The sequence below is a fragment of the Lipophrys pholis genome, assembly GCF_963383615.2.
Source record: "Lipophrys pholis genome assembly, chromosome: 19".
NCBI lineage: Eukaryota > Metazoa > Chordata > Actinopteri > Blenniiformes > Blenniidae > Lipophrys > Lipophrys pholis.
The window spans coordinates 13,744,714-13,858,780 of record NC_137647.1 but is presented as its reverse complement, the minus strand read 5'-3'; the positions used below and the strand labels follow the sequence as shown (position 1 = coordinate 13,858,780).

The window sequence follows — 114,067 nt, the reverse complement described above, 5'->3', positions numbered from 1 at the left end:
ATAAAGTCAGCGCAGTTATAGTTTTACGGCTCTTTGTTGACGTATTATTACCTTTTGTTGTCTTGTTAAGAGCGTTACGACGCTACACCATGCTCAGACGGCGACAAATGGTGCTGAGAATTAGCCAGGTGCTCCTTTACAAACTGCTCCGAGCTGCCAACTGCCAATATGAGAAACACAATCATCCATCAACTATTTAACCAACGCAAACATGTGGGAAGTAATCCCACCACACTCAGGTAAAACAACTTCAAAGATAGAGTGACATAATGCCCAGAAATGAAAAACAGACTTATCTGGTCTTTGTTTGAGAAGAATGCTATTAATTCCAATCTCTTGTAAGTGAACGTCTCATACAAGTTAAAGATTTCCTCTGCATTAGCTCATTAGTTTCTCACAGTAAAGATAAAGCAGAGGGAGTCTGCGGTTGGACCGGACCAGAAGACCTGGCATCAGTCCTTTACCTAAAGCCATCAAGAGGAAAGAGCCAGAGAGTGAAACGAGCCTGTAGAGAGCCTCCTCTCCTTCTCATCTTTCTCTCGGGCAGCTGCAGGTGATGCTCTGCCAGGTCTAAGCCGAGGTGTTGGGTTCACCAGTAAATCAGCTTGGTCTCCGGTGATCAAACACTTTTTGCATTTCCCACACTTTCATGTAATCTCATAAAAGGCCGACCGCTCCAATGGACAGAGTCTGCCTGCCAAGACAGCCCGGCCTCCCATGCTGGCACCTCAGTGGGTCTCGTTCATGCTGGTTCGGTCTTTGGTATCAAAGCTTTCAAATAGACACAATAGAATCCAACAGATTTTGGAACATTCCCTATTTTCCAGGTAAAATCAGCAAAAAGACTTTAACGGTAACATTGGCATAGAGTAAAACTTATGGGATGACACTGTCTGTTTGTCCACATAACAACAGAATGTGCGTGTGAAGAAAGGTGGCTGGAAGAAGACATGAGTTGTAAAATGTCTGAAACAACAACAAGCTCAAGCTCTGCAGACAGACAAAGTAAAAAGATATATTTTTTTTGATCTCCCAAAGTTTTTCCTCTCTTTTGAACATCAGTCTAGCCTGTTTACACTCTGGTCTTTATTATACTCCGCTGCCCTTGAAAGGAAAATGAACAATGCAGCTTTTTAGGAACGAGAAAAGAGAAGAGTCTTCATTGACCGATCCAAGACACAAAGTTCACCAACCATGTCATCTTTGAGCAAATTATACACTATATTAAAGATCTTGTGACGCTCTGAAGAAGAACAGCGTGATGGTTGCCCCGGATGATCTGTTTTCAACCTCAAGGGAGGTTTATGGCTCAGTTAATGACAAATGGTCAGGAGAGAGACAAAACACTTAGACGCAGACATCCACTCGATCCTCAAATGAATTAAATCAATAACTATAAAAAAGCAGCCATTGAAGAAGTGAATAGCAACACAATTAGGAATGAAACTACATTTTGGCTGATCTTTTCAGGATGTTTCAAATGTGCACTGTTCTGCTCGTACAAACTACGTATACTGTATAAGCAGGTTGAGAACCAGACCATTTTAAAATTCACCCAGCTTGTCTAGAAATAGGAAAGATGTCTTTCTCATGTCCTTAAGTGAAAGTTTTGCACTGCATGGGGTATTCCTCAAGAAAAATCATCAGTCTTGTGGCCGTCTGAATGTGCTGCATGTTTGAGGATCGGTATTGTTTTTGTGTTTTGTTTTGTTTTTTTCTTCCTCTTTTTAACACTGTATGTTGTTGCCAAATGTGCGTGTATACAAAGCCTCAAAGAAACAAGGCCACTTGTGCCCATGGCGTCTGGTAGAGCTCGTGACTGCGCCTGTTTAACTCCACTAACAGAGCACCGTTCCACAAAGCCCATCACGCAACCCACAGATGTCCCACAGAACAGACGGGACTGCTCCACAACCAACGAGAAGCAGTAACAACCCCCCGGAGCACGCACACACGCACACACGCACACACACACACACACACACACACACACACACACACACACACACACACACACACACACACACACACACACACACACGAGCACACAAGCAAACAAAACAAACACATGCACGGACACATTGTGTCCAATTCAGCTGCATTGAACTTCTTCCAGAACATTAAATGCAGCTCTAAAATTTGATAAATAGCAGATTTTCTCACAGTGATTAGAGACAGTGTGGGTGTTACATGTACAGATTTCCATTCAATCTTAATCCCTTTTAATAAAGCGGAGAAAAGGTATAATTGTTTGTGACGATCAGTACTCAACCCTTCGTAGAACACTCACTCAACAGTCTTAACGGGTTCTTGAGGGACATTTCTATACTTCAAGACTTCAAAGTTAAAAAAAGACACACATCACATAATCATCCGCAAAACTAATCAACATCTGTCATAAAATACAAAACGATATTCACAGAACCTACACTCTCAATATGACTTTCTAGACTTATTGATTGTGTGGTAAAATTAGATTGCAGTAGTTTTCTGTGTAAAGTGCTGATAAAAAAACCACTATTTTCCACATTTTACTGTTTTACATAAGTAGGAAATGCTAAAGGCCAAATATCATTGTTTGTGCCATTAAAATGAATACCATAAGAATAACACCATTCTCAATAATTCATACAATTAGCCTATTGTTGCCCATATTCTTGCATTTCTTTAATTGAGCAGTCGTAGTTTAGAAGAAAAGTGTTGCACAATTTGCCAAATATTATCACTTGCCCAATAAAGTGTTAAATGCTGCATTAGAATGATTTAATATAACATAACTATCACGGTCTGAGAGACACTGTAAGTGGCAGCTCAACTATTCTAATTTCCAACAAAAAAGCTCAAATTTGGTGAATACCAAAATTTAAAACAAGTCAAATTGGGATTAAAGAAAGTACTCCTTACATAAGGTCAATAATGGCTGATTGATTCTAATCTATTTTGATTGTGTATGATTAAAGAAAAAGACATCAGTGTGATGTTCTGTTTTTCCTGTTTGGCGCACCTCTCCTCTCTCTCTCCCCTTCTCTTAGTGCTGCACTCTCCAGGGACAATCACACACTCCTGAGGCTGATCATGATCAGCGTGTTACTTAAACCGGCAGCTGATCGAAGGGTGCTGCCGGATTATAGTTGATCGTCCTGAGTGGTCCTGGTGTCGCCTCCCGTCTCGTCAACGACGCTTGCGGCTTGCACTCCTGTTTTGTTTTTTCAGCCGTACTCCGGCTCGCTTTGTGTTTTGCGGAGAGAATAAACTGTTCCTTTTTACCTCCGATTACCCCTCTCTGCTTTTGGGTGCTTTGCCATCACAATCAGTTTGTGATGTTTAAAATCGCATAGGAAATGCAGACATTTTATGGCGCCATAATGGAGGCCTTTTGCAATAATGGTTATAAATAGTTGAGTGGATTGACTAATTTAAAGATTTAGTTGGCAGTTCTATTGAATTGAAGACATATGTACCTATTAGGCAAGGCAGGTATGTGGGTTGTAAAAAACAGAGTAAAATAATTCACATAATTTCCTCAGTACTTATGGGGCAAATTAAAGACATAAGACATCCCTCTATACTTCCAAAAGCACTGTTCCTTTTTTTTTTTTTTTTTAAACATGGAAACCTGTTTATCATATTCTTCCATCAGAACAGAAAAAGCACCTGCACTCCAGTACTATCAAGACCAGAACATCAGGCTGTGCAGGTTCAACTTTTGTGAGGAACTCCCTTAGCGTGAAAATAACAAGCTGGAGTGAAAACTACATGTGCTTGGAGACCGTGTTCTTTTTTTTTTTAAATCTGTCTTTATATTCACAGTTTGACTACTTTTCAGAGCCGCCTGGCGCTCTGACATCAAAGCCTCCAAAGAAAATATATAAATACAAAACCATTAGCCAGCCTGTTTTCTTTAGTTGACATTTCAAACACATAGCGGAGTGGATCATGTTTTGGGTCCCCATGTCTGTAACTTCAATATTGATGTTGTTTTCCTGACCAGTCCCAGGGCAAACTGAGGTGCCACAGCTTGAAAATCCTCAGCACCCGTCAAAAGTGGCTGCGCAAACACACACTCGAGTCCGGCAGAACACAACGATCTTTCACGGCTGTGGACATCCCTGCCAGTTGCCCTGTAGGATACAATTTGCATTTGGCCCTCAGCTCAGCAGAGCCACAAGTGCGGGGTTCAGAAACAGCGAGAGGTCAAATATCCATGCACACAGACCCGGAGGTGGTAGCACCACAGAGGAGAAAGACCCGCCAATGTAGATGAAATACATCATTATATCAGACATACCACCCCGGCACCTACACTCACTTTTATTAGGAAATAAGATTATAAACAGAGGCACTTGACACTGTGAACTTCAGATTTGAGGGTGAACCTCCATGTAGACAGATTACCACTTCATTAAACAAACGAGGACCTCAAAGAGTAACAAGCCCTAAGACACGCATACCAGAGGGAGAAGGAGAGGGAGAGGGAGAGGGAGAGGGAGAGAGAGAGCGCGAGCGAGAGAGAGAGAGACTCAGATCCTCCAGCCACATGAGACTGTCACTGGCTGTCTGTCCCAGAAGTTATTACAATTCCAAACATTTATTGGAAGGAAATCAAAAAATGCGTTTTCTTTTTTGTCTCCCCTTCTTATTTCTACCCACAAAATTACATTTGGGCAATAAAAATGTTTATAAGTTAGGTATATAAATGCTTGGGAATAGCACTTTGCGACTATTTCTAAACTTGCTCGGGGCTAAAATAACAACATGAAAAGACACATGAATCAGTAAAAATAATGCTCCGAAGGAAAATAAAACCTTGCTCTGTTTCAAGTAGCTATTATGAAGGCACAGACAGCTGTCAGGAGAACTATTCCACGTGTGTGACTGCAGCGAGAGGCTGGCTGAAAGAGGCCATAAAATCATGATGAAGCACTGGCTTTTAGCAGCGTGAAGTGATGCATGACAAAATCACGAGAGATACTACGATTATGGTCTGGTCAGCTAACGAGGAAGACCTGGCAGATTTAGACAGTGAAGGTATTAATCATCTTTAGTCCAGTCTTTTACAGAGTCCTTTTTTGGTGAAATGCCCTTATTTTACTCTTTGTTGAAAGATAAATAGAATGTTAATACTCCTCACATGTCTGAAAGCTAAAAAAAAACATAAAACAAAAAAAAACTCACTCACCAGGAGGCAGAATTGTGTGTGTTTGGCCTATGATGGACCGGTGACCTGTCCACAGTGAAATCCTCCTCTTCCTATTGTAAACTGGGATTGGCTCTAATTCCCCTCTACCCCGATTGTACGACAGAAGAACACATTTTACTATAACACATTTCTTGGGAGAACTAGTTATACAGCTCAACATTAGGCTGTGGAGACAAACACTTATTAACAGGGTCTCTTCTTGTCAAATATATTTGGGAGACACTTGTACCCACTCCTGTAGTCTGTTTTCTCTCTGTCTCGCACCTTGGCTGTGGAACTGAGAGTTTGTCATCTGTAGTTCCTACCACAATCAGTGTGCAGCATGTTGATGCTGTCTGTTGCTTTTTTGTTATTCTCTTTCCGGTTCTTTTCTCACTTACCAACTCCTAACCCCGACCAGATGAAGAGGATGGCCTCCACCTCTGGGTCTGGTTCTGCTGGGGTTTCTTCCTTCCCGGTGTTGTTTCTGCTTGAGATGAAGAGTAACATTGTGTTGGTCCTGAGAAAAGCATGTGAAGAGTCACTTGTAAACTGTTATTTCATTAGCGTGTTAAAAAATGTAAAATAAAATTTATTGTTGTGTTTCATGGTATGTTCTAGTATGGATATATACAGATATATAGATGTATACACTACTGGTCAAAAGTTTTAGAACACCCACATTTCTAAACAATAGTTATTTATTGCAATTCAAGTTATTGATGTCTGATTGGATAGCTTGAAATGGTACAAAGAGGATCTGCCTGAGGTAAAAAAAAAAAAAAGGTATGGTCACTCAAAACTGGAAAATAAAGTACATTTAAGAATTTTAAAAGAGGGCCTTTTCAAGAAACAAAAAATGGGTGAACAACTTCAAGCTGTTCTGCAGCAATGGATGGTTGATCAAACCTTGGAAGTTGGTGTGACTAATTCCTACAGATGTCCAAACTTTTCTGGATTACCCCCTCTTGTCGAGTCGAGTACCACAATGTACTGCAGACAGTAGTGTGTTGCTGTCAAAATGGCAAAAAACAAAACAAAACAGCAACTCAGAAAGTGAAACTCTGACCAGGAAGAGGCCTGGCAGACCCAGAGCCACAACAAAATTAGAATACAGGTTTCTGAGAGTTGACAGCTTGCATGAGAGACGACTCACAGGGGAACAGCTTCAAGCACAGATAAATAGTGGTCGTAGCAGTCTCAGTTTCAACTGTGAAAAGAAGACTTGGACAGGAACAGTTGCAGCAAGAAATGCATTTTTGAGACATTAGAATGAGAGAAAGAGGATTTTCTGGGCCATGAAACACTGCTGAAGACTGGAAGAAGGTATTATCGAATCTTGAGTTCATCACGCAGGATTGCTGTACACCATCAAGAAGGATAAAAAGGATGTTTCCACGGTGTGTGACAACAATTATCAAACATGGAGGAGGAATGTGATGGATACAAGGTTGTCGACTTGCACAGAGAGAGAGGAACAATGAACCAAAACCACAGGATTCCGCAGTGTCAGAACATACGTCCAAGATAGGGCAGAACTAGATTAAGAAAAATAATAATAAATAACAAGATTGTCAATTTGAAAACAGCAGTCCAGCAGTCTTCACATTTAAACCCCATTGAGCTGGTTTGAGATTAACTGAACAAGAGAGAGTTGAGGAACTGACAAGTGCCACAGATGTATGGGAACTTCTGCAACAGAGTTGGAGCAGCTTTCTGAAGAACATTCAATTTCCATTGTAGAAAGAACACCATGAGTATGCTCAGCTGTTATATATGCCAAAAGAGGCTACTTTGATGAGTCAAAACTTCAGAAAGCATTTTGGTTTATAAATTGTTCCCATGATTTCTTTTGTTGTACAAAATGTTTATTTGTTCTATGCTTTCATTTCAGATGGCAATGAAACATTAAACTGAATACATTTGTCATTGTTTTGTCGTCACGGGTTAATCTATTGAAACCTGCCTGCCATTGCAAAACAGTACATTTATGAGGGGCACTCATTTTAAACTACATCAACCCGCAGGAGTGCGTCGATATCACACGAGAAGGTGCAAATGTCCCTTTTATTGCTCAGCAACACATCAAGGAGAAGTTTCATGAGACAAACTGTCCTCATCAGGGACTGTATTCAACCGGGGAATGAATCCGATGTCTTCTTTGAAGGCAGATATTTAATCCCCATCAATAGTGAGATTCTAAGAGAGAAATATAAAGTCATCGAGGGTGGACAAGTAACAGTGGAGGAAACAGGTTAATTTATGCATCTGCTTTTCAGAAAGACCAATCCTTCTTCTTCTCCTTTGATAAATGTATTGTATCGTCATGCTAGACATACTTCACAGTGGTAGCAGGGGGTGGAATGAATAATCTCTTCTAATCTTCTTAATCTTGGATGGGAAAAGTCACCAGTTTTGTTCAGCACCTGTTAGAGAGAATTACGCGTTGAGCTATACTTCTTCGCTTTGTAGTCTCACCACTTTGGGCTCTGAGAAAGTGGTTTCATCTGATCCAATCACAGATGAGAAACAGACGAGCAGTGACATAGTGACACCATTGCAGAGGAAAAACAGACACGTTCTCACTTCAAAGAGCCCGGGGGGGGGTGCTTTTAAAAATCACACCGGCAATAAACTACGACAGAAGTTCATCGCTTTTCCACAACATGAAAGGGATTTTCAAAGTTATGTCTCCTCCAGCAGTTGCCTCTCCCTGACCCGATTCTACCCCTAAACAAAGTTCATATCGGTGGAGGGGCTGGTGGCGTTGAGGCTTGTTTACATGGGAGGCGTTGCCATGGGAGCGGTCAAATTATTTACATTTCAAAGACAGAGGACAGCACGCCACTGTACGGTGTAGGGAAGAGGGAAAGAGGAGGCCCTAAATTTTAAACTTGTACTGCCTACAAATCAGAGGAACAACCTAATGCTGCTTCTTTTCGGGTGTCTTTCATGCTCTAGTGGAGTGACAGAAACGTACAATAACAAATACTTCATGAAGACTTGAGCTGATCGTGGCACGGTAATGAATTATAATCCCAGAGACAGAACCCTCCTCCCTGGCATGACTAATTGAAGTAATCACAGATGTGAGATGAAAGAAGAGCCCTGCCCTGTCGGCTCTTCACTGACTCCAACAACATAAACATGAAAATAAAGACAATACGAGAAAAGTTATAGAGTTACACACAATGTGCACAAAATGAGAAGAAGAGGTGGAAATAACCACACCTTTTGACATCTCCACCTGAGGGACGTCACCCCATGTTATTTGACTCTCCTCTCATCAAAGGAAGCAGCAGACACGTCAGAAGAAGGGTACTTACAGGACAGGAGACACATAAGAAGACCCAAAGTACCAACAGTGCTGTCATTTTAGTTTCAGTGCGTGTGAGGCCAGAATCCATGGCTCATGTGGGCCATGTGTCTGTTTTGTTTGCACACCAAGCTGTCACAAATCAAGAACGAATAAGCCGCAGAAGATGGAGGCGAAGGTGACAGGTGACAGAGGCTGCATTCGGTGGCTGTGACTGAAATTAGAGCTGACTCATGAGCAGTGGCAGCGCCCTCCTGAGGTAGATGTCTGAAACTGCCTGACCCAAGTCAGACCCGTGAGTTTCACCAAACATGAACTGGAGCTGTTAGGGAAAGCAGCCAAAAGCTGCTGATAACTGGCTTGGAATAGGGTTTTTTGTTGTGTTCCCATGTGGAAGGCTTGAGGGAATCTTCTTTTTCAGTATGTGTGATTTGTCAGAGTTAAAGTTTGTAAATAAATAAATAGGACATTAAAATGGGAAATAAAAAAATGTATCAAAAATTTTATTAAATCAAAAAATGTCATATCCAACCCTGACTGTGTATTTCATTTCATTTCACTGTTGGAGTTCTTTGATGATGCATCATTAAAACTGAGATTAGGAGGTTGAGACTTCCTAAACACCTCATAATACCTGATGGCCGCGAGGTGAAGTAGTAAAAGCTTTCACTCTCTCACATCGACAATATCTTCATTTTGGATTGTGGCATAGAGGCCGGTCGGTGTGGAGTTTGCATGTTCTCCCCATGTAAAATGTGTAGTATGTTTGGTCAAGCAATGTTGAGGTACTCCCGAGTCAGTTCAGCACTGTCACCATCACGGTAACAGTTTGTGATATAGTTAAACACAACCAGATTGAGGATGAACGTTTTTGGTTGATACATTTACAGATGACTAACCTTCCAGCACTCACTATTGAAATGTTAAGATCACAGCGCCCTAAACTAATTTATTGACACATCCGGGAAAACGCAAAGCACCCAGAGCTGTGCTAGGCTTTATTGTTTGCTTTTGGAAAGTGATCACCAACTACACGGCATATTTCTTCCTTCATTAAATATAGTTTAACTTAAAGTTTGCATAGTAGTATTGTGTAGTTATTGGTCTTTTTTTTTATGTGCTGCATATCAGCTTCATTCTCAGACAAATTCATTATAGGATGATGTGAACTGAATCTCATTTGGGTGTGAAATGAAGTGCACTGAAGTAAGTCTGAAGAACCGCCAATCATTTCTGTGTTTTACCCCGGTGCATTCCACAGCTTCCTTTGATTCCTGCCTTGTATATGTGGCACTCGCAGTGTACCGAGTAAAAAAAAAAAAAAAAAAGAAGAAAAATTAGAGGTGAAGATGACAAAAGCATTCTGCAAATTACAAGGCTTTGTGCTTACTATTCTGAGCTCGAACATGACATTCAGTTCAACGGCATTCTTCTCCTTTGGCTTTTTCTTTTCTGCAGAAAAAAAAAAGGGCACAGATGAAAATACCACAGCCGACTGGAAGTCCAGAGAGAAAAAAAAAAAGAAGGGCCGTAATTATAGCCGAGGATGAAGAGAGAAAGTGAGTCCCAATCAGAACGCTCATCTGCTCATCTTCATGTGTCCCTCACATGAGTGTGTGGTAAGCTCTGGTATTGTTTTGCAGAGCATGTCAACAGTCATTTCAGTAATGACTATATATCAGAGTGTTGTGTCTTTAATGGCATCTTCTGAAGACATAAATTGAGTCACTCAGGTTGATCCAAATCAAACGGGACCATATTATCTTTACAAGGCTATTGTGCCAGGGTTAATCAGCTATGACAGTCTGACTCGCAAGCTGAAAGCATTCTGAATATTTACAAAGGTTTACATTTTCATGCATGTGACAATGGATACTATGCACGCATTTTTGTGAATGTGATGTTAAGTCTGCCATCTGGACACAGATGAAAATGGACTGTCACTTTGACTAAATACTTAGCTCAAAGATAAAAGAACATCCGCAATAACAAATCGGTCTTTGTGCTCTCCCATTACTGATGTATGAGTTGATTGATGGCTGTTAAAGTCAGTACTTTCATTCTTTGATTAATCCCATCTTTTTTCCAATAGACATTAGCACGCTGTTCCATTGAGAAAAGCTCAAAGGGTTTTGGTTCTCAATACATTACTGGGTGAACGTAAATGTTATAGCAAATACTATAATGTATGTTATGCATGTGTGGTTTGAGGAATGTGCTTATTGAATGAGATGATCAATGCCACTTTTAATAGTATCCTAAAATGTTCTGCAAAAACACGAAAAAGCAAATGTTTCCTCGATTCTTTTAAATCGTTTTATTTCAAAGTGCTGGGCGGGCCTCCCCTGGCGGGGGGGCACCAGAGAGCTTCAGGGAAGGAAAGAAAAATCTAAGCATCGGGGATTGCCTTTGCCCAGCATGAGTTATTCCTCCGATTTCAGAAAAAATAATGACAAAAGGAAAAGTTGGGAGGCTGAAACAGTTTTTTACTTTGTGAAAAAAATTTTTTTTAATTGTGCGAGCTTGGGAGGCACAATGCAGTTCAAGTGCTGTGAAGGGGCTTTAAAAACGCCTGCCTTGGTTCACATTTCTTCAAATATATATATTTGAGCTAGTGGTGGGAGCAAACACCTTGACTGCCCACTTTGAGTACCTTCAGAAATGAAATGATACTCTGTAAATTGTAAATCACTGTGTCCTTTGAGAAACTCTCAAGGCCACATTAATATGACTACAAATAATTTTTTCTGCTCAAATGCTGTTTAGGATTATTGATTCATAAATCTTCTGTAATTTGGATTCTAAGAGGTTCAAATATCATTGTGGTGCAGCTTTGATGGAGAAGTCATGTTTGGCCTTGGCTATGTGGTACCTTGCCTGCCTATCTGCGTGAGTTTGTGCAACATGCACGCACACACGCACGCATGCACGCACGCACATGCACAACGCATGCACACATGCACGCACTAAAATGCCTGAGCATCATTGTGTTTCCCTTCGGGCTCAACCTCCTGCTCTCAAGTAGATATCAAAGGCCTGCATTTACAGTTATCTCTGCTTGGCTGCGCCACGGAAGTAATCATTGCAGGTCAGGGGTCAGCACTCTGGCCCAAGACAGAAAAACAAGTGACTGACGTCGACTTCAAAGGGAAGTGATCTTCTGACAGACTGTTGTTTTAGCCGGGAACTCTGGATATCATAATCAGGAGGGTGGAAAGGGACAGTAAGAGCAGGGCAGTGTGTGGAGGGACGGATGAGGGTGGGTGGATCAGTGGTGTAGGGGGGACTTATGAAGCAAAGTAGATGAGGGAAAGACTACCTTTGAATAATTAGAGCCAACAAGATCAAAGAACGAGCTCAAGTTTGGTCTGCTTAACCTCCGTAACACAGAAACAAAGCACCCCCCAAAAAAGTGCCATTTTGTGCTGTCCTGTTGTTATTTCTCTGGTTTGCGAAACCCAAAACCATGTTAAACATAATGGAAAATATTTGAGGTCTTTTCTTATTAACCAAGAACGGCTTTGATGTTCTACGTCTTTATTTGTTTTAGAAGAAGAAAGGGAAGGGGCAATATGGCATGCGAGCGATCTTTTGGAGAGAACACGAAAAAGGGGGGAGGACTGAATGATACGAGAGCAAACCATGTTTGTTCATTCTACATAATCAATTAAACATCATTATCAGTCCTTTCAAGACCACTGACATCAAAGACCAGCAGGAAATGATCAAAGTCGCAGAATTTTGTTTGAGCGCTGCCCCCTTCCTCTGCTACTGTGTTCTGCTCTGCAACAACTTCACTGATGCTGCTTTGAGCTGATATGACAAAACGTCTTGCTTTCTGTAATTCTCATTTTATACTGGCACCGCAAAGACGATAGACCAATTGATCCAAACATTCTGCATTTAATCTGTTTTGTTTTTAGCTTTGCAAAAACCAAAAACCAAAGAATGATGGAAATTATAGCCTTTGGCAGAAAGGCAAACTGAGAACATAAAACAGCATTGTGAGAGTACAGTGGGTATTATCCACACCACTTTAATTTCATCCTGCGTGGGGTGAAAACTCTCCCTGTCCGTCAGCTTTGACAAATGTGGGACAGGGCCACTTTAATTACCTCAATTTGTACTGTTTTGCAACAGGTTAAGTGGAAACAAATTATTGTTTGCTTCACAGCATCAGGATGAGACGTTCAGCTGTACAGACCAACTCTTGTTCAACTTGTCAGTGAAAAACTGGAAAATAAATGTGCTCAGTGTCGTTGCTTTTTGACCCGTAGCTGTGCAAGGAAGTTCAAAACAGCATTTCATCTAAAGGCCCAAACCACAGGCCATCTCAAGTGTACAGATTCAGCAACTGGAGACTTTAAATGCACAGCAGCATAAGAAGAAGTCCATTTAGCTCACTGGAAGTAAAAACAAGAGGAAAAGTGCACGAGGGGAGTCACTCGTGAACATCCTGTCAAAAAAGAAGCATGCGGGTGGTGAGGCATCAGGACGGCCATCAGGAAAGTCAGTGTTTCAGGGTGGTCAACTGAAAAATGGGAGAGGTCAGGAAAAGAGTGTAGGAACTTTTCAAGGCCAGGACTCATCACCATATTACTGCATCCTTGTTGGTCTCGAGTTTCCAAACAGGTGGGAGGCCATCAAGCCACATGACTAATCTAAACCACTAACATTTAGTCTGTCATCGCCCTTAGGTCTGCTTCACCTCTGAATCAGAGCTGGCAGAGCTGCAAACTTTTCTAAATTGGCCTTTTTCTTCATGTCGTAGACTCATTTCACTTGTCTAAAACACAGCCTTGAGTCCGCCTGATGTTGTTGTGTCGGATCTCCATGGTGCAATATGGACCAGTTAGCTTGCTTCATTTTAACCGGGTCCAAGTCTGTTTTTGAAAATAAAGCCCACACTTGTCCATTAAGAGTTTTATACAGCAAAGAATATTAACAACTAAAGTGGTGTGTGTAGCATTGTAATGACCAAATAAACAAATACTCTTGGCAAATACACGCTTTTGGTCACAATCTCAAACAGGGAATCTTTGTCTGAACCAACAGGCACAAGCAGTAAGCCAGATAATCTGCTGTGTAAACTTGTCAATATCACTCCAGTTGTACAAGACCTCGGTGTGGCCTTGCTGTAAAGGTTCTTAGCTGGCGCGCAGAAGGGACATTTGATCTAAAGCCCGAGCGGTGGTCTGTTTTTTCTGTAGCAATTCACACACATACACATTCATTCACACGCATAGGCATACTGCTGAATCATGCCAAAAAAGCTATTTGATCAGCGTCAGACCCGGGAGAGGTGACGTCCCATCCGATGGGATTCACACGCTCCCCGCTCCTCCACACAAAAGGGCAGAACAACAATATTATGGCGTCCGCTGAGTGCCTACCCCCCAGTAAAAACATTTCTGTGAGAGTGGGCTTGACCTACCTCTTTTCTAGTATAAAAACACAAAGCTGAGTGTACTCTGACAGCTGCTGCCCGGGTGCCCTGTGGAGAACAGAAGGAGAGCTTTGAAGATCTTGACCTTCTGGAACAATAAAATGCCATCATCAAACACTCTCCTGAGGCCGGCTGCTGACCCACACATCCAAGTGTCCGCTTGAAATAATTCATATAAAACTGTAGGGCTCACTCTGTGTTTGATGCTTGCTGGATCACCGAAGATGTAGATCGAGAGTCATCTGAAGATCCTGACAGGCAACATGTGGAGGACAGTTCACCCGTGCTGTTAAACTATGAATCATACCGCTTTGTAATACTTTTGTATATTGTCATATACCCCATTATGACTGTGTCTCAGTTATATCCATTTGTGCAAAATGTGTGTTGGCCATAAGATTAGCATTAATCACCCGTTTAAATTCCTCCAGATGTTACATTTATCAGACAAGGCATCATAGCACCTATGTGCTGACAGGGTGTCATTTAACAGTTACAGCTAATTTGCACTCCATTACAACCAGTGTTGGAAATTATGTATTACTGCAGTTTCACTCTCTTTGGTAGTCATGTGCAATTTGAAAAAATTACAAAAGTACCTTCTACAAGTAATAACAAAATTACTCAAATTTAAGGCTACACAGTTGTTGAAGTGCTCTCTTGCTCTCTGTGCTGCATCAACTGCAGCTTTTCCTCTTTAATGAAGAGCAGCACTGTTACATGTTTACCAAAAATGCTCACAGGAGGACCGCCGTCATCATTAATCCTTAAATTTAGTCATTCCTCCCTGTAGCAGCATGTAAAAAGTCTTACTGTGAGCACTGTCAATGTGACATTCACAGCCCAGCGGTGATTTGTCACTGTGATGTTAGCAATGTTAGTTTGATATATAACGAATGTTGCAGTTTTTTTTTTTTTTTTTCCCTTGCCAATTTGGTGGTGAGTTCAGGTCATAAATCTGTTTCATTAAAGGCAGCTGTGTCTCAGTTGGTACAGCATCTTCCGATCCTATGGTTGGCAGTTTCGTTCCCCATCTCGCCCTGTCAATGTGCTGCAGTTACCTCAGGAAAAACACAGAGTCCCAATTTGTTCTCCCATTATAAATTGTACATGATCTTCAAACCTGCAACAACTGACTGAATCAGTTAACAATAAACTGGCTCAGGGAATTTGTCACAGCAACACTTAGATAACGCGTTAGGTTAATCAAAGCAGACATTTAAAAGTAAAACAAAACAAAACATCTGTCACTTTTTGTATGAGGCATGTATAAAAACTCATGTGGAAGATGTTATGGATTATGGTTTTCATCACTTTGAGTGAAAATTCCGTATGGATGTAAATTTATTGAAAATGTTTGAGATGGATCACATTTTTTGTTTTGTCAAAAAAAATATAAAAATATTATTAACATTCCCATCGTGATCTCAGACAACACTTATTAATCATTTTCACCCTTGCAGATCAAACAAACAAACAAACAAAAAACAAACAAACAAAAAAAAAAAAAAATATATATATATATATATATATACTGTGTTAATTTGGTGTATTTGGATTTAGTTACTCATGGACTGACAGAAACAGTCCTGGCTTCCAGACTTTATACTCGGTGGAGTTTGTGGTTGCGTAAGTTTTAATGTGGTTCGGGAACATCATTAATCTTTTAGCTCAACTCTTTAATGGAAAGCCAATGTTTACCCAAATAAAACTCACCCTTAAAACTTCACTTAATAAAAGAGAAGTAATCACAGATGAAGATTAAGGTTTAAGATATTCAAAGAAAAGACAAAACTATTTTTTTTAATTTTTTTTTTATTTGAGAATTGAGATTAAAGTTAAAACGTCAATATCAATTCTCAGGAACAAAGCCCAAGACCAATAAGCCAAGATGGTATGACGACACAAAGACCCAAACCCCTGTGCTATCTATTATGTCAAAGAAGTATGATGGCTTGAAGAGGAAAAGTGACTCTTCAGCTTCAAGTTCAAGGTAAAATCCCAATGGGATTAGAGGAAGCATCACTTTTTACCACCTTGAAAGAAAACTCAGAAGGCTCTCTTTCCCACATTGAGTGAGACAGAAGTTCAAACTGTTAAAGAACGGAAGGAATAAAGTTTTTCGTACTGATCTCAGCTCAAGTGCTCTCAGCATATCCACATATTAATAGTGTAATTTTATACAGAAGGCTTCAGTTAAAATAAAAAATAAACAAGTCTTTGATCCCATAACTCCACATTAGCATAACTGGCAAAAGGTGTTGCAGGGCAGAGATGCCAGCTGGGTCCGTCTGCTCATCGAGCAGAGGTCTGCAGGCCTTCTTCCTCCGTCCACATGTTGATCTTTACAGGGCACTCAAGAAACTGGTGTTGACAGCCGAGATTTGAGGTCAAGAGGGGGCCAGGGGTCAAGCACTTCCTGCTGACATGAAAGCACATCCAAGCACACCTTGCTCTCGGTATTTGTTGTCAGCCCCACTGACCATCTGCATCTGTACCTGCATAATCTGGGGCTCATCGGGCCCAAACAAAAGCCATGTGTTAATTACCTTTGAAGGTGTAATGACTTCAGGGCCGCAGCCGATCTTCATCTGGTTTCAAAGCGAGGGCCGGAGAACAGGTTACGCTTCAGACATGTTACAGTTGTCCTGTCTCTACCTGCCTTCCCTGCTTTCATTTCAGAGGCAAAACAGCGTCTTTTGGTCTTCCCAATACTCCCCCGTATCAAAGGTACATGACCACTTCACTCTCACTTGTGTGGACTCCTAAATGAGTAAATTAAGGAGAAATTTCAGACACATGAGAAACAGGACTACACCTGCCCTCCAGATGTGACCGCATTCACTTTGATGGAATTTCATCTTGTTCTCCCGATGTTTGGTCCTAATTGTTTTTGTGCGCTTCGCTTTAGGAGGAATACTTGACACTTGACAATAACTGCAATGTTTTGTTTTTTTAATATACATCCATCATTTTCTCAGTTTACAGAACTAAAAGTGATGCGAAAACAAGAACTGGAGTAAAATTACTGACAGAGTGACTGTATACAGATAATATTTATCACAACTTTTCATCCCCAAATATCAAGAATGTGAATAATTATGAAAAGATCAAAACTAGATCAACTTAGCAAAAGGTGCTGGTAGCAATTCGCTCATTAGTCATCACGAAAACAAGGCGATGTGTCCCAGGCAAAGGTTTTTTCTTTTGCACTCAGTGAGTAAAGCCTGAGTAACACTTTCTTCTTCCCACAAATGACCACCTTCTTCCTGCCACAGGAGAAAGGGAAGTGGGTGTTGTATATTTCCAAACAGATACATTACAGATACAACCGCAGGTGAACTCTAGACCAAAGATGAGAACTCTGTGGGATGACACACACAGATTTCAGTGACCTGGATGGCTTTTGCAGGAAGCGGCTCTCTGCCTCAGTTAAGTTGGTTTTATTGTATCTCCGTCCGTGTTTCTACTGAGATCACACAGCGATACTGCGAGCGTTTGTAAGGGGAGACACACTCTCGCATCTGAATACATCAAAGAGAAGCGCGCACTTGGCAGCCACATGAGTTATGTACTGTCTCTCCCGCCTCAGCCGCTTGAAGATATGCAGTCATTCTCTACATCCTCTCGGCTGAGAATAAACAAACACGGTTTCTAATCCTTTGAAATGTTTTCCCCTTTTGAAAATCCTAAACTCGAGTTTCCAGTCACAGGATGGTCAGGGGTGCGCCAACACCTCTCGATCCTCGAGGGCATCCACAGGAGAGACTGTATGATGTGGGGAGACGAGCCCGCCTGCCCCACACTCACATACAGGTGGAGTCACACAGTGGTCCCGTGAGGCTGACGCTGGGCAGAGACACAACATTGCTGGTAGAGAAGGCGTTTATAAATATCCACCTCATGCTACAGTTTCCTTGGTTTCCTCCAAAAGCAAACACTTCAGGTTCCACCTTGTAATTTATCATTGCTCTCTTCCCATGGAGGGAAAATCAAGGGAAATGAAATGTTGAGTTGAAAGATTAGAGTGTGAACACTTGTCTTTATTTTCCATTTTGTCTCAGCGTGTTGTTAATATTTATTGGGCTGGTTTCTTAAATATTGCTAAACACACACAATTAAAGAACAGTTAAAAAACAAACAAACTTGCCCTCAGTGTTTTTCTTCCAAGGTACAAATACTGAGTGTCCTGTTAGCTTCGAACGCTGTCAACATGCCACACAAGTTAATGTGTGTCTCAGATGTGTGTTCCTTTCATTTTGAAAGTGAGGGTGTAAAGGCGGGACTGATGATTTCAGATTCCTGGGAGAAAATTCCCAGGCCTGGAAGAGCCCGTGGAAAGTAATCAAGTAGCATAGTGATGTCATTCTGATGAAAGGCAGCCTGTCAGACTGTTGGCAACTATGGGTGCTCTTTGGCATAGGCCACAGCCCACTATACACCAAAATATGACATCAAAGCAGGTACCAAGCCAGGCCAAGAGGCTGGCACTGATCATTGTCTTCTTTGATTACAGTAGCCTCTTCTTCTCACCGAGAGGATAAAAGAAAACGGCTGCTTGGTGTTAAAAGAGTGTCAGAAATAATGAGGTACATACCAAGCACTGATGGTGCCCCAGTGGTTCAGTGGACTGAAATGCTAACTGTGTGCTCACAACATTGTGGGACGACTTTCTCAGGCAAGGAAATGCAGTTCATAGAGCTCTCATGGGATATTTCTGCATTCACATCTTGTGCTCGGCTTAATTTTTGTCTTATAAAAACCAACCAAGGGTTGAACCACATCAGATTTCCCTTCTTGTTTATTATTTATATTTTAAAACACATTACAAGAAAAACCCTGGTTGTTATCAAGACTTCCTACCACACATCTTTTAAAGCCTACAGACTTAAACAAACAGCTTCAAATACAGCTCTCATGTAATTGAATAATGAGCACGTTTTACAGCTGGGTGTGGACTTCAAAAGAACCTCCCCATAGAGACTGGCAGGTTAAAGGACAAAAAGTGAATAATGTGTTACTGCTCTACTGTCATGAACTGTAATAAGGGCCTTTCCATGTCCTTTGGCAAATCTGTGGCATAAATAAACATTTATGAGACTGAAGGCCCTGATTCTCCTTCTGTCTCAGCAAAGATGAGAATAGGCGTGCGGGCAGGAGACCTGTCGCCTCTCTGATGGTAATAATAGCAGGTCTTGACTGGTAATTGGTCTCTCTTCCCTCCTTCCTCACTACCTGGTAGAGGGCATTGCAGAGGGTGATTCAGGCCCCAGTCATGAATGGAAAACTCCTCCAGAAAGGCACACGCTCACGTACTGGTACCTCCAACACAGCCTGGTCCACCTCAGTCATCCTCCAGTACACAAACACATTCCTACACACATGCAGGCACACACGCGAGACACGCATGTGCCCCCACGCTGGCGGACACAAACATCCATCATGCTTAGTTTGAAAGACCTGACAGGACTGCTTACAGGCAACAACAGCTACTCTGTGGCCATCATTCTGAGGAAAGATCAACAACAAACAGCTGACCTGTCAACTGAACTATTTGATTACCACTTGGTGCCAGCGAGACCACTAACGCAAGCTGTCCTATCTTAAAAAGAGTTCATTTTTATCAAACAGGGCATCATCTGTAACCAATAGAAGGTCTTCTCTTACGAAATGAGAGCCTGCTCGACAGATGTCTCCTGCCTCTCTTACTCTCTCTCCTACTCCCCATTTACATCCACATCTTAGATGGCACCTCTTGACTTAAGTCAGGATCAAGGCTGTTTACTTATTCTCTGGGTAATATCAAGAACATGTGGTGGGGGCACATGAAAGGAGCTCTACTGTGCGTTAACACCAAAAACCTCTGTACATGTTTGTTTTGGGTTTTAAACAATAGCTTCAACATGAAATTAAGGGGGCCTGCTTCCGGAGGTTTGCCTCAAGGTGACACAGAACAGAAGCTCGAGGTTTTCACAGAGGCAGATCAGAGCTCTTTGACATTACTGCTACATCAACTTGTGAACTAAACTGTTATTATGGGAATATGTATGAAAAAAAAAAACACTTGACGGGCAATAAGCAAAATGTGGAAATATGGAGAAATCTCTTGTGAAAAACATTCAGAGGTGAAATTACAATTCATTATATACACATTTTCTGAAGGTTCAAACAACTTATTGACAGACACACAACACCTGAGTTGTATCTCCTACGTTTCCCATTCCTCTATTGTCCTGGCGTGGAACAGATTTCCACACTTAAGAACTTTGTGGCATAATACTACTAAACCCAAAGCTTTGCTGTTGTGACCTTCATGGGATTACTGTGCTGCAGTTGAGTGCCACAATAACTAACCTGCCATCATATGTTTCATGTCGGGACTATGTCGTTGTGTGTGCTTTGTGTCGGAGAGAGTGACAATTTAAAGGAATTTTTTAAGAAAAAGAGCACTTCTATGAAATATAAAGGTTTTATAGATGGTGATCTCTCCTTTGTTCTTCCAATGAGGACCTCCACCTGTTTCTGATGATGTGAGCCAGAGCCTGTCCCTTTCAAGAGGCTGATCCCTCCTGATCTCTTTGATGTAACCTGACCTAACAGTTCCAACTAGCAGGATTTGATGATCACGGATGGACCTTCAACAACAGCATGTGCAAATCAAAACTAACAGGCATGGGGAGATGGACGACGGGGATGTGTGAGCAGAGCTGGCAGGCTGTGCAGACAAGAGAGGGCTCACTGAGCTATGATGTGTCTAAACGCCATCCAGGCAACGGTCACATGATCAATTCTGCCAGCCCAGACTTAAGCAGTAAAACCTGTGGATCTGTGAGGGCACATGCAACTGATCGGAGATGAAAGACAAGCTTTGACTTTCACAGGAGGCCTGGAGTTAGGGCGGGGGGCTACGGGGGCACTTCTGAGGGACTGCCATCAGAACAGCTGGGTCATTTTCAAATGACCTAATTCTGGGATTAATCCATTCAGACTTGCATGGTTAAAATTGTGTCCATGCTACAGAAAGAGGAATGCCAGGCAAAGAAAAAAAAAAAAAGAGTAAGAGAATTACTGGTCAATGCCAGAAAGGCTTAGTGCGAAGGGTTTGAACAAGGTGCACTGTACAGAAAAAACCCCACTGTGCACAAACGGTAGCAGAGGAGCGTTTCCAGAGTTTTATCCAACCTCATGCTGTCAAGGTTAGGTCACTTTACAACAGAATCCTTTATTCTCTCTCTGAATATGAGATCCCTCAAAGTGCGAGCATCTGCAGCTCACACATCTTCGGTCAGAGGACGTTTTAACGCCGGGGCATCTCTTCATAGTGTGTCAGAGGCCAGTGTCCATCTGTGAGTGATTTAAGGGTTACATTTTTGAGGATGACGTGTGATAAAACGGCGAGGTATGGGTCAAAGTGACTTGACTCAATCTGTGACAGAGCCTCTCCTCCTGGGCCCTACCACATGTTTTAATCTATACAAGCATCTGTTTGAAGTTCCCAATGAATACCATCCGTCCTGCCAGTGACTTCATATCCATCTTACCTGGCTATCCTTTAGAGCGCTGATTAAACGTGGCATTCAAGTCAATAGGTTTGTGCACTTGTGTCGACATTTTCAATGGAATATGTTAACGTCTTTTTTTACGTATACAAAACAATGAAAACATCTTCATTACACAGTCAACTCATTTTAAACAAAAGAGATCCATCTGACTTCTAGAGTTGAATGAGTTAATCTTCAGTTTTTTTCTTCTCAACAATGTACCATTGAAAGATTAAGATTTGTTCCCCCGTCAGGGATTGCGCCCCTATGCATTGTAAGTTTACGGAGTGAATCAGATCTGCATCGCTTTCTAATCCTGCCAAACTAATTTATGATTAGTTTACATTTGCAAAAAATGTGAGCAAAATCGGATTTAAAAAAACAACAACAAATAAAACAATCCTCCCCAAAATAGGCAGACAAATGGTGTGGAATTGAATATTAGGATAGAAATCCTTGAAATGTCTACACTGGTAAAACTAATTGGAATTATGGCATCAGTTCACATGGTCAAAAGTCACCCATACACCATCCAGAAGTCTTACCCAGACAAATGATTGTTTTCGCCCCATGGGGTGCACTTTAACTTAAATGTGTCCTTAAAATGAAAGGTTGTTCGAGGGAAGTCGAACTGAAGCGTAACAAGGCATTCCTGTGTTAAAAAGCTGGCTTTCCATCAGGATGCTCTGCTCAACTGAAAATATACAGTAGAGCAGGAGGGTTTGGAAGAGACTGAAGTGCTGAAGAGGGAGGGAGGAGGCGAAAAGAGGGGGAGAAAGAATGATGGTTGCTTTGATCTTTGGAGGATTAAGAAAAAAAAAAGAAGAACAACAACAAAAAAGTGTTCACGTCCTGTCTTTAAAAGTGTAACTCAACATGTCAGCACTGAAACTATTTGTGATAGAGAAGAAGATTATCCGATTAACCCTATCTACAAAGTTGGCCACAGAGGTGATAAAAATAATAATTATATAAAGATAAAATTATGTAAAAATGCTAAATATTAAAGTACATTCACACTACTTTCGTTTTGTTTTTGTTTTTTTCTCACTTGCTTTTCAAACAAGTGCGCAACAAGATGCGTATTCTCACTTCATAAATTTGTAGTGGAATGGGAAATGGGCATTTCAAGGCCAATAAAAGCCACCACATCAAATAAAACATTGTGGATCAAAAGAACCAACGCATGGACATTTTTTTCCCTCTATAAATTAAAAAGGGGGTAGTCAGTCTGCCAGGCTTGATCATGCCCCGAGTCCTGCCCCACGCCAGCGATTGGCTGGACGGACACGCAAGGGGGGAAAGTTTGAATAAAATACAAGCGCATGGCACCAGTGTTGTCGTTCAAGCTTGTGCGCTTGGTCCAGACGCGCTTCCAGATAGGTGGGCAAAGAGTTAAGTGCGCACTCATTCAAACTCTGTCAGAAAAATCAACGTGACTTTGCCTGATCGTAGAGGACCTTTTTGATTTTTAGTTTACTTTAAATTTGTGGAGTTTGCGTCTTTATATACTCCTTTCAGCAGTGCCAGGAGAGATTTCTGCGTCATTGAGAGTACTTTTACATCCGAAAAAGGGACGTTTGATGTCTAAGATGCCAGCGATCAGACTCATTTCATCACTGCTGCTCCTGGCGCTCGTGCAGTCCGGGGCTCTTTGCGCACGGAGGTTCCGCGGTGGCCGCAACCCTCAACCGCGACGCGCACCACCTCCTCCCACTTACCGGGGTGACACCACGGAGAGCTTCCCCCTGGATTTCACCGCGGTGGAGGAGAACATGGATAACTTCATGACACAAGTGAAAAATCTGGCGCAGTCCCTGTACCCGTGCTCGGCGCAGAAGCTCGACTATGACATGAAGCTGAACTTTTTGGAGAACGCGTCAGTCACCTGCAACGACGGAAGCCCCGCGGGGTATGTACCGACGAGCTCTAAACAGGGTGTAAAGTATGACACACATGTGAATAGATCACAGCAGGTTGAGGCGGTGTTTAGGTAAAGCTGTTTTTGTGCGTAAAACAGGCACAGTCCGTCCCGTCCTGCATGGCATCATGCGTCATGGCCAGATGACAAACATGTTGATCCGCAATCTGAAAGCATTTGAAACCGAATCTGTAATTAAAAAACAAAAAACCAAAACACTTCTTACCAACCCTGAAAATTAATACTATATGGACATTTTTAAATCGAAACATGCGCTTGGGCTTCCTTGTAGGAGATAGACAGCTGCTTTGCGTCAGCCGAGCGTGAAATTTGCGGATAGCCACATGGCCTACGCTTCATTTCCTTTGCTTCAAATTAGAATGCAGAATTTGCTTTGCAGAAAGTCTTAGTTTCAACTTTTCGGATGCCCGCCCATCTCTTTCTGTGCATCTCCGTCTCTCTCTGATGATTGTTGGCAGCTCTTCTGTTGACTTGAGACTTTTACAGCAGTTTAACACATTGTTGTCTTCCACATAACTGTACTGAGAAAACAAAACAAAACAACACAACAATTTATGTCAGTAGTCTAATCTTTTTTTTTTTTTATTGGTCATACCGGCCCAGTTCGAATATTGCATTACATATGGGGTAAAAACTACATTTATTTACAATGATCTGTTGTCATCTCAAGTAAATGTATTATTTTAATGCAATAAATGCTGCACCATTCTCTACAAAAGAGGGGTAGACAATAGGACTTGGAAAAAAAATAATACGTGTAATCCTTTCTATTATATAATGGATAAACTATAAACAAGCTTGCAGCTTCTGCAAGAAATGTGGTTACAAGTTAGACTGAAAATATGGATACACTTTGGTTGGTAGTTTGTAAAAGTTGCATGAAAACATCAAATGTATTTTCTCTTGTGCTGTAAATCGTAAACATATTATAGTGCATGATGAGAATAAGCTTTACCACAATGAACCCGCATGCAGTTTTCTTGTAATACATGGGAGCACATGTTGGTATTATTTGCAGTTCTCAGTTACATATTTGTTGTGTTAATGTCCCATGAGCAGGTTTTGATAATTGTGTCATTGTGTGTATTATCTGAGAGCAGTTTGGTGATGGATCAACATGCCTGAAATGGGGTTTGATATACATGTCACTTTATGGATTTAGAATCCCGTCTAATTCCTGCTAAACCCCAAAGTGCTGGTTACATAGCGGAATCCGTTACTAAAGCTTTTAGCGCTTTAGAGCCGCAGCATGGAGACGAGCATAGGGAACAGTGGCAGATGGCCTTTTCATTCACTGTGGCTGTTATCAGTTAGGATGCTAATCCATGCATTTTTCAGAGTGGCATTGTAAACAGTTGCACATACATATATTAAAATGCAGTGTAAAAAAAAAAAAGGCATTCACAGGGGAAGGAACAGTTGAACTGTGATTCATCTCCTGGTGATGCACTTGCTAGAGTGAGTGCTTCACGTTGCATCTTCCCTGCTTGCTTTATTTCACTTGCCAAGCCTGCCTTCTTTGTTGTTTGGAAATAAAGTGCCTCGCCTTCAGCCCACAACATTCACTGTGATTCGCAATAGTATAATACATTAACCGCAGCCATAGTGTGAGTCAGCGCAAACAGTCCAGAGCTTCTGCCAAGTCTGTTTTCCTTAAAGCCACTGCAATGTGTATGGCCATCCTTTGAGTCACTGGTATTGTGGAAAGGCTAGTCACTGACTTGCAACAAAAAGCACTAAAAAAAACCAGCATCCTATATTATCGGTGCTCACTTGAAGGTTTGTTGTCTCAGATGACTAAAGCTTCATTAAACAGGGTTAACATTTGTTTGCAATTATGAAGTTTTTTCCATTTTTAAAATCAAACAAACATCCTGTTGAATAAAGACTGATGATGCCTAACAGTTTCATGATTGTATTGCCCTCTTCTGGATTTTCAATACACATTGTCTCTTTGCATTGTTAACGTTTCACACGCCCAGCCTTGAACAAAAGATCCTTTTAATTCACTTCACCTCAGTTCATCAAAAGGACACAATCTCGATGGCATGTGGGCCCTAATGCGAACATCTACACAGCCAAACTACAGTTGCCTTGTTTCTCATTCATTACATTGGATAGAAACCTTGTTGTTCAGACTGATGAGCTCATAGTGAAGATATGATGGTACATCACCTATGTTCAAAGAAAACCACGTACAGTAAACAGGATAGGGGACAGCATGATGTTTATCACTCTTTGGATTACTGTGTCAGTTTTGTAGATGCAGGATTGACAGAGAACCTCATTGTTCTCTTCCGTGTGCTCATTGGATTTGTGTTGGCAAAAATCTCTCTTGTGCTGTTTCTCCTCTCACCTTATAGAGATGGTAATCAACAAACCAACAGCACGTTCTTGTTTAAAAGTGATGGTGTCATGTGTGTTTATGTTTTCTGCACGGATACCATCACTGATATAGAGAAATGAGGGTATTACTTTTCAGTGTTTCATCTCATCTCTCTCGGAAAGAACATGCATCATGTCAAAGTTGTGGAATGAGACCGTATCTCATGCTTGAGCAGATTTGGTGTCACGTGAACAGAAAAAAAACTAGACCCATATTTACAATTTCTATGTAATATTTGCACGATGGCAAACAATTTCTAAGATGTGTTTCAATTTTCCAGGTACTACTTAAAAGAATCCCGAGGCAGCAGACGGTGGTTGATATTTCTTGAGGGTCAGTATTTTTAAAAGGATCGAATTAATTTCATTACATTTATAAAAGGAGGCTTAAGTAAAACGAATATTTTATCTATATCTGTGAGATCCAAGTTGTGATGCCTGTGTGTCTGTGTCCAGGTGGCTGGTACTGCTTCAACAAGGAGAACTGTGATAGCCGATACGAGACCATGAGGAGATTGATGAGCTCCTCCAAGTGGCCCCAAACTAAAACAGGTGAGCTTCAACTTGTTGGCATACTTCAGTGCACGTCACTCTAGCTGTGGCCCGTAGCAAACCGCGACCACAAACTGGAAAACATCCGCAGATACTACTTATATGTCTCAGCAATTAAAAGGCTCAGATGTATTTGTGTTCATTTATAGTGTTATTACGACACACACCCGGTCATAATGCTGCTGCGGTGCGGTGCTACCTGGCGCCCACTGCTATAGGAACAGAGACGCCTCCCTCTGTCATTGCACTGTAATAACTGTAATCCATGTGGTAATGATGATGAGTGAGTAGAGGATGTGTCTGGGAGAGCCAGGATGGCTAATGATACATGTCAATGTGTCTCTGCAGGCACTGGGATCCTGTCTCCACTGCCTGAAGAAAACCCTCACTGGTGGAATGCCAACATGGTGTAAGTTCACTTGTGTTTGCGTGCGCAGTGATGCTCAATTAGTAACCGGGGCGAACAACATTAACTCTGTGTCTGCTGTGCAGGTTTATTCCCTACTGCTCCAGTGATGTGTGGAGCGGTGCTACAGCAAAGACAGAGCAGAGTAAGACTTGAATTCTCACAATCACAACATTATCTCTCCTTAAGGTGAAGCTATTTTAAACTTCTCCTTCATTACCAGGTGGCTATGCCTTCATGGGCTCGCTGATAATTCAGGAGGTAGTGAAGGACTTGCTCAGCAAAGGTCTGGACACTGCCAAGGTCCTCCTATTAGCGGGAAGCAGGTATGTTCATGTGTGAAACAGTGGTTTGAGGATTCAAATTGCAAACTTTCAACCTCTAATTCTGTGGTTTTGTGTGTGTTGATTGGTATGTGTTGTATTTCTGTGCACAGTGCCGGTGGTACCGGGGTACTGCTGAATGTGGATCGCGTGGCGGAGCTGCTGGAGGGTCTGGGATATACTGGGATACAAGTGCGAGGTCTTTCTGACTCGGGCTGGTTCCTGGACAACAAGCAGTACCACTGCACGGACTGTGTGGACACTGTCGGCTGCGCCCCCACCGAGACCATCAAGAGAGGCATCAAGTAAGGAGGAATGACGCAGGAAAAAGTCACACTGGAGTAAATTACTTTGGTCATGTTGTTAATGTATGCCAATACATCCTGTTTGCACCTTTTTATCTTATCTATCAGGTATTGGGGAGGAGTGGTACCAGACAAGTGTAAACAAACCCATGAAGGAGAGGAATGGAACTGCTTCTTTGGTTATAGAGTTTTCCCATCAATAAAAAGTCAGTCGAAAATCTACTTCACTTCAGAAAAAACTTGTATTGTCTTTGTATCTGTTCCATACTATGGGAGCATACCAATGTATTTCATTCATCTCTTTGATTGTCACCGTGCAGGCCCGGTGTTTGTGGTCCAGTGGCTGTTTGACGAGGCCCAGCTGACAGTGGACAACATCCAGTTGACTGGACAGCCTGTGCAGGAAGGCCAGCTGCGTTACATCCAAAACTTGGGCATTGAGCTGAGGAACACGCTCAAAGATGTCCCGTAAGGAAATGTCTATGTGATTTATTGGAAGATTCATAACGATAAACTACAAGAAAGCAGAAAAATACAGTTTTGTGCTCATATACTGGCCGTCACCATTATTACTTTCTCAGTATGACCATCCAATCACGGAGACACAGACACGTTCGCTCATCGTATATTTTAAGGCAATTTTAGCCCCAATAAATATATTCTATTCACTCAATGCAGTCTTAACAACTCCTGCTCAGCTTTAAGCTCATATCTCTTTTTCAGGGCCATGTTTGCTCCAGCGTGTCTGTCGCACGAGGTTATCACCAGAAAGTGAGTACCATTTCATGTGTGGAGACTCTTGTCGTTGTCATAGAAAAGGCTCACAGATGAGACTTTTCCACCCTTGAGCTGACAGCGCCCTCTTGTGTTGTGCTGCAGCTATTGGATCGATGTGCAGGTCAAAGGTACCTCCTTGCCCCGAGCACTGCACTGCTGGGACCGCAGCCTCCACGACAACAGGAACAACAAGGCTCCACCCAAAGGCTGCCCCGTGCATCTGATCGACAGCTGCCCGTGGCCCCACTGCAACCCCACCTGCCCCACCATACGAGACCAGTTCACAGGGCAGGAGATGAACGTCATCCAGTTCCTCATGCACTTGGGCTTTGACGTGCAGAAGATGGCCCAGCAGCAGGGAATGGACCCCAGCAAGCTACTGGGCATGCTCAGCAGTGGCAGCTAAATTAAAAAAGAAACAACAACAACAAAAAAAAAAGAAAACAGGACAAAGTAAATCAAAGTCTCTCCAAGCTAAAACCGAGCAGAGCTGACTCTGCATGCCTGATACCTCTAACTACCAATCCCGCTAGATGACTCATTGTAACTATAGCCTATTCCTGTCTGACCTCCTCTTCACTTTAGTTCAAACCTCAGTCAAGACAGGGGCTCAGATTTGTGTCCCTTTTCTTCATATCTGGTGACAAGTACAGGGACAGCCTGCCATCATAGCAAAACACAACTCTCTGCTATTCTCCTTTAAATCACTCTTTTGCTTTGTAAAAGAAGAAAAAAAAATATCTCGAATGAATGTAATCCAGTTTTAAGGATGCTCATTGATGTTTCGTTTGGTCATTTTCATACCTCCGTATGAATAATATTTAGTCAATGTTAAGAAAGCAAACCCAAATCTACAATGAAGTAAAGTCGCTGTCTTTGTTTTTAAGTAATCAATATACATTATATTAAGGTGCAAGACTGTTTTGTGATTGATCCTGTAGACAGCTCAACACAAATGGGCAGAAACAGGCGAATAAAGTCAAGAGAAAAGCACTGGATCAGGAGGGAAACTTTGCTATTTTCTTCTAACTAAAGTAAGACCCATAGAGACAGCGGACACCAACACTCTGATCAACTGGCATATATGAGACAATGCCAGCTGGAATAAATAAAACACTGTTTACTTAGTTAAGCTACTGAAGACACTAACAGATATCCGTCCTTAGTCCTTGCTAATGAAAATAGTTGAAAACAAATTCTAAACAAACTAGTGATACAAGACAAATTACATTTTCTAACAATAGCAGTGTTGGAGTCTGACTGGCATTCTGTGATTTTCAATGTCTAGTTGTCAGTTGAATTTTAAAAATTGAGTTCGGTGCTAAAGAGAACTTTGAAATGCTTCATCAAAAGCCACACACACACACACACACACACACACACACACACACACACACACACACACACACACACACACACACACACACACACACACACACACACACACACACACACACACACACACACACACACACACACACACACACACACACACACACACACACACACACACACACACACACCACAGTGCCAATGCTCCCAGTCTATACCTCTTTAAAGGCTTCGTTGTCAGCAGACGACTGTTCAGACCCGACTGAAGGGTTCATAATCATATCAGATCTGTCTTCGGTCACCTCAGTAGTTCAGCAATCCTCAAACCAATGCAATGAACATTTAAAGGGAGACAAATATTGTGTTTTGTATATTTTTTGAGTATTTGTATAGGTTCTTTCGAGTGTTCACTATTGTAACTCCCTTCTTATATTTTATAATAGAGATCACTTTTTAATATAATGACAATGTTGTATGTAATGATGTCTTTATAAATGATGTTTTTAAAGGACCTCTATTTCACATCACATCAGAAAAGGAAAAGTATTACTAATTGTAATTTTATTCTGTAACATATTTTTTAACAGAAAAAAAAGTCAAGCTACATTGGTAATTTCCATATTTATTTTGTTATGTAAATCATATTTATAAGTGCTATTTTCACAGAGAAGTGATTCTTTGTAAATTGTAAATACATTGCTGTTTTTTTTTCCTTTGTGTTAATTGCATGTCTTTGTATCAGATCCAGAAGTAAAGACACATTACAAGTACTACAAAGTAAATACTTTGCAGTCTCCTTATTGCTTTTACTGTAATGATCAACATCAGTGACAGCACAAGTGGTGGTGAGATGATATGCATGAGCCCAGGTGTGCTACATTTCCCATACAAGGACCAGCAGAACATGTTTGTTTGACTCCATGTTTGCTGGGTGGAAAATACCAAACAAACAAACCAACAGACATTAATGAAATAGGCCGAAACTGTACTTTGGTTTAAAGTGAGAGCATTTGGAGAAAATATGTAAAGACCACATTGTCTGTTATAAATGCTGCTATGGTACAGTCATAACATGTTCTAATATTTTTGATTCTGCAAGTTTACGAATGAACCGCGAGCATTCTGTGCAGTTTGATAGACCATTGTCGTTTTAAGGTTTTCAGTTATCGTAAGTACTTTTTCTAATATTTTGGTCAATGACTATTTAAAATAAAATAGTTTGTTAAATCAGACATTGATTTAGTGACAAAATAGCTCAATTCAGGTCAGGAGATGCTCAGTATTTCTGTATCCATGACTAAGATTGTATATTATCTGTTGGACTCTAGTTTTACATCAGTTTGTTTGATGGTTGTTTCCTTGGTTTTATTCCATTTATCAATTTATATTTTACCTTAAACACTAAAAATAAGTAATTTTACCTTCCTCTTATTAATAATATGGCCAGACTTTAAATGGAAATGAAATGGATACATGTCATCTCCCATCCAGACCCAATGAAGGTTACTGTGTCCACTGACAAACTGGGATCAGAAACTTCAAAGTTTGGGAAAAACAGCAGTCATGATGTGGCGTCAAAGACAATCATGCAGGGTGAAGCATGATAAAATCAGAAAGGGCTATGAGTTAATGGTATGCATGTTGGCTATCTTGTGACACATGGTTCTCTTATTTAAAACAAGAAAACAAAAGGAAAAAGAAAGCAAGAAAACAGCATCTAATACCCAATAGGGTCTCGCCCAGCTCTGCTTGGGCTCGGACCGAAATGACTTGCTGTGGTGACCCATAAGCTGAATAAACACTTCTTCAATAGGGGGAGAGTGGTATTCAGTAATCTATGTTCTTCAAATGTTGTTCAAAGATGAATAAATCCCATTTTGGCTCCATTTCACAGAAATAGAAATGGTGAATAATGTGTGATTGTGATCGGTTTCTCTGCACTTTGCAAGAGGTTTGATTGTTCAATTGGCACAGAATAGTGCATGTTGACTTTAAGGTTTGAAATGATATAAATCTCCCTCAGCAAAACCTTTTCATTAAATTGCTCATGTTACACAGTCAACAAAATGTTTGATAGTAAGTTGTCCAATTTTGTACAATGAGTGAGCCATTAAAAAAGCATCCTAAACAGCAGTGTTTTTGCAATGTCAACTGTCACTTAGAATAAGTTTTATGACAATGAAAAACACAAAAATATCATCAAAATTAAATCAAGAACTGATGCATCTAGTCCTATCGTTCCTGTTTGTATTACTTTGTCAGTTTCACGGGTTTTCTTTCCTCTCTGTGATACAATGACAGGGTTGCAACTTTACGCAATTAACTTTACGCAGTGAAGCCTTCTGTTGAATGGAGAGCCCTCTACTCGAACTAGTGTCTGCAGGGTCTTTATTCATACCCTACCCGAACCAGGAACTGAATGACGGTGTTGTATTTGGTGCTATACAACTAAAGTTGAATTGAATGGAACTTTACGCAGTGAACTTTACGCATCAACGCCAAGACAGAGCTTCGCCCCGGATGAATTAAATTAGGATAGTTTTTTTGTTTGGGATTTTCCTCCCAGCTATTTTTATCGTGAATTAATAGAACATTAAATAAAAGCACGAAAAGGCTGGATATCAAAGTGATAAAAGAGGTCAAGTGAAGAGAGCAAAAGTGAAAATGTAGCGTCACCAGTAAAATGACCGCTGGGGGTCTCACTGACTCCACACCAAGACAACAGTAGACTTTCTCGGAACATATCAACTCAGGACTGTCCTCGCTGATATTGAGCCGCTTCCTCCTCCTCCCCCTCCTCCTCCTCCTCCTGCTTTGTGTAGACTCATCTCATTGTGTCTGACCGCAGTCTCACTCCAGTGCGTGAAGTTGATCCGAGGAGCCTCCGTCCTCATGATGGCTTCAGATAAGGACTGGAACAGACAGCGCGTCCAACAGCTCGTGGAGCAGCCCGGGAATGAAAAGTGCGCCGACTGCTCAGTTGCAGGTAGGTTGCAGGAAGGACACAGCTTCTACTTCCTTCATTACAAACACTAACGGATATTTTGACACTGCATATTCCCGAGGGCGAGAGTTTTCCTCCGAAACTGTCACAATGAAAACTGCACGGATGATAATCCAAGAGAAGCACGGGTTGAAGTAACGGATTAGAACTACTTAGAATACCTCAATTCAGCAGTATATTTAATTTACATATATTTAGCCACATTTCACAACATATAAATATTTATTTTAATCACGGCACTGTACATTCTAATTGGATATGCACAAGCCAAGATGTTTAGCGTTTTCCAGCTCAGATCATGACTTAATCTCTTTCAAATCAACTCTTAATTTCACATGACTGCAATGTTCTTTTAACGTACATCTTAGATTAAGTTAAGCAATACTGTGTCAAGTTAAGTTGATTGTATGTGTGTATGCATGCATGTATGGATGTTTTCCTGATGTGGTTTCCTTTAGCGTGCACACATGACCACACTGCCTGATAGCCACACCTAGTCGGTTTACACTTGTCAAACAGTTGTAGCCTGTGAAATCTCTTCTCTGTGAAAATTATTACTCTGAAATTTATTGAAAGCTTTAAGCTCCAGTTTAAAAAACAACAACCAAAAAACCCAACCAAACAACAACTATTCCGCCCATGAATGCAGAGGACATCTTGGATCAGTTGCTTTTGCTGCTTTCATACTTTCATGATAAAGGGAGGTTCACTGTGCAGTGACGAGATTATCAGATTATTATAGTGACTCATGTGGAGATGTTTTGTTCATTTTATACTGTTCATGTTCAGGAAATCCTTTGTGATAAGTGTCTTTAGTGTTATCTGCTGATTGGCTGTCAGATTTTATGTGCATCCTCTTTTCTATGGGAAATAACTTCTATGTTAGAGTACTAACTATACTTCAATCAAGCTCTTCTGTGCGTCCTCTTGTATGTGCACAACTTGAAAACCGTGTACAAGGAAGGGGAGTTTGTTATTTATGCCACTGCTACTTTCACATGGCTAAAGTGTGGTAACAGCCTTTGGCTTGGAGCTTTAGAGTGGTTAGAGGGCTGTAGCAAGCTCATCAAACTGACATCACACTGCCCCATTTATTTGTCCTACTTACGGAAAAAAAATCACCATGCAAGCTCTTTCACATTGATAACAGTAATGATTCAGAGAATTACATTTTGAAGTACGGGTAAAGAAAGCTTTGTGATCATGCGACACTAATACTGCAGAGTTTTTCTGATTAAGTAGAATTTATTCAACATGGCTTAAAAAAACACACAAACAGTTTGTTGTTAGATTATCTCCATAAAATCACATTTTCATGCTGCCTTCTTTCCGCACGTGTTTTTGTTTTTTCTTTCAAGAAATGTTTGAATTCGGATGTCCTGACCTTTCGTTGACCCTTGTGGGAAAAATGTCATGAGCAGTTAAACTTAACAGAAAGAGATGTTCTTCATTTCTCTGTCAGTCAGTTGAGTGTGAATGTAACACATCATCATAGACATCTATGTCCACACATGCACCCGCGTCCTGTACATCGGATACATATGGCTGAGTAATGTGAATACTTTTAAAAACTTGCTCAGGAAGTGTGCTCACTGCATTCTAGTGATCTGTTTCCTGTCTGTACTACAGTGGACACGTAAAAGTTAAGCTTTAGCTTATAATTAAGAGTGGCTTTGCGTTGGTATTACGTACCTGGTCAGTCACCTGGATAAAGGCTCCTTTTTTCCTAACCCCAAATATTTGGTTGGCTGGTTACCGGTATGTGCTTACTAAGACTCCTTCTCCACCTTAAAAAAATTGCGTGACAGTTGTTCATATATGTAATAATTTTTTGTGCTTTGTTTCAAGTAATGTCGTGAGTGTAGTCCTTTCTACAAGTTTGACGTTGTTCTGAGTGTCTCTGTATGTTTCTATGCTTGTGCTGCAGGCCCAGAGTGGGCATCCTACACGCTGGGGGTGTTTGTGTGTCAGAGCTGTTCAGGCCTCCATAGAAACATTGCACAGATCAGCAAAGTCAAATCTCTCCTGCTGGATCCTTGGAGCGTGTCCGAGTTAGAGGTGAGAAATTATATCTGTGGTGAACATGATCTGTGGAGTAACTGATTTCTACCAATCCTAACAAGGTAAAAAAGGTCTGAGAAGACGAGCTCTTGGCTTTAAACAGTTTTCAGTAATGGCCCCTCGTCCATCCCACCCTGCTTCACTGTGTGAGAGCTGCTCGCCGCTTTCTGCTCAGCCTCTGCAGCACTTCTGGGAAGAATAAGTCATGTCATCAGTAGCAATTCACCATGGTGAGAAAGGCATGAGCCAGCAACTGGCAGTCACAACCAATGTCTTTGTGTGTGTGGTTGTGTGTGTGTGTGTGTGTGTGTGTGTGTGTGTGTGTGTGTGTGTGTGTGTTTTAAGTAATGGGAGATTCAGAAGCCCCTTTCAAACGGTTGCTTTCACAGTTACATTTCAAGAACAATGCAAACACTGAGTTCAAAGGGATTTTCGTGCATGTCCTCTGTGGTTTCGCTACCTCCGTGAATACGTGTGAAAGAACGTTTGTGCTGCCTTGTGCAATTATTTCCTTCCCTCTTTGTCTGTTGTTTTCTCAACCCAATTTGTGAGTCTATGTATGTGTTTTTTTACCAGCTGTACTATATTTTCTCACACTTGCGTAGCAGTGCCCTCAGTACTAACGTCAGAAGCTTACATGGCGGCAGGAAGGCCTACTTCATGGCAAAGTCTTTGTATATACTGTATGTGCATACGTGTGTTCCTGCATATGTATATTTGTGTGTCGCAGCCTTCTCATCAGGCTGATCCGTATGAATCCACTCACAGCTTTAAGCTATCTAAGACCACACAGACATAATTTACAAACACTGTGTGTTTCTCCCTTCTTTCACAGTTCCTGGAGTCTGTGGGTAACAATGTGGCCAAAGCCAAATATGAGCAGATAGTTCCAGCCTTCTACTACTGTCCAACATACAAAGATTGCATGTAAGTGATGCATCCTGCATTTCCATCCTCCGTGTGCAATCTATTTCATGCATAAACTGTGATATACAGTGTTTAGATTTCTTTAGAACTTCAAATAATGATCCACATATGCAGTCACATACAGTAGGTGAGATTTTCTACTTTTGCCTTCAGTTCTCAATATGTAAACCTCCTAATCCTAATAACTGAAGTGCTCTATCAGAGGAAATCTGGGGAATGTGACAATCATTTGAGTACAATTAACACAACGTCATGTGTATTAAATACGTTTTAAATTATTTGAGCTTTGTAGCATTGCAGAGCACACTTCAATACTCCTCCAGGAGCCACACAACTGGGCTGCTCATAACTGATACACAAAAAAAGCAGGATAAAAAAGGACCGAGATGTGGATGAAGATGTGTCCCTTGCATCCACCCATGAGCTGAAGAGCTGAACATACACGTCCCCGGTCTTCCTATGCTGAAGACATTCATCTCATGAAGGGGGTAGGAATAAATACTGGGCTGATGTCAAATGGAGACCACCTCTCATGGAGAATTAAGCACAAAGTCAAACTGGACTGAAATTTTAGGGCCCTTTTCTTTTGATTGATCTGAGGTCATCACAGTTGAACTTTGGGCTGTCCACACAGAACATCTCAGAGGGACTGTGAAGGTTTTTTAGGATTTGGATAACTGGGAAGTTAGTTGCCGTCAATGTACCTCACTTCTACACATTCTGTGCAAAATGCACGCACTGTAAAACTGCAAAGTCAGCTGATTATACATCAAGCTGCTGTAGTTGGATTTGCACAAGGTTGGAGCAGAAAAGGCTGTGTTGAGTGTGATTTCCTAGTTTCATAACAGACAATCTACATGGCAGCATGAGACTGTCAAAAATGCCGGCATACTGCCAGCCATTAAAACTCAACGAGCCACAAAGAGTACCAACAGTGACCTGCAGAAAAAGATGTAAGGGTGAACTCATGGTGGCAGATGAACAGTTCACACTGCTGCGTGCTGCTGACGGTCATAACAGGACACCGCTATTTCTGTCTCTCAGCTCTGATGTACATTTACCTGTAATAGAAGAATTTGGGCCAAAAGCAAACAGCTAGCCCCTTGATGGAGTCAACTCATAGGAGGCTCGACCAGAGGCGGAGACGTGCATCTGCAGCATCTTCATAATGACATTGGTAGAATAGAAGCATGCATTGATAAGCAGTTGAGTAAGTTTACTTAATGTTGAGCTTTCTGGGTGTATGTGCCTTCTCATATTTCACAGCAATGTGCTTTCTTTAACAAGTGGTTTTTGGTTTTGCCAGGATGAGTTGCGGAAACTGTGCCGTGATAAAAAAGCCAAGTTCTGCAGACTGAACAGGAAGCGACTGTTCAATTTGACTGTTTGTTCTCAACCATATAGTGATATAAATAACAGTATGCGATGCAGAACACAGAGCTGTCAAGTCACAACCATAACTGAGCTGCATTGTATAAGTGAGCAATGACAAGTTCTCTTTATGTTACATTACAGAGTGTGTGCAGGCTTGCTAAAAGTTAAAAGTACGCTTCAGAAAGACGAACATAAGATTGAGAAGAAAGAGTTTCTGTTGAGTTGTTTAAAGATAAAAGTCAGAGAGGCCTGGTTGAGACGGATTGGACATATGCTGAAGACAAAGGTGCTCGATAAAAGCTGCCAGGCATTCGGACCAAAAGAAAACCTTACAGAAGATTCATGGACATAATGAAGGACGACACAGAGATGTCAGAGTGGGACAGGAAGAGTAGGCATCGGTTAAGGTGAGGTGAAGACAGACAGTCCATTGTAGGGACCAGCCGAAAGACAAAGGAGAAGGTCATAAATAGCAACTTAACAAGGTTCACAAAATGCTTTGGAGAAAAAAAGGTTGTAAAACAATAATAAAAGTGAATGTGTAAAATGAAGGAATGAAACCAAATGAAATGAAATCTCTACAAGTGTGCCTTGAGAACTGATTTTATAATTGTAAAAGTAGCATTATTTTTTCAAATGAAGCCCACAGAATTGGCATCAGTATCAGTTCATGATGTTGCCAATAAGATATCGGCTGAAGCTCTAACATACACTCCTGTGTAGGCTCTTGCGGGAACAGTGGATCCGAGCCAAGTATGAGAGGAAGGAGTTTATGTATGTGGAGAGACAGGAGCCCTACTCAGCAGGTAAGACTCAAACATGTTTCTGTGGCATTATGTGCATCACTACATGCTACGTGTTGGAAAAGAAGTGGATGTCTGACAGATTCCCCAACTCCTGTGCTGTCGGTAGGGAAAACAAAGTAATTCATTCGTCATTGCATTTTTGTCTGGAGCAGCTGCTTGTTGATGATTGTTTCTCACATAAAGCATGATGGAGGACTGAACAGAGACGCAGTGTATTGTACTGCTTCACTGGTTCAACGTTTTCCGAAAGTGGGACATTTTAGAAAAGGAAACGCTTGTTTATAATGCCACCTTGCACCTTCATACTGCCTCCTCTAAAACATGTTAGTTTATTATATTGCATTTAGAAACCGTGTTCTCTGTGACTTCGGCCAAGTGGCAGGATTTGGGTTTATTGAGTTTGAGTTTAATTATTTAAAACAGGGACAACACATATTGATGAACATATACATGTAAATATACAAGATTATAGCCAACGGCTAATTTCCATCTTTAGTCCCTTTGGCAGGTTGATGTCAACAACATAAGCTAATATAATCAATGATTACCAAACATAATGTTACTGCACATCCTGGTTATAGTGCACATGTTGCCATAACCCGCGGGAACAGGCCTGAGTGTGAAGGGTGGCCATGGCAGGCATCATGACAGGCTATTGAGACTGGGTGATGGTGGGACTGAGATTTGGTGGACATATAGTACATTACTGTTTGGCAAACCTTGACTGCAAGACTGTCCATGGTTTTCCTACAGTCCTGAAAACATAAGCAAACATTCTTTGAGGGACGTCTTCCTGCCGCTTGTACAAGGGCCCAGCGCAAACAATGCTGCAGCTTGGTTCTGAAGTTTTCCTATTGCACAGAATTTATACACATCTTGGAGAAAGCATACATTGGCTCATGTTCAGAGATGCTGGTAATCCGCTTTATGCGCAGCATCCGATTGCCAGCACTTGGGAGTACTACAATCTCAGAACAAGAGTCAAGCAGGAACAGTAAATAAAATTAGTTTGACACTGGCAGACACATTTTGAGATTTATTTCATGGGTGTGACCCCCACAGCTCTATCACTCATCCCACAAATGCATCTTCCTTACAAAGGAGAGAAGCAGGCTTTCCAAGAATGACATTCCAACAAATAAATTATCCATCAAACATAAATTTTGCTATTTTTCTGCACAGTGTATTATCAAATAAAAATTCAATTTATATGTAATTATTCAGGTTCTGAATACACGGTTTATTTGATTTGGAGGATCTCTCTTGTTTCCACTCTTGCTACTTACCAGAGTTTAAGCTGGAGGGGGAATTGAGAAACTGTCAAACATCTTTATGCTCTGCTGGTTAAAAAAAGAAGACAGTCAACACCCTTTATCTTTCTATCTGGTTCTATTAACTGTTTGTCATTGGCAACGTCTGTGGTAGAAACAGGAAGTTAGGGTATGTGTTAATTTCAGATTATTCTCAGCTTCACGCTGTTACTTAAACTTCTATCACTTCATGTTTATTATAAAATGATGTCATGGTGTCCCAGAGCTCTGTTGACATGTCATGTAGTAGAGTTCATGATGAGGAAACAGACTGGTGTGTCTAATCTACACAGTTCCCTTTTTTTTTTTAAACAAAGACATGTCAGGTTGTTTCTGGTTATCTTAAGCAACCAGTTGCATTATTATTGAAGGCATTAATGGCCACTTTAACAAGTGGTTTTACTGTACACTAATACACAGTCTTCACATTCTTGCTGGTGAATGTTTGAAGTCTCCTTATAGATATCTAGAACGCAGGGTGAATTCTCAGCTTTTTGGGGAAAAATATCCCTCATGTTATTGAGAAAGCGACTAAATATAACCCAAAAGGTGGATTAAAGTGGCGTATTGTCATGCAAACCTGACATGATATGTGCATTTAGAAACTAGAAATAAAATCTCCATTTCAGATGGAGAAGTTGAAGTGCAGGGCTGAAATCTCATGACTGTGTGTTTATCAATGGCCTCTTGTGTTGCACTGTGCAGAGGTTTGGGAGCATGTGGCTGTGTGTCTCCCAGGAAAGGAGAATGCCTCCTTTTGTATCCGTGCATTCAATTAAAATAAATAAATAAATAATAAATCACTCATTTATTTCAGGCCCAAAACACCAGAAATGATCTGTGCAGTATTTAGGAATAAGATACACGCTGGTCCCAAACTTGCTTTCCGATCCCAGATGTTTGCAAATATTTGACATCCAGTCGTCACCGTGAATAACTTTCCTTCTTCTTCTTGTGTCGTATCGCTGTGGCCAGTCTGGCCTCGTCTTCCCACGGTGGAAACATTCAGTCTCATAAATTATTGATGAAACATTGCTCCGCCACAAGTTTTCTGCTCTGTGTGCCTCTCAATTGGGATCGCTTTGTTTACTTCGCCATGTGGAAAGAAACCGAAGAAACAAGGTGCGAGGGAACAAATACAGTTTTATTGATTCAGTTTATTAGTCTGGGACTTTGTGTTGCAAGCATTGATGTACGTCTGTGAGAAAATAAATAGCGTATTGTACAGTATTTAGCTGATAATCTGCAGTTTCTACCTAAAACAAGTCCATGAAGCGAATAAAACCCACATATTTAACAATCCCATAAAATGTAAAGCACATAGAATTTTTTTTTTCTTGTGTATTGCTGCCACAGAGGATGCTGTAAACTACATTTTACCACTGTAACAATAAAGAATATTCTATTTTATTCTTTTCTAAAAACAAACGCATTTAACATTAAAGCTGTGTGTCCGTGAAATGATATTTACTGTCCACGTTTCTTTTTAAATTTACATTAAAATTTTTATATTGTGCCTTGCTTCACAACATACTAGCAACTGGCTGCGATACTTTCCTTTCTAGGGAAATGGCACATGTCCCATTTCTGGCAGAGGAAGTGGTTAGGTGTTTCTGAGGGAGACTGCACAATACAAGAGATATCGGGTTGAAAAAGTGGTATGCTACCACACACGCACTGCTAAAAATACTCAACTAGAAGAGGATTGTTGTTGATTCTGTCTACTACTGCTTTAATTCACAGTCAGCCGGGCTCAACTTCAGCACATTACAACCCTGAGGTGGATAAAGCAGTAAAGAAGAGTGACAAATGGATATTCTGTTCAAACTACAGTGACGATGCATTTTCTCTTGGAAAGCATTTTCAGTTGATTCATGCTAAATATGGGCAAAGTGGCCAGTGTCAGGAAGAGGCCCAGGAAAAGAGCGAAACAGAGCGGAGTGCGTCCGAGTGCATGTCAGAGAGACAGACAAAGAGGGAGAGGCTATACTTTAATGATCAAAGGTGATTCGCTGCCTTTTAATTCATCTGTGTCAGTTGCGTTCTTTCACTTGCGATTGAATTTGAGCTGAATTATGTATGGTGAGAAAACCTCACTATGCTTCCTCTCACTACTGCCGAGGTTCTTGAGCGCTCTCTGGTTTCCACCAATGAAGCGGCACATTGGAGGGTTTTTATGTTAAAAGCAAATGGTCCAATTTTTAAGTAGAATTATAATTGTTTCAGATTAATTAAACAATGACAACATGTTCAAAGTGAATTTGATGACTCTCCGTCTTCTTGCTATTTGATAATGGAAGGGACTCATTTCACTCTCCTCCTTCCAGGCTATAGAGAAGGGTCTCTTTGGAAACGGGGCAGAGACAACGGACAATACCTCAGCCGTAAATTTATTCTGACCGAGCGGGAGGGTGTCCTTAAGTATTTCAACAAGCATGATGTGAGTGGTTTTCATAAGTTATTTATAAGTCTTTTCAGTGAGAAGTGTTTTTGTTAATGTGTCCTAGCCTTTTTGGCACACTTCTTTCAAACCGTGTTAAAATGTCTGCATTTTAAGTGCTGCTTACAGAGCGAGGCCTGCTTTTTCAGCCAACATCAATGCCAATTTGTAAAATTTTCAACAAACAAAAATATTTGTGTTGTGAACTTTTTGGTTTGTATACGTGATTAAACTGTTTCCTAAATTCACTGAACATTTTGCACTTAAATGATCTTTTCTTGACTCCAGGCTAAAGAGCCCAAAGCCATAATGAAAATCAGTAGTGTGAATGCCACTTTCCAGCCAACTAAAATTGGCACTGCCCACGGCCTGCAGATAACCTACTTGAAGGAAAACAGCACGAGGAACATCTTTGTTTATCACGAGGACGGGAAGGTAAGGAGACAGACCGCTCTTCCTGGTACGTCGCATATCAAGATAGGAACATGAGTGTAGCTGTTTCCAGGTGTTTGAAAAGGGACGTGTGAAATAAGTTCAGCTTTTAAGATGATCACCTCATTGGAGCAACATCGGGGTTCAGTGACTTGACTTGAACACTTGAGCACATGGATATTGTAGATGTTAATGAGAAGTAAAAAATGGTTGAACTGTACAGGCCTTATTAAATTTATCAGTTCTAGAACCTATACCGTGTGTGTGAGGGTTCTGTATGAGTGAGCTTTTGTCTGTATGTCCTCTTCCAAAGGAAATTGTGGACTGGTTTAACGCCATCAGAGCAGCCAGGTTTCACTACCTACAGGTTGCTTTTCCTGGCTCTCCCAACTCAGAGGTGAGTAGAGGCCGCCCTTTACATAGTTACACAGTCACACAGGTAGATACACAAAATGACTCTCAAATTCTTGGTTGGGTTACTCAACAGCTTGTTTAGTCTGAATACCTGTCTCCCTTTGTCTAGTTATTACCAAAGCTAACCAGGAATTACATAAAGGAGGGGTACATGGAGAAGACAGGCCCAAAGGTGACTTGTTTTTGCTTTATATGTGCAGATTTTGTCTCATACGACACTATATTACCGGTATACAAACTGGTGGAGCTGATAATGATATCTTCAGGGTAAAGTCAACCTCTTTTGTTTCTGTCCCACAGCACACAGAAGGTTTCAAGAAGAGATGGTTTACGATGGATGAACGGAGGCTCATGTACTTTAAGGACCCATTGGTAGTAAAGCTGAAAAGGGGAATTTTGCAATTACACACTGTGACCACCTGATGCTGCTGTGCCACTTCTCTATAGTTAGATTTACCATGGCATGGATGCAAGAGGAAATATTTCAGATGAATGTCTAGACTGTTGGGGAATTGGCGATATGCAAAGATTCTTGTTACACTCCTGCCCAGTAAAGTGCAGGTTTTTGGTCCTCAGCATGCCAGATCAGCTGTATTACTCTCAGAGCATCACATAGTTTTATAGTTTCAATGCCACAATGTTTCCTTTCAGTTCAGGAGGAATACAGTGTCTCTCTCTCTGCTTGCAGGATGCCTATGCACGAGGTGAGGTGTTCATTGGTTGCAAAGAAAACGACTACACTGTGCTTTCCGGTTTTCCTTCCACCGTTCAGAGCAGCAACTGGCAGTTTGGAATTACCATCGTAACCCCAGACAGGAAGTTCTTGTTTGCATGTGAGACTGAAGAGGACCAGAAAGATTGGATCACTGCATTTCAGACGGTTATCAACATGCCGATGATGCCTCGGGAATACGCAGGTATATTGAATTCAAATCAAGCTTTGATTTTCCCATCACTCCAAGAGTCCAATATATTTACATTTTTTATTATTTCTCTCCAGTGAAAGCATATTTCAAGCACAAACCCTGATTGTTTTAGTGCTTGAAGAATCCTTGCAGGATGTGGAGGAGGAGGAAGAGGAGGAAGAAGAAGAGCTTAACCCCTCACTTTGGAAAGGTATTGGAGAAAAGGACCTAAAGGTTAAGACTGCATTGACCATTAACTACTTTTTCTTGGCCTGCCTCACTCGCATCATGTGCCAGGCTGTTTTCTCGGAGGACCAGGGCTCCTCCTTAGCTCATGACTGTTAATTCACTCATTTGACTTACATACTTGAAAGAGGTCGCTCATGCTTGACCTTGATGTCTTGAAATTATGCAAAGGAATCAAAACCACTGCTGCTCCCATGTGAAGACATTTCAATGTATTCGCTCATCAAAAATACTCTCAGTGCTATTTAATTTACCTGGCATTTCTACATAGTGCACTTCACTGTTATGACAAGTCATGAGTTATCATAAGTTATCCACAAATGTTCACGCTGATGCTTGTGTTATTTTAGAAAATATACTTTGTGTGTGAGTACAATAATATTTTATTCCGCAGGTATTTATTTTTTTAACAGTCTAATTTGCTGTTGGCAGCTTCATGTTGTACACCTGAAAGTACAATAAGCTATTCTTGTACATGTTATAACGTATATGTTTAGTGTAACTTCCAAGCATCCATTAACTCTTTTTCATCTTGTAAAACTGAAGCTCATGTTCTGATTCAGCATTCGCTATCGTGCCATAGATTGTTTATCCAGTAGAGGGAGACATAATAAAGGTTTTAAACTTTTTCTGAATTCGCCATATGATGATGTGATGGAATCTCTAAATCAAAGAGTGAAGAGCTCCAGTAGTATGCACCTCAATAGTCAGAAGTGAACTTGATACTGGATCATATAACTGTCTTTATTCAACCAGCAGCTCTTGACTTACAAGTGGAAAACCACTAATTCAGCTTTTGACTCCATTCTCTCACTTTCCTAAATTTGCCTTCCTGTGTTGGAATAAACGTATAAACTTGAATGTAGTTTGGCCTCGTTTTGTGTTATTTCTTTCATAACAAGCTGAGTGTCCAGAGCACGAAAATGCAATAGTAATAAAAGTGTATTCTAGAGTGGAAAGACTCTGAACAACTTGGGACAATTGGCAAAGTAGAAACTTATATTGCATCACTCAGCTTAATGTTAATTGTTTAATTTATGTGAGAATTAGAATTTCTTGATTTTCTAATGCACCACGCACATATACACGCAGAGAACAATTTGCTTTAAACAGTGGCAAATACGTGGACATTCGTATGGACAGAATCGTGGAATTGATGGGTAAATTGTATTTGAAGTCAGAATGAAAAACGTGACTCTCATAATAACTTTTAAATCATTTTTTTTTTAATGGTTATTAACTTTCAGATACAAGAGAGAAATTACAGATATAAATTTATCACATTTAAAAAAAAAAAGAAAGAAAAAAGATTACTCTGAACTTCATTAGCATTAGGTACTGTACAATAAACTCCATTTATATAGTTTCTGTGGTTAACATAGTGTACTCAAGCAACAGTCATGTAAAGAAGCATGTGCTTCTTCTATGAGTACATTAAAACTGTTGGAACAATATAAGAAACATACAGGTAAAATATTCAAGAAAGAATTAACATTGTACAGCCAATATAGAAACAATAGAAGTGAAAATAGAACATGAAGCAGCTGTCTACTACAGTTTGCATGGACGACAAATAAGGTTGTAAACATGAAAACATAAGTTTACATAAACAATACTTTAGATAAGCGTAGCATGTGATTCTCTTGAGGTTTGGTCTTTTTCTTTTTGATTGGTATGGCAGGGTTATGGTATAACCCACTGAAAAACAAAACATACTAGTGACGTGATCTATTTGGTCTAATGAATACAGCCTTCAAAGCTCAGTCAGAAATGTACCCCTCTGCCCCCACCAAATGCTTCTTTTTATGGTCTAAAGTGCAATTTTGCTCTATTTCAAATCATTTACATGCAAATAAAAAAACAAAACATTTTTTGTTGGCACAATACTCACTGATTACATACAGCCAGTAAGAATAGTAAGAAGAAAAGAAGTTGCAATTGGGCTCTGTGGTAATAAAACATTGATCAACGGACTGCAAGTGTTTTGTCTGACCAAGTAGATTTGTTACTGTATCCTCACTATGAAACAATTAATAAAATAATGCTTTTGTATTTGAAACGGCAACAACTGCTTGTTAATAGTGTCCCTTTAAGTGATACAAACTATCAAATATGAATTAATGCTGGTGAGCTGAAGCGGCTCCAGTGAGCTCCGATGAATCACAATGAGTCGGGATATGTACACTGAAACATGAGAAGAACGTTCATCACTGCACATTGAGTATACCGACAGTCATTAACAACAACTTATACTGACATTTTAGGTAGACAAATCACAAAATGCATTTTGTTTCTGCAAAACGTCCATCATTCGTGGCTCTAATGAATCCTTCCACAATGCGATCCTCGCAGGGTCAATAGGATAATTATGCATTGAATGTTATGAATGCAAATGTCCATTAACAGTGTAATGACTGAAGTCTGATGCCCTTTTTTTGCTAATTACCACCTGGGGCTACATCATTCACAGCTACAGAAGGAAGTGGGTGAAAAACAGGACACACATGGATAAGAGGAGCTGGGTGAAGGATTAATGTAGTTAGACGAAGCACTTTGAGGGAGGAGAAACTGAAACCTGACAGGGTTTATACCTCGCTGGAGCTGACTCCTCACATCTGACCACACTTGATGTGAACACATGCAAATGAGTGATGCACACGCGCGCACGCACATGACGGATCAAAAGGGAGACTGAGGCAGGTATTTAAGTCCTGCAGCAGCCAGCACCCTTCATCTCCTTGTTTACGTATTCCTGGAGCTTGAACTTCTCAATGGGATCCTTCATGGACCTGTGTTTCAGCTCCCTGAGACAAGGGATACATGAACAGAGAGCTCAGTGTGTTGGCCTTCAAACATGAAAACACATCAAATTCTGTGTTCTATAATTCTGAGTTACAACATTTTTCTTTTTCTGAGGAATATTAGAAATCGTCAAAAAAAGTCTTGAAACCAGAGTATGGCTATTACAATGACACATTCATATACTTGTCATTATGACAAGTATATGTCTAGGTTATCCTAGAAAAAAAGAGCAATGCACCCAATGTACATTTTTTTGATCCAGCAATAATATGAAGATAAATTCAGGTGACCTAATCATACGAGGGTCAATGACTCTATTACCAACACTTGAATGCATAATATTGAATAACACTTACTTGGCCACAGCTGTGAATGCCAGCTCCACATTGAGACCTGACCTTGCGCTGGTCTCCATGAAGGGGACTCCAAATTCCTGCAGAGGCAAAGAGAAGATTGTTATACACACCACAACCCACCAGACTAGAAGACATAGCCATTGGATGAGATTTATGTTGGGGTTTGCAGTGGAGTTCAACGGCACAACTTTTGCACTGTGCACCTGTTAACTGCGGCTAATTTTGTTCTGAGGTGACGAATTTGTCTCCAAGCTTTATTTCTGCAGGGGAATACAAACCGCAACAATAACAGTCTTTGTTGCTTTACTTTCTGGGGAGAATTTGTTATTTTGAAGCAGTATTATTCTTTGCAAACACTCTTCACCGGAGGTCTGAGTGCTGATTCTTCCCCTTCAAAATGTATCGCATGAGCCTCGAGTTAGAAATTTGAATTTAACCATTTAACCATGCTAATGAAGTTTGGGTATACATGCATTCAAAAACCTTGGAACATTTATGAAAATAAATAATTACAATTCAGAACTGCTGACATTGTATAAGTGGTTTGGCTGTTATAACAAAAGTAAACAGCAGCGGCATACCAAGAACAAAAAAAGACTTTTGAAATAAAAACCAAAAGAAAAACCTAATTATAAGCAGCTCTCCTAAAAATACATAAATAGTGCAGCCTCCAAGCATAAAAAGAGTCTTTTTTAACTTTGACATTTATTTTTTAGATTTATGCATTATTTGCTCAACCAAAGGCTGGGCTCAAAAACTATATGAGCAGCAGCCAAAGAAGCCCGAAATGTCTCCATTAGGCTGTGATGCATATTTTAGATAATATCAAAACTGTTTTTCAGTGCCACATGTGTCTCTTCAAATGCAGAATAAGAGTCCTCTTGAAAAATATCGTCTGCTGTGCAAGAAATAACTTTTGTAAAAACTACAGGGAGCCGGTAACGGCTCCGCTTTAAGCTGAAGTTTATCACAGAACAATGGAAGTTTTCATGACTGACGTGTCTGCATATCAATGCAGAAGCGAATCAAATTGAAATAGAGAAAGACTTGTATTGATCTACAAATTTAATACTGGTTAGCAAAAGTTTATTATCCAAAATCTTGTTCTTTGCAGGTATCGTGTTTCTCTTGAAACAGAAAGAAATCCAGGATAAACAGTGAAACTGAAAAAGTAATTGAATCCCTACATAATCCTATCAATGGCCACAAAATGAAAAAAATAAAATCAATCAGTCATACAAATCCCTTTCGAAAATGACAAGAAAGGACACAATACTGCTTTCAGTGTTCAGGTAATGACACGCCAACCTTAAAGAAAAGACGGGAACAAAGTTTTTGCTTCACATTTTATGAGAACTCAGGCCAAGATGATGCAATGCTGTTCTTTACCTTGGCAAGTCTCTCGCCGTCCTCTCTCTTCACCACTCTGTCATGGGTGGAGTCAGCCTGGTCAGACAGGGAAAAGCAAAGCAGACATATCAGCATCATGCTTCTCCACTACTGGTGAGACTACGACATTATAGCCGACTCAAAGGAGGCTCATTTTACAGAGGCAGATTTTAAAAAACCCCGAATATATTAGAATATTTACATATATTATCATGTTTTTTTGAGCGGCGACGTGGTGTTGATGTGCTTAACACTCTTGTAATTCAGAAAGAATAATCCTGGTTTGACTGCATGTTCTCCCTGTGCATGCCGGGGTTTTCTCCAGGTATTCCAGTGTCCACAGCCTAAACGCATGTGTAGGACATCAACTGAGCTCGTATAATTGATCAGCTATGACTGAAAGTGCATTATCTGTCTCTATTTTGGGCAAGGCAGTCTAGAAGACACAAAAAGAGAATGAAATGTGATGCCTTGCCTTGTTTCCCAGCAGCATGAGCACCACGTTCTGTTGGGCGTATTCATGGATCTCTGTCAGCCATGCCTGTTAAACACATGGAGAAAAAAAAGAAGAAAAACAACGACATGGAGGTGTTACCAAAGAAGACAAACCAGGTGTAGAAAAAGGAAAATGAGTGAAACCAACCGGAAAATATGTGTTGCACAAACATAAAGAAGGCCTGAAAAGGAAAACCTTGTCTGGGAGTTGACAAGGACAAACCTGCACTTGGAATCTAATAAGATGAAGTTTTGAATTGGAGGAAATAAAAAGGGACTTTGGTGGCTTTCAGAAGATGAATACAGAAGGAATGAAAAGTTGATGGACAGATGAGGCTGAAAGAAATAAAGCAAGGACATCAAGATCTGGATATGAAAGCAGAGGGCATGTGAGGAAAAAAGGAAGTAAGTACTGTAAGTCATCATTACAAACATCAGTTTAATCAACACTGTCGGCTGCTTCCTGTTTCGACTGCAGTACGATCACAGGGGAGAGATAAAGCCTGGCAGGGAAGCCAACAGCTCTTGTGACTGTACGAGCTCAGAAAGAAAGCAAAACGTCCGCTCACCGTTAATGAGAGATTAATTAGCTCGGAGGAACACCTGCAAACCTTCCTGCTGAAATAATACCCCTCATCTCAGCACACTGCCTAATTGTACCCGCAGTGAATAGCTCCACGCCGGGTTTCTGGTAGCTCAATCTGAGCTTTCCTTCAGTGTTCCTGCCCCGCAGCTGTCTTTCCTCTCACAGCTCCTGTTGCAATGAATTTTGATGATGACTTGGTGTTTGCAAAGAGGTTTCACGGAGGTGACCTCCAGGTAAAAAGGCCACGGCAAATAATCAGTGACGAGATGGACAGTGTGTTGACTGTGGTGCCCGTTTCTGTGTGTGTGTGTGTGTGTGTGTGTGTGTGTGTGTGTGTGGGTGGTGGACACTTTGCAAGTGTCAATTGGAGTTGCCGGCGAATTATGTACACATTCATTGGAAATGCGTTATGCTGATGAGAGCTGAAATTAAACAGCAACTCTCTTCTTACTAATTATAAAGGTATGAATATAAACACGCCACGGCATTGGCAACCAAATCAATATAGCACAAAAACGAAGCGATAATCCAAACAAATCCCCCGTCTTCAAATCCTGTTGGCAGTCTGTCGTTGTCTCCAGCTATCATTAAAATCCAACCTGCGATCCTTTTGTTCAGTCAGCTTCACATCTACCAGGATGATGTAAGGACCTTGACAGGATGATGTAATTGCACAACAAAAGGACAGACGTAGGTGCACACACAAATAAGAGATCACTGCCATCCCATCAAACACAAGACTTAAATTGAAATACTTTATTGCAGGATTGATTGCTAAAGAGGCGAAAAAGAAAGATGCATTTTTTTATTACGATATGGTTTTTTTAAATGATGCGACTCGAGTCAAAAGCCAAATTTATCACAGTTCTAATCAACCCTTTCCACACACATACATATTCAGTTAGTTTAGCTCAACAGTTTTTAAAGGATAAAGGAAATGCCATGAATCAATAGGCAGAAGAACCCGTGAATAAAGATGAGGAAGATTAGACCTGTAGCATTTCCATAAATCAAAACATAGTTGATCGTTCACCGTTTTCTACATTTCGCTATAACTGTTCTGGAGTTTTTAGAAAGGAACTGCTGTGTACACTGTTGTTTGTTCACCTGCACACATTTTATCCTTCAGCCAATCCTGGATTTTATTGTGCAGCTGTTAAAGCGGTGCTGAATCGTTATTGTGTTGTGAAGTGCTTTGCAGTTAATGAGGTCAGAGAGGTCAGGTGATTTGGAAAAACCTGAGAGTCTTTAATCACTGAGCTCCACATGTGCACACTGAGGGACAGTTGAGAGATGAGAGCCTTCTGCTATGTTGAAAATATGGAAAAAAAAAAGATTGAGTTTGGTTTGAATTTATATCACTGCAGCTCTTCCGCATAGTGCTGAGGGGGTGAAATGTCACCGAGGAGCACGTTGCATGCGGCTCATCATTTGCTTCACGTATAATTCAACTTTTTCCACCTGGCTCAGGCACTTGCCATTGTTTCTCATCTTTAAAAGTGTCTCCTTTTTCAATTCCTCGAAAATGGTTTGCCTTCGCACGAGGGAGGAAACCTTTTTTTAAAAAAAATTTCAAAATCAAGTTTTCTTGTTTGTTTGGCCTTTGGTTATTGTTATCCATCTCCCAACCTGCAACCTCTCATCCTCCCACAACAGGTCCAAAGCCCTGCTGGATCAAATCTGACAGCTTGCCTCTGAGCGACTCTCTCCTTATGCTGTGATTACTGCTGATGAGCCATAGCCTGTAATTAGATCATTCGGCTGTTTATAGCACATCCTCTCATGGGTCATTTCACAGAAACAATGCCCGATTCCAGATGATGACGCTTGTTGTTTAAATCTTTGAGAAATAAACTCTTGTGCACTCTTTCGAAACGCAGACGAGTGACAGTTCATGCATCAATTCAGCAGACACTAAAGGGGATCGATGTGGTGAATTTCATCAATATCATTTGAATAAATAACACAATAAGTTAAACTGACTGTATTCACATACAATACATTTATATCACTTAGGCTGAGAACAAGATTGAAAGGATTGTGAATCTTATGACAAACTGCTGGAACTGTAACGGCACACACATCCACAAAAGAATATAACCAAAAATACTTCTGGAAATATCACCTCATGACAACGCGATCAAAAGTTAATATAAAACAGGCCAGCATTTGGTTACCGTCAGCTAATTCTGATAAACTCAACATGAATAAACACTGCAACAGACCTAATGTTGAATAATTATATTTTGGGCGTTTTCATGACTCTCTATAATACGAATGTGCATTGATTAAAAATCAGTAATGTGAAATATGCTGGGTTGTTTCATACTGAACATGAAAGCTTACAAAGCTTTCATTCCGTGATTCTGATCAAAAAAGAAAACGCTGCAAATGTGCTGGACAAGGCAGAAAAGCACCACATAGGTGCAAAAGAGCTGAGGGCAGAGCTGACTGAGGAGTGATAGCACATCATCCTACTCTGCAATGCTGATGCACAAAAACAATGTAGATTGCACAGCCTCAGATGAAAATCTCAGCCGTACCCCAACCACCAATCTAAAAAAAAGTCAACATGCGCAGAATAGAAAGCCGCATTTGGGTCAATCAATCCTGTTGCGTGCACACAGGTTTAAACAAAGATTACATTACATTGGCAAGATTTAAAGAAGTTGCACGATGAAGGTGTAACTCTGCTTTGTAAGTGTTTGCACTAAAACAAATGGAAAACATTCATTAGTTATTTTGTGAACATTTCAATGGTCCGGCCCAGCTGCAGTCAGACTGGGCTGGATGTATTAGTTTTTTTTTTTTACAAGCATCAAAGTACAGACAGATAAGAGTAACTGATGTATTTATCTGAGTAAATAAAGCAGATAAGGCTCCAAATATGTGTTCATATCCTCAGTGGACAGGTCTGGAGGAAACTGTGCTAGGTTCATGTTTTATTCAGGTTTAACCCCAGGATCTCTGGCCATATGCTCACGGAGCCAAATGTCAACGACAGTGCGACACGGTGTCAGGGGAGGCCGGCCATTAAAACTCCTAAATATAGTAGCTCTTAACTTGCTCAAAACTCAATTTTAAAAAAGACACACTTGATTTCAGTTCTTCGCTGTGCCCAGGATTTAAAATGCCAGATCAAAAATGAAAAAAACTTACTAGTGAGAAAAAAAAAAAAAGATTAGCTGCTATTTGCTCTCAAGCATAAAATATCAAAAAGTTTTAACGCCACATGCTGAAGTTTATGAGACGATCAAAGAAACAACAGCAGGGACACAGGAGATGGGAGGAGAGACGTGTGGGAGGGCGTCAAAACACAGAAAGACGGAGATGGTGAAAGACAAGACAAGGACCACAGAAGGTGCATCAGAAAGGAAGATGCTTTCGGCTGCATCGTGACATTGGAAAGACAAGTCGTCACTGGCAAAAGCATGCGAGGGTGCTTCTGATCTTGAATTGGCTTTTCTGAACATTGCCACTGAGAGGAGACAGCACACGCGTGCATCACTCCAGGACGTAAACCCGAGCAGGTCAGCTGTTGGCAGGGGATTTGTTCTGTCCGCCCTTTGTTCCCTTTGTCGCCTTCCTTATTCAGAAATACTGTGATTTTCTGGCAGCAATTTCTAAAATGATACCATCTCCCCGTGCTTTGTGTCCTGGAAGAATCCGTCAGTGATAAGGTGACGTCGCCGAGCGTTTTGTTTACAGGGTATTTTTAGAACGAGCTTGTAAAGGGTGAAAACAAACACAATGTGCCCACATGAGCCAGTGCCACAGACACAGGGTGCTTGTTTATGTGTAAGTCTAATAGCAGCTCAAAACGTTTGTCATTCCTCCTTCTGCTGTATGATCTGAAGTGTATTCCATTGCAAGTTTAATTGCAGGGTACATAATTCATCGCAAGGCCAAAGGTGGATACTGGGAGAAAGAGTGAACGGAAGTAGCATGGTTACTCATCTGCATTAACAAAAAAACAAAAAAAAAAAGGCTTTGCATTTCTGACAAAGGAAGAAAACAGTTTTACTCATACGATATGAAGTTGCGAGAACTCCCAAACCAGCACCGAAGGAGACGAATGACATCTTTCTTTTTCTCACAGCCCACGGAGAAGCTTGAGGAATTTTCTCTCTTCTTGCAGAGTCACTATATTCATTAACATGGCGTTACCAATACTAACAAAAAGACACGCGCACAGGATGAACATGCAAAACCACTGTTTTGTTCTCCATGCATTCAAATTCAACACGTATGTTCTGTGCAGGCTTTTCAAAAGCGTAGTTGATCGCATCTGATCAATGTTAATGTTATAAAACAGAGAATTCAATCATTCGATCCACTTAACAAAGACAAACTAGCGTCAACGGCAATGAAAAGCTGTTTGTTTTGGGAGGGAAGATTTGGCAATATTTACACCTCACAAATGCATGTTAATAAAAAAACGATAAACCCAGAGCATTGAGTGCAGAACAAGAAACTAATCTGGATAAAGAACAGCTGCAAACTTTATTCAATTGTTTGTATTTATGATTATTCTTAAAAAGGCAACGTTAACATTACAGTTGAAGCATCATACTGTAAACTCTTTCATCCAGTTAATTTCCAGGCCGTGCTTTAAGCATGAACGTGACTGAATCTATTCGTGGAACTTGCGGTTTTCCCACATGACCCCACTTTTCCTCCGTTGTACTTTTCGTCTAAGCAGATTTGCTATGGGTGACAACGCTATTCTCACCCGGCTTTGATCAGAGCATTACAGAAACAGACAGAGGAGAGAAGTATTTTTCCAACAACAGGCAGAGGGAGACTGAGCCGACCCAGACGAGCGAGGGGAAAGTAGGACTTCTCCCTGGAGAGAAGGTTTAGGCAGCTGAGCCAGGGTGACACCGTGTCACCTTCTGACACCAGAGGCCAGCACACACACATCCTGTCACACACACGCCTGCAGAAACACACAAGTAGACATTAGGTTTGATCTTGAGCTTGATCTTTATTCCACATTTGATCTTCTGCAGCCACATGAAAGAAATGTCCAAGACAAGAGTTTGGTAAACAACCTCTGTGCTATAAAACTCCCCGTTAAAAAAAAAAAGAAAGAGTCACAAAGAAATACACTGAGGAGCAGCAGCAGCAGCAGCAGCTTTGTGTTTTCAGTCTGTGGCCTGACAGAAAAGAAAAAAAGCTTTTATTGTTTATGTATGTATAGATAGATAGATAGATAGATAGATAGATAGATAGATAGATAGATAGATAGATAGATAGATAGATATAGAATTCACAGTTTTCGGCTACACATGTTTTTGCACGTTTCCCTCACATTCTGTTCCAAGAATGTGTGTTTTGATAAACTAATTAATTGGGTTTATTTTTTATTCCGCATGCATCCATTATTTAGAAATTAATCTCAACATTTTATTTTATAGTTTTAAAAGCTTTTACCTGTTGGATTTCCTTCCACTACACTTTGAAGCTTGTTGCTCTAAATACTTTTTTTTTTTTTTATCACTGAACATTAATTATCAATTAGTTACAGTTGCTAACATAAGTTGCTTAATTTATAAAAATATCGGATATTTCTTAGATTTGTTTGGCCTTTAAATAGCTCTATATGGGCATATCTTAAACAGCACTGATCCATCCATCCATCAATCCAACCATGAGACGATCAAAATTTATCGAATGCCAAAGTATTAAAGAGGAAATCAATAACATCACATTGTCAATATATAAGGAGAATGGAATGGAATGTGCACACATTGTCAGTGAAGTGCAAATGACGGGTCCTCAGGTTGAGAGTTGAGTCACAAACCTAGAAATGTGACACTTTGGTGGAATTGTATTATAATGACTAGATTTACCAACCAAAATTTCATGACAGAAATTAGATGCTGTCATTTACCCGCTCGGCGAGTGGGAGGTTTTACGACTGTGTGCACATACAGTTCTCATTATCGTGGTATACTCGATGACACCCCTGCCAATTTTTTTCCGAGAAACATGTACAGTGTGTCAGAGGAGAATGTGAGGCTTCGAGCCTTTCTGCCAATCCGGCTGATGTCTTGTCAGGCCTGACGTCAGTCCTTGTAAACACAACCCTTCGCTTTAAAGCGGGGCTTCATTTCTGAGACAATGCAGCAACAAAAGCTATTTCTACACATCTCAAGCCCATCCATCCTTTTTCAGATTGAATTCAAGGTAAGCTAATTGGCCCTGATGAACAATGGGCTAAAATACAAGTAGAGAGAAACACAGAAACACCTCGAGCCATTTATAGACTGCCCTGAGTCCCGGGCCCTGACAACGAGTCCTCCTCTGTGGGAGCGGTCCGACCTCTGAAGTGATTCTGTGTTAATGTTGTGTCTGGCTGCAGGCTAATTAAAACAAGAAAGTCTAAGTGAATTCTACTACAACAAGCTGTGTAATTGTACACACAGACTGTGGGTGGTATGCATTCACAGCTCCTTTTATTCACTTTACAAACTATTGTAGAAGTCCAGCATTTTGCCATGAACTGGTTCTCAACCTGAGGCGCGAAAGGTGGCACGTCATCTTCACTTTGACTTTAAGAGACATCAATGTGTTGATGTTGTGTAGCTTTAGAGAGTAATTATACGCACCACATGGTCAAATTACTTTAGCAGAAGTGAGGACATCAATGGAATCTCACAGAGCTCACTGTGACACATTTGTTTGTTTTCCATTATTCTTCCTCTACCGTGTAATCCACAGATTTGTCTCTGTTAACACAGTTGGATTGTTTGTAACGCGTGAACTAATAATTTTGCTTTGTTCCAGATTTCATAATAATTTGGTAAACGACACCTCTTTTTTAGAACACTTAATATTCTGCTCATACATACAACTGAGATCAATTTTCACAGCCTTTCTGGAAGAAAAATGATATGGTCCTCCATGATAAAAGGACTGGTGATAGAAAAACAAATGCTGCAGGAATAAAACTCCTGCATTTGTTCAGGCCAACAAGAGATAAAACACTCAGGAGAGACGATAGAGATAACGTGTGACTGATTTAAAGTTTTTGTAAGTATGCAAAATTTTGTGAGGAAGATCGAGTGTATATTTTTGGATAAAACTTCTTCTAAAGTGCTCTATCTCTGTACAAAGCGGGGGAAACGCAACTTTTCTGAAAGGCTGCTACTTTTCATGCACTCCACAGTCGTAGTAAAAAGTTCTTCTGCACATCAATGAGTAGAAGGACAATCGCAACAATGGCGGCCTCCAGAGTGTCATGACTCCCTGTCCATATTCTCCTGGGACTTGGTGGTTTTATACTTGAGAGTCACCAAGAATACCAATCCAACTTGGTTGTTTACAGTGTTTGTGCCGTTTCCATGGAAAGACATCATTTTGAAATCTTTGCCATGTAAACGCAAACCTTTTCTGAAACGAAAACGCAGTACTGAATAATGAATAACAATGTTTCATTTGAAACATAGAATAAATGGTTCCTATACTCACGCTCACATGCCACATGTATAATTTCTCACAGCATTCTGCAGTTATTGTCTAAAAGCTGAATGTCCTTTGTCACGATGAAAATATATTGTTTTGGCTGCTACTTGAATATTGAGACAAAAGCAATGACTCACTATGTGAAACTTTCATTTTGAAAAATGCCGTCACTCATTTATCGACACACACGGATTGTCAATCTATCAAATCTATGAAAGGTTTTTGAATGAAATGTCTATTCACTCAATTGTGTTGGCGAACAAAATCCCTCTATATCCACACGCTATTATGGCAGCACTTACGGCAGACCTTCAATATGTTTCAAGATGTTTTTGGCAACTCTGATTTTGTCCAACCATCTCCAAAAGAAAAAAAAAACACAATCAATGTTGTTTTCCAACACGACTTCTTTTCTTTGCACAGGCATCAAATCCAGAGAAACCACTCGTCAAAAACAACATTTTCATTCATTCAAGGTGAGCCCATAAAATACAAAGCCTTGAATATTTTTTTCGCACAGAAGCAGGTCCTGATCACTGCAATGTCTGATGAGTATGAAACTGTGAAAAACACAGCTAATGCCACTTTAATCTTCTCTGACATAAATGCTGTAGATTGTCCAAATAAGTTAAACAAAACATCCGAGCTCCCACATGTGCAATTGAAATTTATTTAGCTGGGCATGTGACAGCTATTAAAAAAATTACTTAGATGTCAAAATCTACGACCTCTAGATGGCACTGTGTGCCAAGAGAATGCTGCTACAGAACCTAAAACCCTTCACTCATACTGTGTTTAACAGTACACGCAAAGCGTGGCTGAAAAGAACAAGCTACAAAGGATAAATTAAAATTAAAATGATCAAATGTGCAGCAGAAAATGGAAGCAGGCAAACTGTCACGGTGATGAAGAAAACAATGAAAGTTAATTTTGGGCTCAAAGGAGCAAAGTCACAGATGGGTTCTCGATTATCAGTTGTTGGCTTAGGGTCATCAGTGCAGTTGTCTGGGAACAGAAAATGAAAAGTGGCTTTCACCAGTGTGACTCATACATATTTTTTCCTCTTCGTTATGCATTTTTTGACAGTTGCGACTTGTACTCAAGTGTGACTCATAGTCTGGAAAATAAGGTACTTGACAATTTATAACGACTCAGCTTGTGACAAATTAGTTGGTTGGACTGATTAGTGTTTTATTCATATGCAAGATCACTCAGCTGTCATGCAGCAGCCCGTCACAAACGAAAATAGCATACGATAACGCCACAGGATTAAGTGCACAACCACATTCAAGTCAAGTATTTGGAAGTTGGTCTGCATGGTGTTGCCAGTTGTGCCAGTTTGATGACATTTATCCAGAGACATTGAGGTCTGAAAAGATAAAACAGCGTGTAAGATGTGCTTCCACTTTGTTAAGAATTCAGGAAGACACCGGAAAATGATAAGCCTGATCACATACAGCTTTAGACAAATCACCTCCTTCTCAACTGGAATTTTCCTGGAACAGACATGAACATTAGTTCCCAGGAACTTGCCTCATTTCAGATGCTCTGAAGGCATTAAAAATAGGAAGAGAAAACAATAGTAGGCAAATATTCTGCAAATGTCCGAAGGGTATTGACATTTGACCTACCAGCCGCCTCACAGGTCAGAAGCCTTGTTTCTGGAAAGTCACAGCCAAACTCAGTGGACCATAAAAGGCAGGTTTCCGGTAAGTAGACAGAAGTTATGTTATGTAACCAAAGAGCGGTGAGATGAAGGAGAGTACACAGTCATCCTAGTTTTTGCTTGACATATTTTTTTCTTTACACCCATTTTGAAACCATTGCAACAAAGTTAGTCTCACAGAAATTCCTCCCCGGAACATTTCAATTTCTTTATTCCCTCTAAAATGGATTTCACTGTAAGAAGAAGCAAGCAACATAAAGCATATTGCCATTAATCTTACGCTGTTTCCGTGTGTGTTTGTACACAACTTAAGTATGTGGAAATCTAAAATACAGTGATAGAGCCTGCAAACTGCAATACATTCAATACAGAAGACCAATTCACAGTCTGAGTGTCAGGATGATAAATCAGGGTTACTGCATATCATGTCCTTATCAACGTGTATAAAACCTGATGGTGCACAATAACACTGCATGTAACAGATCTCACAAACCTGGAACTGAATTGCTGGTCCCCTGTGATTATTAATGAATGGTATTTGACTTCCCATCACTGCATTATTTACCGACAGTTTCTCTCATCACCATCTGGTGCGGTGGTGCCTTGACATTTAACTAGCAGCTATGTGGTAGGCAGGCGGCCATTTCATTTGAAGCCGGTCCATGCCCCGGGGACAGGCCGAGAGTGATGAATGGAGATGCACCGATGTGGCTTTTATCTCACCCATTGCTTTCATTTGTGGTTCTGCAACAATGACCCACAAAAAAAAACGATCAAACATTTGGACATCGGCACATGCAACCAGTCACACGGAGAGAACAGCAACTGCAGCTACACCGCGATGCACCATTTGATGTTTTGTGTCATGGCCAGGCTGTTCAATAGGTTTCTTATGTGTTTTAAGAATACTTTTTGATCCAGGTTAGAGCTGCTGTGTGTTCGTCTCACAGGTTTGTAACATCACGAATGGATGCAGATAAGACCTTGAAATGAATGGAAAAATGTGTATCATTAGCCATCGGGGGCTTGGGGGTTCTCTAACGTTACAAAGATTGTGTCACAGGAACAAAACCTCCAAAATAAAACACCTGGTCAGGAGCCTTGAAACCTACCAGAAAAGTCAAAACCAGTTACTGACTTAGCCTCTGTTGCTTCGCCCACTCTTACTTTTCTGAATCAGCAATCACTGCACAGCAGAAAACAATTCAGACAAAGACTGATTGACAGAGGGCAGATTGATTGGCCGAACATTGCCCCTGACGTGTTTCTGCACTGCGGCTCCGTTTGTCTCAGACAGGTAACATTAGCATCATTCAATCTGATGCAGCACGCTACTAGTAATAATAGTTAGTGAAACATTGAATGTGGACAAATGGATTGTTCCTGTTGCTGGTGTAGTTGTGAGCAATTCACAGATCTAATCTTTTCAGAGTTTGCATGTTCTCCTCTGCCTCAAGTGTTATATAAAATATCTAATGATCAAAAATCTCTCTTGGGGATTTTTTTTTTTTTGTGAGTTGGAACAGAGCTTAGCTACTAAAAAGAATCCTTAAAACAGTCTTGAAGCTTTTATCTATTCTAACTGGTAAAAATAAAAATAAAAATTAAAAATAGGACTGACGAACACATTTAAATGCAAAACAACATGTGATTGTCATGTGCAGAGTCCTGTGCCTTTTGTACAATGTCAGCTTGAATTGGCTCCAACCTCCCACAAATGTAAATATTCCCTGCACTGTGGGTAGAGATAGTGAGGTTACCTTGAATCTATGGTATATGTTGGATGTGAGTCCGCAGCCTTGTAGTTGGTGACTTGTCAAATGGTGTCATTTTAAATGTTCCCACTTTGATTCACAATAAATCATTATGATGGGGAAAGTTACAGTTTAGATGTATTATTTGTAGACTCCCTGCTTGGTCAGAACATGAATTACACACTGAATTGTACTGTAGTCTACCAGCCTCAGACTGTGAATTTGTGTTAAATACTGTGAGGAAGGAGTACATGAGGCACAATATAGTGGATTCAAGTAAATATTTAGTCACTCTGGTCCTAAAGTGCTGTCTGATCACTTGACCTGAGGCCTGACTGGGAGAGTGTCTGTCCGGACTGGTGACCTATTAAGGAGGTGCCCAGGCTTCACCCATTAACACTTGGATTATTATTGCTCCCTGCAATCCTAAATTGGATACAGTAGAGCTGGACAGATGGAGGGATGGACAGGTAGACAGATAGATGTGAGATCAGCAGTACCTTGCTTATCTTAATGACCGATAGGTTCTCTTATTAACGTTGCAGTTTCTCTCTGAATTTTAATGCTGAAATCTGTCTCATCACCAGACGGGTCAGCTACAGGCTACTCTCTGCACTGAATTCTGATGTGGCAATGTCACGGACTCCTATCCACGGCGAGTTCTCTGACCTCTGAATTGTAGCGCTTGCAGGAATCAAGCCGCTTGTTTAAAGAGCAACAGGAACACATTGCCAGCAGTGGATGCCTAAATGGATGTTTAAATTCTCCCTGAAATACTACATTAGATATGGAGACATTCCTCACATCACTAAATGAGTTCTGTTTATTCCACGACAAAAATAACTTCGGCCTCACTTTCGTTGACGCAGAGTTGAGCTTGACATGCATGCACAAATATGCGTCGGATTAATTGTGAGCTTTTCTTTCATTAAACCTTAAGTTTTTTGAGGACACATTTCATGATGTGCTTTGTTTACCTAAGTATATATTTAATGGAGGGACGGACGTCTTGAGGAAAAACTTGGGATGAGGGCACAAGAGGGGAAAAAAATGATTTGCCTCTCTTGTTCCTCTCTTCCCTTGGAGCGGCATTCATCACCATTAACGTTCATTAACACAAGTTAGTGCTCGTTAGGCAGCGGAGTGCCAGCAGGCATCGGCAGCTCCGCGAGAGCACAGTTTCCCCTCACAGGGATAGACAGTGACTCCACGACTCTGTGAACAAGGCGAGGGCGCAAATCTACACTCAACAAAAATATAAACGATTTTATGTTTTACCCCCATTTTTCATGAGCAAAACTCAAGACTTTTTTCTATTTCCACAAAAGGCTTATTTTGCTAAAATAGTGTTCACAAATCTGTGTTAGTGAGCGCTTCTCCATCCACCTCACATGTGTGGCATATCAAGATGCTGATTTGACAGCAGGCTCATTGCACAGGTGCGCTTCAGGCTGGACTGGCAGGTTTCATAGCAGAAGATATAAATCCGAGACCTTAAGTCTCATTAGGTATGACATGTTGAGAAGTTAAAACAAGCACCTCAGCTTATTCAACATATAGTTGCAAAAACCTTCCCTTTTAATACAGTTTGATACAAACATTTATATCTAATATCAATAATAATAATAGTAATAATAATAATAATAATAATAATAATAATAATAATAATAATAATAATAATAATTTTTAATAATAATTGTTATTATTAAATTGTATTAATATTTTACAATTTTGAGAGCAGTTGGGTTAAAGGTCAAGGTCTAGATCATGAAAAGGTCAAAAACATATTTTTGTCTTAACGCGGTCAGTTTTACTCCGATTGTCAAACCGCCGCCACAATGTTCAGTCTTGAACTCCCTATCCTCTGGTATGCCACATGATCAAGTGACATCTTTACCCTGGTTAGCGGTTGGGGGTCAAATGTAAAGGGGGTCAGGTGGTAATTATAAAATGTGTGTACATCTGTGTCAAACAGTGATAACATAAAGCAATTCAAACAACCACGGCAAGGGATAGAAGGAGTGGTGTGGTGGATCAAATAACCTTGCAATCCAGTGGTTTCCATGGTGACAAATGTGGCGTTGGCGAAGGTATGTGCTCTACCAAGTGCCTGTTCTCGTTCATTGTGTTTCTAACAATCTTTACACAGTCTTTATTGTTGAAGTTGGTCTTGCATTGGCAAAAATAGTTATCTATTGAGCACAAGTAGCTAATCAGTAAAGATTGAAAAATAATGAATAATCCAAGGTTCAGCAGGGTACTGGTAAGTTGCATAAGTGTCCTCAAATTCAACTTAGGTGGAGGTTGTTGAACAAAAAAAAAAAAAACTTTTGTAAAGAACAAAGCCTGAAGCACTCTGCTTTGGATTGTCTTCAGCACAGCACAGAGAGAGTTAGAGGCTTTGTTTTAGATGGCTGACAGGTTGTTTCTGATCCTCCGCTGTGTTACAGCTTTTCCAATGTATCAACATCCTCACTTTCTGCTTTCTCTATACTCCCAACACACCCTTCTTCTTTCTCCTCCTTTGAGCCGTTCATCTCCAGACGCAGGAAGCATCTTTCCTGCTTCAATGATCTCTCAAGGCGAGCACGTCATATTTCTCTGGCACTCACTGCTGACAAACAACCTCTTCCTTCCTTAACAAACTGCCTGGTGCTCCGAAGGAGCCATTTCCAGCCACTGTCAATTAAAGACATTGAAAATTGCCTCTTTTTTTGTAGCAGGTAACACTCACTGCACAGAGGGAAAAATGATGGAAAATAGCGTGGTGGCACCAGCTGCCACAGCTAAAATCTGCCTGACAGCACTAACTACGATGTTTCTGAAAAAAGTACCATTTCAGAGCTTACTTCAGCAATTTGACATGTGAGAGTGCCATAATCTAAAATGGTATATATTTTTAAATGGAAGAGGGGTGCTTAGTTTTTCTATCATGCAATATATCTGTTTTTCGTATTTTTGTGCGATGCATAACAAATACATATCATTTCAATTCTAGATTAAGTTATTAGTGTTAGTTTATCAAGATAGAGCTCTCTTCTCCTATCCTAGACAATATTTGTCGTATGGTTAGCTTCAGATGCAGTAATAGCTTTATTTTTGTTTTTTGGAAGTCTCGTAAAAAAAAGAACAACTCACCACCTCACGGAGCAATTCTAGACACGTAATTATCACAGAAAACAATATTGATTCAAATAAACCACAACAGGAAATAGTCATTAGGGGCTACTTGTTATATTATTAATATATGGCAGAAAGTAAAACCTGTGAAATCCCTCAGGCCAGTTGGTATTAAAATGCCATTTCCTTTTAATTAGGTGCATCACTAAAGTCAATATTTGAGCCAACATTAGACTGTGATTTCATTTGTGTTCCATAAGATGTGGTGATTTTAAAAATGACACCGCACTGTTTTGAGGACAAAAGACCACCAGCTTCTATACAAAAAAAAACTATTAATCTATAGCTTTCTTGCTAAGAGTGCTCATGTTATTCTCATCAGCTTCACCTTCTGATCTGGTTCCTGCTGTGAGAGAACGTACAGCCTTGGACAGACAACAGGAGCCACTTCGGTTGAGTGGTCCTTGCTGGTTGAGCACAGCGGGGGGTCTCTGTGGGACTTTCTGTGTGGAGTTTGCATGTTCCCATCCTGTTTTCATCATATTGACTTAGATGCTACCTCGAGCTTGAATTATTTCTCAGATGTGGCTGTGCACTGATCCATAATATTTGGGACGAGCGAAATGTCAAACAAGTGCTTCCGCAAATAAAAAGAACTGACATAAAACACTTTCTAAACGTCGGTTTCCTGCAGCACAATACACTCGGATGTATATCATAATTGACCGAGCAGTTAAGGGAGAGATGAAATGCGGTGTCAACAGCATCTAAAAAGTACATGTGGCTGACTCTGACAGCCAACATTTCAATCGTGGAAGAAGAACACTCATGCAAAAGCAAATTTAAAACCATGAGTGAATGCTGAGGATATGGATCAGCAGACATAGAAATTACATGACTTAACTGAATCACAGTCTCAGTTTCTCAGTCTTACACAAACACACTTCGACTTTTCTCCCTGTCTGTGATCAGACTCATTTAAACAGATTCTATGAAAGGACATTGACAGGAAGGAATTTGTTATGCATGTTTATAAAAAAATAAGATGGTCTGTCGAAACTACACAGAGAAAAAGGAATGAGACAGCACAATCAAACAGAATCACTCAGAGGATTTCAAGTTGTCATGGCTGTTACACAATTCATTGTGTGTGTATTCCTGTGTATTCATTGTGTTTTCATATTGTGGGAGCCGCACTTACCTGTATGTTGTCAAACGAAGCCCTGTTGGTGACGTCATACAGCAAAAGAAGAGCTGGAGAAAGCAAAACAAAGTAGTTTGAGTTTTCTTATCGCTTAATTATAAAAGCAAATCCTTTGATTTTGTGGGTGAAATTCTGATGAATGTCAGTTTTCTCTTTTCACCCAGAGGAAACCTTTACATTAGAGTATCACAGCCTTTCAACATGCCAACAAACACAGATTCAGATTGAATGAATTTATTTTTGTTCCTGCGGTATGTTGATTGTCTGTCTGGTTTCAGGCCACGTTTACACGAACTCAGGTTTACACAAATATTGATTTCCCCGTCTACATTCACAAAAATATTTTCATTCACGTGACCCACACATACACCTGGTTCAGAACTACTATGAGCATGCCAAACCTGTAGGGGGCAGTGTAATGAGAAGCATGAAACCATACCAGCCAATCACAGTCCTGGAAAAACAGGACATCACGAATGGCGCAAGCTATTTCCTTTTCTTTCAGCGAAACAGTTCATTTGTTTGGACAGACAAACAAGCGGAGCTCCTCCTAACTGTGGCGTTAGAAAAATAAAACAAATAAAGTACAAGAATAAACATGGTAGCACACAAGCTTTCACATTATCCGTTTTGAATCACAGTGTTCAAACTGTAAACATGGGTCACGCACAGATGACCCCGATGATGCTTCCGTCGCATATTGTGACCTAAGTCTCCGTCTATCCCTCTTTAGATACAAACGGAGACACAGAGTTTTTAAAATCTCCAATGTCGACGGAATTTCCGGAAATCCTCGTTTTTGGTGGCTTGTAGCTGCATTTAAATACAAGGCCCAAATGCAGAAAAATATAACTGTTCTTGTAAAAACCATGGTATGTGTCAACATGGCCTCTGTGTCTGGTTTCAGGCTCCTTGACTTTTCCTCCTACTGTCTGATTGGCTGTTCCCCGCCCTGATGGGTTTCACCTGTGCCTGGGTGTGATTGTCTTCACCTTTGGTATTTATTTGGCTTCAGTTCTGTTTGTTCTGGTTGCGAGTTGCTCTGTGTTTCCAGCTCTCTGCTTTCTCAGTCTGTGTTCTGCATGTTTGTTTTGTTGTTTCAGAGAATGGGTGCCCCAATCAAACACTTCCCCTTAAAGAAGCCCTGAATCTGGATCAAATATTTCTCCGGGCATCATAATCATTCAAACATACATTTGCTGTATGAATAACAGTATAACTGTAACACCATCTTATATCTACAAATAAAAGGAGTTGCAGAACGGTTCAATCCTTTCTCTGAAAATGGATTGGCTCAGCCAGTCTGTGCAGGTACAGTAGCTGAGAGGCAGTTTGGGACTGCAGCTGAGACAGGGAGCGGCCCGGGAGAGATGAACTTGCTGCAGACTGACGGCTATGTAATAAAGCAGAGTTCTCCTAGACTTGTCCTTAAGGTGTTTTCCATTCTTATTTTATTTGTCATCTCTCAGTGGCTCAAGTCGGGACACAGAAAATTGTAAGCTGCTAGCAAAATGTGCGTGTCTGTGCATGCATTTCTGTTGCATGTATTGAGTCCAGTTGTTGTCCTTTAATAATGTTCAAAGGTTAAAGTCAGCCTCGGATGATATTTGTGCAAAAGAAGAAAAGTCATCTACTTGTGCATTGGGTGTCAAATAGAGAAAGCTTCAGTTTTATTTTAGGCCCAACCCCCCCAAAAAAAATCAAAAAACGAAAAAAAAGGACTCAATCAAAAGTCTCATTACATGTGAGTCCTGTTGGCAGATAGAACAGTGACGTTGGGGTTGTGAGCACAAGAAGAGACATATTTGGGGTCTTGATGTCAGAAGCGAGTCAACAATGAAAAATAATGTTACAGCAAAAAAAAACAAAAAAAAAAACGACGGCGCTGAACTAGAAAGGCGAGAAGATAAAACCTCCAAACCTCAGAAAACTAACACGATAGCACTCTCATGAATTTCCTTGTATAATTTTGTTATCGTATTTTTCCACTTACTAATAAAGTCCTTGGACTGGAGGAACTTATACTTGATTAATAGATTATTCTAGATGTTCGCTGCACCCTGATTTTTATCAGACGCTTCAGCATCAAGGTCAGAGGACAGATCCTGTTCATAATAACCGCTTCAAAGAGGGTGAAAACTGTGTACACAGTTCATATCTTCATATTATTTGAACAAATACAAAGAATGATCATCGATACAGCACAGTACAATTTATCTCTGGGCAGATGAGGACATGACAAACAATTCTGTGTCTGGACTCTTGCAGCAATACTCCAAGGAACAGAAACCATCTCCAATTCTACTTTTTCTTTTTATTCCAGGACACATCGGATGAATTTGGTGAAAGTTGAAATGTTTTTTTGGTATAGCAATTGTACCTAAGAAAAAGTACAACTTCAATGTATGCTCTGTCAAATTTTAATGTTTTTATCATTGTTTTTTTTTTCTACCTTTAAGTCACATTTAGTTTGATGACAACAAATGAAAACATGGGGATGATTAAATATGATCACAATTTTTAAAATGGATTAGCTCAAAAATACCTGTAGACTCATTTATACTGCCTTTCCACCAATATCTAAAAGAATCCTCTTAGCATGTCCTCTTCCAGTGTCCCTCCTAATTTAATGTCCTCCACCCTCCTACACTCGTCTCTTAGCGTTGGCACTGGAGTGCATGCAGCTCTGCACTGGCCTCAAAAGTCAGAATTATATAAATTTTTCATCTTTATGAAGGAGTAGTGCTGACTGACCTACAATACAATTACAATTACAATAATGCAACTAGCATTATAATCCCATTGTCATTGACAAACAGTAGAAATCAGTTTGATCAGGTATTTCAAGGCACAGTCACAATTTTGATGTGTGTTCAAATAACATATACAGCCCAAAGCCAGCATCCTTTTTTAAAATTGAAAGCTTACAGTCTATGTATAGTCTGTCGAAGCCTTTTAGTCTTTGAAATGCTACCGTGGCTGAACCAAAACCTTTCTGAAATAAAAAAAAACAATAATTATGTATTTTCACTTGAAATGGAGAAAGTGTCATCTCTCACGCCCTGGCTTTTTTAAAAGTGTGTTGCTCCAACTAGCAAACCAGAAACCAAACCTGATATAGTGTCATCAGGGGTTTAACCAATCCCAATCAAGGTAGGCCCTCCCTTTGACCCTCCCACAATTAGGCAGCTCTGCTCTGGCACATGGCACCACCAGAGGAACTACTTCCTCTTCTTCCCAAAATGGGCAAGTGTGGGTGGAGACAGTCCAGCTGTCACAGACACAGCAGATTCTGAATGAAGATCATATGATCCAATATTGAAACGGCTGGAAATCAAGGAAAAGCTGGATTTGGGGTAATAAACTTTAAATACAATGTTTTTGGACCAATGAGACCGATTTCTTGAAAAGTTGTATCATATGACCCCTTTAAATCCGTCTTTCATACATTCAGTTCAAAAACATGAACAACATGTTGAAAGTAAGATTTGTTTTTCATTATTCTGTGACTAATATTTGCTAACTGTGTTGCAACAATGGCAGGAAAAATGAAGGTGTATGGAAAGGCCACAAAATTAACAAAAGCTCTAAAAGCAAACATTTCATTTCCTTTTATTAACAACTTATGCAAATTGTCAGCTGCTCAGCCACATTGCCCTGAATGAACTGAGGCTTTTCATTTATTTTATCAAGATCTACAGATTCTCAGGTTTGTCTCTCGTAAGAACAGGCACAATTGTTCTGGAAAGCATCGCATGAGCTCAGAAACACCTTCAGAAATCACTGTCTGTGAAAAAAAAACCAACTGTTCAAGTTATAGTTGTATTCATCAGAAATGCTGTTCGTAAACACAAGCCAAACCAGCATTGTCATCTCTTGATCAAACTTCATTCATAGTTATTAAAATCCAAAACTGTTGCGGCATCAGATAAATCGAGATCTGAAACCGCAGCGTTTCACGGTCAATCAAGTGAGGGATTACAGGATTGCAAGTCTTTGCATCCTAGTTTTTGCTGGCTTTGTATTTTCTTGTCCCAGATAACAGTATCTTGCACCAGCCTTGCTGATTTTATTGAGCCACTGGGCATACTGTCGGGTGCTTTGTACCGATACAGAATAACAAAATCCCATGTCCCGCAAACCAGTTAAAGATTTCGAGTAAATTCAAAACATTGCTTTGCCCAAGGTTAGACAGAATCACACAGAAACCTGCTTTGGTTGCTTAAGTTCCACGATCAGCAACAAAAGGAAACCTGATTTAGGTCTCAGAGTTTTTGATGAAGCACAGAGTCAAGAGATCACAGATATTGAAGGCTGGAGGGAGATCAACATGTGTGTGCTTTCATTTCAGTAAAGCACTGAAACCCAGAACCCTTTGCACAAATTGGAAACCTCACGGACAGTCTTTCTCTGAGACAGGACAAAATAATGTGCCAGTGAAACACAGTCGGCAACATTTCTACCCTTTGTACCTACAAGAGTGTCAAAAATGATGAATGCAGGACTTTATAGTATATTACAAAAAAGAAGAACAAGTCTTTGTTAGTTTTCAACTTTAAAGTAACAACCTCAGAGAAATCGTCACAATGTTTCAGAGGAATCAACCAGAGAGTACAAGCTGATCAGCTGTGTAGCCCATCAGTCTTCGTGATACTACATGGTGACAAAGGGCTGAAGTTCCAGGCACCAACTAATAAAACCGCTGAAACACTGCTGAGGCCTCACTACAGGCATCCAGAGCACAAATGTCACATTCCATACATCTTACACATGTGCCTTTAAATGAGTTTGTCAATCTTTCAATAATCTAACAGTTGCCAACCAAAAGCTTAGCGATCAGACCCTATCCTGACTGTCTTTCATCAGATAGATGCTTTGTGCTGGTAGAAAGTAGAAAGTGGTCTGCATTTAAATGGTCTGATTAGGAACATATTGTGTGGTTCACACGTCCTTGCGGCAGTAAAATGAAAGTAAAAAGGGATTCAAAGATGTGTAATGTGGATACCAGACAAATAGATGTTCCCAGGCATCTTGCCTGAAAGTAATCCTGCAAAATGTCATCCTGAACCCCGTTCTCCTATGTGACAGACACAGTTCTGTGAAATATATCCTGCAGTAATTATTCCGACTGAATTCCAGACCACGATATCGATAATAAGGATACGACACAGGCATGGTCATTTATACTCAGTAAATCATGTATGCTGATGCACACGCAAGGCATCCGTGCCTAAATTGTTCAAACTCACACAGATTATACAGCCGCACAGATCCAGATGGTAAATCTTCTCTATGGTCAGGGAAGAATCCCTGACTACCCGCAGATACAAAGACCAAACAAAGTGATGTATTCTCAAAACATATGAGAAGACCAAACTATGAAAATATTCTGAGTGTCGAGAGCAACAAATTCTCTATCTCACAAATAGTGATAAGTATTCACAAAGGAGTTTACAAGATATCTTGAAAATCAGAACGTGTGAGAAGTGAGCATGTTGGCATGTCAATCAGGTCTTCATCCAGCTTCATTCTGGAGGTTTATCCCTTTTTTAATTGAACTACATTTTGCACAACATCTTTGCATACATTGCAAGACAGTCACAAAATATAGAATTTCTACAGAGAACAAATTCAATGTGATTCCAAGTGAAAATGGTCACATGCCACAAATGTTTCCTTTTATTGTAGCTCTTCAATTCATCACAAGTTGTCTCATCCTCGTGTGGACCACCATTTACCTACTGAGAGAAAATGTGGATCTATTAAGCTCTTCAATGTTTGAAATATTTAGCAATAAAGCAAAAAATAAATAAATAAATAAATACGCCAACACTTAGATGTGCTCCCTGATAGTAAAGAAAATACTTTCTTCCCTACATCCCGAGGTTTCAGAGTCATGGCACTTCCTATACATACATTGAAAAGAAGCTTTCTGAGATCAGTAATTACAACAAGATGAATAGAAGGCTCCATACACACTGTGACTCATGCACTGACAGAAACGACCACCTGTGATTACAGATAATCAAAGAGTCCTTGAATCCCGAAAGATGATTTTTTTTTTTTTCTCAAGAAGAGAGAAGAAATATATTTTCTACCTTGACATGTTTGTGAAACACACTTGCCATAAAAAGTGTTTTGGTAGAAAAAGCCTCGGCCTTGGAAAAAGTCATTTAAACACCTTGACACTTCATGCATGCCAAAAGACTGCAACATAAAAACATTTATGAGGCATCCAAACATAATGTCACTCACTGAATGGAGACCAAATGATACAAAACAGGTCAGAAACAAACAAAAACCATCATGTAAAGATACAAATGTGCATTTTAAGACACTGGATTTACTTCAATGCCTGGTATAGCATTTAATTATAGCTTTTTAATTATAACAAACAATTATTGTTCAAGTAACAGGGGGTGTTGATAAAAAAAGCATGTGTGTGTGTGTGTGAGTGTCTCACCATGGGCATCACGGTAGTAAGCATGAGTGACACTGCGAAAGCGCTCCTGTCCAGCTGTGTCCCAGATCTGCGGATAATAAGAGAGGAAAGTAATCATTGAATAAAGGTTTCTACCGCTGTCTTTTTAATGAGTCTTCCGTTTGCTCAGTCAGCCTGTGGGAGCTCATTGTGTGGCCATCCATTCAATTTATCCCAATAATTCTGAATAAAGCCTGAAATATGGAAATGAGATCTTTGAGAACTATTTAGCATTCATTGTCTTATAAAACTGTCGTACTCTGGAACACTGACATATCGGGAGGATTGTTGTACTTAGAACATTTTGCTTCTCATCGACACACAGAGACATGAGCATCAATTACAGGTCATGTTTCTGTGAGCATGAAAGATGTCCACCATTCCTGTAGCTCTTCCTGCATGTGTGACTTGCACCACTGTTTAAGCTCCATAAGGAGCAGACCATTTTAGTTCAGGGGACACAAACATCCAAACGTCCATCTAAACAGGAGTTCTATTTATGTTCTTTCTTTTTTTTCTTGGTGAAGGTGAGAATATTGTATAGAAATCACTGTTGGCGGTCCGGCCTCATAGGAATAACACCAATTAAGCCTTTTTTTTCCCCTCATCAGGCAGCACTGTCTTTCTTCACAACTTAGCTCTGATGGCAGTTACATTTTCTCCTCTCTCCAGAGTCATCCTGTGCAGGTTGACTGCACACTCATTTAGCTGGAGAGTAAAAGTCCTTTTTGAACTGCATTTCTTTTTCAGGATCTTTATTTATTTGTTGTTTTTTTTGGGGGGGGGGGGGGGGGGGGGGGGTACAGGTCGCATCAATCCCTCAGCAAACCCCGGTCTCTGTTTGTCAGAGTATATCAAACTTCTTACCTGCAGCTTCACTTTGACTCCGTCGATGTTCAGGACTTTATTCTGGGAATGAAAGCAAGAAGTGATGTGAGTGACAGTTGTTTAATTTAAACGAGCTTCCCAACTCGCAACAGCTTTTTTGGGTGCTTAGAAGAAACAACCTTAAGTGTATGTTTGTGGTCATTCACCTGCCTGAGCAGTCTATATTTTCATCTACCTGCCACACTCCTTTCCCCACTCTCCATCAATATTGCATGTCTCCGCCTCACTTGGGTCTCTTGATGAAGCCTCACTTCTCTCCTCTGGAGGATTGACCCCCGCTGCTCTCCTCACCTCCCTGTCCCTGCATCTCATGGAGACTTTCCTCTTATGCCTGCCTCCATCTGCTCTGCAACAACTCACAGCCCTGCTCGGCCGTATGGACTTGATTCTATCTGGTGAAGTGGCTGCCGAGTGAACTCAAGCTTTAAAGCTTTCCTAGTAACCTCATCACCACATCATTTTCAACATTGACATCAATCATATCACATAACAGATCAATGGCATAATGTCATTCGATTGAGTGGCTTAGGCCTCCATTTACACTGCAATGTTTTTAAGTGAAAATGAAAAACCAATGGTGCTTGGAGCCATTGAAAAGTTTTGAAAATGATTCGGTGTAGTTTAGTTTGTTAAGGTGGAACTTTTCAAAAGCGCCCCAACTTCATTTCTGTGTAAAAGAGGGGAGAACACAACTGTTCTGAAACCAAAAAACAAAAACAATGTGTTTTCACTTAAAGGTGGTCGTGTCAATGTTGCATGAATCTTAAACGAGAAATAGCGGCTTTTTTCTGGCCTATCTTTAAACGCACAAGCTGGCTTTATCAATACATCACTGTTCAGCCCAGTGATGAGATTCATCAATTTTACATGTAGGTGTTGGGCTATATTACCAACACTGAAACAGAGATGGTGTTAGGAGAAGTGGCAACAAGTAACTGCTGGGGCTTTTTGGCCTGGGCAAAATTGGAGCAACTTGTATCACAACCAACACTGCCAAACCAAAGAAAAACGTGTCTTACAACATACATAAGCCTGAAAGAATGTCTGACAAACCCTTTTATATTCCACATTTCCTGGGCATTCACAAAACCAATATATTTCACACCCAATTGTCAATTTCCTTGAATTAATATGAGTCGCTGAAAAGACGAGGTCAAGACGTTCAGGGTCCTAGAGAAACTGCCATTATGCGTTACACTGTATCATCATCCTTTCTGGTTGAGGTCAAGCTGTTGACCTTCTAATTTCTCGATCTCCAGGGAGAAGCAGTAGATATTCAGGCCCGAGACAATGCTGCTAATCCTCCTGCAGAGCACTTAGAAACAGATATGGTCTTTGTTGAAGGCATTCACTGATCCACCTCCCTGAGAGCCACAAAGGAGGAATACTATACATATTCATGAGCGAACTCAAGCTGCAAGCGAGTTTGTAAGTGTGCTCTGATAAGAATCACGGTCTCTGAAGACTGCCTCCTTGTTGTTGTTGCCGTCCCTAAAAACAACTAGTAATGTGCTCAGAGGCCTCATGAATATTTAGTGACCCAGAAAAAAAGTCTCATGGTCTCACAGTGGTGAGAGTTTTGTTGGTTAGCCAGGCTTGATTGCACTGATAATAATGCTGGGCTTGTTGAAAGGAAACACTTGAAATCAAGCTCAGCAGAACATAATGACACAGACTTAATGGTGGTGGGAAATATGGACGGGGCGCGATGAAACGGGCGGGATTTGAGCGGCTTATCCAAGTGAGTCCATCGTGGCAGGACAAGGAATTAAAGGTATTGTGGATTAAAGACTGTCAATCACACTTCTGACGATACTTTCATAACTTTCTCGAGCATCATCATCTTCCACGCTCATGCGGCTCTGTGAAGTTACAACTGGGTTACGAGAAACTCGTTCCTCTTTACGTCAATTTCCCCAAGCTGCAGCAAACACCCTTCAAATAGAAGAATCTCTTCCAATACAAACAGCTTCAGGTTTTAGCAGCCAGACATTTAGATGTTGGCTATTTAATCTTGTTCTCCAAAGGTACACGAGTGAGAATTCACACTCACTTCACAGGGATTAGAAAATTACAAATGTATGAGGCGCCTTTGGAGGGGCTCGTGAAGTATGAGCCAATAAAACATTAATGGACGCAGTATGAGGGAACTAACAGGAGCATCATGTCCGCAAAAAGGTTAAGTATGAGGCGAATATAAAAAAAAAAAGAAAGAAGCGATGTGGCGCCAATCCTCATTGTCGTCGTTCCCTTTGTTCTGACAGCTTGTTGATGCACACGGCTGCATTCACAACACACACATGAGAAAAAGACGTAATACACTGGAAAACAAAGGGCAGGGACAAATAAAGAGGCAGAGCTCTACTCTGCCGTCAAGACCGACTCCCAGCTGGCAAGTTCCCTAAAATCATGCTGATATAGACCTCAGTGAGGCACACCTTCCACCAGCTGAGGAAGAAAGACAACTGCTTTTAAATGTACATCAGTCCATCAAGGATCAAATCATAGAAGCAGAATAAAATGCTTGCCATTGACGTGAAGAAAGGTGAGATAATGGAATGACCTGCGACTGACGCACCCTCCACATCAAGTGGATGTTGAGATTTGATTGTCAGGAAATGGAATTGGCCTAAAGAACAGGCTTGAAAGCACTTGAGAGAAAAGAAGTGTAATTGTGCTGGAAGTTGTGGGTGAAACGTCAGACGCTTACAACCTGCATCTGTGACAGTTGTGACCTTCTGCAGCTTGCTATTATCTCAGTGGAACTGTAAAGTTAGTGTTTTTTATGGGCGAACGCTGTGTGATGTGCAGCCTTTATGAGGGGGCCGTCGTACAAGAAGACACTCAGGGTGATTACTTACTATTCTATCTTTCCACTCCTCTTTGGGTTAGCGTGAGCTTGGGCAGCAGTTTCAATCCATATGACACTATTTTACAAGAAGTTGTGATTAAGATGGACTGGATATCCTCCTTGAGACAACTATCACACAATAATTGACATTAAAAGCAGACTTGCAATGCAGCCAACATGATGTGATTTAATGGTTGTGTTTCCTGACTGCACAGTTAGAAATAAAGCTATAATTGTTGTGGTTCTAAGATTTTAGTAAAAGCTACGCATGGACAAGAATTCCTATTTTGTCTGTCTTTGAGAGAAAAGGCAAATTTTGTGCTTTCGCCAAACATCTCTGACTGAGCAGCAGGTGTAATGATTGGAACTTTCCTGTTATTGACTCCTCAGTCGGGCGAGCAGGTGACGTTAAAAACAGAGCCTAATTGAAAAAAGCAATGGGCCTTGGGGGCCCATCGAGACTGACAACTGCACAGCTTCAGAAATTAAGGATTCCTCCATCTACAGCAGAGGACCGGAGCCAAACAAATACAAACAAGCAGAAAAATCAGGGTCTGGCAAAGAGTAACCTGTTCCCAGTAATATGTACTCCATGCAAGCACACAGTCCAGGGTGAATGGCTTCATGATGTGCTTCACAGTATTCTGTTAATTTGATGCTTTCCTGCTTTCCCAGGGGAAATCAAAACTTTGCATTCAGGAACCGACTTATGAGAGAGAGAGAAAACAAAAGAAAGCAGGCTCACTGTTTTGCCTTTGCAACATTTACAATCACAGCCTCTTCTTTGTATGTCATGTTTTCCCTCAAATGTGTTGTGTTGTGAATCCTCCCTTTGGCAGCTTATACACATAAATCCACACACCGACTTCATGATGCTGTATGATCGATTCATGTTGTGACAGAGAGCCTGGACCCATTTAAAGATCTTCCTCGGGATATTTGAGTTAATAAAAAGCAAAAGTTGAACATTGCAGTTTATGCTTGTGATTTTGTTGTGAAATATGATAAATAATGCTGGAAACTGGGCCGTTCAGGCTGTGGGCTCATTGTTAACTTCATTTATATTTTTTTTCTGTGCAACTTTATCCAGTTCAGGGTCACAGCTGGGTTCCAGCTAGTAAATGGTGAAGGCAGGTGCACAATGTGTGAGGAAACCCGAGTAACCCAGGACTGAAAACCATGACATTAGTGCTATCAGGCATTTTATTTATGATACAATCTCTATCAAATAAAGTGCACCAAACTCACAAGCACAAAGAAAATACACATTTCTTTTCAAGCAAACACAGAACAGTGAAAATGTTCGGCTCCTTTCTGCTAAAGTTTTCTCGGAGAAGCACTTTCAAGCATTTCAATCCAACACCATGACAGACTTTTCTAAAGAAGAGTCCAAGGTCATTGCATAAGCTGCTTAGATTTATTAGTTTCAAAACTGCTGAAAGACATTTCTGAAAAACCGTGGAGACAAAAAGACAAACCACGCACACCTGTGCAAACTTCCAACTATTCAGACTGTTCAGACATCATAATGTTAACCATAGATAAAACTGCAGAGAATAGGGGTTCTATACAAGCACAGTGTGGAACATATCCAACCGTAATTCATTTTAAAAGCTTTATAAATGGTTCTAATGTCAGACTGAACCTCAGGCACTTTTATTAAGCACACTGCACAAATAAAAAAGGATTTAGATTTTTGCACACACACTCACACAAAGGCACAAATCTGCATTTTAGTTTGTGAAAGACATGGTTTAATGAGCATCTTATAGAGGAGTTTGTTCTTGCTCAAACAATCACCAACATGATGAATTCTTACTGTTCTAATTTAATTTACGGAAGTGAATGCTCTTGAGATAATACTTGAATAATTAAACTACACAATGAGGTTCACAAAATAGAAATGCACACAAGATGCATTCAAAAGCTCAGATGAGTTTTATTGATGAATAAACTGCACTTGCTGCTTGTTTTTGGACACGTCCATCAATTGGTCCTATATTCCAGCAATTCATGGCACGGTTAAACATTCATGGTGCTCCTCGGGTCCCGCCTTTTTGGATCCCTGTGACATTAGGGCAGCAGGTGGCAAAGCTGTTTGTCATTAATTACAAACATCTCCCCAGGTAGAGCTAAACTCCCACCCCAGCTTTAAAATTAGAAAGGACTCGAGCTTATATAGCAACACAGTAAATCTGCAGAGCTCCACTTGTAGCTGCAGGTACGACAGTATTAAAAGTGGAGTTGAATGTGGCTATTATATCCTATTTGTTCATACCTATTAATATGCAGATAACTCTACACACATGCGCAAGTCATTTTGCTACCATGTTTGCCAAACAAAGGCACACATACATATAAATGTCTATACATAGTCCTTCCTTTGTGCCCAAATTTTACTCTCCAAATTCTTATTGCCACTAATTGATAAAAATAAAAAAAGTCTTTTTTTTAATGTATTTTCAAGAAAAAATTGAAGAACATTTTTACCACTAACTGGCATGATTGCGCTTGGTATTTTGATTTCACCCACTCAGAAAAAGCAGCAAGCAAGCAAACGTGCAGGCGGACGAGTGGATAAAAGAGAAATCAGTCAGCTGTTCCTATGAAAGCACAAAACATGTATAGAAGCAGGGGAGCAGTGAAAGAAAAATGCAAAATAAAAGACGATTGAGAGTGAGGGGATGGACTTTCAGTGACATCCACAATGGACAAGTCAAAGAGGAGATGAAGCTTTCAGAGGAGAAGATAGTCCGAATCGTCAAGTCACAGCTTGAATTTTATGATTGGTCCGTTTCATTCTCTTGCCTGCCAGCTCTGCCTCTCTCCCTGCTGTCTTTTTTTTTCTTTCTAGCTGTCTCAGTTCTCCCTTTCTCTTTTCACTACTTTGTCTCTGAAATGCAACATCTCATCATGTGACCATCATGTGATCTTGCCAGCTAATATAATTTTGATGTCTTCAATACGGTCGAGTCAGTATGTATTTTTCACATCAGTACAAGGTTGTGTCAAAGGAAGTTGAAACAAATTCTAATCCGTATATGTTGGAAGTAACTATCTTCAGGAAGTTCCTTTGCATCAGAAACATTTTGGAATAGAAGTAAAGCACTCAGTCAGCGCATGAGTTTTTCATCAAATCAATAGTTTTTGTCGACAAATGTCAAGCAGGCATCAAAAAGCTGCACAATCAATTGTATTTTTTACACACGAGGGAAATGAAAGACCAGGTGTTCAATCTTGAAGCAAAACAAAATCCTCGGCGCACGCAGTTAAAACCTCCAGCTGAGTCGCAGTAATGACGTGATGACTAACATCTACTTGTGGCATGAGTCACCCTCTCAAAAACCAGGGCGGATGCGAGTCCACATGTACAGCACATGCATATGCAAGTGAATCATATCATGCTTGTCATTTAATCTCTTTCACAATCGGTGAGAATTCTTCCGTTCATGAGTAAATGGTGCAAAGGATTGGCATGGCCGGATATGTCTGTGTATGCAAGCAAGTGCTGCCCAGCTCTGAGTCCCACATTAGAACTGCAGTTAATCATTTCTTGTCTGGAAATGATTCTCTTGAGTAATCATCAGGAGCTTATTGTAGCACATAAGATATGACAAAAGCTTATTTATCCGTACATCCTCCATACCTCTTTATTCGATTCAGAGCCAGAATCGATCCCAGCGCAGTATGGGCGGCAGCAGGGTGCAATCGGTCCATCCACAATGCAAACACAGACACATAACGGTGATTTACTGTCCCCACTTAACCTCAAATCCATGTTGCTGCACAACAGAAGGAAACTGGAGTACCAACAGAAAACCCATGCACATGCATGCATTTTCCACCCACGTCAGTGCATTTAATGATAAAGGTTTTTTCAATGATTTGACACCATTTACCAGTTTATCAGTGCAAAAAAAACAGCTAAATAACACTCTTCCGAGAATAGGGTCACAGTATAAGAACTCTCCAGTGACGAAAATGCATTTAATCAATCAATATTGGTCAATATTGTTAAATTCAGCTCAAGAAAAATGACCTATAAAGATCTTTGTTTAAATCAAATACTCAATTACATAGGCCAACTGTTGCTTTTTTCCACACCCGAGTCAACAGTAAGCGCTCAGTCATCAGCTTGTTTTTCCTGTGAGACATATTTTTTCAAGTCATTTTTCTTCCTTTAATAATAGGATAATACTTCCTGAGCTGAGCAGCCACTCTGGCGGCACCATGTTTTGAGAGAATTCAGGCAGGATTCAGTCAGTCTTCACAATGCGTATGCTCCAGCAGTGATGTAGGGCTGACAGTAAACATTGTGTGGTTACAGTCAGAAGACCGAGGTATAGATGCCTGTCCAGATCTCCTGTGGTTCATTAACAGCTGCCGCATCTGCTGAGCATTGTTATCTGTGTGTGTGTGTGTGTGTGTGTGTGTGTGTGTGTGTGTGTGTGTGTGTGTGTGTGTGTGTGTGTGTGTGTGTGTGTGTGTGTGTGTGTGTGTGTGTGTGTGTGTGTGTGTGTGTGTGTGTGTGTGTGTGTGTGTGTGTGTGTGTGTGTGTGTGTGTGTGTGTGTGTGTGTGTGTGTCACTGACAGCTACTAAATGTGTTGCATAATGTGTGAGTGAAAGGAAATGAACGTAAACCTCACCAGCTTCTCACTTCATGAGTTAACACAAGTGACACAGGCAGCATTTCCAAATCGATGATCTAATAATGACCAGACTGATATCTCATGCCGAGAACGTTAATTACGAACCAAGTAAATGCTCCTTCGAACATACATAAGAGTATACTTTCTTTCCACACTATGGATAGAGACTTTACTCTTTAGCTGTCTTTTTTATAATAACATTATCTCTTTGGAAGGGTAATCACAGTGAAATATGTCTAATCTAAAATCAACCAGTTGGCTAGCCATCACTTTTCCAAACCCATTTGCCTACTAAGCTGTTATCAATTCTATTGACTACACAGTGACACCCCAGGGACACAGCTACACACTGTTTGCTGGATGTCGACCACAGAAAATACTTTGTGTCTTTGTGATGAATCATCCAGCTGGAGTCACTGCCTCAGCATTATGTGGGGCAAAGGTCAGGCAGGAAATCAATATACAAGTATCAGTGAGAATGAAAGAAAACAACAACCTATCATTTCCACAGTGGACCGTAGGAGGAAGATTGTAAAATGCCGAATGTTTCGAGCTGTGGCTCCCAACCTGGGGGGACAGGACCTTTTGAGGGGGACAGAAATCAAAGTGGTGGGTGGATGGAGCTCGACTGAAGGGGAAATATTCATAATGTTATGTATATCGTGCATGAAACACAATATTGTGGGAATGTTTGGCAAGTCAATCATTGTTGTTTTTAGTTGGAGGTGGGAAAAATGGGTCAGGTGAAAAGATCTGATTGATTTTGTGAAATATAATTACAGTCCATGAACAAGTGACACATTTTAGATCAGATGTGCTGTGGCACTTCACCGTGACTTTTAATTATTATTTTTTTTTCCCAAACAGAAAATGTGACGGTGCCACAGCAGATTCAGAGAAAACAGAATAATACATACAGACAACATTAACCCAGCTTGTATTGTTTTGTACTGGGTCAAAGTCTAATTAAAAGAGTCTAATAATAACTATGGGACCACATTCATTTATTCACGTAACACAATTGCAAAACAGCTTTCATGGTATTAGATGATGGAGATGAGATAGGCCTACACAGCGAGGTCACATCGGAGACAACTTCATCCATAAATCCAAAACGGTGAGCACCAGCATCACGTACAGCTTGTGTGTCTCTCCTGCTTTAACCCCTCTGTTACTCTGTAAAGCCTCCCTCCCAGCTTCTCTCACCCATGCACGCTGCTGCAGCTGCCCCCGAGCTCTCTGCAGAGATAACTGGACCTTATACCCTCAGTGCCATGTAAATATACCCACACTTATTAAAAAAAGATCTTCAGCACTCCTGACTCATTTTAATTATCCACCAAGGCTTTTGTTCCTAGAACTGAGCGAGGAGGAATGAAACCGGATATATATCTCATTTCTAAATTCTGAAGTCTGTAATAGAAAGTTCTCAGAATTCCCTCATTCTCTTCTCCAGACCGGTGGGAAGATAACATAGGATATAATTTACTGAAATGCCACAGTTAAAAAAAAAAACAAGATAAATGCTTTCTCACATTATTATCTCAAGATCAGGCAATTAAAATGTTCAGTGAAGGTTTTGCAGAGGTCTGATTCATAGCCCCCCCACCCCCACATACATACTGAGTACACCCAAAAATAACATCAGAGGAAAGTGAAATAGGAATCAGTGGGGCTTTCTGGTTTGTGTTAAAAGTCTCCTGCGGTGCTTCTAAAAGAAAAATTTGAATTTATGTACATGAATGAGACCCTGCGCTTGTGTCACACAGCGGTCAGCGTGTCGTTGGTGTCACTGGGAAAACAGATGGTAATAACCAAGCACGTATTGTGTATAAATGAGTGGAATAAAAAAGAAGGGGGGCTTCTGTGAGAACTGAAGGTTATTTCACAAAAGTGAGTTTATTAATTTAAGGCAGATTTTTGGCACATACCTAGCTTCAATATCTAGTATCAGTTTTAACATGTTTGTGTTGAGGGAGATTAAAAAGATCCATTTTTACTTCATCCAAATATAATAAGATACAGGAGGACACAGAAACTTAAACGGTTCAGATCAGAACTTTCATCACAGCAATGTTAAGAAGATACCAAATCATCTTCTGACTTTAGGAAACTTGTCGACACACTGAAGTGTGAATATGATAAAAAAAGAAATAAACAGGGTCCTCAACCTGCCAAATCATTTCTAAGGGAAACACATTAAATGTAATGGTTATTTACTCAATCGTTGTTCAGATACTTCACAAAAAGTGTTTGTCTGCACCACAACTGCTGTGCGAAACAGTGTATGTGGGAGTCATTCTCATGAAGTTTCACCAAGTGATGAACAAGCAAAACTCATCAGCACATTAGAGGTGGACACACAACACTCTGCAAGAACAGAGAAATCTCTCGAGGAGTCAATTCATCTATCAGTAATAGATATGACGGTCTCTGTTCCATTGGAGATTGCATTTTCTGCTGTACAATACTGTTTCAACAGATGCTCACAAGGGTTTGGTCTGCAAGTGTGTTTAACTCTGCTTTTATGCAGACGGAGGAGGTTGCAGATAATCCAGAAAAGTTGGAACACCTGTCGGAATTAGAAGCAGCAACTTTTAAGACTTGATCAACCTCCATTGCTGCAGAACAGCTTTAAGTTGTCCAACAAGTGAAAACACAATTCCAGATTTATTTATTTTTTCTCAACTCTAATGCATGTCAAACCATCATAGCTGCAGCTCACAAATATATCTTAACCAATGTGACTCTGCAAAGGTAAATCACTGCGTTTGTTGTCTTAGATGGACACAAGACAGGATGAATCAGTATTCCAGATGTGAGCCATGTTACAAGAGTCAGACAGTTTATGGACGACTCCCAGATGGAGCGCTCGACGTAAATCACTGGGCGATGTTGTGTTTTGTTTTGGGTTTTTGTTGTTGTTGTTGCTTTGCTGTAGATGGCTGTCTGTGTTGATTGACTTCATATTTACAACAGAAGATATTCAGACATCCGCGGGACCGGAATTATCTCCCAGCATTTTATTTGACATTTTCATTGTATTTTGGCGCATGTTGCATGAATGCAGAAGGGCTTTTGTGCATTTTCTTCACATACCCGGCAGCAGTGAAGCTATTGTCATTGGGCTCAGGAGTGGTCATGCATCTCAATCAGAGAGGGAGTCCATTTAACCACAGTGAAGCACAATGTAGAAAAATTCAACACGGGGGGAAAAGAAAAGCTGTTTTTTCCCCCTGTGGTTGGCAATAATGAACAGGTGGAGAGACAAGAGATGTTCTCTGAAGACCTTCAGCAGCTCGCAAGAAGAAAAAAAAAATTGTTGTGACAATGAAATAAAGTTAACATCCTGAATGAACTGAATATAGAGAGAAATCCATATTTCTTTGGCCTGCATGTAGGATGTGCTTTATGGTTCTCTTCCCCACAGTCTGTGAAGCAAATCTGCATTATGACAACACATGTAATACTAACCAAATTCATATGACTTTCTTCTGTCTCCTCTAAAGCTGCGAGGAAAGCTGAAAGTGCAAATACATGCACATATGCACACACAAGCAGAAAGCGAATCGATAAAATTGAGCTCTTTTTGATTAAAATCAGTAAAATGACGTGGTGTAAAGTGATCACGGCAGAGGAGAGCAACAAGCAATCCTTGATACTTGTTCAATGATGCACTTCAATGAATGTGTGTGGACTCATTAGAAAAAAACAACCAACAGCAGCCGCTAGTGGCTGTACATGAAAACACTTTTTCAGGGTTTTTGTCATTCCCATTTAAACAGACACTATTTTCAAAACATTGACGTGTAAATCCGAAACCTTTGTGAAACGAAAACGCAAAAACAATGCGTCTTCACTTAAAAAATCGTCATGTAGACAACACCTGAATCTACTATCACTCATTCATCCATTGAAATTGTTTCATTCTTAAAAAAAAAGAAGAAAAATGCCATTTTTACACTTCACAAACAGAACAGAAAAAAAAACTAAAAGAAGAATCTCTGTATAGTGAAGCTGTCAAGTGAAACTGACCTGACTGACTCTAAAGTCCCAAGTCACACATACTTTCTCTTGTGTTCATCGACATTCATGTCTTGATGCTGGACTTGTTGTAGTTTCAGAGTAACAGATCATTTAAGGGCTATAATCAATTGATTTTCAATTTTTAAAGTTAATTTCTCTCTGTTTCTAAAGCCTCACAGCTGCTGGAGTTGTTGATTTTGTACTTATTAAATAGGATAGTGTAGCTGTGGGATGCCGGTGGCGCTGTCGGGGGGGGGGGGGGGGTAGCACAAGGACTTATGGGATGCCTTTTTCTGAGACTTTTCTCCGGGCTAATAGTGGATATACAGGACCTGCAGCTTTTGTGTTTTTGTTATTATTTGGTCACCCTGCTATATGTGTTTACTACTTCGGTCAGAGCAGGTTATAATTGTTACAACACCATGAGTGAGAAGCTGATGACGGCCCTCTGTGTTTTATGACATGTGTTCAATGAATTATTAATAAAGACTTCTTTCATTTAATCCATTGTTTTGGTAGTTTACATGATAGTCTGCTTTTTAATGAGTAAAAGATACAACTTGCTCGTGACAACAGAGCAAGGGTCAGTCTAACATTCATCCAGAGTTTGAAGAAAGTCTTGCGCTCCATCCTCACCGACTTCATTATCAATGCCCGTCTTCCTGAGTCAAGTGAACAAGTTTTATATTGCGCAGCGAGGTGAAAACTAATGGTTGCATAATACGTCTGTCACTTGGGGTGCTGTGGATACAACCGACAGCTGAGAACTGCACACTTGTCTCTCACTAGAGGTGAGAAGTGAAGCTCTTCCACTCACTACTTCCTCAAATGAGGGACTGAAACACTGCTTCTGTCCAAAGTCATGAAGTACATTGTGGAGACGAATCAGAATGAATGGCAGGTTTTCAAGTACACTGAACAGCAGGAGGTTTTGTTGGAGTACTTCTTGCTATTTGGTATTTCTGTGAGCATCCTTGCATTCTTGCTCTTTTATATGAAATCTCCACCTCCAAATATGCTTTTTTTTATTGGCTGCATAGGAAAGTTTGGCACCCATTCCAAGCTAAACATGTTGTTTTGTGCTGAATAAAATCATAGAAATCAAATTTACAGCCAGCAGCTTCATATCTAATTATTAGGACGTGAAGAATTGCGGCTGAGTTTGGTCCCTCTGTGAATGAAAGTCTGGTTGCAGTAGATCAGGATTGACTGGTTGACATTTCAAAGATTTCAGGAGTTTCTTGATCGATTGCTGCACTTGTTCACCTTGTGCACTTCAGAGGAGTTTAGCACGACAGCTCTTGTCTTAGAGCTCTTTGTTCACATATTGCAGGCATAAATTCAAAAGGCTCAAAGAGGCCATCATGGAAATTAACAAACTTATTGATACTTTCAGTGAGGATTCTCAATTTAATTAAGTCCTGTACACTATTCCTTTGCAGGAAAGTGCTATATTGACTCCCTGCAACTGTTTAGATCACATTAATGGGCCACATTGTTGTGTCTCATCATAATCAAACATTAGTGTTGTAGTTGATTCAGTATCAAACGAACAGTAATGACACTCAGCTGAATACCAAGTGTGCTCCGTAACTCAAATTTAATTAATTTTAGAGTAGCTTTCACTTAAATTCTAATGTGCAGATATTTTATGAACTGACTAAGATAATAACCAAAACATATTTGTGACAGAAACTTCAACATCATCAGCAAAAGGAATCCAAACATTAGGTTCATAATCTATGGATCGATGTGACACTTCTTAATGATGAATTCTTTAAGATTTTCATATTTCTGCAGATGTAATTCTCTTTCTCAGCTTCATATCACTGGACTGAAACTAAATATTTTTTGTCATACATGCACATAGTGACTTGTTTTGTTGCTAGAATAAACTTTTTATACACACACGCATGTATATATATATGTATATATATATATATATGTATATGTTAGGTCTGCATGAGAGGAAGGAAGGTTTTTCCAAAAGAGGCATTTCAGTTTGTCCTCAAGAATGAGCTTGCAATTTAGGTATTCTGTATAACTTTGTTTTCCACATTTAATGAGGGCAATGTTTAACTCAGTGTTAAATCAAATTTAGTCATTAAGTGTAAAAACAACCCATCCAATTACTGCTTTATATTCCCTGCCAGAGATGCAGCTGTGTGCCCAATGAGCTGGAGTTTGAATTAAAAAAAAACGTATTTTTTTGACTAGACCGAAGCTGGTTTATATTTAACGCATCCTGCAGAGATACTTGTAGTTTGTTTTATTGAAGCTGCCTTCCACACAGTGGAAATCTAACCTCGGAGCTTTGTAACTAGAGACAGATAAGGTGAGTGATGTGCTACAAAACAAGATAAATTTTGAGAGAGCAGTGGAAAAAAATGTAGATTTTTTTTTTTACGCTTCTGTATCTGCATGGAGTCAACTTTTTACCTCAGAATTGAACTCAGCATGAAAAAAAAAAAGGCAAAAAAAAAAACACATGAAAGGCTATTTAGTAGAAGATAAAGTGAAATCTGGGTGTAGCGGCGGCAGCGGAGGTCATTTACATGATGTCTTGTGGCCAAGTGAGCGATTGAAGCTCAGAGAAAGGAAAGAAAAAAAAAGAAAGAAAAAAAAAGAGTGAGCCCTCAATCTCGCTGCATGAGAAGTCTGAGAGCTGCACACTGGAGCATGACAACAACCTCGGCGCTCCGGTCTAACCCAGTCACCTGCTCTCTGATTAGCATGGGCTTTTCCATGGCAAGAGATGAACAGCATTTTTACTTTGCAGGCGCACTCTACTCTGGCTCTCTTCACTCACTTAAATAAAAAACGGATTTCATCCTACTCTTTAAATACCAGAAAGGCCATATTTATATGTAAAAACACAGCGGTAAAAAAACCAATACAGTATTTGTGATGAAAAATAAAACTTGTGCAAAAGGCAGGATGTTAATTTTCAGTAAGTCATACAGCCAATAGGATGAGAATCATTGGATAACTTTATACATAAATCCAGTATATGTGTGCTATGTACAGAGATTTTAGGCTATGAATTAACAGCACCAGGTAAACTGCCCATTTCCATGTCTTTCACTTATATGTAGAAGTAGATGAATAAATCGGATGAGAGAAGAAAACAAAGCCTGTGTGTTATTTACTAGATAATATTAGATGTTTGCTATTTATTCCCTTTCTTGTTTGTGATTGTACACCCTTTCTATTTGTCTACATAAATTATAGGGAGTATTTATAATCAAATTCAAGCAGAGGGTTCTACTTTCTATTCAGGCTGCCTGTATTTTAAGCCTAACAAAGCACTAGTGCCGCTCTGTAATCCGGCGAACATGTTGAGCCTTAAATGAGATGAGACTACAACAAACAAGGGGAGGGAAGAAAACCTCGTGTCTCGCTGGAGCTTTGAAGTGGGAACCGGCTCAAATCCCCACGCGAAGCAGCAAATAGCTTTCCCACCGACTAAAAGGGATCAAAACCGTCTTTCCTAAAAATAACAATCACTCCCTGGCTCTCTCTCCGTCTGTGTGTCTTTCATGGGAAGACAAACACCAGGACCTTTACGCTCTTCTGTTCAACAAAGCCATGCTCGCTCGACTTTTCAAAATAAACTTTTATTCAGTTTTTGGATTATTTATTCATGTAACACATGTTACCTCCGCGTGTATTTTCATCAATTATGTAAATATAAATATTGTCAATTTTGTGTGAAGCGTGAAACATAAGCTACAAAATGCAATCAAGTCAAGTGCATGCAGTCTGATCCAGGATGATTCTCATAAGTTCAAAGAAGTTCTGTTCAACTTGTTGCTGTAAACAACCATTTAACAAGAAACCACACAGAAGTCAGTTGGTTGGCTTGTGGACCATAATGAAATAACTCATTTCATACAGCTCTGTGCTACACTGCAATTAAATCATACGTCCATACACAAGAAAGAGCTGAGCGAAGCTCTGAACTTGAGTATGAGTTTTACACCTTTTCCTCTATTCGTAGTAAATGTAGCCGGTAGAAATAGCTGATGAAGGCGTCCTTTTTGCTTAGATAGGCCTCAGCATCAGCACTACAGAGAGTGTTATAAGAGGCGTTACATAAGTAAATAAATTAATAGCTCAACCTCCCACGAACTCGCCATCCCACACATAGGGCTATATCATGGTTGGACACACACACACACACACACACACACACACACACACACACACACACACACACACACACACACACACACACACACACACACACACACACACACACACACACACACACACACACACACACACACACACACACACACACACACACACACACACACACGACACATATGAAACACAACCTTCAAAAAAACGTGACACTCAAAAACCGACTGGATTAGATTAGATACTCCTTTCCTAGTCTCATAGTGGGGAAACTTCAGACACATCAGAGCTCCATTTATTTTACCTCCCAAAGTCTACATGCAAACCTTGGAGTACACCACTGCATGTGTGGAAAGTACCTTTTGATGCTTCTGAGGATGGGCCAAACAAAATAGTTCTGTAAGTTCTGTCACTTGAATCAATATTGGCAACCTTGAACGAGAAAGAAGTGACTCTGTTGGATATTTGTGTTGGTTGCAGTTTGTGTTAACAAGTGTTGAGTTTAAAAAAAACAAAGACGATCTCCGGTGGTGCAGTATCAATTGTAACCTATTATTCTTTCAATCTCTCCAGTCTGAATTAAATATAGTTACAGCAGTGTGATACTCAATCTGTAAAGTACTGTTTCATCAGCTGTCACACACAAAACCATATTAGGATCATAAAGTGATTTACTACTTGGAAGGGCCTGCATGGTGGCGTGGTAGTGAGTACCCTTTCCTCACAACAAGATTGTCTCTGGTTTGAGTCCCGGTTTTAGGACTTTTCTGTGTTTTTGCTATACATTACGTGTTGGTTTTTCTTACGGTACTCTAGTTTCCTCTCAAATCCACAAGCAACAGGATTAATTGGTAACTTCAGAATTACCCAAAAATGTAAATATGTATGTATGTGTGTACCATTTCCCTGTGATCAACTGGTGGCTTTCCCCAGAGTGTAACCTTATATTCACCCAGAGTCTGCTGGAACTGACTCCAAGGTTACAGATAAAGAAGTGGATGGTATTAGTGTTAGGGTGATAGAGACAAAATTTAATTTGGAAATATAAATTGCAGTGCAAAATACTACAAGTAACAGGTGTGATAGTTGTAAACTACATAGAAAAAAATAGTCGTGATATATTTAGATCAAAGCCAATTAAGTAACATGAGAAAATGTAAAAAAAAAAATAGAAGGAAGTATTCAAACAAAAATCAGTGCGTGTGTGTGCGCCTGCGCATGTGTGAGTCACTCAGTGTCTCATTGACAACATATCACCTGAGTATGATCATCAGAAAAGACAGACAAGTTCCTCCCTGATGGCTCGCCAGGGAGCCAGAAACTGGTACATGATAGACATTGTTATCGCCCGGGGAGACTGAAAAATGGAAGTATGTCAAACTAATTTAAGAAATCAATATCTTGTCTTGTGAGACTCGTGATATAGGGAATACTCACAGCTCTGAGGCATGTTGAGACACTGATAAGCTGCGAAAGAATCTTATTAGTACACGTTTAAAAAGCTAGTAAAATCTAAGCTATACGAGCCATTATAAGTGTGAAAGGAATTTGTGAATGTTTTTATTGTTTTTTACTCACCCTAAAGTCAATGCCCACAGTGGAGATGAAGCTGCCAGCCAGGAAAGCTCCATCTTTGAATCGGACCAGCAGGCAGGTTTTCCCCACACCAGAGTCTCCAACCAGCATTACCTTCAAGAAAACCAAAAGAGTAAGGCAGGAGTGACTTAAAGGGACACCGTAGGAAAATTCAACCATACCTCTGATCTACACAAGGTGGCGGTGTTCTGTCACTTTGTACAGAATTTGGAGAGTATGTACGTTTTACTTGTTTTTAGTAGTTGTTGTAGTCCAGGTTTGGGGGGCAGATGTGCAAGTATTCGACCACAAACATTCTTGAACCTGCACTGGGTTTGGTCATTGAAAATGAAAAGTGTTTTAGCATTTACAGCCCGCCCATATTTTTGATGATTAATCCTGGGCATTTTGGGTGGGTCAATGGGGTTTTCTTGCATATAGTGGAGTTTGCATGTATGTTTTATAGCCAAGAGCCTCAGTCTCTGTTGTTTCATCTATTCTTCTCCTGCTGTTTCTGTGAGTGGCTCAAAACACTATCTTGTTGTGCAAAACTGTATTGCAGGACTAAATGAGCTGGATATAAAAACACGTAAAAATCCATTAGATGACATCCTGACTAACATTTTGTCACCAATTTACACATTACATCATGTATCATCCCAGCCTTAGAGTTAAAAACAGCAATCAAACTTCATATGAGTAAGAGGATGCTGTTGCTCATGTTTAAATATATATCAGTGAATGATTGTTTGTCCTCAGAACATTTGAATCATTCCTCTAAATTAGTCCTGGTGCTTGGCCAGTGAAGAGGGTGTACATGAATGAGTGTGTTACTGCTCACTACGACCACCAATAGATGTCTGTGGATTTCTCTGTATGTATGTATTTTATTACTGAAGAGCTACAATTTTAGGTTTACATAATCCTGAGCAGTGATAAGGTTGAAAGATGTTATGTGACTACTGTCAACAGGTTAGCAGAGGGACTGACGGAGCCAGTCTATGGAAATCTAAAGTGCCTCCTGGGTCCACTGGGGAAGCAAACAGGAGATGAACGATGAGTGGTAGATTGAATGGAGGCACACTAACAGGGTCACTGAACAGACATGCAACATTGCACAGAGGTGTGAGGTCTTCCCCTCGACTCTCACATCGCTCAATTCTTTCTCTCAAATATGTCCTTTCAGTTCTCACACCTCCTCTCTGTTCACTTCCGTTTCTCCTGTGCACTCTCCATCAAACAGCTCAGTATAATCGTGTTGTTTGCAGATGTTTGAGATGAGCTACCTGCCATTCTTAATTCCGCGAGGTCACAAATTTACTGGGTTTTTCAAACAGAATACGAATATGATTTATATTCTGTGCAATATAAAAACAAGGTCCATATCAACCATAGACCTCCTTTCTGAATAGGTAACCTTGATCCTATGAATTTGATTTTTATTTTTATTTTACAGCATCGAAGTAAATATTGAATCAAAACATTTCATTTTTCTTTAAGAATTTTGATATTTTCAGTTCGGCTGTTTTGTCTTTACACAACCTTTCAGGTCTCATCACTGAATGGAGGTACAGTGGAAATTGCAGAGGTGAGGCAGTTTATCATCTTTGATATGTGTACATGCCTTCAATCAAAGGGAATTTATAATTGATAAGAAAATAAACCCACATTTAAACAGGTGAATGTGGCTTTTTATGCACAGTGTGGAAATAACACCCCCTCTGCCAATGCAATCAATAAATAAATAAATAAATAAATAAATAAACAGCTGCAATTAATAAGGTAAGCAGCTTAAGTGGAAGAAGAAATCCAGCCTTGCAAAAAATTTTTAAAAAAAGACACAACAAAGCAATCTCTGCTCACCTCAAACAGGTGCTTCAAAAAACACAGAGTAGGTGGCACAAGTCCCTTGAGGCCATGTTGGGAGTGCATGCTGAGAGCCTGTGGGTGTGAGTCTGTGATTGTGGTGAAGTGGTACAAACTATGATGAGCACAGCAACGTTCTGCACACTGTGAATGCAGCCTTGGCTATGGTGGGGTGCGCACCTTTACAGGGTATTGATCGTCTATTTACACAGCTGCTCTTTAATGAATAGAGGTTGTAAAACGAAAGACAAACAACTTCACTGAAGAAAAACATAAACCACAAACCGGTTGCTGAACGATTCGTTTTACATTGTATTACATTCAATAAGGTTAGTTTTCTTTTCCCAGGGATCTTATAGTATGGCCAATACATAACCTGCGTTTGGGCGAGTTACCGTTGTGATCCTGCATCGAATGCTCATCGACAATTTCAGACTTCTCACCTTGAAAGCGATGTCGTAAAACTCGCTGCTGTTGCTGATGGAGGGTCTGCTGGGATGGACCACCCCGTTCAACTGCACGATGCCCGGGCTGCTCCTGGCAGCTTTCCCGGTCCCTTTCCCGGAGGGACTGCCTGCGGACGGGCTGCTGCTCGCGCCTTTGCCTTTCACTGTCTTCTTGCGAGACATCTCAAATAAAAAAAATCCCAAACTATCTTGGGTGGATTTTTCAGGAGAGTCAAAACAAAACAGTCTCCCCCAAATGCGCGCTTAGGTATGGATTCGTGCCGAAAAGTTATACGGGCTTTTTTGTTGTTGTCCTTTCTTCACCTGTGCGTTAAACTCATGTTGCTGCGATTGTTTTTCCTCTTGATGTAGGAATGAAAGTGTCAAAAGCCGCCTCAGCTGTTGATATGCTGCCTCCAGGTCTGGATAAGTTGCTCCTGTTAGGACGGCAGCTTCAGCTCTCTGCGCGCCCGTACTGCACAGATCACACGTGATGAGGCGCGCAACAACCAGGAGGGCACACGCACTGAAAGTCTTTCATTAAGAACTCATCATTGCCTCACATTTGTGGTTTATTGTTGACCTTTCACTCATCAGCACCATTTGCATTAATGTAGGTAAACAGAGGAGCTCCAGACTTTCACGATACTGATAGGTGGCACAAGACGCTGTCCATGGTGCTGAAAAAATAGCGGAAAATGGGTAGATTGTCTGCGTAACGTATAAGAGTACAGGACTTTGAATTATTATGAGACGCAGGTGTGGAATAATATTCAATCTGAAAAGCGCCTTAGTATATGGTTAATGTGTGCAAGGTGTATTTTGCATGAAAAAACGAAATGATATTAAAAAAATACGGAGTCAAATGAGTGATTACTGAAAATATGAAGTCAAGTACAACTATTGTTAGATTAAGTAAATGCAGGCTAAACACTTTGTAAGCCGAGGTAGATATAAAGCAGAGTTGTTTTTTTCTTTCTTTTTTTTCTATAATAAAACAACAATGTGATCAAATTTCATACTTTATTAATCCCCATTGTGAAGTTCCCCCTTTTCTTGCAGTTACTCATTCTATTTCTTGGTAAAGGTGGACAGCCACATAACATTGCTCTGGGGAGCTGATGGGGGTCAAAGGTCATACTTAGGGACCCACAGTGGTGACTTGTCTGCTGTAGGAATCGAACCTCGGATCTTGAGAAAACGTCACTTGCCTCGAGGCCACTACTCCCATCATCCAACTACTACAAAAAATACAGAGCTACATTTAAATATCAATTGAGATTGTGGACAATTTCATTAAATATATCTATGTGGATTGCATCGAGTGATTTTTTAATTCAGTGGTGATTGAAGTACATACTTGGTAAAAATACTGCATAATTACAATAAATGCAATTATTGTGAAGAAGTATATCTACCCCTGATTTGGTGGACACCAGGACCCGAATGCAAAAGGCAAGACAAACTGTCAGTACAGTAATCCAAAACTCTAACAACAGGAAAACACATTAATTTGAGAGATGAGGTCAAAAGACAGGCAATGGTTTCAAACAAAGCATTGGCTGAAACTAAGTTAACTGAACTCAAAGGAAGTAAGGCTGGAAAGAAATCAATGTACGCATAAGACAAACAGGCAACAAGGCAGATGCAGAGAGCAGGACATACTGTATATACACATTGGTGCTTAATGATGCAAAAGTGTACACAACCAGGTCATCAGGGCAGCTGCAGCAGCACCTGGGGACAGGATAATACATTACCTGAAATAGAGAGTTGGAGCAAAGGCACAGCAGTCAACCCTACAGACCAACATAACAAGGAAACATAAAGTAGGCGAGGCCCATAGATATGACATGAAGAAACTCATAACAAGACCCCTGACCACCCAGACTTAGCTAGAGTATATTTATCTTATAGTTTAATAAACAAAAAGCCATGTTTCTATATATTTGCAGCACATATGTGTCTGCTATTTCTCATAATATACACTTAATTCATATTATGGTAATGTTGATCCCAAAAGTATTTCTCCAGATTTTATGCTTCACAGGATTGCTGATCAACACATAATTTTGTACATGTCAGGTTTTTTTTTCAGTAAATATTATAGCCATATCCAACTTCAGCATATTTCTCACTTCCATATTCCTCCCATGAAAAATTTAATGAAAGTCATATCTTTGATGTGTTTCTTGTTTCTATGTTGGTGGAGTTACTGGTAATATATGGAGAAGGCAAAATAGAGGAAGTTTGATTATATAGTGTTATGATATTCCACCCATTTAATTTACTAATTGAAAAAAGAAGCCAAGGCATTAGCAGATGTAACGCGATAATTAACAAGTGCAGTGGATAGAATGTAAGTACCCCGATTGACTTGTAACTTCAACCACAAACCACAAGAGGGCGCTATACGAACGTAAAACAGAAAGAAGAGAGACTTCTTGTGTCTCTCTCGTCTATCCAGTGCATATGACATCAATTCAACAAAAATATGGAATAAAATAAACCCATACGAATTAGATATAAAGTAATTGTATTTGTTAAGTATATATAACTCACACACATGAATATGAATTATCTAATTGCTGCAGAAAGTCATTATCAATCATAGTTGCCCTGATTTCTTTCAATTTGCCCATCTTATCTCCACAAACTGTCAGTGATCTCTGCAGGACAGCCATGATCGGATCCTCTGTGACTATAGAACGGCCATTATGATTCATGAGATAATTCTTTGCAACTCGCAGGATGTCACTCTGTAGTGGGATCCACATATTGTCTACATTTGCAACAAAGAATAGCAGCACATTCTGATTCGATCCGGAACTTCTGTGGCCGGTAATGAGATGCTCTCTGTTCTCTCTGTAATCTGTTTTGTTATGCAACTTGAAAAAGTTGTGTATTTCTGTTGAAGTGCCAGACTGCCCTGCCTCATTAGTCTATTGTTTTAGATCATAGCCCAGGGAATTCATCTGACAGCAACAACAGGAGATTGAAGTGTGCTTGGTGTACCTTTGACCTTGATGGTTATCATGATTAATTTATAACAAAGGTTATTGTGTTTTGTAAATGCAAGTTTACCAGCATGAAAACAAATGCAGAAAAACACAACATCATACATACACAGGGGTCAATGTGGTCCATAGATTCTTTTGGTAATGCTCACATCTCTGGATTTATTCACAATTTGATCCTCATGTGGTAAATATTTAACTGTGGTAAACTTTTGATGTCAAAATTAGATTTTAGCATACCAAAAGTTTGCAGTTCCTCTCTTCGTCGTCCAACTGCTAAATTTCTACCATACTGCAGTTGTAGTGCGTAGACATTTTGGGGACGGCTCTTGCTTGACCCCCTACATCAGAAGTGCTGTGCAGTTTGGATGTAAACACAGCGACAGCTGTAACCTCCAGATTCTGTTGCAGGATCTGCTCTTTGTCAGCATTTTCCACAATACACCCAAGCGTCATACGGAGCGAAGAGTGGAGTGTCGCCGATTTGGGGGAGCGCAGACCTCAAAATCCACCGACCCCCCCCCAGCACTGCTTCCTTCGACAGCTGAGATTTGTTCTGCCCCCAAAGCAGCTGTCAACTGTGGCAACAGCTGGGCATTTTGGAGGGAATAAGCGACGCGGATATAGAAGGTCATTGGAATCCATCCCTGGTTTCAGAGAAATTAACAGCCTTGTCAAGATGAGTTAAATATGCAGAGCGACTGTACTGTGCATTGCAGTGTATATGTATAGTCAATATATAGTCAGGGTGCCATATGCTTGTGTTTTTGAGTGCCTGTGCCAAAATATCAGGCAACGTGTGTGTATGAAAAAAGTCTGCAGATACAAACTGTGCATTCAGTTAAAAAAAATAAAAAAAATCTAACAAAAGTTTACTTTTCTTTGCTAAAACTAACAAAGTTGCAATCGAACATTCTCAGAAACAATATGATTCATGAGTTAAAATTGCTTTTCAATCACTTCAAATTACTGAAACAATATTGCACTCCTTTGGACTGTACGAGCAACATTGCAGAATAGTGATTCGCACTCATGCCATATACTAAAGAGACTGTGGGTTTGGTTCTAGGCCATGTCAAACTTTACAGAGTTTGCATGCTCTCCCTCTCTATGTATGCGTTTTCTTCCTCCCTCTGTCCCAAAAATACGAGAACTTGGAATTAATTGGGGGCTCCAAATGTCTGTGGGTGTGAATGTCTGTGTGTTTCCTTTATGATGGACTAGTGACTTATCCAAGGTGTATGCTGCCTTTGTGCTTCTCCTCAGACTTTCTTCTTTGCCATGATCCCAATATGGATAAATGTAAGTACAGTGCACCTCAACAAATGCCTCTGATAACATACACATGGCGGATATAGTCTGGCTAAGTGCGTGTGTTGGTGTACACAGTGAAGTAAGGTCATCTTTGCTCCAGGGTCACATCACTCTGCAGACGCCCAACGGCCAGGCATTTGTCAGTTTATCCAGGGTCAGGTGCCCGAAGTGTGAGCCGGGTGGCGTGCAGCAGCCTGGACAGTCGCTCAGCTAAAGTCATAGCAACTGTTGATCTGTTGATCTTGTTCTCAGCTGCCTGTAGCCCGAGTGCAGCGAGGGGAGCTGTGGGTGGGTGGAGGGGTATTCTGCTTGCTTGAACCTCCTGTTTGTCAGGCTCTGGCGGGAGCAACCGGCTCTAGACTGGTACTGCCTGGCACTCATTCGCTCTCTGAGGCATCTCACAGGAGAAAAACAGAGTGTGTATGTGTGTGTCTGAAGGACGAGAGGTGGATTGGTGTGTTGTGGCTGTTTGTTGAATTGATTTGTTTCAGTGAAATGTCAGTGTATGCCTTCACTGAATCACTTCCATGGCTTGAATTCCAAAATCTTCCAATGGAAATAGATGCTTTGTTTGCTAAAAAAAATTATATAATAATTCGAACTGTGATCTCCCCGCTGTCATTTTCATCAGTAAAAACTTCATAAGCAGATAATCCAACATGTGTTAGAAAACACAACACTGTGATATATTGAACACTAAAATGCATTGATTGTTGTATCATCACCATTCACATCACCCTCCATCGATTCATTCATTAATCCACTGATCCTTCCAACCCAATAAATCACTTGGGATCCCAGGATGATTAAAAAAAAAAAAAAAAGTCATGTGGGTTAATTGGTGACTATTAAGAGCATGTTAACTTCACATAGAAAAGCCATGACTCCAGTATTGAACTGGGATTTTCCTGCTGGCTGGCAAACGTGTGAACCACAACATCTTTCAGCTTCACCAATGACAACACAATATGTACCTCTATTTGTATATGCAACACTTTACTCGATTAAAAAAATCTACTATCTAGATTCATGGTAAAATAAAGCATGATGGCTGGATGGATGGAGCTCTATGGACATGTTTACAACATATCCCTGTTTTTATTTGCTTGTTTAAATTCACATGACACAGTGACATTTATCACAGGAACCCCTCTTATGGATCTGTTGAGCCTTCAAAATATCCTCTGTAAAAGCATCGCACATTATAGTGCTTGACACGCTTCACATGATGGGTCACATTTACCCATTCGCACAATAATTCACACACATAAAGATATGCAGTTTGGGATCCTGATGCTTTGACACGCACACAAGGCAACACGGGGAATCAAACCACCAACCTTGCAACTGAAAGATGATGACCTACCAAGTGAGCCACAGCCACCAAACAACTGATAAAGATAATCCATCTTAATTTCATACAGTATAAAATTTTAATGTGATGCGATTATAACTTGTCTTGGTGTGGAATTTCATCCTGAGAAACTTAACACAAACAGAAAAAAATAATGTCGCTGTAAACTCACACAGATCTCATAGAGAATGGAAATAAATGGGCTTTTGCGAAAACTCAGTATTATAGCTGCTTGAAATTGCTTTGGCATGATCATCTTACACAGTCATGCCATATTTTAATGTGTTAAACCAGTGAAGCCAAGCCATGACTTCAAATCTGTTTTCATACAAAAATTTTTTAATTCTCTTTCCTGTGCATCATAAAAGAAAGGCGACAACACTGAATATTACCTTTCCAAAGACGTCACCACAGCATCCTCGTGTCACACTTGCAATTTCCACCTCTATTTTACCGCTCTGTTCACAGTTGACACTTTTTTCCCCCCTTATTTAATTTTGCTGTAACCCAACAGGGGGTCTGCACTAGCAAGGCCTCAGAGGTGCTGTAGTGAGGTTTAATCTGAAGTGTTGAAAATAATACATGCCGGGCCCTCTCCGGCCTCTTTAAAAGATCCAGACATAAGAGTCTGCGCCAGTGTGCCAAAATGGAAAAACTCCACAGGGTAATAATCACTACCGGAGGCCTGACTTCTCCTCCTAAATATCTGCTCCCTGTTACAGTCCCCTTTATTTATTTGGAAACAGGCCTTTACATTTAATTTCATCTGAATTTCTGTGTTTTCTACGCAAAGATTTAAGATGCACGATGCTTGCTTTTCCTTACAAAGATGCCAGTCTGTCATCTTGAAATAGTGGCGCTTTCACAAGTGATCGGTGTGTTATCCAAGGCCATAAATCCTTGCTAATCCGGGGTGCTTCCTGCAAGCAACAGTGTCACTGTATTCCGTTGCGCTGGTGATCAGATTTATGACCTTGCACATGGCGTTGCTGTACAACAGGAAGCATTTGTTGTTGCACCAACTTGCTCATGCACACGAAAACATGCAGAGTAAGCACAGAAGTAATTTTGCACACAGATCATGAGCTCCAGGCCCCGGCATTGAGTAAGTCTGCGGCATGGATCAACCTCAACACTTGGAGCAAAGACTAAAGGAGTGTAAAAAAAAAAACTGAGACAAAGCAGAGATTCCCCGTGAGGCGTGTCTAAATTACCCAGTGCCATTTCAATCTTCTCCCCTGCCCTCAGATGCAAAACAGACCGAGTTTTAGGTGGCTGTAATTTTTAACAGTCCAGAGAAATCCAGAATAAAACATGAGTCATTGTCCACTCTCCCTCTCACTCTGCAGGGGCCAGAGGTGGGCACTTCACGTCTGCACTCAGCTGGAGCGGCAACAAATAAAAGACGCACGCACACATAAACATACACGCGCTTTACATGCAAGCTGCGGCCCGAGAGTGGGCACGCAAGCACCAACTGGAGGGAGCCATGGTGAGCGGGAAAAGGTGTGAGCAGGAAAAGTGGTGTGTGTGGGTGAGTGTGAATATGAGAGAGTGCGCGTGTGTATTTGTAGAGTTTTTGCAGTTGTGACAGCTGGGATGAAGGAGTGGAGGCGGCGTGTGTGATTGGAGGAGGTGCCAACGGAGCAAGTGTCTCTTTATTTTCATCACACACAAGTGCGTCTGTGTGTCGATATATGTTCATGAACAGTATGTACATCTGTGTTTATGTCTTGTAATGGCTTTGTTCATGGTAATTTGGTCTAAATGTACAGGACAGTCTGATCTTGTTTCATATGAGGCCAATGTATGTAAACTAGCATCATATGTTTTGTTGTAATTGTCACTTCTGAGGCAGCGAAAGGATCAATTCAACTGGATGTTTCCCTCTCTCCCTCTCTCCCACACACATCTGCACACATACACCAAAATTATATATTTTTTTAAATTTTAAGTTTGCGTGCAGTTTCTTTTACGTTTGTCAAAGTTTTGATACTTGCAGTTCTGCAACTAATACCTGCCTTACAGTTTGACGGAGGGAAACGACACTGTAAGGCAACTGAAAACATTTTTTAAAATTACATTTGACTCATTGGACTGCAATAATTCACATAATACCCAGAACTTATTGAAGGCATCTGTCTTCTCAGAGAGCGAAAAACTGTCTCTAGTTTGTTGAAAATAATTGTTGGATTGTTCCTTGAATGACATGTTATATTCAGATTTTATTAAAACCATTTCCTGTGTTTCAGTTGATACAAACGGCGCCATTCATCTCTGTTGTATGAAGTGGAAACAGAAGTCTGGGACAGAGGGTTTCTGCATGTTGAGATAACACCAGTGTAATTTTTGTATGTTTTGAGCGTTGCGCCAGTGTATCAGACAACTTTCCATGTGACTGTATGTGTTATGGAGGTGAGGTCACTCCACGTCTGCAGCAGTAACGAACCACAGCAGCCGTTGCAGGAAAAGCAGGCAGGCAATGATGAGGTCATTCAGCAGGCGGGATTAAGGCCGTGACAACTGGTGCTGCAGCCAGTGCCCGTGCTGACCGGGGCAGTTGCGTGGTGGGCACGGTGCTTCGGTCCGAGCTCCACACCAACATTACTCTAGTGTTGTTTTTTCATTAGCTTGGTGCTGGCCCAGAATGTTGTGCGGCCTGCCAGGCACACAGCATGAACCCACAGTTGTTGCAGGGCTTTATGGCCTTTTCACTGCACCACTCACTTTTCGTCTCTCTCTCGCTCTCTCTCTCTCTCTCTGTGGTCACACACTGCGACCACGGCCCTCACAGGGAATAAGGGATCAGGTTACATACCAAACACACTCGTTAACTCAATTATGCAAGCCTGTAGCACTTTGATGTGCAGCGATAACGCCAGGATTATTGAAGGGACAGATGCCATCTGACCACAGCAGAGCTTTGTTGATGCATGCCTCGGCTCTGGCTGATGAGAGATGGACAGAATGAACTGGTGAGGGTCAGGAGAAGGATCACTTATAACCTGACGGGGTTGAAAGACGGGGACAGACAGGGAAGATATCAAAGTGGGGCAAAAGCATATCCCTCTTTGAAGCTTGACAATTGGAGTGTGAAAATCAAAATCTCTTGATTAAGTAGTTTAAAATTCACTCTATTTCCTATCTAATCTCCATGAAGCAGTTTGTGCCATGTGTGGCTATACATTTAGTAATTTCACTCTCCTTTTTTTTTTTTTTTGTTGCACTTTACATTTACCTGCTGAAAATGGGTTAAAGAATGCATAAAACACAGCAGCTTTCCTGCTTTGCATTGATTCCCACTTATTATACACTGGAGGTTGGATATAAACCTAAAACCATTAGCTGCACCACTGAGACCAATTAGCAAAGCGTAGCCAAACAAAGCTTTCCTACTTCAACAGTTTCTCTCATTTTCCCTCCCTCATCCACTCCTTCATTTTCTCTCTCATTCAAGTTGCAAACAGGACTGACCTCAGGAATTTATTCAATTTGAGTGGTCTCCCCCCTGTAACTGTAAGGATACAACACTGAAGGCCTGTCGGCTCCAGCTGCTGACTGACCAGCTTGATTTATCAGTTTTACCAGAGCACTTTTGATAATATGGCTGAGAAGGAAACATTTAATGTAAATTCATGGATAAAGAAGATCACACACACTTTGTATTGAGTCTGTGCTCAGCCATTTCATTGCTTTACATTAACTTTCACACTGCATCCACACTCTCTTACTGAATATCAAATTCTTGACACCCCAGTGGTCTGAGAACAGTAAATAGGCTTTCCCACTAGGTGGCAATGCAGTTGCAGACTCATATGAAGGAGGGGAGAAAAACACCTGTGGGATCACAACATCTCACTTCACGCTCTCTCCCTGCTGTCCTCCAGCGACTATTAGAACATGTTATTTTGCCACTTCGAAAACAAAGAACAGAATGCTATTTTATTAGCAGAATTCACCCAAATTCCTGCCGAAAGAAGCAAAACAAAGGGCAAAAGAAAAGACCATTTTTGAGACCCAACATCCATTGTAGGTATAATGATTTTGATGACTGCCTTGGTAAGTCTGCATCATCACTTCAAGTTATTTTCAGTCAATTGTCAGTACATCTACTCTAGTTGCACTTGAAATAAATCGTCTTAAATAACAAATAACTGAAGATGCAAATGGCAGCCTACTACAATGTCCTCATGTAATCCGAATTCATGCATAGGTGGCAAATTATCCGCATGTATGGATGTGTGTAAATTATTTGTTTGTCCTGTGCTGTACTTATTAGGATGACACCTCCTGGTCAATATGGAAAAAAAATCATTCTTATATATTACTGTGGAAAGCTTTCAGATTTGTGTGTGTGTGTGGAGAAAACCTCCAAGAGTTTGCAAAAATCATGTGTTCAGGGTTTATTTTCATTGCTTAATGCAAACTGTAAAGTAGATTATCAAGATTTAAATCTGCAATAGAAGCGCATGGTGTACAGTGGTTAGCACTCTCGAATGGTCGTGAGATTGTCCTCTGTTCGAGTGTGGGTTGGGCTCGGGGGCTCTTCCTGTGTGGAGTTTGCATATTATACTTGTGAGTGGGTTTTCCCCCCCGACTTGGTGTTTACCCCATCATGTACAGGCAAATTGTTCAGGGTGTGGCCCCCATTTACCCTGCAGCGATCAGCTTCTGTGCCTTTGAGTTGGATAGACTTGTATAGAAGATACATTAAAATATTTCATGTCTGCAAAGAAGGATCAGTTCTTCTCAGCAATGAAGGCTGTTTTAAAACATTTTCTGAAACAGACTTCATTATGCTAAGATGAGGACTGCATTTATGTATGTATGTATGTATGTATGTATGTATGTATGTATGTATGTATGTATGTATGTATGTATGTATGTATGTATGTATGTATGTATGTATGTATGTATGTATGTATGTATTTTTACAAAACTCATACATTTCCTTCGTGCTAAGTGAGATATTCAAAACATGTATACGTTGTCACTTTCAAAGCTGCACAGATTTGTCTAAAATGGCTGTGAACCAGCAACACATGTCACAAACTGATGATTTAATATTTAAAAAATAAATAATAAAAAAAAAAAAAAAAACTGGAGAGTGATCAAGAGCATAATGTCACTATGTGGTGGCCGCTTTGACTTGGGCCATTGAACCACCTGCTCTGCTCACATCATTACAACAAGTACGCATGACCTTGTTATAATTGATGGTTTAAACTCAACTGAGACGGAAAACAGGGATAAACTGTGAAGGCCAACATGACAACACAAGAGAACCACTGATGGCTGAGCTGCTCGCATTGATTTTTCGTGACCCCTTCCACTTCTTTTGGCTCGAAATCCTGTTCTTCATGTTCAGCCAAGGACAACAAAAACAGTGTTTGATGAGGTCTCTTTCTCTGTCTGCTTGGAAGTCCCCTTCTCCTAAATACGACCAAATGGTGTCCTGTAATTCACAATGTGCATGTACATCATTTGAGAGCAGACTAAACCCAGAAGCCTGACCTTGGGATTTCTCCACCACATGAAATGACTGCTGTGTTCAATATAAATGTATGGTCAATGAAAAAAACCAATAACATAAACAAACAAATCAGCATAAAGAAAGACATTTTTTTAAGTAGACTATAAATCAAGACACTTGTTGGCCCTCTTGTGTGCGTTGAATAGGATCGGTGATGCTGTGGTTTGCCAGTGTCCACAGTGTTTACTTACCTCTCAAAGAGACCTAGAAAAGAATGACAAAAGAAAAAAAGGAATGATGTCAAATTAGGATAAAGTGGCTGGTGAGACAAGAGAGGAGAAGATGAGAAATGGAAGAGACACAAAAAAGAATAATAAAAAAAAAAAAGGGGGGGGCGCTTGAGGAGAGCCAAACCTGGAATCAATAATCTGGTTTCTCTTGTCGGGCTGAGGACGCGAGAGAGTGAGCGGCGCCTGAGGACAGCAGACCACATCCTTCCTTCCTGCGAGGCAACATGGGGACAGGAAGGGCCACCAGGGGAGGTCACTTGGCCGACGAATCACTTCCTGTCGGGGTTGCCAGGCATCGGGGGATAAATGCATCCGGGTCATGAGGGGAGCCACCTGTCTGTGATTGTGTCCTGCTGTGTTCCCGCACCAGGGGTTAACCTCAATGGCAGCCAGGTGGGGAACAGATAGAGGGTGCTGGGGATGGGTGCTGAAGTAGGAGGGGAGGGGAAGTCGGTAATTGGTCGGGGAATGCACATAGAAAAAGACACACGGGGCATGGGTATAGGTAAACACAGGATTTGACAAAAAGAAAAAAGGAAAACGCAACGTTGCTCAAGTAAAGAAAGAAAAAGCAAGAAAGGCGAATTGGCAAGCTTGGAAATGTGTGGTTTTGTTGTGCTTATATGTTAGACTATAAGTAACCTGGTGGGTGTGTTGGAAGCATTCATTGTTTCTTTTTACTCTGATTTCAACTATCTCATGCAATCTTTTTGTATTTGTTCAATCCAGGACCTACTTGGTACCAAAGCTATAATTTAATCTCACTGTTGAAAGTGTTTGCGGAGGTATTAATAGTAGGAGGCAAACAAAAGAACCTGCACTGGAGCGTGTGGCCCAGAGTGCGACAAAACTCGACAAACTTTGCCACCGTGACAGTCAGGCGGGAGCTCAAGCCAGCTGAGGAGTGTGTATGTGTGTTTGTGAGTGCTGTTTTGAGAGTGTGCCAAGCTGACCAGAAAGCGCTGGCAATTTCCTTGAGATGCAGAGCTTCACCACACTCCCCAGGGGGACACCAAATAAACCTCAGATGTGCAGCAGGATTCGTTCCCCCCCTCTCAACTCTGCATCCCCCCACTTCACTTAAAAAAACACATGGGAGTGGAGGAGGACAGGAGAAGGAGAAGGAGAAGGAGAAGGAGAAGGAGACAGGGGAGGCTGAAGGGAGGTTAAGAGGAAACTAAAGATTTCTTCTGTTTCATTTAAAAAAAAATTAAAACTCCATCCCTGTAAGTTGTCATTGTTGTCAACTCCGGGGAGGTTTGCAGATGTTTATCATGTACTGAAGAGGAAGAAAAAGAAATCATAAATTAGTCCACGATGCATCCAAGGTCACAAGTTCAGACCCATATAATACACAAATAACTCTGTAAAGTATAATTATAGAAGTAAACGTCTACGTTTTAGCCCACACGATCTAACCACACCAACCCATTTTGTCTGCAGATGGCTCTTTGAAGAATGCATATATACATACAATGTGGGAACAGAACGTTTTGCATTTCAGAGGAACACATATAAAGATATAACATTGTGCATGCACTAAAGCCTCCTCTTTAAACTTTCGCCTGCTTTCTCTGTGTGCAGCCGTACTGCTGAATGTAATCTCATTCATGTGATGAAGGACTCACATCTTCATCAGCATCTAATCTGACTACCTGGAATAGATCTGGATAACAATTTTAAAAGCAATCCATTTAGAGATAATGCTGTTTTGAGGGCAAAGAGAAAGTGTGATGTTATCATTCCTGCATCACCTGGTGGTCGCGGCATGCTGGCAGTTAGGCGTTATTTTCCTTGATAAGTAATGAGAAGCCTCTGTTACGCCCTGTTTCTCTCCACAAAGTGTGCTCTTTTAGGACACCAAGCACACACGAGTCTCTGACATGCCACCCTTTCTACGACTCCTGTACTTCAACACACACGGGTAGGTAAACAAAACCCACATCAGGTTGTTTACCTACTTACTGAATGCCCGTAGCCTCACTCCCATCTCTTGAAAGCAACCGGACCACTTTGATTTAGAGTTGCTCCTTTTAAAACCTAATCCTACAATCCCAATGTTGCTGATGATGGAACAGAAATATGTGTTAATAAAACTGGAAACAACTCTATTAACATTAAAAGGCATAGCTTATGTGTCATTAACGAAGCTCTATACAACAGACAAGAAAGTGAACTATTTAAATGATCTACCCTTATATTTCCCTTAATGAGCTGGAGCATTGCAAACAAGAAAATCATTCCAAGACACAGTATGGATCATCATCTGCTTACAATGTCACTTCATAATCAGATCATGGAACAAAAAGACTGTCGTGAGTGCTGTCACATGTTTGCAGGATGCAATGAGATACTCACAGGAGTGAAGAGAAAGACAAAACATTTTTTTGAAAATGTTTTGTTTTATTGATGAAAATTGAGTTTTATAAAAAAACAAAACTTTGACCCACATATCACAGATCTGGGAAACTCGCAGCCAGGCAAGATGTGGCTCCTGTCTGCATTCAAACCACAAGATGAATCCCCAAAATAACAATGCAAGCAAGAAGGTCAAGAACCACATTTGACTCCACTATCAATTTTAATTATTCCCTAAATATTGGAAAACAAATTTAATTTTATCGTGGAGATGATCAAATGCATGCAGTTTGATAAAATAATAATAATACAAATTGACCCTGTGGTATACAGCATTACAGTTTCTGGCTCTCACCAGGATCAAATGTGCCCAATACTGACATATAAGATAGTTACTGGAGCCGTACATTATACCATGTCTGATTTGGGAACTTTCAAGAACAATTCATTAAAAAATATATAAAATAAGTCATTTCAGGAGGTTCTCAGAAATAAAACATAAAAAAATAGCTCATTAGAAAAAGTGTCACTCCAACACCACTCCTTTTGGCAGTGTGAACTAGTATCTGGTAACAATTATGAAATCACTGTTTAAGTGAAAATAAAAACTGTTGTTTCAAACCGATCCCATGGACATTGATATCATAGAAACTTAATAAATGCTCAAACGGCTTTCTATACAACCTGCCATAGGTCAGCCGTCCATCATAGTGGACCTACACCTACAGGCAATTTTCTGACTCAAATGAACCTCTAGTGCACGTTTTTGGCATGATGGAGTAAATTTGAATATACAGAGAAAACCCATAATATTATCAGTTTGCTCACCCAATTAAATGATAAAAATGAGCATCTGATATTCAGAGTTTTGATCTGCATAAAACTGCTGCATATGCAGCAAACAATCAAAAATGTGGCTAAAGTTGCGGGAATGTTGTTTTATTAAATTTTTTCCTTCTTTCAGTTCACAGTATAGGCTCTCCACCGTTTCCAAGCTCAGCTCTCCAATCCTGCCAACCTTTTTGGCAATTCCTTCATCCTCCTGCATTCTAAGCGTTTGGCCAAAACTGGTTGATATACTGTGAAAACATCCATATGTCCACCAAGTCCAGCTTAGTTTTGGGTGGATTGGAAAATGTCATTTCGTTAGACATGCAGCATATTCTGAAACATCTTGTGAAAGAGACAAAACCAGTTTCAGGCCAATCCCAAAACCAACTTACAAAACCGCAACAGCACCTCAGCCCCGCTGGTACAACATTTTTTTTTTTCCCCTTTTAGACTTTTTCTGTTTAAGCAATCATCATTTAACAAGGATTTGAGCTGCAGCAGCAGCAGCGAGTGCTGTGGCTAGATATGAGCTTGCGATGGATGTGAGGTTACTCGTGCCTTACCCAGACTACTGGGATCACAGTGGGGGAGTATCCGTTTACCCCGGGTCTCCCCTGCTCATTCTGTTTCTGGAAGGATGCCTGTAAAGCCAACATGGAGGGGAGGGGGGCGGGGGGGGGGGGGGGGGGGGGGGTGTAGAATATGTGTTTCCATTACGACTACTGGGCCCCTGAAACACTAGAAGACTCATTTTGGAGATCCAATTTTATTAAATCAACTGTGTGACAACATTGGGCTGTTTCCACAACATGAGCAGGTATGGTGGGTGTGAGGTGCGCAGACAAAGTGCTCTTTGAGTGCTGCGGTCAGGCGCTTTGCCAGACACCTTTCCACACCTAGCACTTGAGGAGCCTTATTGAGAGCATGAGCTGAGCCTGTCATTGCCTTTACCATTATTGCACTCAACACATGGCCAAGAGGCTCTGATAGCTGCAACACGGTTGCTACCAAGCACTCCTTCTGAGTGCGTGTGTGTGTGTTTATAGGTAGGCTGAATGTTTTCGCTTCTGTCGGTGTCGGTGAGGAGGAATGGCAAAGCCTGCTGTTGCATAAATGTTCTGACAATCATTTTACATTAATATAATCTGGCTGCAATTCCCCTAATGATGAAATATCCAGACGTTAATGAAAAAAACAGGCGACAGGTGTGTGTCTGAAACAACACATCGGTATGTGTGCACGCAGAAAAAGAAAAGTGTGACAAGAGAGCAAGCGAGTCCTTTTAGCCCGATAGAATAATTGAAATGCTGCAAATCATAACGAGAGCCTGAGTAAATAAATAAGGCAGGGATTATTTATTTGATTTCGGGGAAGCTGGAGCCATAATTCATGTCTCATTGGAGTTGGCGCCGGTGGTGCTGTGGTTTCCAACATGCTGGAGCCTCCTCCCAACCAAGCACCACTCTGCTCAGACTCACGACTCAACTGCAAGAAACTGCGAGCACCCTGGAAAGCAAAGGAGCAAGGCGACGGCCACGCTCGCACAGAGATAGGCTCAGGTCGCAGTGTTAATGTGACTACACGCAGTCCGGGGTCATAAAGCAGCTGAGCGTTATCGCATGGGTTTCCATAAGTTTGAGCTCACACAATGCATCAGCAGGGAACAATGAGAAAAAGCTCTGTTGGTTGGGTAGAGCGTCCTCTCACACTCTTTCATGCTGTCTCCCTTCAACAGGAGGTCTGGGAGAAAATCTCTCGTATATTTGCTTGGACTCTAATCCTATCCCTCCTTCATTGGCTGTCGGCTTGCCAGTTGAACAGTTAACAGGGCGGCTGCCATTTTGGCAGGTTGAGTCTTTCCCTTACATACTTATTAAAGCCTGATTTTTTCCCTTGGCCCAGATCTTCTGAAACAAGGTGTGCTCACTCACAGGGCATGGCCGAAACGCTCTGGGACTCATTTAGAGCGTAGTCAGAGAAAAATGAGTTTATAGAGGAGTATGAAATAGTGCTGGCCGGAAATCAGTGTCATGTCACAGCCAGATATGATTATGGTAATCTTTATTATTTTGACCGCAAGCACATAAATTGAGTTTCTGACAAGCCATTTCTGGTGAACCCTTCCTCCATCAACTCACACATGCTTCCTGAGCCGCGCCGAGAGGCCGACATATGGAAATACCTTTAGACGCAACAGTGACGATATGCGATGGAAGACAACAAGTTTACAAATTAGCCGGCTAGAAGCCTCACATGCTCATGTGGTGGTGTCAGCCGGTGTCACATCACATGTGAACAACCAAAAAGAGCAGTTGCCATGGTGATATGTCTGAGTAGACCACACATTAACACGTACGCGCACTTGTAGACAAACACAGTCATGCGCGCATTCACGGAAAATAGACGTGCGCACACACAGACACACACACACACACACACACACACACACACACACACACACACACACACACACACACACACACACACACACACACACACACACACACACACACACACACACACACACACACACACACACACACACACACACACACACACACACACAATTGGCTGCAAGCTCAGTCCAAATGGTGATACTTCCCTGGCTGAGACAGCACCCTCTGGCCTGTAGGGCCACCACAATAGGATCCATTCTGCACTGCTCTCAATGCACTTTTCACAGTCCTCCCCCCTCTTTCCCTCTTGTTATGACTCATGACCTTGGGGCAGGGGTAAGTTAGGGGTGAAGGTGAGGTAACAACATCATCACCGGATTGAAATTCAGCCTCAACAAACAGCACATTAGAAGATATAGCTGTGTTTAAATTGCAGTCAGATTCATCAACTTAAAGCTGCTCAAATGATAATATCTTTTGTCAGTCTTTGTCTGTCTCCGAACAAGAAACATCAATGATGTCCCTAAACTGAAGTAAAAAAAAAAGAAAAGAAAAAAGAATTAGACAGTTGAGGAAAAGTTAGCCGGACAGCATTTGCTGTATCTGCTTGGATGCCAGAAAAGCTATGAAACATGTGTCACCGTGAAAAAGACATTCCATATTAGGGCCATTAGAAGTGCAGTTAGGCAGTTGTCACATCTCGCTCTCAATCTGAAAAGGAAAAAAAAAAGGAAAAAAAAGAAAGACGCTTCAAATAAAACCCAGAGTATCACATTCCCTTTTGGAATACTTTAAATAGGCTACAGGACTTTGTAACTGTCTGAGGTTAGTCCATGCATTTCTCAGCTCGAGAGCAAAGGGAGGGTGGCGTGAGGCCAAAGCTAGTTGAGGGGAACGTGTGCGGGGTTTTGGGGCCGGGGCAAAAGGCTCGGGCTGGAGCACACAGATGTGGAGGCACTGACGGATGTGTCTGCAACAGATGCTCACTTTGCTCAAGCATGTGCAGCTGTGTAGATGTGTGCACGTGTGTCATTGCAGTTTTCGGTGTACAGTAGTCGTGTATCCATAGCAAACTGCTCACCCTACTTGTTCATGTATGGTGAAACGGTGCTTTTTTTCCCTTTTTTTTTTCTTCACTGGCCCCATATCAGTTTCTCAGCTCCAAAGCAATTTACATTTTTGGCTCCTTAGTGAGAGGCGAAACAACAAAAAAAAAAGGATTTCAGTATCTAATGCTGCTGGGTTATTTATTAATAACTTCTTGATGATTAAAATAACAAATATTAATTTGCCAAAAGAATTGCAAAAAAAAAAATGCAACAAATCAATGTGGCAGGGATTTTTAAAAAAAAGGCAACTAAGCAAAAGACTTCGCAGAACACGCTTTCAACAGCTCGCTGCCTTTTGTTGCATTCAGCGATCAGTTTCACATAGCACAGAAGGACAACAGAGTGAATCAGAGTGTGAGCAGTATCTACACCCCGCTGAGCATGAGAGCGCATGTGTGATCACTGTAACTGTAATCACAGTTTGTGTGGGTTACTGTGCGCACGTTTGACTGTGTCTGCACACATATGTGTGTCAGGGGAGTGTTTTCATGCATGTGTGTTTGAAAACGATATAGGGTGGCGCAGCGTTCGGTTAGCCACTAATAGGAATACCTGCTTCTGCTGCCTGATTGCAAACAGACCCAGGTAAGTGTGTGACAGCAGCCACCTCCTCCTTTCTCCATTCCTTTTTTTTTTTTCTCCTCCCAACTCCAGAAAACTCACTGTAATGACTTTCCAGTCCCACGTCAGCCACATTGCTCACCACATTGCTAATGATTACAATTTGTCCAGCCATCTGATTAAGAAAGTGGCTACGAGAGCACCGTAGCTCACTTTTAAAATCCTCCCCCACTGACTTGGCACACAGAGTTTTATGGGCACAGGTGATGGAGTGTCACCGAGGAATAGCTCAGCACCATCAACGCTGTAATGATCCTTAATAGCATATACATGGATTTTACAACAGTGCAGCTAACAAAAACCCAACAATTATTCAGAATGTCATTCGCAAGTTGTAGTTAAATTCATACATTTTGCAAGGAGGAGCCCAGATTGTGGTGTTAGACTCCCAGACAGGAAACAAAGCTGACTTTTACAGTGCAGGGGGGTTCAGAAAGTAATTACTTCTAACATAGGTTGGGGCTTGTAATAAACAATTCCTCGGATTACACCAGTGTTGTGCCTCATAAACACTGTGGTTCAAAACTACACCTGAGCTTTCAGCATGTCTGCTGCCTGGGCCAAAGCACTACCTCATAGGGGAGCCGTGTCGGACAGTTTGGCAGTCCTCCAACCAAGGAGACAGATTTTATCATTCTGCAGGTTGTTGACATTCTAGTAATGTAAAGTTATCGCGTTCTGGTTGTGTTTCTCCACCAAGGAAAGGCGTCTCAAGATACTGCATTAACCAAATGTTTTAAAACACACACTTGAAATACTGATTTATTATTGTTTTGTGAAATTGACTAATTCGTCTTTTAAAAGGATTTTCAGTCAAAAGTACAACAGTTTCAACATTTGCATAATACACACAAAGATTTACCAGAATTCACATTAAGAGGAAGTTTTGGTTGTATTATTTTGGATCACAACAGCTGTCATGGTACACATTTAGTTGTTTTTTTGTGTTATTTTGATATTCTCTTCATGCCTGATTGCTGTTCCCTGCTCTGATGTCTTTCACCTGTGCATGAGTGTGTGACTGTCTTCACCTGGTGGCTGTGATATTTTCTGTGCGTCTTTGTGTGTTTTGGTTGTTGGTTGGTCTGTGTTTCTGTGTTGGTAGCTCTCCTGTGTCTCAGTCTGTGTTCTGCATGTTTGAACTCTCCAGCATCTCATTGTTATCTCCTCTGATCTTGAGAACTTGGTGTTTTTGGACATTTTGTTCTTGGTTTGGTTTGGTATCCTGAATCCTCCGCTGAATAAATCCAAATGTTTTGCATGGCACAAATGTGATATTGCATACAGACACATATGCATCTTCTAATGTGAACACTCTGGATCAGAACACAGATGTAATTTCATGACTGTGTGAAATACTGGGATACGCTAACTTTTATAATGTTCATAATTCCATCTGTTTCAACGTGTTTGAAAAGAAGCTGCAAACTGACGTAGCAGAGACTCTGTAGTTATTGTGATGAGAAACGTTTACTTATCTGACTCCCCACAACTTTTATTTGCGGAATTGAATTTAAATATGGTTGTAACTTGTCTTGGAATCACTTCTGTTGTTTTTTTCTTTGATCTTATTTAAGATATCTTTAAGATATTTCATGTGTTGTGACCTTCTTGCGTCTGGCTATCCTTTCTGAATCAATTATGTTGCTTCAACTTTTCCCATAGCTTTCACTTTGTGATCATCTGCCATCATGTGTTTTTCATTTTTATTCTTTACTGAAATTCAGATTTATTTGATAACTTCCTCCAGAAACATTTCTGACTTCGTGGTATCACAATTCATTATGTGTTTGGATGGGTTTGGTGCTCTATCCAATCACTCATTGGCAAACTCAAGCATACGAACATGGTAATTATACTGTTTCCAACAGATCATTTCTGTATAAACATGGTCTAATGCATGCACAATTGTCTTTTCAGGACTCTTGATTGTGCATGATGTCACTCATGGTGTTATTCTTAGTTGAATCCTTGCAAAAAGCACAGAAACCAAACGCTTCATACAGGATCTTAGTATTTTAGACCCAATATCAATATGGAATTCACCCATAAATTACTAGTTGATGTGAGAAAAGTTGATGGACCACAATGCGGTTCGAGCTCTGTGAGGGGAATTGTCAGGAAGAACTCTTTATTTGAGATGAGCTTTTAACCTTTTTCTATGTAAAATGTCTACTCTCCCAAGCTGTATTTATTAACCAAACAATTATCATTAGCATAGGAATTCTTGAGTGATGACCAGAAACCTAGTTCATGGGCTGTCTAGGGGTTTTATCTTGGATATTCAGATTCATCAGTTCATCTTGTCGTACACAGAGTGAGGAGAACTGACAGGGGCTTGCTCTGAGGGCCCGGAGGTTGAGTTGGGTTATGTTCAGTATGCCGTTTAGCCCCATGATCCCCATGCTTCTCACACTGTAGGATGTTAATGATGCTTCTCTAGATGTTGCAGCTTTCACCTCAGGAGATCCAGCTTCAATCACCTGCCCATAGCTGCCCAAGACAGGATCATTTGTAGGCAATAAGACATCAAATCTTACCAAATGAATTAACAACATGAAAACCAAGTGCTTCTCGAGATATAAGTAGCAAAATGCAGGTTGGTGCAGAAACAAAAGCACCGACAAACTGGTGAGAGCTCTGCAATTTGTGATGCTCTTACAAAGAGGGGAGTATCACAAATAAACAAAAGGCCATGTGGTTTCTGGTATCCAGCACAAACGATCTGTTCCTCTTCCCCCCAAAGACCAATAAAACAAGCAGCACGGACTCCACAACACGCTCACACCCCACCAAGAAAAAAAGAAAGTCCTCCCCATCAATCTTTTTTCTACTTATCTTTTTCAATCGTTCATCTGCCTGTTCTCTCCTTGTGGTTTGCACTAAATCATTCCTCCTCTGATCTCAAGCCTTCACTATCTGTAGAAAGAAAATCCCAGAAGAAGGGATGACAAAAAGGGGAAGAGTTAAGTGGATAATAGATTAGAACCTTGCTGCACGCTATATCCACTCTTTCCTTGGATGGGACTCGCTTCATTCTATTCATATTTTCCTTTTATGGCTTACTTCCCGCACTGCGCGGGAAGGCGTAATGCTGGAGCGCTCACTTCCCCTCTGCGTCATCTCTTGCCTGTTGGGCCTCAGATGAGCCGGGCTACCAAACCAGCAAGTTCCCCAAAACAGAGCCAGGTAAAGTGAGACTAACATGAGCCTGGAGTTATACTGCTGTAAATGGGCCGTGTCCAAAGCAACAACTTTTATAGCACCTGCAACACACCAGCTAATCTGTCTGACACCCCTGACCAAATAAACACAGCAAATGCCACGACAAGCACACACTCCCTCCCGCTATTGAGCGGTGTAGGCTTTGCACATAAACAGCTCTCGGTGAGGAAACGCAGGCACTTTACTGATCCGCGAACGCAAGCGACCTGCAGAGCTTGTTGCATTTACTGAAAAACGCAGGGAGATTTTTATTAACCTTTGACCTTTGAGGTGGATTCTCGTGGGCCGAAAAGCAGCGACGGGACAGCATGCTTACACATCATGCCAGAGCCCTCTCTGTCTCCGTCAAACACACCACCACCTCTTGTCTTACCCATCAGTTAGTGCCATCAGGCCAAATAAATCCAATAAACCAAAACGCAGACCCCAACATTTAATTACAGGAATTGAGATGTTGAAGGAGAACGTGCTCCGCCAACAGACATACTAACTCCTTTATCGACAAGCATGCTGCACTAATTGCAGCATCTGTGATTATACAATTTAACTGTATTTAACGACATTAATAGAATCGTGTGTGGGAGTGGACATAATCCTCGGAAAGCGGAGATGTATATAATTGAATAATTTGTGATTCGCAGGCTGATAAGGAGACGAGCAAAGGAAGTAAACCTCTGCATGCTGGTAGCAGTCTTGTACCATAGTCATCTCATTAGGCATAGTCAAAGAAAGCTTTGTGGTGAGTTTGCCCTGAGCTGGGGACTATACTGCTCTGTGAGTGAGAGGACAGGAATGAATGTGTTCCCAGGGAAACGAGAGGTTAAAAGGTCAACAATGGTCAAGACCTTCTGCTAGATTATGTACATGCTGCTATTTGAAAAGGCAGCA

At 40.7% G+C, this 114,067-nt stretch overlaps 3 protein-coding genes across 6 annotated transcripts; 2 read left to right on the top strand and 1 right to left on the bottom strand.

Annotated features, from left to right (window-relative positions):
- Positions 1–22,821: 22,821 nt before the first annotated feature.
- On the top strand, positions 22,822–30,276 carry notum1a (notum, palmitoleoyl-protein carboxylesterase a). Its single transcript, XM_080487096.1, has 11 exons — positions 22,822–23,394; positions 26,091–26,143; positions 26,266–26,361; positions 26,710–26,770; positions 26,854–26,912; positions 26,991–27,093; positions 27,204–27,395; positions 27,504–27,601; positions 27,716–27,863; positions 28,119–28,166; positions 28,275–30,276. The coding sequence occupies exons 1-11, from the start codon at positions 23,066–23,068 to the stop codon at positions 28,576–28,578; spliced, it is 1,491 nt and encodes a 496-aa protein (XP_080343222.1). The 5' UTR covers positions 22,822–23,065; the 3' UTR covers positions 28,579–30,276.
- A 1,938-nt stretch (positions 30,277–32,214) lies between these two features.
- Positions 32,215–44,289, top strand: LOC308124952 (arf-GAP with dual PH domain-containing protein 1-like). Of its 4 annotated transcripts, none has more exons than XM_080488364.1 (11): positions 32,221–32,490; positions 34,436–34,566; positions 35,405–35,496; positions 37,594–37,676; positions 41,314–41,426; positions 41,715–41,861; positions 42,172–42,255; positions 42,382–42,444; positions 42,573–42,644; positions 42,961–43,189; positions 43,273–44,289. In XM_080488364.1, exons 1-11 carry the CDS (start codon positions 32,397–32,399, stop codon positions 43,299–43,301), a joined length of 1,137 nt encoding a protein of 378 aa, XP_080344490.1. In that variant the 5' UTR covers positions 32,221–32,396; the 3' UTR covers positions 43,302–44,289. The 4 variants fall into 4 exon arrangements, with proteins under 4 accessions (XP_080344492.1, XP_080344490.1, XP_080344491.1 ...); XM_080488365.1 differs by having other exon boundaries at positions 32,237–32,490; positions 43,045–43,189; positions 43,273–44,287; XM_080488367.1 differs by having other exon boundaries at positions 32,345–32,490; positions 34,436–34,799; positions 43,273–44,287.
- Positions 44,290–44,651: 362 nt separating this feature from the next.
- On the bottom strand, positions 44,652–91,655 carry LOC308124859 (ras-related protein Rab-26-like). Its single transcript, XM_080488212.1, has 9 exons — positions 91,189–91,655; positions 88,883–88,993; positions 71,614–71,655; positions 70,729–70,795; positions 64,263–64,315; positions 48,446–48,511; positions 47,971–48,027; positions 46,582–46,658; positions 44,652–46,227 (listed from the first exon to the last, which is right to left on the bottom strand). Exons 1-9 carry the CDS (start codon positions 91,372–91,374, stop codon positions 46,128–46,130), a joined length of 759 nt encoding a protein of 252 aa, XP_080344338.1. The 5' UTR covers positions 91,375–91,655; the 3' UTR covers positions 44,652–46,127.
- Between the last annotated feature and the right edge of the window lie 22,412 nt (positions 91,656–114,067).

What these genes read in the sequence shown, in the direction of transcription:
- notum1a (XM_080487096.1), top strand. Translation starts at nt 23,066, where the DNA reads ATGTCTAAGATGCCAGCGATCAGACTCATTTCATCACTGCTGCTCCTG. An exon ending in AACGACGGAAGCCCCGCGGG is followed by an intron (nt 23,395 to 26,090) that starts GTATGTACCGAC and finishes TCAATTTTCCAG; the next exon opens with GTACTACTTAAAAGAATCCC. An exon ending in TGGTGGAATGCCAACATGGT is followed by an intron (nt 26,771 to 26,853) that starts GTAAGTTCACTT and finishes TCTGCTGTGCAG; the next exon opens with GTTTATTCCCTACTGCTCCA.
- LOC308124952 (XM_080488364.1), top strand. Translation starts at nt 32,397, where the DNA reads ATGATGGCTTCAGATAAGGACTGGAACAGACAGCGCGTCCAACAGCTC. An exon ending in GGAGCGTGTCCGAGTTAGAG is followed by an intron (nt 34,567 to 35,404) that starts GTGAGAAATTAT and finishes CTTCTTTCACAG; the next exon opens with TTCCTGGAGTCTGTGGGTAA. An exon ending in CCAACATACAAAGATTGCAT is followed by an intron (nt 35,497 to 37,593) that starts GTAAGTGATGCA and finishes ACTCCTGTGTAG; the next exon opens with GCTCTTGCGGGAACAGTGGA.
- LOC308124859 (XM_080488212.1), bottom strand. Translation starts at nt 91,374, where the DNA reads ATGTCTCGCAAGAAGACAGTGAAAGGCAAAGGCGCGAGCAGCAGCCCG. An exon ending in TTACTACCGTGATGCCCATG is followed by an intron (nt 64,316 to 70,728) that starts GTGAGACACTCA and finishes TGCTTTCTCCAG; the next exon opens with CTCTTCTTTTGCTGTATGAC. An exon ending in ACGGCGAGAGACTTGCCAAG is followed by an intron (nt 46,659 to 47,970) that starts GTAAAGAACAGC and finishes TTGCCTCTGCAG; the next exon opens with GAATTTGGAGTCCCCTTCAT.